Source organism: Loxodonta africana, chromosome 25 (assembly GCF_030014295.1).
Source record: "Loxodonta africana isolate mLoxAfr1 chromosome 25, mLoxAfr1.hap2, whole genome shotgun sequence".
NCBI classification, from domain to species: domain Eukaryota; kingdom Metazoa; phylum Chordata; class Mammalia; order Proboscidea; family Elephantidae; genus Loxodonta; species Loxodonta africana.
The window spans coordinates 40,867,577-41,011,755 of record NC_087366.1 but is presented as its reverse complement, the minus strand read 5'-3'; positions in this window follow the sequence as shown (position 1 = coordinate 41,011,755).

The window sequence follows — 144,179 nt, the reverse complement described above, 5'->3', positions numbered from 1 at the left end:
CCATTACAAGAACTATAGAGGTAGGTACTTTCAGGATTGGTTCAGCATGGATCAGCTTCCATGCATTTCTCTTGGGCTCTTCCCATAGTCCACTTGCAATATCTTCACACACAAAAAAAAAAAAAAGCTAGAAGGAAGGTGTTATTCAGTTTCTATGTACTTAATGTTTTCCTTGCTCTTTCAGTCATTGATTTCTAGTTTTTTAGTATTATGTTCAGAGAAGATGCTTTGTATTATGTCGATGTCTTTGAATTTAGTGAGGCTTGATTTGTGGCCTACAGTGTGTTTTATTCGGGAGAATGATCCACGTGTATTGAAGAAGAATGTGTACTGTGCTGTGTTGGGTGGTGTGGCCTGTATATGCCTATGAGGTAGATTCATCGATTGAGTTATTTAGATCATCTGTGTCTTTATTGAGTTTCTTTCAAGTTGTTCTGTCCATTGTTGAAGGTGATGTTAAAGTCTCCTACTATTATTTTGAATTGTCTATTTCTCTTTTCAATTCTGTTAGAGTTTATTTTACGTATTTTGGAGCTCTCTTATTGGGTGCATAAATATTAATTATTGTTATGTCTTCTTGGTGATTTGACAATTTCATTATTATCTAATGGCCTTCTTTATCTTTTATTATGGATTTTGACTTAAAGTCTGTTTTGTCCAAAATTATATTGCTACTCCTGTTCTCTTTTGGTTACTGTTTGCTTAATATATTTTTTTCATCCTTTGATTTTTAACTTATTTATGTCTTTGTGTCTCAGGTGTGTCTCTTGGAGGCAACATATTGATGGGTCGCAGTTTTTTTGTTTGTCTTTAAACCTATTCTTCCATACTCTGTCTCTTGACTGTAGGACTTAATCCATGTAAGTTCAGTGTGATTAATGCTACGTATGAATTCACTGCTCTCCTTTTGTTATACTTTTACATGTGTGCTGTTAACAGTATCCTCTTTTTATTGTGAGTTCTTTTTGTATATGGATTTTCTTTTCTTATAATTGTTTTTTGTGTGTTAACTGAGTCTTTTTTTATTTTCTTATTTATTTCAATGAGTAAATTTATTAATTTTCTTTGTGGTTACACTGAAATTTACCTTTATTGTCCTAAATTTAAGAGTTTGTTATATCTTGAAATTGCCTTGACTTCCTCTCCATATGGAAGTTCTAAAACTGTATCTTTTATTTCCCCTTTTTGTTTTGAAGTTGTCCTCATTTATAGCTTAACGCTTCTGGTTCTATGTAGTAAGTTTTGTAGCTTTGTTTTACTTTTGTGAAATCTTTTTCTGGGTTGGTATCTGGTGATGTGGTGGTGTGTCTTTATCTCAGGTTGTTATCTGATGTCCTTGACTCTCTATTTGAAGGATACCCTTTAATATTTCTTCTAAGGCTGGTCTGGTTTTTATAAATTCCTTTAATTTCTGCTTATCTAGGAATGTCTTAGTTTCACCATCCTTTCTGAAAGACAATTTTGCTGGATATATGATTCTTGCTCAGCAATTCTTTTCTTTCAGGATTTTATATATGTTATCCCCTTGCCTTCTTGCCTGCATGGCTTCTCATGAAAAATCAATGCTTGGTCTTATCTGTGTCCATTTTTAAGTGATATTTCATTTTTCATGAGGTGCTTTCAGAATTCTTTCTTTGTCTTTCATTTTGGAAAATTTGTTTAAGATTTGTCTTGGTGAATTTCTTTTGGTCTCTATTTTTTGTGGGGTTCATTGGGCTTCTTGAATGGAAACCTTCTCATCTTTTATGACATTTGGGAAATTTTCTGACAATCCCCAACACAATGTATCTTCAAAAATTCTCTCTGTACTTTTTTTCTCCTCCTCTTCTGGAATTCCTATTACACATAAATTAGTCCTCTTTATGGTATCCCACATAACGCTTAGGCTGCCTTCATTTTTCCTCATTCTTTTTTTCTGGTTATTCTTCAAACAAATTAGTATAAACAGATTTGTCCTCTATTTCACTGATTCTTTATTCCCTTTAGTCAATTCTACTTCTGTATCCTTCCATTGCGCTGTCTGTTTCTGACATTTTATTGTTAATCTTCTGAATTTATAGTTGTTTTGTATGATTTCTAATTGAGATTGTCAGTTTGTTCTTGTATTTTTTTTCCTGAATTCTTCTAGGTTTTTTTCTGTGTTTCCCTCGATCGCTTTGATCCTAAATGTATCTTTTGAATTCCTTCACAGGTAGTTCTATTATCATTTCTTCCTCAGGAAGGTTTTCTTTCCTTTTATTTTGTTTACCTGTTTGAGTCATCTTATCCTGTTTCTTCATATGATTTGTTATTTTCTGCTGCCTTTGAGGAATTAAGGTGTTATTTTATTTATTCATGTATTTTATCCTTTGACTGTATGCTTGTTGGTTTTGTCCTGATTTTTTGTTTTAATATATAAGGGAGGGTGGGGAGAATGCATTCCATTGATCACTGGTCTGACTCCACTGGATTGCTTGCCACTTATTGCCATGTGGGCGGGGTGATGGTGGTGGGGAGATGGCAGGGGAAGTGGGGTTTGTGTGCATGCCAATCACTGGGTGGGTGGGGGTGGCGGTGGGGGGGTCAGAGCTCACATATGGTGCCCCTGAGCAGTGGTCTGGTGGCACAGGAGGACATGCTGCTGCTTATTGAGTAGGCAGAGCACTGTGGGGGGCAGGCGGGGTGGACACACACCATCACAAGTCCTCGGTCTGCTGGTGCTATAGTGTGCACTGCTCCTAGCTGGGTAGCAAGGTAGAGGGAGGAGGGGCAGGTGGGCCAGATGTGTGTCACCAATTGTGGGAGTCAGGGCTAGGTGGGAGGTTGGGGGGGAGCTTGTACCACAGTCCCTGGGTAGGTAGGGTAGTGGGGGTGGAGGATTCACACAACTAGTCACCAGGAGGTCAGGAAGGGAGGGGGAGTGTGCTTCTCTGGTCACCAGACATGGGTGCTGGGTCACTCCCTGTACCCTGCAGCCAGCAATTAGGACCTGGCCTTAACCACATGCAAGGGGTTAGGGTCTGGGACCTCCTGCTGACACTTTATGGATCTACTACTCTGTGAGTGCCATCTACCCTAAAGGTCAGGGACTGCTGCTGGTGAGTGGTCCTGTCTTTGATTTCTGCCTCCCTCCCTGCTCTGTGGTCACTGGGAGCCCTGGAGCCGTCACTCACCTTCCTAAACTTTCCCTTCTTAGATCTGGTTTATGTCCTGCTCACCTTGCTTCACTCTGGGATTTTCTAAACAGTTTCTCTGTTTCCTATTGGGAATTCCGTGATGTTGCCTTCCTGTGCTTCTCACCCAGGGTCACTGCTCACTTTGTCTCAAGATTGCCACACTGCACAAGGCCACCTGGCAGGGCACCTATGATTCGTAATTCTCCTCATTTGCTGTTTTTGTTCAGTTTCTCCTCCCAATCAGTATTGGGTCTAACTTTTCATCTTTTTTTTTTTTTTTTTTTTTTTTTTGCTCAGTGTTCCAGGACTGTCAGCTGTGTCTGTTTTGCTTGGTTTCTTGGGTCTTTACAGTAGGGAAATGGCATGGTATATCTGACTAAGCTGCCATCTTGGGCCATCTTTTCACCACGATGTTTTCAAGATTTCTTCATGTTGTGGCATGTATGAAAACTTCATTTCTCCTTATGGCTTAATAATATTCCATTATACATATATAGCACATTTTGCTTATCCATTTATCTGTTGATTGACATTTGGATTATTTCCACCTTTTGGCTATTGTAAACAATGTTTCAATGGGCTTTTGTGTATAATTGTCTGTGTCCCGCTTTCAGATCTTTTGGGTATATACTTAGGAGTAGAATTGTTGGGTCATATGTTAATTGGATATTTAATTTTTTCAGGAACCACCAAACTGTTTTCATAACAGCTATACCATTTGACAATCTCACCAACTGTGAATACGGGTTCTAATTTCTCCACATCCTCTCCAACACTTGTTTTTGTTTTTGCTTTTTTTTTTTTTTTTTGATGACAACCATTCTAGTGGGGTAAAGTGGTATCTCACTGTGGGCTTAATTTGCATTTTCCTAATGACTAATGACATGAACTACTTTTCATGTGTTTATTGGTAATTTGTATAACTTCTTTGGAGAAATGTCTATGCATGTCCTTTGACCATTTGCAGATTGGACTGTTTGTCTTTTTGTTATTGAATTGTATGTGTTCTTTGTATATTATGAATACTAAACCCTTATCAGGTATATAGTTCTCAAATATTTTCTCCTACTCTGTAGGTTGTCTCTTGATTTTGTTGATAACGTTCTTAGATGCAAAAAGATTTTAATTTTAATGAAATCCAACTTATCTATTTTGTCTTTTCTTCCTTGTGTTTTTGGTGTCATATCTAAGAATCCATTGTCAAAAACTAGGTCCCAAAGCATTTCCCTGTATATTTTATTCTAAGAAGTTTTGAATTTTTGATGTAGGTTTCCTTACACATGGAAAATTCTCGTTGACAGTATTTTTTATTTTTCTTTAAACTTCTTTCAGGATTTTGAATATATTGTTCAATTGCCATTTGTTCCCATTGTTCCCAATGATAAGGCAGCTATCACTCATATTTTGTTCCCCTTTATCTAATGTGTCTTTCTTCCCCCTTCTCTCCCCACTGGCTCCTAAGATTTTTCTATTTAGCTCCAGGTTTAAATATTTTGAATATCATGCACTTAGATCTCATTCTCTTTTTGGGAATTGCTAAGTTTTCAGTATATCTAAGTATATTTTTTAAAATCGTATTTGTAAAGTTTTGGTCATTATTATTATTAGTTTTTAATGTTTTATCCTATTCTCTATCTTTTCCAAATGTGTTTTTAGTAATCACAACTGTGCAGTGTTGGCAGAGCCATAATTTAATTATCAGTAAAAGCAACCAATAACAATAAACTTTTCTTCACAGTATGGAATGGAGAAGAGACAGAGAGAAGTGTATGAGGAGGTACAGAAAAGAGGATGAGAGAAATGAGGAAAACTATTTATATTCTGTCTCCATTAATTTCCCATTTTGATGTAAATTTTTCATCAAGTGTCATCTGAATTGTAAACCCCTAACAATTTCCCAACCTAATACTTTATTTCCTCTTAATTGATAGTGGATCTGCCAAGGGATGATTTTGTCTTTTCCTTGACTTTCCTTTTATTTATCAAATAAATTTTCTTTCAAGTTCAAACAGTCACATTATATGACCAATCTAACTTTCAGACTATAAACTATATTAGAATAAAAAGTAAAACCTAAGGTTTTTTGTATTTTACCAAAAAAAAAAGCAGCGGATAATTTTAGTATGACTAATAACATTGAATAATTTTAATGTGACTAAATTTATTTAAGTGTTTGATCAATTAACCAAGGTATTCTTTGAAAGAGCCATAGTAAAAATAAGTTTTTTTTTTTTCCTTTTTTTAAATAACAAAGCAGATTGACCCTAATAAAGTCTCAGAACTTCACACAGGTTTAAAACCAGCTATAGAAGTCAATGATAAGTCCTCAAAATGTATTTTGGTAAATTATGGTGGTTCAAAAAATCGTTAGTATATAAATTTATCCATGTAACACATATCATTCATCATTCTTACAAGATGGACTTTGGGTCAGAGGGATTTATTTCAACTCCTGGCTCTGCTGCATACTAACCACCTTCCCAGCCACCACACAGGGATGCCCGTTATAGCAAGGGGACTCCATCATTAGACACTCTGGGATGGACTCTTTCCTGGAATGAATTTCAAGGGAGACAGTTATGCTTCCTGAGGAAGCTGCACTGGAACCCAGTGGGGTATCTGCAGATATAGAATGTTCCATATACTGAAGCCAACTTGGATGCTATCCAGGCTAAGAGAGGCAGCTGGACATGCCTGCCCCAGACCCTGGTTAAAGACAATAAAGAACAGAAGACAAAAGGGTATGTGGTCTGTCTTTTAGAGGGGACTACAGTCACATAAGCAGACTTCCCTTTAGCCATAGTAGAAAGAGTGTGAAAGGAGAAGTGAGACCAGAGGTGAAGACCTTGAGACAGGGAGGAAGTAAGGCACCGTGGATAATTATGGAAATAATAATACTTGAATTTGACTGAATATTTACCCAACGGAAGCTATGTTTTAAACTAAAAGTGAGAAGAATACCTGGAAATGTCATGATTTTGTTAACCCTTGGGCATTGTGAAGGAATGGGGGCTTGAGAAAGGAAACTGAATTCATATAAAAACAAAGAGAGTATATTCTCTGCAAACTGATTCTACTGTCTAATTTATACCAGTTAAAATGGCAGTCAAGTACTACTTTGATATTCAGAGTACGTTCCTGTGAAATCACCATGCTTTGCTATGTGACCTGATAAACTAAATAGTGAACTCTGAATATTCTAATCATAATCTATTATGTTATTTTATCCTGGCACTAACTGAAATGGGGAAGGATGGCATTGATATCTTTTAGTATGAATACATATTCTCAGAAATGTGGTGACTTTTGACACATAAGCCAGTGATTATCCTGCTACCTCTCACTGCCTATTAAGGATCAGGGATAAATAATTATCCCCTATATCAGAATTAAGGAAGCCTGGAGGAGCAGTGTTTAAGTACCTGGCTGCTAACCAGAAGATTGGTGGTTCAAATCCACCTACTGCTCCATGGGAGAAAGATGTGGCAGTCTGCTTCTGTAAAGATTTACAGCCTTGAAAACCCTATGAGGTAGTTCTACTCTGTCTCTATGAGTCAGAATCAATTTGAAGGCAAAGGGTCTATCAAAATTCTTAAAGTTTGGTTCCAGTTCACCCTGCATCAGCGTTGTTTGAAATACTTGTTAGAAATGTCCATTCTTGGTCCTGCATCTGACTCACTGAATCAGAATATATAGAAGCAAAGCCTAGGAAAACAGAATTTTAATCATGTCTTTCAGGTTATCTTACGCTCACTAAAATTTGAGCATGTGACCCAAGACATGGTTTTTTCAATTGTGTCATATGCATGCGAAAGTTGAACAGTGAAAAAGGAAGACTGAAGAACAGATGTGCTTGCATTGTGGTGCTAGTGAGGAATATTGAATATACTGTGGACTTTTTTTTACCAGAAGAATGAACAAATCAGTCTTAGAAGAAGTACAACCAGAATGCTCCTTAGAAGTGAGGATGATAAGACTTTGATTCCCTTACTTTGGACATCTCATCAGGAAAGACTAATCCCTAGAAAAGAATATCATGGTTGGTAAAGCAGAGGGTCAGCAAAAATGAGGGAAACCCTCAGCGAGACGGATTGACACAATAGCCAGAACAATAGACTCAAGTATATCAACAGTCTGAAAGATGGCACAGGACTGGGCAGCATTTCCTTCTGCTATACTTAGTTCACCATGAGTTGAAGCCCACTTGATGGCAACTAACAACAATAACAAAATTTGAGAATTACTGTAAACAACATTACTTCCCTGACTAATGTGTCATCTTGAAATGGACTTACGCTTCAGTTCTGAATGGTGTGTAAAGGGTACCAAAGTCTGTTATTGACTTTGGTAATTAAGACCATACTTAATCCTTTCCTTTTACCTTGGAAGCATACACATTAAAAAAAAAAAAAAAAGGTAAAATCGAAGACCTCAGCTCTGAGAGGTTGTGACCAAATCTTTCATATTCTAAAGTGCTTTAGCTTACAGCTTCAATCCACTCAGGCAGAAGGTACTGTAATGTGCCAAATGACTTTTCCTCCACACTTTAGGTAATTTGTTTTTCTATGGTCATTCTTAGCTTCCTTTCTATTTAGCTTCAGACCTTTAGGCCATCCCTATCTGGCACTGAATATCTTTGTACTTTCTTCATTCATTGCTTCTAAGAGCCACTGCCACTGCTTTTTGGGCAGATATGTGGATAAGTAGTTCATTGGAGTCCCGTTTCATTGATGATCTTGACGTTTTTTTCATCTGCAAGTAAAAAACAAAAACTGTTCATAGGTTTCTTAAGAAAACAAAAGAAAGGAGAGGGTTAAGCTCTGTGAACACGAACGTGTATTTATTAAAAAAAAAAAAAAAAAAACACAGGGAGATCCCTGACCTATGGGTGGGGTACGCAGCTGAGATTTACAAGGGATTATGAGGGAACTGGGATATGACTGCTATGAGGGATGAAGACTTTCTCTGGCTCTTTTTTTTTTTTTTAATCGTGCTTTAGGTGAAGGTTTACAGAGCAAATTAGTTTCTCATTGAACAATTAATACACATATTGTTTTGTGACATTGGTTGCCAACCCTGCGACCTGTCAACACTCTCCCCTTCTTGACTTTGGGTTCCCCATTTCCATTTGTAAAGCTTTCCTGTTTCCTCCTCCCTTCTCAACCTTACCCCTGGGCTGGTGTGCCAATTCAGTCTCACATACATGGCTGAGCTGTGTGTATTATTGTTTGTTTTATGGTCCTGTCTAATCTCTGGTTGAAGGGTGAACCTCAGGTGTGATTTCAGGAGTGAGTTAAAAGGGTGTCTGGGGGCCATACTCTCAGGGTTTCTCCAGTCTCTGTCAGACCAGTAATTCTGGTCTTTTTTTGAGTTTGAATTTTGCTCTACTTTTTTTCCAGCTCTGTCCGGGACTCTTTATTGTGATACCTGTCAGAGCAGTCAGTACTAGTAGCCAGGCACGATCTAGCCTGGTGGAGGCCGTGGTAGTTGTGGTCCATTAGTACTTTGGACTAATCTTCCCCTTGTGTCTTTGGTTTTCTTCATTCTCCTTTGCTCCAGATGGGTTGGGACCAATAGGCTTATCTGAGATGGGTGCTCAAAAGCTTTTAAGACCCCAGACACTACCCACCAAAGTAAGATGTAGAACATTTTCCTTATAAACTATGTTATGTCAGTGGAGCTAGATATCCCCAGAGACCACGGTCTCCAGCCCTTAGCCCAGTAACTGAGTCCCTATGGGAGCCTGGATGTGCTTATGAAGCCCCTATGACTTTGTCAGGCTCTTTATTCTTAAAGTTGAGTGATCACTTTTTCTTCTCTCTGCATAACAGTTTTTTTTCCCCCTATTTTGGGGGCCAGGTCTGTTCTACAAGCATGGACGCCCCACAGTTGCCTATTCTATAAATCTGCACTTTTAATCACTTACAGAGATGATCCAAATCCAAATTCCTGGAAGTTTTGACCAGCCCAGCTTGTGAATATCCCTATCTATTTAGTTATGGCAAGAGGGCATGGGCCCACCATAACAAGGCACCAGCAGCCCATTCCTGAGAATCAGGGCCATTCTGGGCTGTCACATCCAAAGACATGTGGGTGGTCATCTTGCTTGTTTCTCTCTCTCTCTCTCTGTTTCTATCTCTCGATGCATACAAATATGCTCCTATCGAACATTATCCAACTATCTTAGGAACAACTCAATTGCACTTCTCCTAATATGAGACATTCTTTTTCAGTTTATGCATTCAGTTTATGTCATGGGGCTACTCTGAAAAAGTCATAGTATCAAAACTCAAAGGATGGAAAAAAGTATATCAAGCAAACAATAAGCAAAAAAGAAGAGGAGTAGCAATATTAATTTCTGACAAAATAGACTTTAGACTTAAATCCGCCACAAAGGATAAAGAAGGACACTATATAATGATAAAAGGGACAATTGATCAGGAAGACATAACCATATTAAATATTTACGCACCTAATGACAGGGCTGCAAGATACATAAATCAAATTTTAACAGAATTGAAAAGTGAGATAGACACCTCCACATATATAGTAGGAGACTTCAACACACCACTTTCGGAGAAGGACAGGACATCCAGTAAGAAGCTCAACAGAGACACGGAAGACCTACTTACAACAATCAACCAACTTGACCTCATTGACTTATACAGAACTCTCCACCCAACTGCTGCAAAATATACTTTTTTTTCTAGCGCACATGGAACATTCTCTAGAATAGACCACATATTAGGGCATAAAACAAATCTTTGCAGAATCCAAAACATCGAAATATTACAAAGCATCTTCTCAGACCACAAGGCAATGAAGCTAGAAATCAATAACAGAAAAACTAGGGAAAAGAAATCAAATACTTGGAAAATGAACAATACCCTCCTGAAAAAAGACTGGGTTATAGAAGACATCAAGGAGGGAATAAGGAAATTCTTAGAAAACAACGAGAATGAAAATACTTCCTATCAAAACCTCTGGGACACAGCAAAAGCAGTGCTCAGAGGCCAATTTATATCGATAAATGCACACATACAAAAAGAAGAAAGAGACAAAATCAGAGAACTGTCCCGACAACTTGAGCAAATAGAAAGTGAGCAACAAAAGAATCCATCAGGCACCCGAAGAAAACAAATAATAAAAATTAGAGCTGAACTAAATGAATTAGAGAACAGAAAAACAATTGAAAGAATTAACAAAGCCAAAAGCTGGTTCTTTGAAAAAATTAACAAAATTGATAAACCATTGGCTAGACTGACTAAAGAAAAACAGGAAAGGAAACAAATAACCCGAATAAGAAACGAGAAGGACCACATCACAACAGAACCAAATGAAATCAAAAGAATCATATCAGATTACTACATAAAATTGTACTCTAACAAATTTGAAAACCTAGAAGAAATGGATAAATTCTTGGAACAACACTACTTACCTAAACTAACACATACAGAAGTAGAACAACTAAATAGACCCATAACAAAAAAAGAGATTGAAATGGTAATCAAAAAACTCCCAACAAAAAAAAGTCCTGGCCCAGATGGCTTCACTGCAGAGTTCTACCAAACCTTCAGAGAAGACTTAACACCATTACTATTGAAGGTATTTCAAAGTATAGAAAAAGACGGAATACTACCCAACTCATTCTATGAAGCCACCATCTCCCTGATACCAAAACCAGGTAAAGACATTACAAAAAAAGAAAATTTTAGACCTATATCCCTCATGAACATAGATGCAAAAATCCTTAATAAAATTCTAGCCAATAGAATCCAACAACACATCAAAAAAATAATTCACCCTGATCAAGTGGGATTTATACCAGGTATGCAAGGCTGGTTTAATATCAGAAAAACCATTAATGTAATCCATCACATAAATAAAACAAAAGACAAAAACCACATGATCTTATCAATTGATGCAGAAAAGGCATTTGACAAAGTCCAACACCCATTTATGATAAAAACTCTCACCAAAATAGGAATTGAAGGAAAATTCCTCAACATAATAAAGGGCATAGATGCAAAGCCAACGGCCAATATCACTCTAAATGGAGAGAACCTGAAAGCATTTCCCTTGAGAACGGGAACCAGACAAGGATGCCCTTTATCACCGCTCTTATTCAACATCGTACTTGAAGTCCTAGCCAGGGCAATTAGGCTAGACAAAGAAATAAAGAGTATTCAGATTGGTAAGGAGGAAGTAAAGCTATCACTATTTGCAGATGACATGATCGTATACATGGAAAAACCTAAGAAATCCTCCAGAAAACTACTGAAACTAATAGAAGAGTTTGGAAGAGTCTCAGGATATAAAATAAACATACAAAAATCACTTGGATTCCTCTACATCAACAAAAAGAACACCGAAGAGGAAATAACCAAATCAATACCATTCACAGTAGCCCCCAAGAAGATAAAATACTTAGGAATAAATCTTACCAAGGAAGTAAAAGACCTATACAAAGAAAACTATAAAACTCTGCTACAAGAAATTCAAAAGGACACGCTTAAATGGAAAAACATACCCTGCTCATGGATAGGAAGACTCAACATAGTAAAAATGTCTGTTCTACCAAAAGCCATTTATACATACAACGCACTTCCAATCCAAATACCAATGTCATACTTTAAGGGAATAGAGAAACAAATCACTAACTTCATATGGAAAGGAAAGAATCCCCGGATAAGCAAAACATTACTGAAAAAGAAGAAGAAAGTGGGAGGCCTCACCCTACCTGATTTCAGAACCTATTATATAGCTACAGTAGTCAAAACAGCCTGGTACTGGTACAACAACAGGCACATAGACCAATGGAACAGAATTGAGAATCCAGATATAAATCCATCCACGTATGAGCAGCTGATATTTGACAAAGGACCAGTGTCAGTCAATTGGGGAAATAATAGTCTTTTTAACAAATGGTGCTGGCATACCTGGATATCCATTTGCAAAAGAATGAAACAGGACCCATACCTCACACCATGCACAAAAACTAACTCCAAGTGGATCAAAGACCTAAACATAAAGACTAAAACGATAAAAATCTTGGAAGAAAAAATAGGATCTACCCTAGGAGCCCTAATACAGGGCATAAACAGAATACAAAACATTACCAAAAATGATGAAGAGAAACCCGATAACTGGGAGCTTCTAAAAATCAAACACCTATGCTCATCTAAAGACTTCACCAAAAGAGTAAAAAGACCACCTACAGACTGGGAAAGAATATTCAGCTATGACATCTCAGACCAGCGCCTGATCTCTAAAATCTACATGATTCTGTCAAAACTCAACCACAAAAAGACAAACAACCCAATCAAGAAGTGGGCAAAGGATATGAACACACATTGCACTAAAGAAGATATTCAGGCAGCCAACAGATACATGAGAAAATGCTCTCGATCATTAGTCATTAGAGAAATGCAAATTAAAACTACGATGAGATTCCATCTGACACCAACTAGACTGGCATTAATTCAAAAATCACAAAATAATAAATGTTGGAGAGGCTGCGGAGAGACTGGAACTCTCATACACTGCTGGTGGGATTGTAAAATGGTACAACCACTGTGGAAATCCATCTGGCGTTATCTTAAACAGTTAGAAATAGAACTACCATACAAACCAGAAATCCCACTCCTCGGAATATACCCTAAAAATACAAGACCCTTCACACAAACAGATATATGCACACCCATGTTTATTGCAGCTCTGTTTACAATAGCAAAAAGCTGGAAGCAACCAAGATGTCCATCAACGGACGAATGGGTAAATAAATTGTGGTATATTCACACAATGGAATACTACGCATCGATAAAGAACAGTGACGAATCTCTGAAACATTTCATAACATGGAGGAATCTGGAAGGCATTATGCTGAGCGAAATGAGTCAGTTGCAAAAGGACAAATATTGTATAAGACCACTATTATAAGATCTTGAGGAATAGAAAAAACGGAAAAGAACACATACTTTTGTGGTTACAAAGGGGGGAGGGAGGGAGGGAGGGAGGGAGAGGGCTTTTTATTGATCAATCTGTAGATGGGAACTGCTTTGGGTGAAGGGAAAGACAACACTCAAAACAAGGAAGGTCAGCCTAATTGGACAGGATTAAAAGTAAAGAGGTTTCCGAGATAAAATGAAAGCTTCAAAGGATAGCGAAGCAGGGGCTGGGGTCTGGGGAACTTGGTTTGAGAGGACTTCTAAATCAATGGGCAAAACAATTCTATTATGAAAACACTCTGCATCCCACTTTGAATTGTGGCACCTGGGGTCCTAAATGCCAACAAGCAGCCATCTAAAATACATTAATTGGTCTCAACCCACCGGGAGCAAAGGCAAAGGAAGAACACCAAGGTCACACGACAACTAAGAACCCAAGAGACAGAAAGGGCCACTTGAACCAGAGACCTACAATATCCTGAGACCAGAAGAACAAGTTGGTGCCCGGCCACAATCGATGTCTGCCCTGTCAGGGAGCACAAGAGACAACTCCTGAGGGAGCAGGAGACCAATGGGATACAGACCCCAAATTCTCATTAAAAGACCACACCTAATGGTATGATTGCGACTAGAGGAATCCCAGAGACAATGCTCCCCAGAACTTCTGATGGCACAGGACAGGAACCAACCCCGAAGACAAATCATCAGGCATGAAAAGGACTGGTCAGTGGGGGGGAGAGAGATACTGATGAAGAGCGAGCTAATTAAATCAGGTGGACACGGGAGAGTGTGTTGGCAACTCTTGACTGGAGGGGGGATGGGAAGATAGAGAGAGATGGAAGAAGGTAAAATTGGCACGAAACGAGAGACTGTAAGGGCTGACTCAATAGGGGGAGAGCAAGTGGGAGAAGGGAGTAAGATGTATGTAAACCTACATGTGACAGACTGATTGGAATGGTAAATGTTCACTTGAAGCTTAATAAAAATAAAAATAAAAAAAAAAAAAAAGTCATAGTATCTAAGTTATGGCCATCACTTTTTTAATATGGCTTTCAAAATGATCTCATTTCATACCACATCTTCTGAAAAAATATAATTACCTTCGACATACAATATACAGAATTTACCTGAATAAATATGGTAGGAAAATAAGTCAACAACAAAATCCCTGTTAGAGTACCATGTGTTGGTTACTGTGCAGAACACAGACTTCCTGCTTCATGTCTTTGATTAAATATAATCTTCTTCATGAGCCTGCTTTGCCTTCTCTATTTCAAATTGCAATTCCTTTGCAAACCTAATCCCATTTCACAATTCTTGTCCTCCTCACCTGCTCTATTGTCTCCACTGTACTTATTATTCTAATGAGAAGAAGACTGAATGAGGTGGCATGCAGTCTTTCTTCTCTAATCTGCCTTGTGTTGTTAAACTTCACTATGAGAAATATAATCCTGTTAGTTACCACCCAGAGGGTAGTACTTGGAAGTCCTGGAAGTCAAAGGCCCTAAATTCTTCAGCAAGCTTCAGAAGTCTCTAATCTCACTTTCACAGCATCAGTGTTCAACCAGAATATAGAATTCATCCATACTGGAAGCGAAACTAAGAATCAGGCCATGGTGATTCAGCAAAGCACACTGTAGGAGAACATGAGTAGGTAAGGTCAGCTGATGTGGCAGACAGCCCTGCTCACCTCTGCTTCTAGCCGGAATATGTCTGTATTGTGCAGTATGTAACTCGAACCTGGGATTAGTTGATCTCACCTAGCCCAATCGAGACAAGTAGGTAAAAAAAAAGGGCAACTTATGACAAGAACAAAGCTTTGAAAATAATACTGTCATTCTCCTCATACCTTTCTCCCAGCTCATGTCATCTTCTACCTCTTTCCGTGCTGCAAATTCTAATTTTCTTCTAGTCTCTAAATGCCTTCATTGGCTTAATCCTATTCTGAATCCACTCTACCTTGCTTCCTTCCCACACTTTGCTCTTTTTCTCCTCAACCTATTAGAATATAAGCTTTTATATTTAGAAGGCAAAACTGATTAGTTTATCACTGAGAACATCTTTCTCTTGGAACACTTACCTCCCTTGACTTACAGGTAGAAATACCTTGACAGAATCTGAGCCTATCACTGACCATTCTCTTTTTTAATTTTTGGCTGTTTTTTTTCTATTTTTGTCCTTGAAGTTTATCCACCGTAGATGCTCCTATATCACCTCTCTTATTTCTACATAAAAATAAAATTCATAATGCATGAACTTAAATTGATCTTTTCTCCCAAACCTGTTTTTGTTCCTGACTTCTACTAGTAATGATATTGAGAAACATGGAGAACTTCAAGGATGAAAAGAGGAAAATGAGCTAGAAAATGTGGAGTGAGACTGGTCAGAGATATAGGAGAAGTGGCTTTCAATATATTTCTATGACTTATAAGTCAAAGGAAGTGAATGTTTCAAGAAAGAGGGTATTCTCAATGTTTGATTTTTCAGTCTCTAGGATAAAATAATTCAGGTTATTTTTGATTTATTAATCTCTCTTCCACTTGATATTCAGTTAGTTATATTATCTTATAAATCTTTTCCCTCTGTTTACCTTGATCAGTCCATGGAAAGAGTTGGCACATCTAACCTATTAGCCATGCTGAGAACAAAAGAATGAGCAAACCTATTGAAGTTGTAGGAACTAACAGAAATGCCAAGAAAGAAAGTCCCACTGCCCAGCACTAATCTTGAATTCTCTAAGAGTTCCATCAGAACAGCATATGGAAAAAATGAGCAGGATTCATTTTCTTAGGGAATTGGGGTGAGGTAACACGCAGGGAGAAAGAAATTGGGGAGAGACTATAAGATGACTTGAGATATCTAACGGGATTTCTCCTTGGGTAGCTAGCAATGTCCTGGGGTACTCTAGGGAAACTAAAAAACTTGTTCGAAAGCAATCACCCACAGGATCATCAAAATAATTTACCAATCTCTTAGGGCTATAAAGTCCCTGTATGGCACAAATGGTTAGGCCCTTGGCTACTAACCAATAGGTTGGTGGTATGAGTATACCCAGAGGTGCCTCAGAAGAGAGTCCTGGAGATCTACATCCAAAAGATCACAGCCATTGAAAACCCCATGGAACATAGTTCTACTCTGAAACACATGGGGTCACAGTGAGTCGGAATTGACTCAATGATGTCTTTTTTTTTTTTTTTTAGGGCCATAGGTTTGTTTTAACCATGTTAAAATCCCTGTAGAGGGATTACAATGACTGACTTTTTTTCTGATCCACTGAGGGAAAGGAAAAAAGAAGGACATATCTTTCACTGTACATTAGGGCCAAAAAGAGAGGTGGCAGTATTCCTCTCCAGTAGTAATAACAACAACAAAAATATTAATAGTAGTAGTAACAGTTATCTATTATCACTATTTTTTACAGTTTGATTCATGCTATTCTCAACAGTCAAATTTACTTTCCTCAGAGTTTTGTTTATTTTTTACTTAATCTCAGCAGTGAATTTCCATTATCTTCTGAATAACATGCAGCCTCTTTAGATTGACAAGTCGGGACCCTCTATAATTGAATTTTGGTTCACCCTTGGACCTTGTATCACACCCTTTTGCCATGGTTTCATCAAAATAGGTGGCTTCCTACTCAGTGATTGTGCCGTGTTCTCCTCATATTCTTCATGCTGGTCTTTTTGCTTGGGATTCCCAGTTCCTTATCTCACATGTACAAGTGCTAACCACCCTCCAGTTCAAATATCACAACTTCTGGGAGCCCTCTGCAGATCTTCCAATTAAAAGTTATCATTTCCCTTCTGTGTACATCTGTACTTTATTTTGCAGATCTGAAGTCATAGTGTTCATGTATATAGCTTATTTTTCATTATAAATTATAAGTTCCTTGAGGGTTGGGACCACGTTATATATTTTGTGTCCTTCAGTGAACCAGGTCAGTGCCCTGCACAGCAAAACAAAAAATCAGTTGCCATCAAGTCAATTCCAATTTATGGAGACTCTGTGTTGCAGATTAGACCTACACGTCATAGGGTTTTCATGGCTGTGACCTTTTGGAAACAGATCGTCAGGCTTTTCTTCTGAGGCACTTTTGGGTGGATAAGAACTGCCAACCTTTTGCTTAGCAGCTGAGCATTTAACAGTTTGCACCACCAGGGACTCTGCCGTGCACATAGTAGATGCTAAAGAAAATATTCGAACATGAAAAATTAGAAAAAAGAAAGCACATACTTAAAAAAATAAATGAACCATCCATCATGGAGCTGAAACGTACAATTCAACATCCAGTTTACTTCTGTCAAAATTATTGCATAATATTTTTCAATCAAAAATTAGGGAAAGGAGAGATGTTTTTCGTTAATAGCTGCAAGAATTCATTAGGTTGCCAATGGGCTTTTCAAGAACACTGGGCTTTTTATGCAGTACTATGGCGCACTGGAAAACCCTGCTGGCGTACTGGTTAAGTGCACTGCTGCTAATCAAAAGGTGGGCAGTTTGAATACATCAGGCACTCACTGGAAACTCTATGGTGCAGTTCTACTATGTCCTATAGGGTTGCTATGAGTCAGAATTGACTCAACGGCAATGTGTTTATTTTATTTTATTTTTTGGTTTTTATGGAGCACTGGGACACCCTATAGAATAGAAAGTTCTATGGAGAATAAAAAGGAGCCCTGGTGGTACAGTGGTTAAGTGGTCAACTGGTAACTGAGGGGTTGTCAGTTTGAACCCCCTAGCTACTTCGTGGAAGAAGGATGTAGCAGTCTGCTTCCGCAAAGATTCCAGCCTTGGAAACCCTATGGGGGCAGTTCTACTCTCTCATATAGGATCACTATGAATTGGAATCGACTCAAATGTAGTGGGTAATGAGTGTGGAGATATGAGCTGTATTTCAAAGTTAAATGATCTATTTTAGTAAGAGAATTATTCAAAAATTTGAAAAAGCTTTGCTGTAGAAATCAGTATCTAAAAATAGATTATTCTAAAAAACATCCTTTTGCCACAGTAAGGGGTAGGGCGAAAAGACAAAAAAAATAAAATGCCATCCAAATTCCCCTCCAGCGGGCATTGCAGTTAAAAAAAAAAAAAAAAAAAAATCTAAGAACAAACATGTAACTAGCCTGAGCTAAGAGGAATGAAACACAGATGGGAATACCTTCCTAAAAAAACCTTTGGAAATGATCTCTCAGTGAAAATGTTCACAGAGGGTCCAGTGTACCAAAATGCTAGAAGCCACCATAAGGGCCAACTGTCAAGTTTGGCTACACAAGCAACTACAGTGCAATCAGTGGTCAGGGGTCATGGGATAAGAGAAGCTATACATATATATATATATATAGTGAGAGAAGCAGAGAGAGAGGGGGAGAGAGAGAGAGAGGTAGGAGGAGGGTGCTTTCAAGAACCAATAAAAACTGTCAGATTAATGGCATCTGATTGAATTTAATTGCTTTTGTGGTATTGGTAACTGAGCCACAAAGTAGTTCATCCAGCCCATTTGACTTCCTTCCTGGGATCAGTCAGCCTGAAGGTTTTGCATCCCTTGAACAAAAAAGGAAGAAAATGATCAAGGCAGACATCTGAACAAACACATGCTGTGCTTTCTAGAGCTGATCCCTTACCTGATTTGGCATATCAATTATTTGTACCTTTCTGCCTCCTCTTACGTAAACCCAAAGCTGTGCCATGCTTTGCTGATTTACTCTGATAAGGTTTCACTGACTGTCTTTAACAACTATTTCATGACCTTGGGAAATTCATTCACATTGTATCAATATGCGACATAGTGTGCATTACCTAGGAACATTAAATTTCAAAATTGAGTCCTCAAATGGGAATATGTGTGATATAAAATAAAAGTTAGGGAACATTAGCAATTTGGACGAATCAATTCTAAAGGAAGAAATAGGTCTAAACTATATTGAGATATAATAATTTTGTATATGTCCATATATACTATAATTTATTGTATATATAATACTTCAGAATAGAAATGATTCTTACAAATGAAGATGAAAGACTCAAGTAATTTCAAACCACTCTCTTAACCGTGCACTTACTGGGGGCACCTAACAAAACAAAGGCCTGATGATCTATTTCTGAAAAATCAGACATTAAAATCCCTGTGAAGCACAGATCTACTCTGGGACACATCGGGGTGTCATGAGTTGGATCAATTAGAGGGCAGCTGGTTTGACTGGTCTCTTAACCACATATTTTAAATTTTCTTTCACAAATTATTCCACAAAAGCAGATCGGTTGTCACCATGGTCAAGTGGTTTCATTGAATTCATCAGGTGTTAGGAAAAAGACATAGGCAAGATTAAAAATAATAATTGCCACTTTTGCACACAAAGTATATTATTGATTTAGTAATAACAAAGGAAGAGAATAAGAATTTTTAGTAGAAGGGAAAGTTTAACATTACATATCAAAATACTAATTTTGTAAAGGAGAAAATATGGTTAATAGAAGAACGCAGAAGACCGTATTTTTATGCAAATAACGTGTGCCTTCTATGTTTGCCAACTGAGCCCTCCCTCTCCAGAGGTATTATTGTAAGATGCTATGCTAATTTTTTTTTTTTTTACAGTAACATGTAAAAAAAAACTTGGCATAGAGGTGCTTACCCAAATACCTTTTGGGGGAGGGTGAGGTTGTCAAACAAACGTTGAAGTTGCGCTTTATTTGCATAAAATGCGGTAACATCCAAATACTAGTTCTCTTTTCGGTATGTCCTTTCTCCTGTTTTAATTTCCATCTTATTTTAATACATATGCTATATCTTTGTGAACATAAGGTAAGGTAGCATGTGGTGGGATGCAGCAATGACATACAATTTTCTCTGTGGTGCAAATAAATGCATGGGATAATGTATGTGAAAGTACATTCCCTCCCACATGGTAGAAGTGTAATAAAATTTTGTTGGGTGAATATTATAAATGAATAATTTTTAATATATAAGTTGATTATAGCCTTCATAACAGACATGTCCAATATCTCACAGAAAAGTTTGTCAGTATACATTGTTTTACTGACAATTTGATTGAAAGCAATGTCTGTATAGAATCAGTATTTCATGAGTAGTATGTTTTCAGTTCTGGAAATGTAGTCATTGTTGATTTAGTATAGCATGGATTATTTACATATAAAAATTCATTTCTTCCCCCCCCCTTAGAGAAAGGTTAAACATTAGTTGAAAGTATTTCTTAATGTTTTAGTTTGTTTAATATAATTTTAATAATACCAAAAAACCAAACCCATTGCCATTGAGTCAGTACATTTTAAAGTATTAATCACATAATGCATTGGGGTAAAATTCTTTGGACTTAACCAGTTGGAGTAAAGTTGATTCCAACTCAAAGTGGCCCAGTGTGTGCCAGAGTAGTGCTCCATCGGGTTTTCAATGGCTGATTTTTCCAAAGTAGATCTCCAGGCCTTTCTTCTGTGGTGCCACTGGGTGGACTCAAACCTTCCTAAATGGTGTGTGTGTGTGTGTTACTTAAGCAACAGCAAATCACGTTGCTTAGGATTTGGAAGGCTGTTTCATTCCCCAAGAAATCCCCCATCTCTGAGGGTTTCTCTTCAGTAGAGTTCTTCATTCCCCATCCGCCTCTCTCCTCACCCCCTTTCCTGTAAGTGACATTGCAGTCAGGCCTGTCCACTTGAGCTATGTGTGGTGCTCCAGACAGTTTGTGCTCCCTAACAAACCCTTCTTGATTTTTGCCCTGTGCCTATTTTACCTCCTATTGATAAGGCTGGTTTTGGTTATCAGTTCATGCCATTTCTCCACTGAAATTCTTTGGACCATAGCCAGGTCTTGTTGATAAGTGGAGTAGAGCAGGCATGCAATTATCTGGGTAATTTAAGCCACTGCTGTGCTTTGTGTCTATTACCTGAAAAATTGACTTGCTAGGAAGTCAATGCTAAAGAGATTGTTAACTTGCAATTACACAGGCAATTCAAGTCAAAGCCATATTTTGCTTGAAATATCCAGATAACCGTTTCAAATCTATATTGTGTTTTGCTAATTGAGAGCTAACCTTGGAAAACTTGGCATAAGGCAACAAGCAGCCTGAGGGATTCCAACTCATCCCTGAAACTTTTATTAGCAGGTGATTTCATTATATTTTTATAAGGTGAATACAACATCTAACTTCCTGTAGAAGGAACAGGTAGGCAAAATGCCTAGTGTGACTGTGGATAAACACGAAGCTGCATCAGCTTACTAGACCATCGAAGAAACCCTGCTGCTTCTGTAACTGCCCTTGGTCAAAAGATTGAGAGCAAAAGAAGACTAAGGATGTCATCGCATTCTCTGCAATTCTTGGCCTCTAATTACACAGCTTATGTTGTGGTTCTTTGTGGTTCAAATTAAAGGGGTCCACCCAGAGTTCCTAAAGAAAGAGGGCATCTATTTTTAAGATTCACACAGTCTGAAGTTGAATTGGGAACCTGCATCTGGAAGAGGCGTCCTCTTCTCTGTTTCCCTCTTAGGATTCTATGGGAAGTTCACTCAGGGAATATTGGCACCTCTCACCCTATCTGCTCATTGCTCTTACTCTTGACCTTGCTGAAGACTTAGAATAGTTGCCCCTTCTCTCAGTCTACCTTAAGATTGTTCAACTCAGCTAATGATTTCCATCCTATTATGGATTTCCATTCCATTCCATCTTCCAATTTCTAAACTCTCAAGAGAAGGATATGATTGGCTCTGCTCATCTTTTCAGTTCAGGTGGAATGTAGAGGAAAATCATGGGTCCAGTGCTAAATCAATCAGCTGCTACAGGCCCTAGTTTATGTGGTACAGAAATATGCTATGTATGATCACCTGTGGTGGTACAGAGAACATACGCTCTTAGAAGGATATGTGGTGAGGAGTAGGCAATGACTTAGTTCTACAATGTGGAGCCTTAAATATATGCCCTAAGGGTGTTGCTGAAAATTTGCAGAATTCAATTTTTTTTCCCTTGTTCAAATTATGTTAACATGTAAAAATCAAAAATATCAAATGCATATTGTTTTGAATAAAAGTTCTAAGGACTAATAAGTATTATTATGTAAACACCTATGGAGCCTCTATCTGTTCCAGGCATGATTATTATTACTTTAAATTATTATTATTACATTAATTTATTATTCTTATTATTGGTGCCTTGGAATTCAACAGTGGGCAAGACAGATGACATATCCCATGGAACTTAATTTATACTGGGTGTTATAAGAAAATAAACAATTTATGTGTAGGGCAATGGCTTATAGTGATAACTGCAACGGGGAAAAAATAAAGGACAGAGAATCCTTAAGAGTCTTATTTAGTTGAAGTGTTAAAGAAGAACTTTCTGAAGAGGTATCATTTGAGCAGAGCCTTGAAGAAAGCACATGGCTGTCAGGGGAAGGGTGTAACAGACATGAGGGATGGCAAGTGCAAAGGCTCCACATTTGGAATGTGCTTCCTGGCATCCTCCGGGAATATGAGGAAGGTCACGGTGGCTGGAAAGTAGGGTGTTAAGGGGCAAAGAGTGGTACAGGAGTGAGGTAAGGGAGGAAGGCATAGGCGAGGTTCACGTGATTCTTTAGGCCATGGGAAGGAGTTTGGACTCTATTCTAATTGTGATTGCAGGGCTTTGAATAGGAGAGTGACATTAGCTCTTTTATATTTTAAAAGAATACTCAAGTTGCTGTTTGGGTTATGGATAGTAGTGGGTCAAGAGAAAAAGCATGGAGACCATTTAAGACACTGTTGCAGTTTGTGGGTTTAATCAGAACGGTAGGAGAAGAATGGTGAGAAATGGCGAATTCATGGATTCTGGATACATTTTGAGGGTAAAGATATAGAATTTGCAGATTATTTGGGTTTGTAGTATGAGTGAAACAAAGGAATTAAGAATGATTTCAAGAATGTTAGCTTAGATGAGTGAGTGAATGGTTGTACCATTTACTAACATGGGACAAGACTCAGGGAGCCCAGGTTTTGGGTGCAGGGAATCAAGAGCTCATTCTTGGGCATGTTGGTTTGAGGTTTTTATTAGTCATCCAAGTGTAGATGCTGAGTGGGCAATTAGATGTCTCCTTCTGGAGTTTAAGGGAGTGACTGGACTGGAGAATAAATGATATATTTAAATGAAGCCAGAGATTGCATCATTGAAATAGTTGTGTTGAAGAGAAAAACTGCCCTTTAATGAATGCTGTTTTCAGTTACTGAATTGCCTTATCTCTCTTTTCTTATCTTTACATCTGGATAAGTTCCCAACTTCATCAGAATTACAAATACTCATCCTGATTATAGTACTTTAATTACTGCATAATTCCTTGCCCATAATTATAATCCTCTGCTCATAACTATTCCTACCATTTTTGGTCTTGCCTTCTTTAAAATTAGCTTTCCACATTAATTCCATGAGACTCTGACCCAGCCGTTATTCTGCACCCCCACACCACTGCACGCCATTTGTAATATATTGGCTTTATACTTCATTCAACAAGTATTTTTGATGAAATGTTATGTGCCAAGTATTGTTACTTTGTTGCTTTACAAATGGTCTGATTTTTTTTCTTAATATCTATCACAATGTTTAGAATACCATCTTGTAGATAATGTTATCACTATTGATCGTGGTAATAATCCACATGTTTAAACAGTGCTTTACTCTGTGCAAAGAGTTTTCATATATATATTATCTCAGTTAAGCCTCTCGATAAGCCTGTGGGGGAGATACTATTGTTATCTCCATTTTATAATCATTTATATTGAATATCTATTATAGCACCTGCTCTAGGAAATAAAGTAGATGTAGAGGAGAAGGGTGGAAGATGACAGTTTCTTTGGCTTATAATTAGAAATAATATTTACATTTAATTAGCTAGAAGAGGAGAACAGACCAAAGGTAGAGTTGTGAAGCAATCAGAGGTGCAGTGGCCTGTTTTATATGAGCAAACACTGTTAACTGTGAGGACAAAAAACTAGATTTCCAGCAGCTCCTTACACCAAAATCACAGTTGTTTCTATGGGTATACTAAATAATTTCTCAGTCATAGGTCATTTTCTTGTTATATCTAAAGATAAAAATGAGAGTGAAAGTGGGATTATACCATTGTGAATTATTTTGTCACTTAAGAAAAAATCAGTAATATGAATATACAAAGTCAAAAGATCTTTATTAGAGAGGAAAAGCACTCCTACATGAGATGACTGCAGTCGTTAGGGAGTCAAGGGGGAAAAAAGAATTACTCTATTTTCTTTTACATAAAGCCTTTCCAAGTGAAACCACAAAAGGCTACACAAGATGAAAAATCAGAGACTTTCTCTTTTTGTTAGGGACATGAGCATTCTCATTGTGTGATTGCTTCCAACAAGCTTTTGGTCTACATTGTTAACTCAAAGAATTCCTTCCTCATTATGAAAAATTACATGAAGGAAGGATGGGACCCTACTGGATTCTCATTTTTCTGTATTAAGAAGTTATTTTTAACATACTGCAATGCCTGTGGTCTGAAATTGATGGTTTTGTTCAAGTAAATTTCCTTAGACTACTTTATTTTTTCTCTTGATTTTGACTAGCAACCTGAAAACAAGATGTGTAGTTTTAAAAAAGTCATCTACTTCTTCAGTCCTTAATTGCCCCAGCTATGAAGTGAGTGAGGTAGTTGAGCTGTATGATATCTATTCTTAGTTTAATTAAAAAATTTCATGAGTCTAGGGCATGCATAGTAAACTCAGCGCAATACTATACCTGACCTGTAACTTTTGGTGCTTTGCAAGGTTTTGATCTTGTCTGTCATTTGTCCATGAGTAATCTTTGTAATTGCAAAGGTTTGATTACCACATGAATATCGATTACTTCTAAATATAAATCTCCAGCCCAGCACTCCCCAAACTGTGTTTGTGAAATGCCAGTTTCCCTCAAGATATTAATAGTAATTCAACCAAAAGAGGTTTCTGTTCAATGTAAGTTTTAGGATTTTGTTTACTCTGTCCCCTACTTGGTGAAAACAAAGCACCCAAAGTGTATTAGGTGTTTTGAAAAATTCTACAATATAAACATTTGTTTTAAGCTGATATTTCCAGAACTTTTTGGGGATCTCAGCTGGTGTCTTTGTTTACCTATCTTCTCTTGAATATTGTAAGTCCTCAGTGTGTACACAACATAGGCCTCCTGATACTGGGGTAAGTTACCTTGGGTTAAGTCCTTGCATGGTTGTTCAAAAGAGTTAGTGGAAGACTAAATACTCACCATATTTCTCAAACTGCAAATACTTTTTACCCTTTTTCTTTCCAGCAGTGAAAAACCTTCACTGTAGTTCAAAATATGAAATTGGTCAAAATCTAAGTGATTGCTTGAGTCAGACCAATGAAAGAAAGAAAGGAAGGAAGGAAATGTGGAAGGAAAGGAGGGAGAGAGTGGGAGAGGGAGGGAGACAAAAAGAAGGTGGAGGGGGGGAGGGCGAGGGAAAAAGAGAAAGAAAGACAGACACACATGCAGACGCAGACAGAGACAGAGAAAGAAAGAAGTTGGCAATTCAGGTTCCCCATTGAACAAATGCTACAATATTTATGATTTTCTTATTGTATTGCTTTGGTAGTATAAAAACAGATATTGAGGATATTTTGAACGGTTTCACCGAATGCTTACTGTGGAATGCAAAAACAATTGAGATGTTGGGATGTAAAACGTTTATAAGATCAACTACTTCAGATACGATATGAAATGCATAAGACATTGTTTCTAAGTCGCTTTACAAAGGCTTATTTTAGTTCATATAAGGAAGTAAGTTGGAGGATATTATTTTATGAAATCCAAGCATGCAAAGTAAAACTTATGACTGATCCTGTCAGAGAATAATAAATTGTTTTTTGTAAATATTAGAATAAAGTTGATGAATGGCGTAATTTTTGTGTGCACATGTATCTTAGTACTTATTTAGAACTTATTCTAATCCTAGAGCTACTTAAACATTACTGCTCACCTGTGAAGTGTATTATTAAACAAGGTCATTCTTATCACACGTCACAATTGCAGCTTAGCTTAGTTAATTGTTAATAGCTTAACCCTGTGGCTTTCAGTAACCAAGGTATCAGGTCAATGCTGTGTGGGGCAATTACTTGAAATGAAACTAATTCCTCACTATCCTTATTCTATGCATTAATCAAATTACCTTCTATGCGAAGAGGTCAAGTGCATAAACTTAAGTTTCAAAAGAATAATTTTTTCTTGTGAAGATAATGGTCTTAGAAAACAGGGTTATATCTTCCAACATTATTCACAGTTGAGACTACTTATTCTATGACTAACGTTTGGTTTAACTTTTATTTGCTTTTTATTGTGGTAAAATATATATACAATAAATCCTTCACCATTTCTACATTTGTCATGTTCACCATTCAGTGACATTTCGTTGTATTTATCATGTTGTTCAACCATTACTGTTATCCATTTCCAAATTTTTGTATTACCTTTAACAGAAGCACAGTGAGTTTCCTGAGCAGTGAGTCCCCCATTTCTAAGGTGTTATCTTAAAAAAGAGATTATTATTACATTACAGTTTCCTTACTTCTTTAATCTTTGCAAAGAGTTAGTTTTCTTCAGGGAGAATGCTTTAGGAAAACAAATAAGATGTGTATGCTGTTTAATAAGCAAAAGTGAGAGATTTCAATAAGTTGAGCTTTTCCCAATCTTAACCCAACAAATTCGAAGGCAAGTTTAGCATTAAAGGTTATGTGCCCAGAAGAAATAATTTATTGAATGTATCCAGCTAACTAGGAATAACAGGAAAAGATGTCAAATGTATCGTAGCTTTCAAGCAAAAATCAGTGATGCTTATGTATTATAATTTCTTTTCCCCTACCAAATATATATAACTAGATACTCAATATTATTTAGGAAATAGGGTGGGATCTTACAATTTTTTAAATGCTCAGATAAAGATGATTTTTTTTTTCTTGATTTGAATTACTGATTGCACAAGGACAGGGTTGTCTGAATAAAATTGTGAGGTTTTTATACTAAAAAAAAGAATAATTTTCATAGAATGGCCAAACATTCCTTTGAGGGTGTCTTAGTTATCTAGGGCTGCTATAACAGAAATACCACAAGTGGATGGGTTTAACAAAGAGAAATTCATTCTCTCACAGTCTAGGAAGCTAGAAGTCTGAATTCAGAGTGCCAGCTCCAGGGGAAGGCTTTCTCTCTCTCTGTCAGCCCTGGGGGAAGGTCTTTGTCATCAATCTGCCCTGTTCAAGGAGCTTCTTAGCACAGGGAAAAGGATATGCTATTCTCCTGGCTCTTGCTTCTTGGTGATATGAAATTCCCACTCTGCTCACTTCTATCCTTTATATCTCAAAAGAGAATGATTTAAGACACATCCTTGTAGATTGAGTCCTGTCTCATTAACATAACTGCTGCTAATACCACCTGATTAACATCACAAAGGTAGAATGTACAACACCCAGGAAAATCACGCCAGACTGCAAAATGGTGGACGATCACACAACATTGAGAATCATGACCTAGCCAAGTTGACACACATTTTTGGGGACACAATTCAATCCATAACAGGAGGTTGGAAAACAAAACTCAGTAATGGAATAGTATTAAAATATCAGCATAAAATAACAACAAAAACAGTTACCATCCAGTCCATTCCAACTCATGGCAACCTCATGTGTGTCAGAGCAGAACTGTGCTCCATAGGATTTTCAGTGGCTGTAATCTTTCAGAAATAAATCTCCAGGCCTTTCTTCCAAGGCTCCTCTGAGTAAATTTGAACCTCCAACATTTCTGCTTGAGCTGAGTGCTTGACCATTTGTGCCCCTCAGGAATGGAGAATGTGTATTGGCTTTTGCCATTTTTAATTTCCCTTTGATTTTTCTCAGATTATAGCACACCAAGCATAAGATTTGTTCAATGGATATTCGCTGATTACAATTGATAAGCATTCCTTGATAATCACTCCTTTGGTCCACTTTGTTCTCAAGCCAAGAGAGGCCTTTTCAAAAGGCACCTTTGTCTCACTCAACATGAGATGGTGCTGATGAGTTCACAAGGAGAGGCTGGTTCCAATGTCCAGGTAAGGGCGACCCTCAGTTTTTCTGTTACAATCTAAATTGTGCCCATTTTACTACTATAAGAAAGGGCTCTGAAAATTAGCTAATAAATCAGAGATTTTGATAAGATACTCTTTCCAGGCTTGGTTAAACTGGGCAGGAGGATTAAGCACCTCGAGACGGATATTTGAGTACCTTCTCTTCATCTTACAATCCCAAAACCTGAGGCCCAGAGAGGCCATGTGACATGGCAGAGATCTAAAACTCTGACTTGAGTCAGATCTTTTGAATCCAAGCACACTACCTGGAATGCTTTCTCTTTCGAGATAATCACTAAGCATTTATTGAGTTTTTACAATGAAAGGAACACAGAATTCTGACTCTGGAAACATATCTAAGAAATGAGATCCAATGTAGGCATTTTTCAAAAATTCAACAAGAAATAAAAATTATAGAACAAAAAATAAAGAGTTGAGCAATTATTCAATGAGCTAGCCATGTTATTTATCCAAAGCTTATCTATGTAATTCTTGTCAAATTGACATCAATAGTGAAAACGAGGAGCAATGAAGGAAGTGATAAGCAATCTTTGCAATCATTTCAGGTACTTCTTTAGCCTGCTCTAAGTTTCTAAGGGTTTATTTATACATTAAGGCAGAAAATTTTAGTGAGAGACTATTCTAAACCTTGACTCCACACTGCTTTGACTCCATCACTGTAGTGATGTTTAAGAGTTGTTCCAGGGAAACATTCTGGATATTATCTTTCATTTACTGTATTTAGATACAGGATTAATGTTCATCTTAATGTTACTCTCATGGACTTATAAGGAAAAAATACCAGATGGACCCCCACACCATGAGAATGTGGGATGCAGATGGCTCCAAAACTGCCACCTTACCTTGCCCTGATATCTCTCTCCAGTTTCTTTTCCCTGCTTAGTTAATCTTAGTGCCATATAATCTAGTGTGATGCCCTCGTAGGGGATGGAGCAAGATGGCAAAGTCAGTAGATGCTCCCATTTACTCCCCCAGCAACTAACCCACTGAACAATGAATAACAACACAGACTGAGATCTCAGAACTCTAGATGACGGCTAAAGTGTTGCAGAATCAATGTGAGCCCAGAAACAGGTGAGAGGAGGAGAAGCTAGGAGTACCTACCTGCTAACACTGGGAGTGTTCACTCATCACAGCCACATTGGGACAGGGCTGGGTAACACCTAAAACAGGGAACACAGAAAAGGAGCTAATTTGAAGAAGCTGTAGCATGATTTTTTAAGGCAGTGCAAATTGCCCATAGGAGTTAGTGGGCCACTTAATTGGAAGGGGGCAGAGGGAGAGCATGGCACTGTGAGAGAGTTGTAATGGATTGAATTGTGTCCCCCAAAAAATATGTGTCAATGTGGTTAAGCCACGATTCCCAGTATTGTGTGGTTGTTCTCCATTTTGTGATTGTAATTTTATTTTAAAGAAGATTAGGGTGGGATCCTAACATCCTTACTAAGGTCACATGCCTGATCCAATGTAAAGGGAGTTTCCTTTGGGTGTAGCCTGCACCACATTTTATCTCACAAGAGATAAAAGGAAAGGGAAGCAAGCAGAGTGGGGACCTCATACCACCAAGAAAGCAGTCCTGGGAGCAGAGCACTTCCTTTGGACCTGGGGTTCCTGCATGGAGAAGCTCCTAGCCCAGGGGAAGACTGATGACAATGACCTTCCCCCAGAATTGACAGAGAAAGCATTCCCCTGAAGTTGATGCCCTGAATTTGGGCTTTTAGCTTACTAGACTGTGAGAAAATAAATTTCTCTTTGTTAACAAGCCATTCACTTGTGGTATTTCCAATATAGCAGCACTAGATGACTAAGGCAAGAGTGCTGCTGAATCTCACTGAGACTCGAGACAGATGGGCACGAGGACCAGGAGGAACTGCCAGGGCAGCAGGGTGAGGGGAACACTTCAGACTGACAAGTGACCAAGAGGGAAATGGCCCACAATGGGTTACCATGGGAAAGCCTGTGATGGGTGCCCTTGAAGGAAAGACATAGAGAGCCCTCTACCTTTGCCAAAGGAAAATTGAGCCCCATCATTGACATCAGTGTCTGCAACCAGCTAAATCCCCCTCCTGCACATGCGTATTGATCAAACAACCAGAACCTCTGAATCAGCACTCAAAAAACCTAAGGATAAGAATGCCCTCTAGGGGTCCTCAGGGGAAAATATCAAGCCCATTGCCCCTCAGTGGGTTCTGACTCACGGCGACCTTGTGGGGCTGAGTGGAGCTGCCCTGTGGTGTTCGTAGAGCTGTGAGTCTTTGTAGAGGTGGGCTGCTTTATTTTTCTTCCATGGAGCAGTTTGTGGGCATGGACCCCAGCCTTTTGGTTGGTAGCTAGTCACTTGGCGACTGTGCCACCAGGGTGCTCAATCAGAAAAATTTCCCACAAAAGCCAGAATACAAAATTCAAAGTTAAAAAGGAAACAATAACAAATTGGTCCAAGTTCAACAAAAAATAGTAAAACACACAAAGTCACAAGAGAAGAAGGATCAATCAAAAACAAAACATGAAGAAAAGGCGATTTCTCCTATGGTTGTTTTGTTGCTACTGTTGTTGTTTGGTGCTGTCAAGTCAGCTCTGACTCATAGGGACCTTATGTATAACAGAATGAATCACTACCTGGTCCTGTGTCATCCTCACAATTGTTGCTATGTTTGAGCCCATTGTTGTAGCCACAATGTGTCAGTCCATCTCATTGAGGATCTTCCTCTTTTTTGCTGGCCCTCCACTTTACCAAGCATAATGTCTTTCTCCAGGGACTGGTCCCTCCTGATAACATGTCCAAAGTACGTAAGACAAAGTCTCTCCAACCTAATGCAAATAATTGATAATTTTCAGACTATGGTGCTAAATATGTAAAGAAAGCAAAAAGCACACAGGAAACAACCTAGTGGAGATCAGGAAACAAATTGGAGGGACAAAATGAGAAACTCAACAAGAAAATTGAAAACATTAAAAAAAGAGAGAGAGGGAGAACTACTGGGAGTGAAGAATAAAGCAACTGAATTAGAAAAAGCAGAAAAAAGCAAGAGAAACATTCTATAATAGAGTTGAACAGACAGAAGATAGAATAAATGAACTAGAAGACAAAATAATTGAACTAACCAAGTCTCAAGAGAAAGAAAAGAACAAAGAAAAGCAAACGAAACTAAAAGGAAATGTGAGATTCAATTAAGAAATACAACATTAGAATTATTGGAACCCTTGAGTACCATGACAACAATAAAGGCACAGAAAAAATTTCCCAAGAGATAATCGGAGAGAATTTTCTAGACCTCAACAGGGAACGAAGCCTGCCTATGCAGAAAGCTACATGAACACCAGTCAGAAGAGACACAAAAAGATCAACTCTGTGCCATATCCAATAAAATTCTTGAAAATCAAACACAAGGAGAAAATTCTGAAAGCAGCAAGAGAAAAATGCAATATAACATACCACAGGTCTTTCATAAGAATCAATGCAGATTTCTCCCCAGAATCTCTAGAGGCCAGAATATTGAATGAAAGCAATTGCCAACCAAGAATTCCTTAAACAGCAAAGTTGTCATTCAAAAATGAGGAGGAAATCAAGACATTCCAAAACAAACAGAAGCTCTAGGAATTTGCCACTATCAGACCAGTTTCGCAAGTGTTACTCAAGGGCGTACTCCAAATGGAAAGGCAAGAACATTAAAAAAAAACTTGTATCTATACACATGGAAAATAAATAAATAAGAGAGAGATATCCGAAAAACACAACAACGTGGGCAATAATAAGGACCAAGTATATGATTTTTTCAGGGAATAAATTCAGTAATTAAATCCTGCAAACACTACCTCAAGTTTGTAAGAAATAAGTACAAAGTAAACTTATTGAATATAGGTTGTATATTGATGTCAATGGAAACACACCAACAGGGACAGGGAGAGAGGAGTATATCAGGCATAGATTTACTATGTTAAGGTTGCTTGTTAGCTGTTTGTTCCTATGTTAAACACTGTTACAATTGTAAGTTGTGTTATGGAATATATGTGGTAACCATGAAGAAATCACTGCAAGAAAAAATTCAGAAGAAAAGAAGGAAGAAAGAAAAAGTCTCATCAGAAGAAAGGGGCCAAATACAAACAAAAACAGAAAAATCAAAATTAAAAAAAAGAAACACTCAAAAAAAAAAAAAAAGCAAAATTAGTAAGGTAGACTTAGTTTTCATTAATAATCTTAAACGTAAATGGCCTAAATGCAACATGCAAAAATCAGAAACAAACAAAAAAAAGTGAACCATCCTTTTGCAGTCTATAAGAAACACACCTTAGACCTAAGAACACAAACTGAAAATAAAAGGGTGGGAAAAAATATTCTACCCAACCAGTAAACAAAAAAGAGCAGAGGTGGCCATTCTGATATCAGACTTTAAATCAAAATCTATTACAAGAATTAAAGAGGGACACTACGTAATAATAAAAGGGTCAAGAAGGCATAAGAATTATAATGTATATGCACGTAACAGCAATGCACGAAAATACATAAAACAAATACTGATTAATATGATAGGAGAATTGGACAACTCTCAATAGTATTAGGGGACTTCAGCACATCATTTTCTGTTATAGATACAACATCTAAAAAGATGGTCACTAAGGAAGTTGAGAACTTGAAACCATAAGCCATTTGGACCTAATGGACATATATAGAACACTCCACCCAGCATTCAGAACAATACAAATTCTTCTCCAGCTCATGGGGATCATTTCCCAAAAAGGACCATATGCTAAGACAAAACAAGCGTCGCAAAATTTAAAAAGACTGAAATCATACAAAGCATCTTTTTTGATCATCACGATATGAAGCTAGAAATCAATGAAAGGAAAAATAAGGAAATAAATAGATAAATGAGAACTAAATAATACACATTACTAAAAAATTGTTGGATTATAGAAGAAATCAAAAGTGTAATTTAAAAAAAATTCCCAGAATCAAATAACAATGAAAACACAACATATCAAAACCTTTGGGACACAGCAAAAGCAGTGCTCAGAGGGAAATGCAAGCAATAAATGCCTACATTAAAAAGAAGAAGGAGCCGAAATTATTAACTTAAATTAACAACTTGAACAAATAGAAAGGAAGAGGAAAAGAAGCCAAAAGCTACCAGAAAAAAAGAAAACAATAGAGAGCTGGGCAGAAATAAATGAAATACAAAATAGGAAAACAATAGAAAGAATTAACAAAACCAGAAATTAGTTCTTTGAAAAGATCGATAAAATAGCCAAACCACTGGCTAGACTGACAAAAGAAAAAATCTAGAAGAGACAAATAACCAAACTAAGAAATGAAATTGATGTAATTACAACTGATCCATGAAGAAGATCATAAGATTACTATGAAAAACTGTACTACAAAAAACTTGAAAACCTAGGTGAAATGGACAAATTCCTAGAGTCAAACTATCTACCCAAACTAATACAAACGGAGGTAGAAGTTCTAAACAGACCCATTACAAAAGAAGAGGTTGAAAATATCTTTACAAAAACCTGCCAACTACAACAAAAGAAGCCCAGGACCAGATGGCTCCACTGGAGAATCTTGCCAAATATTCAGAGAAGTGTTGACACCAATCCTACTCAATCTCTTCACCAAAAACATAGAAAGAAAGGAACACAACCGAACTCTTTCTCTGAAGCCAGCATAACCCTGATACCTAAACCAGGCAAAGAGATCACAAAAAAGAAAATTGCAGACCAATATCCCTTATGAACACAGATGCAAAAATTCCAAGAAAGTTCTATTTTTTGATATGTAGACTTCAGAAACATAAAAAAAAAAAAAAGCACACACCACGATCGAGTGGGATTCATACCAGGATTACAAGGGTGTTTCAACTTTAGAAAATCAATCAAAGTGATCCAATAAATAAATAAAACAAAGGAAAAGAACAACATGATCGTGTCAACTGATGCAGAAAAGGCATTCAAAAAATTCAACACTTTCTCCTGTTAAAAACTCTCAGCAAAATAGGAACAGAAGGGCAATTTCTCAACACAATTAAAGGCATATATGCAAAATTAGCAACCAACATTATACTCAATAAAGAAAGGCTGAGAGCCTTCCCTTTGAGAATGAGAATGAAACAAGGATGCCCATTATCACTACTCTTATTCAACATTGTACCGGAAGTCCTAGCCAGAACAATAAGACAAGAAAGAGAAATAAAATGTATCTAAATTGGAAAGGAAGAAGAAAAACTATCTTTATTTGCAGATGACATGATCCTCTACATAGAAGACCCTAAGGATTTCACAAGAAAACTGCTGGAACTAATAGAAAAATTTAGCAACATTGCAGGGTACAAGATCAACACCCCAAAATCTTTTGAGTCCCTCTACACTAACAGGGACTACTGTGAAAAAGAAATCAAGAAAACTATACCATTTACAATAGCCACAAATTGATAAAATACCTAGGAATTAACCTAACCAGGGAATAAAAGATTTATACAATGAAAATTATAAAACACTACTACAAGGACTACAAGACACCTACAAAAATGGAATGACATCTTGTGCTTACGGAATGGAAACTTAAAAAAAAAAGTTTTTTAAAAAAACCCCAAAACCCAGTGCCATATAATGAAAATGGCAATTCTGCCTAAAGCAATCTATAGGTACAATGCAACCCCAATACAAATCCCAACAATATTCTTTACTGAAATGGACAAACTAATGACCAACTTCATATGGAAGAAAAGAAACCCTGAATAGCCAAAGAAAAACTGAAGAAAAAGAACAAAGCAGGAGACCTCACACTCCCTGATATCAAAATATACTATCTGTCCCTTGAAATAAAAAATCCTGGTATTTGTTCAGTGATAGACACATAGACCAGTGGAATGGAATTGAGATCTCAGAATTTAGCTCAGCCGTCTATGGACATCTGAATTTTGTGAAGGGATCAAATTCCATTTAGTGGGGCACAATCAGTACCTTTAATAAATGGTGCTGGCAAAACTTCATATCCACCTGAAGAAAAATGAAACAGGACCATACAAAAAAACTAACTCAAAATGGATCGAAGACCTAAATGTTAAAACTAAAACCATAAAATTTCTGGGAAAAAACTTTGGGATTTGATCTTGTAAAAACAGGATAGCAAATATAATAACAAATGCACAGAGCAAAAGACAAAATAGATAAATGGGATCTCATTAAAAAAAATGCTCATCAAAAATCTTCACTAAAAGAGTAAATAGACAACCTGTAGATTGGCAAAAAAATCTTTGGAAATGACTTATCTCAAAAGGGTCTGTTATGGATTGAACTGGGTGCCTCCAAAATGTGTGTCAATTTGGCTAGACCATGATTCCCAGTATAGTGTAATTGTCCACCATTTTGTGGTCTGATGAGATTATCCTATGTGTTGTAAATCCTAACGTCTATAATGTTAAAGAGGCAGGATTAGAGGCAGTTATGTCAATGAAGCAGGACTCATTCTACAGGATTAGGTTGTATCTTGAGTCAATCTTTTTTGAGATATAAAAGAGAATTGATCAGAGAGGAGAGGGACCTCATTATCACCGAGCAAGAAGAGTCAGGAGCTGAGTGAGCCCTTTGGACTCAGAGTGTATGCTGAGAAGCTCCTAGACCCAGGGGAAGATTGATGACAAGGACCTTCTTCCAGAGCTATAGAGAGAGAAAGCCTTCCCTTGGAGTTGGCACCCTGAATTCAGACTTCTAGGCTCCTAATCGGTGAGAGAATAAAATTGTTTGTTAAAGCCATCCACTTGTAGTATTTCTGTTATAACAGCACTAGATGATTAAAACAGGGTGTAATCTCTAAAATCTACGGAAACCTGCCACAACTTAACAACAAAAAGACAACACAATCACAAAAAGGACGAAGGACATGAACAGAACCATCACCAAAGAGAACATACAAGGAGCCGACAACCCATGAAAAATGTTCACTATCATTAGCTATTAACCAAAAAAACCAAACCCACTGCTGTAGAGTTGATTCCAACTCACAGAGACCCTACAGGACAGAGTAGAACTGCTCCATAGAGTTTCCAAGGAGCACCTGGTGAGTTCGGACTGCTGACCTTCTGGTTAGCAGCTATCGCACTTAACCACTATGCCACCAGGGTTTCCTCATCAGCCATAAGGAAGATGTGAATCAAAACTAAAAGGAGATACTGTGTTACCCCAGCTAAAATGGCACTGATAAAACAAAACAAAAAACAGATAACAACAAATGTTAGTATGCAGAGATTGAAACCCTTTTCTATTGCTGGCGGAACTGTAAAAGGTACAACCACTATGGAAAATAGTATGGCACTTTCTCAAAAAACTAGAAATAGAACTATCCTATGATCCTACAATCCTGCTAGTAGGTATATACTCTAAAAACAAACAAACAAAAAACATTGCTGTCCAGTTGATTCTGGCTCATAGCGACCCCATAGGACAGAGTAGAACTGTCCCATGTGGTTTCAAGGAGTGGCTGGTGGTTCCAAACTGCCGATCCTTTGGCTAGTAGCCTGAGCTCTTTACCAAAAACCAAACTAAACCAAAACCAAAACCAAATCTGTTGCTGTCGAGTCAATTTTGACTCATAGCGACCCTACAGGACAGATTAGAACTATCCTATAGGGTTTCTAAGGAGCGACTGATGGATTTGAACTGCTGATCAGTGTGTCAACGCCATCAGACAGCCCAGTATTACACTATCTTGTGAAAGAAATACTGTGTCATCCAGTGGGAGTGATCTGTTTACCAGGCTCCCCTTTTGGTGCTGGTGACTCCTCACAGTACCCAATACCAAAGGTGTGAGTGCTATAACTTCTCCTTAGGGCATCTGGTTGACCCCACATGGGTGTGTAGGGAAGGGAGAGGTGGGCTGATGGGATAGGGTTGGAGAGTGCCTCAAAAGGGAGAAATGGGGACTAAGGCCCAAATGCTCCTGGCCTGGGGTACCCCACCCTGACGACACTCCAGGCCCTAGTCTGGAGAAGGACTTGAAAAGTTTCAAAGAAGTCTTGCTTGCCCTCTAGAGTTGGGAGTGTGCTTCTAACCCTCAACATCCTTTGTTCTCAGGGGGCAGGCACACTAATTCAGGAGAAAATTCCTGGATTGCAGTGCAAATGTGTGGCTTATTCTTTATCTTTTCTCAAGATGAAGTTATTTATTTAGCTATAAATTAAGAGATAGCAAAGGGGAAAAAGATACAAGTTCCTCTAAATTCTCCTCCCACGTGGAGCTCAGGCCTGCTACCGTTCTTGAAGAAGAAAATGAAGAAAAAAAAAAAAAAGAGTAATAAATGCAAATACATCATGGAGAGATTTTTGGGAAAGATTAGTTTATAAGAAAAAATTAGGGCACCTGAAATATCAAAATAAACCTGTTCCTCACCAGCCAGGACTCTGATGAGCAGTGCATTATGTAATAAGTTATCTGGTGAATAACAGAGCAACATTTGTGGGAACGAACATAACCATCCAGTCATTTTCTCTTAAAAATACATACCACTATTTAAAATATTTCAAAGATTTATTTTTCAACTGAAAATTGTGTGTTTGGAATGAAAAATGATGAATTAAAATATTGCTAAGGTGTTTACAGGAGCCCTAATGGTGCAATGGTTAAACGCCGGGCTGCTAACCGAAAGGTTGGTAACTTGAACCCATTCAGCAGCTCAGTGACAGAAAGACCTAGCTATATGCTTCCGCAAAGATTATAGCCAAGAAAACTCTATGAGGCAGTCCTACTCTGTCATATGGGGTCACTATGAGTTGAAATTGACTCCATAGCACGTAACAACAATAACACATTTCTAGAATATATTTAAAAAAAAAAAGAAGTTGTTCTAGCATTTGGATAATAAAGAAAGCTCTGTGGCTTGAAACTAAATGTTACGTAAAAGAAGTACCTTTTCATGTATTTTGCTACTTCATTTTTTCTAAAACCAGTTATACATAATAAAAGTATTTAGTTTCAATTTATCCGAACAGTTTAATTAAACTATTTTAAATGCAAAGATGACTTCCAATTTTAAATACAAAGCTAGATTATCTCAGGGGATATATCTTTCCTTGGAGATTTATCAGAGGTTTTCAGACTCCCTCAGGTTACCACTAGAATCCTTCCTTTCAAGGAGTTTGGTGTAGAGCTCAGGTTTCCAAAGCGAGAGCAACATCCCTATGCTCTAGAAGAAAGAGTGACCTGTCCTGTTTACTGTGGGCAGACAGATATTCTTTGAACAACCATCCATTTAACACCTTATACAAGACAGTGGAGGATATAAAGTTTTCTCCCCACAAGTAATTTTGGATTATGACCAGGAAATATTTCCCCAAGGAAATATCCGTAATAAAAACAGAGAACAATGAGAGCCTAAGAGAGTTGGAAATGAAACTACAGAATTATAGAGTACTAATTAGAAACATTGTGCGTAAAAGTTTTATTGAGAAAAATAAACAGAGGGAACAGAATGGACAAAAATGTCAAAGGAATGACTAAATTGAGTTTAGAAAATGCCTAACAGTTCCGTTTGGCTGAAGCATGGAAGAAGGTGATAGGAGTGCGCTCTGACTGTGAAGAACTTAGTTCAGGCAGCTGGGAATACAGACGTTGGGTGTGGAGGAATCACTAGGCTGGGGATAGGCATCCTCATGTCACCTGCATAGAAAGGATAGTCAGGGGTACAAGAGGCTCACAAAGTAAAAAATCCAGAGCATACAAGGTGGAGGAAAGAACCTGGGGGACACTGTTGCTTAGAGGATGGAAGGAGAAGCAAGAATCACTGACAGAATAGAAAGAAGTGGCATACAGAGTGGCTGTGGAGGGAAGGTAAGAAAATGACAGCCAACAAGGGTAAATGAGTCAAAAGAGTAAGGAAGGCATAGACCTAAGAGACCTTGGGATTTGGAGATTAGAAAATTGCTGGTGATATTTGAGCTAACAATTCAGTTGACAGGAGAGGCACAAACCTTCAGCACATACCCACTGAAATCTGTTTTAAATGCAACAATTGTTTCCTAAATGATTCCTGCCCGGCAAGAAAGAGTTAAGGAGCTTTTCAAAAGTGCATAATTCACCATTGCAGAATAATTTGGGCTCTGTGAAAAATCTTCATCCTCAGATGGGAATTAAGCCCCAAATCTGCATATGCAAAGTCAAGACAGTGAGAGTCCTGGTCAACTTAGCTCTTCAGGTTTTGTAAGAAAGTTGAATTCCGAGTTATTCAGTACGTTGAGGTATCCGTCACTACGAGAGAGAGAGAGAGAGAGAGAGAGAGATTGGTGCTCAGCAACGCAAGCTGTTAAATCAACTTTTTAAAACAATTGAATCTCTATTTCTGGTTAATTGTGAAAATAGAAATGTGTTCCTGGGCGTGGGGGAAATACATTTTACTCTTAATGAAACATAAAAACCTAAGAAGAATGAAACCGATATTTAAATGCAAGGAAAAGTAAGTAGTTTTCTTTTGAAAAGAAAGAAAGAAAGAAACATCATACGAAGGTCAATTTTCTTGGTGATGAAGTCTTAACTGGGATAAGCATTCTTTAAAAGCTAAATATAGGCATTAAAAGCAGCTGGTTTCTCTACGAATATTGAGCCCTTTGCTCCTTGGTGTAAATATGTCCCAGTGGTTAAGAGCTCAGCTGCTAATCAAAAGGTCGGCAGTTTGAATCTACCAGCCACTCCTTGGAAACCCTATGGGGCAGCTCTACTCTGTCCTATAGGGTAGCTATGTGGCAATTGGTTTTCTTTGGTAACTAAGCTCTGCTACTGATTTGTCATGAACTACAGATATGGTTGTAACTAAAAGGATTTGTACAAGAGTGTTATGTACATGATATCTTTTTTTTCTTAAGTCATGATTCTTCAAAATGAATTTCCTTAAAATGAGACACACCTTTGTGAGATTTATGACTTTTCAATGAAGCAGTATGAATGCACCTTTCTAACTAGCCTTAGAATTTAGTAAGGTGATTTTAATTAAAAAGGCAGTGTTCTGATTATAGTGTTGGAGTATTTCTCAAGTTAAAGGAACTGTATGGTGTGGGTCTTTCCAGCACTAAGATTATACAAGTAAAGGAAATAAATAAAAAAGTCTATCTTGAAAAGAGACTATTATTTACCTTATACAATAATAACTTTGGAATATTTTGAATGCTTTTCAAAATCATTTATATAAAAATCAAAATCATTTATATAAAAGATAATTAGTTTTTATCTCCAACCAGACGATTGCATGATCCTCTTACCATTTGGTTTTAACATCATCCCAGAGTTAAACTATAATTTCTATGTGGTAAAGAGCATTCATATTTTTTTCTTTGTACTTAACTAAGTTTTATTGGAGGAAGAGGACACTAATGTAAAGAAAATTCCATTTCTAATAAGGAGGCCTGAGAAAGACAACCTTCTTAGTCGAAAAGAGAATATTTCTAATCATAATGCAACTCAAGAACCAAGAGCAGAGGACCCCAGGATACTGAACATTTTCTATTTAAAAACTTGTGGCATTTATCCATTATTTAGAATCACTGAGGTGGGTTGCATTTAATCTGTCACTTAGCAACTATATAAATTTAGTAAATATCTTATTATTCAGGATTTAAGTAAATGTATTCTAATTCAATGGAAATCACAACAATTTAGTTGGTAACAAACATTAAATCCTGAAACACACTTTTTTCCTATTAGGTTCACAGCAACCAAAACCTAAATCAGTGTGGTTTTCTTGAATGAATATATATGTTTTAAACATATATATACTTGTCTGAAGTTTAATCATGCTCAATAATATTCATGCATCATAGTTCTGTCATCAAAAGAAGGATTTCATTATTTGCCTTCCATGGTTTTCGATTCAAGCAGATTTTCTTTATATCTGAGTTCTGTTCCTTACCCAGTATGATCTTGAACAAGTTACTTCCTTCTCTTAGTCTTTCATCTTCTATAAAATAGAAATAATTATACACATTTCTTAGTTTAGAGGTGATAAACTAACAGCCTGACTGGTAGTTTAGCATCTTTTTGTAACATGAAACATTTCAGGATATCTTCATTCTCCCATCTTTTGACATAGGATCAAATCCCTTTCTTTGAATAGACATCCACCCATAGACTTCTCTTAGTCTTTCTTGCTTAAATCACATTCATAATGCATTGCTGAAAAATTTCATCTTTAACATTTTAATGTAAAGTGATAGCTGATAAATACTTGTGAAGCAACTTGAGTGAAGAATTCATCAATATTTTTGCATTTTTTTACTCACGTGTTTAAGTTTTTTCTCCCACAACTAATCCTACAGATGTTTTGGAAGGAAGTGATAGGAGAGAACAAGACCTTGCCTTTACTGTTTCCACTCTATTTAATTTACTTTTTTGATAAGAATCCCTTTCTTTATAGACCTATGTTTTATTGGGTTTGCACTGCCTAATGAAAATACATAATAAAAACAATGAGTAAAAAGTATAAACAGACAAGGTCAGAAGGGTCCCAGCATTTGGTGACTAGACCTGAATTCATGTTTTTACAAGGAAAATGGAGAATTCCAGGTAATTCTGAGTTAATCAATCAATTCTCAGTCAAAGAGCTTCTACAGTATTACTGCCCTCAAAGCATCTGCAAATACATGCTTATGAAAGTAAAAAGATAGTTTAACATTTTACATGATTTGAAGGATAAGATTGGCCTAATTATTCCATATCCACAAAGCCCTACGTTTCCTATTTTTCAATTTTCTTTTATAGGCTTTTCATACTCAGTGCACAAGGTGGGTACACAATGCATCAGCCCCTTCGCCTCTAGCTGGGGAGTTGTGGTACTTAGGAATGACTCTACACCTTTGGCCCTTATTACCTCAAGCTTTGTTGATCTGATCTTAGAATTTGGGGAGGATGGAGTGGGAAGGTATGAGGCTGGAGCTACTTCACAGCAAGTCATAAAGGCCCCTTTGACTTTGTACCACAATGACCTGTTTTATATATATATATTTTTTCTCCTCTCTATTTATTTATTTTTTCTCCTCTCTAATCCATGATAATTGTGGATTCGTAGTTGAGATGTTGGTTTCGTGAACTCTGCCCGAACACTTTGTTTTTACGCAATCATATTTGCTCTTTTACTCCTTAAATTTCACATTCAAGTAATGTCTATTCAATTAGTAGCTTTCTAGGATTTTAAGCTACAACATTCCCTTCATTTAAATTTAAAAGAATTTTCTTGTGTTTAAATTGTGTTTATTTTCAATAGCTAAATTTGCCCATATTTTGTTATTTTAAAGCTAGTCATTTTAATTAATATGTACGTACAATTAAACCAAACCCATTGCCGTCAAGTCAATTCTGACTAATAGCGGCCCTACAGGACAGAGTAGAACCATAAGGTTTCCAAGATGGTAAGTCTTTACGGAAGCCGACTGCCACATCTTTCTCCTGCAGAGCTGCTGGTGGGTTTGAACCACTGACCTTTTGACTAGCAGCTGAGTACTTAACCACTGTGCCACCAGGGCTCCTTATGTACAATTAATTGAACATTAAATCAAAATGTCTAAACAGCACCCAATAAAAACACATTTTCAAATTTTATCTGATTTTTTTTTCTGACATCTTTTGGCTATACCCCTAAGAATTATGCTGCTTGTGAGTTTATGAACAAAAACAATGATTTAATAAAAGTGATAAAGTCCAGCGTTTTCATCCTTTTATATTCAGAAGAGGTTGAACTCATTTGGCTCAAGTACTATAGGCATTTACTGCATTATAAAAGTGACTACAGTAGACAATATGGAAACCCTGGTGGTGTAGTGGTTAAGTGCTACAGCTGCTAACCAAAGGGTCGACAGTTCGAATCTACCAGCCGCTCCTTGAAAACTCTATGGGGCAGTTCTACTCTGTCCTATAGGGTTACTATGCGTTGGAATCGACTCGAAGGCACTGGGTTTGGTTTTTGGGTTTAGAGTGGACAATAACCACTGTAGTAGCTAGGATTGTGCTCAGCTACAATAGAAAACCAAGTGAAAATTTACAGAAAAATCGGTAAAAGGAGACCATTGTTTTTCTCACATAACAAGCAGCCCAGAGGTAGGGTGCCCAGAACTGGTACGGTGGCCTCAAAACTTTTCTTGGATCTCAGCCTTCCTTGCAGTTGTCCTTCCCATGTGGCTTTGTCCTGACTCACCTCCAGTGTTACACTGAGTTTCAGGTGGGAGAAAGGAGAAGGCAAACAGACCAGGTCAGCTGAATCTCCTCCCTCCAAATGAGATTTCCCTGAAGCCTCACACAATGCTGTTATGCACATGTAGTTAGCCAGAATTCAGTTACCTGAATTGCAAAGCAGTCTATAATTTTATAGTTTGTTATCTGAGCAAGTCGTATTCCCACACAAATGGGGCATTTGTTAGGAGGAAGGGAAGAATGGATACTGGTAGGCTGATATCAGTGTCCCACACAATCTACTAAAACCCTTATAAAAACCAGTTTCCCTAGAGTTGACTCTGTGTCATGGTGACCCCATGTGTGTCAGAGTAGAACAGTGCTCCACAGGGTTTTCAATGGCTAATTTCTCAGAAGTAGTTTGCCAGGCTTTTCTTCCAAGGTGTCTCTGGGTGAACTCAGGCCTTCAAACTTTTCATTAGTGAGCTAAGAGCGCCGTTGCATCAACCAAGGACTCCAAGATCCATATGCTGTTGTTGTTGGATGTGGTCAATTCCAACACATAGTGACCCCATGTGACAGAATAGAACTGCCATACTTCCCTCATATTAGAGTTCTCCAATCAACTACATAATTCTCTTTTCATTTCCTTGCTTCTATATTTGTATTGGGAATGGAAAGCAAGGGAAAGTTAGAAGTGCTACCTCCTCAAAGATGTTTTTCTCAAGCTTGGAGTGAAGCTTTAGAAATCCCAAGTTCTGTGCATGTGAGGAAGAGTAGTTTGCTAAGAGACAGTTAGGATCCTATACTTTAATACAAGCTGTGACACCAAGGAGTGAAGTTGGGGAAAAGGACAGATGTTGAAGTAGAGAGAAGTGCCTAGGAGGAATCTCTGAGAAATAATTTTCAGTTTGATAATAGCATCATCGAATTATGAGAGGATTGCAAATCTTCCAGACAGAATTTTGAAATTAAAATGCCCATGCATTTTAGTGTTTTATTCTTTAAGTCTTGAGTGAACATTGTTTCTTTAGATGTTAAAATATGATATAAAATCTTAATACATTCATTTAAAATGTTATAAAACTTTTATGTGGCCAAATATGTAATTTTTTTTCTCATTTGTTTTATTTTATTGTGCTTTAGGTGAAAGTTTACGGCTCAAGTTAATTTCTTGTTCAAAAATTTATACACATATTATTTTGTGACATTGGTTGCAATTCCCACTATGTGATAGCACACTCCCCCTTTCTATCCTGGGGTCTCTGTGTCCAGTTGACCAGTTCCTTTCTCTTCCTGCCTTCTCATCCTGCTTTTGGACAGAAGCTGCCCGTTTGGTCTCTTATATCTGATTGAACTAAGAATCGTGTTCCCCACTTGTGTTATTTTTTGTTTTATATTTCTGTCTAAGCTTTGTCTGAAGAGGAGGGTCCAGGAATGGTTTCAGTTCTGTGTTAACAGAGTTTTGGGGGGCTTCAGGGGTTCCTCCAGTCTCTGTCAGATCATTAAGTCTGGTCTTTTTACCTGAATTTGAATTCTGTTCTACATTTTTCTCCTGCTCTGCCTGGGACTGTCTGTTGTGTATCCTATCAGGGTGGTCATTGGTGGTAGCCGGGCACCATCTAGTTCTGGTCTCAAACTGGTAGAATCTCTGGGTCATTTGGTCCTTTAGTGCTTTGGGCTAGTATTTTCCTTGTTGTCTTTGGTTTTCTTCATTTTCCTTTGCTCTGACTAGAATGGGACCAATAGATGTAGCTTAGATGGCTGCTCGCAAGCTTTTAAGACCCCAGATGCTACTCACCAAATTAGGATTTTGAACATTTTCTTTATAAACTATGTTATGCCAATTGACCTAGATGTCCCCTGAAACAAGTAATTTTTGAACCCCTTAGTCAGTATATACATTAAAAATCATATGCATTGTGCTCTTTCAAGATCTATATATATGGGATCAAACTGATAACAGCAACTTGAGAGATGAGATAGGAATCTCAGGGAGCAGTGAGTTTATGTTAGTGGGGGAGGAACAACTCAGAAAAGGAGGATGAGAATGGTTGTACAACTAGAAGAATGTAATCAGTATCACCGAATTGTGTATGCAGAAACTGTTGAATTGTTGTATATTTCGCTGTGTATATTCTGAACAAAATAAATAAAATTAAAAAAAATATACGTATATCATCAGCAATAAACAAATTTTACTTATGATATTGTCTTGGAATATCTGAGATTTTTTTTGAAGAGATAGATGCTTTATATAATACTATATTCTACTTTTTATTAACACAATTTGAAATGGACATTTATATATATTTATGGATATATCCTTGTATTTGTTTGGAGTGAGAAAGCTAAATGATGTTTTTTAAAAAAGCTGTATTTTTGTGTAAATGTAAGTAACGTTTATTAAAAGTTTTGATAGTGTCATTACAGCTTCAAAGTGGGACATTTAAAAACTAAATTTCCCATATCAATTTTTCTCCATTTTTGAGTTGAGCAGATCCAGATATTCTAAAACACTCTACATAATTTTTGCCAAGATAACATAAACACTTCTCAAAAACAACTTGCAATGGCTTTAAAAATTATTCCCTGCAGCTTGTAAACAATACACATAGAACGTTTGTAACTAAACTTTTTATGTGTGCGTCAGCTAAAATTCAATTTCGTTCTCTCATTTTCCTATTTCTAATCATAACTTCAAGAAAAACAAAGACTAGTTCTGGGAATATAATACCACAGATTCAATTATCTTTCAAAACCAGGTTTCTCTTTTTGAAAACTGAATTAGTTATAGCTTTATCATTTGTGAAAGAACATAAAATCATTTATAAGGAAAGGTGGTTATTTTTTAGTTTTTCAAAGATTTTTCCTTAGTATTCTTATATTTTGATGAACTTGGTGGAGAGAAGTTGTACATATTATGAAGAGTTTTCTCATTAAAACTTTTTTTTAATTGTACTTCCTTCCCTTCTCCTTCCAGGGCTGGTCCAGAACAATTGTCACTGTTGTTGTTGTTAGGTACCGTCAATTTGGCTTCGATTGATAGCAACCATATGTACCACAGAACAAAACACTGCCCAGTCCTGCGGCATCCTTACAATCCTTGTTATGCTTGAGCCCATTGTTGCAGCCACTGTGTCAATCCATCTTGTTGACGCTGATCCTCTACTTTACCAAGCAGGATGTCCTTCTCCAGGGGCTGATCCTTCCTAACAACATGTCTAAAGTATGTAAGATGCAGTCTCGCCATCCTTGCTTCTAAGGAGCATTCTGGTTGTACTTCTTCCAAGACAGATTTGTTCATTCTTTTGGCAGTCCATGGTATATTCAATATTCTTCGCCAACACCACAATTCAAAGGTGTCAATTCTTCGGTTTTCCTTATTCACTGTCCAGCTTTCACATGCATATTATGCAATTGACAATACCATGGATTGGGTCATGTGCACCTTCATCTTCAAGGTGATATCTTTGCTTTTCAACGCTTTGAAGAGGTCCTCTGCAGCAGATTTACCCAAAGAAATGCATCTTTTGATTTCTTGACTGTTGCTTCCATTGGTGTTGATTGTGGATCCAAGTAAAATAAATCCTTGACAATTTCATGATGTGGCTCATTGGTCCAGTTGTAAGGATTTTTGTTTTCTTTATGTGGAGGTGCAATCCATACAGAAGGCTGTGGTCTTTGATCTTCATTAGTAAGTGCTTCAAGTCCTCCTCACTTGCAGCAAGCAAGGTTGTGTCATCTGCATAACACAGGGTATTAATGAGTCTTCCTCTAACCCTGTTGTCCCATTCTTCTTCATATAGTCCAGCTTCTTGGAATATTTGCTTAGCATACAGATTGAATAGGTATGGTGAAAGGATACAACCCTGATACCATTCAGTATTCCCTCGTTCTGTCTGAACAACTGCCACTTGGTCTCTGTACAGGTTCCTCAAGAGTATAATTAAGTGTTCTGGAATTCCCATTCTTTGCAATGTAATCCATAATTTGTTATGATCTACACAGTCGAATGCCTTTGCATACTCAATAAAACAAAGGTAAACATCCTTCTGGTATTCTCTCCTTTCAGCCAGGATCCATCTGACATCAGCAATGATATCCCTGGTTCCGCATCCACTTCAGAATCCGGCCTGAATTTTTGGCAGTTCCCTGTTGATATACTGCTGCAGCCGTTTTTGAATGATCTTCAGCAAAATTTAGCTTGCATGTGACATTAATGATATTGTTCGATAATTTCCCCATTCGGTTGGTCATCTTTCATGGGAATAGGCATAAACATGGGTCTCTTCCAGTCAGTTGGCCAGGCAGCTTTCTTCCAAATTTCTTGGCATAGACAAGTGAGCACTTCCAGCACTGCATCTGTTTGCTGAAACATCTGAATTGATATTCCATCAATTCCTGAAGTCTTGTTCTTTGCCAGTGTCTTCAGTCAGCTTGGACTTCTTCCTTCAGTACCATGGGTTCCTGATCATATGCCACCTCTTGAAATGGTTGAATGTCAACTAATTCTTTTTGGTATAATGACTCTGGGGATTCCTTCCATCTTCTTTTGATGCTTCCTGTATCATTTAATATTTTCCCCATAGAATCCTTCACTATTTGCAACTCGAGGATTGAATTTTCTCTTCAGTTCTTTCAGCTTGAAAAATGCCGAGCATGTTCTTACCATTTGGTTTTCTATCTCCAGCTTTTTGCACATGTCATTATAATACTTTACTTTGTCTTGTCAAGCTGCCCTTTGAAATCTTCTGCTCAGTTCTTTTACTTCATCATTTCTTCCTTTTGTTTTAGCTGCTTGACATTTGAGAGCAAGTTTCAGAGTCTTCTCTGACATCCATCTTGGTCTTATCAATGACCTCTTGCTTTCTTCATGTATTATGTCCTTGATATCATTCCACAACTCATCTGGTCTTTGGTGATTAGTATTCAACATGTCAAATGTATTCTTTAGATGGTCTCTAAATTCAGGTGGGATTTACTCAAGGGCGTATTTTGGCTCTCGTGGACTTATTCTGATTTTCTTCATTTTCAACTTGGACTTGCATATGAGCAACTGATGATCTGTTCCACAGTCAACCTCTGGCCTTGCTCTGACTGATGATACTGAGCTTTTCCATCTTCTTTTTTCCCAGATGTAGTCTATTTGATTCCTAGGTAGTCCATCTGGCGAGGTCCATGTGTTTAGCCACCGTTTATGCTGGTGAAAAAGGCATTTGCAGTGAAGAATTCTTTGGTCTTGGAAAAGTCAGTCATGCAATCTCTGGCATCCTTCCTATCACCAAGGCCATATCTTCCAACTACTGATCCTTCTTCTTTGTTTCCAACTTTCCTTTCCAATCACCAGTAATTATCAATGCATCCTGATTGCATGTTTGGTCAATTTCAGACTGCAGAAGCTGGTAAAAATCTTCAATTTCTTCATCTTTGGCCCAGTGTTTGGTGTGTAAATTGGAATAATAGTCTTATTAATTGTTCTTGCTTGTAGGCATATGGATATTATCCTATCACTGACAACATTGTACTTCAGGATAGTTCTTGAAATGTTCTTTTTGACGATGAATGCAACACCATTCCTCTTCAAGTTATCATTCCCAGCATAGGAGACTACATGATTGTCCAATGCAAAATGGCCAATACCAGTTTATTTCAGCTCTCTAATGCCTAGGATATCCATGTTTATGCATTCCATTTCATTTTTGACAATTTCCAATATTCCTAGATTCATACTTCGTACATTCCAGGTTCTGATCATTAATGGATATTTGCAGCTGTTTCTTCTCATTATGAGTCATGCCACATCAGCAAATGAAAGTCCTGAAAGCTTTGTTCCATCCATGTCATTAAGGTCGACTGTACTTTGAGGAGACAGCTCTTTCCCAGTCGTCTTTTGAGTGCCTTCCAACCTGGGGGGGTCTCATCTTCTGGCACTATATCAATGTTCCACTGCTATTCATAAGGTTTTCACTGGCTAATTCTTTTCAGAAGTAGGCTGCCAGGTCCTTCTTCCTAGCCTGTCTTAGTATGGAAGCTCAGCTGATGCCTTTTCTCCGTGGGTGACCCTGCTGGTATTTGAATGCCAGTGGCATAGCTTCCAGCAACACAGCAACATGAAAACCCCCACAGTATGACAAACTGACAGGCATGCAGGGGCCCAGAACATTAGTCAATCTTTCATTTCTTTGCTATGTCTATTATCTCAGTGTAGGCTCCTTGGCATTTTCCAGAAGTCCAACTTGTTGCATCTTAATGGCAGCATAAAGTATAATATGAAGCCATTATCAGCTCTTGGCCTGGAGGAATAAGAAGAGATAGTATTAACTGAGCCTAGAAGCCATGCACTGAAGAATCTGCTTATTCTTGAGTTTTCCAAGCTACTAGACACCATAACTAGGGACCACCACGAGGCAGAATTTCCCATTTCAATCCTTCAGGCAAATCCCCCTCCTCAACCTCGAAGGTAGGATCCTCTTTGGAGCCTGTTATTTCTTGTCATTACCAACCATCTCCATTCTTCTCCTTTATGGAAGCTTAAAAATCATCCCCTTAAAGCATTCTAATAAACTTTGTTCAAAGTTTGCATTTTAGGCTATGTTGCCTGTGAATGACTCCATGATCTTTTCATGGGTGGGAGTGAGGGGTGGTTTATATACTCATCCCTGGCTTTAGATGAGCAAAAATTGTCTTCTGATCCCTGTGTTAGCAGAAAACACACTCAGTTAGCCATTTCCCTTTTGGCTATTTCCTAACTTGATCAGTTTCACCTTTGACTCCAGACTTTGGAGAGAAAGAAGCCACCTACTTGCTGTCTCAGTGAGGGCTTCAAGGGGCCTCTGTTTTATGACCACTAATGTGTGATTTCAGTTGCGTTCCTATTTTTAATAGCAACGCACTACAGATCTGAACAAGATAGCCCCAGATATTTATTTGATTAATCTTCTGGATCGTTAGCTCCTTGAGGGCATAGGCTACTCAATTAATAATTGCTGGTCGATCAGTCATATTCTTTAGTATTTGTCAGTGTCTTCAAACCACAATCAAGTGCACATGTCCACTTATTTCCAGAAATAGTAAGAGGTTTACATACACTATGCTTCTCATCTTGTATTAGTGGCACAGATAAATGCATCTTCAGCCTTCATTCTACTAAAATTCTGATAAACTAACTTTTGTGAAGTGAAGGAAATATCTGGAAATGTTTCTGACATACTCAGCTAAAGTAAGATTATACATAAAAGTAAGTAGAAACATATATGTAGATAGACAATGGGTATTTCTCCGATAACTTCTAAACGGTTTTTCATTTTCATTCTCTGAGAACAAAATACAGTCTCTTCTAAGAGGAACTGGCTTATTTTATTGGACTTATTTAGCAGTGATTTAAATGTAAATGTCTTCTCACTTGGTAGAATAGGCCAAACAGCAAAATAAAATGGAAATAAAGGTCAGCATAACTGACAGATGCCAACCTAGTGTGTGGATCATTGTTATTTACAAACAAAGAAAGTAGGTGGCAGGGAACTTGGAAAATGAAAAGGAAAATTCAGTGCTTGTTCTGAAATAAAGAATCGCATAAGCTGTCCAAAACAATTCTCTTTTTCCTAAATCAGATGTGAAGACCAGAAAAGAAAGTAATATTGTATATTACTTTGTCCTTTTCCATTCATCTTCATTGTCCTTTTTCTCATTTTAACTTTGTCCTATTTGCCCAAGCTTTTCTTTTGTTTTGTAAATGTTTCCTGCGTTACTTATCTATTGTAGAAATAGAGTTAGGTCCTGGGAATTATTTATTCATTCATTCATTCACTTGTTTTATACTTTTTTACAATCTCTACACACACTTGTTGAGTTCCTTCTATGTATCAAGTACTTTTCTAGGTGGTAGAAAAACAACAATGAACACAACAGACAAAATATCCCTGCTTTCTGGAGCATATTCTAATGACAAGAAAGGGACAATAAATTAATTAAATAAGAAAATATAAAAAAAAAATTTTTTTTTTTTTGAATATGCTATATTTGATGGAATGAAATAAAGCAGGAAGCAAAGTAGAGATGGTTAGGGAAGTTTGAACTTCTTAGAGAGGCTCAGGGAAGACTTCTCTAAGAAGATAGCATTTGAATAAAGACATAACAAAAATGAGAGAATGAGTCACATGAATATTTGGGAGAAAAGTGTTCCAGGCAAAGGGAAAAGGTAGTACGAAGGATTATGACTGGGGTGTGTGAACAACAGTAAGGAAGCCATCATGAATCAGAATAGGCAAGGAAGGGAAGGGAGGTGGAGATACATCCTAAAAGACCTTATAAAAACCAGTTGCTATTGAGTTAATTCCAACTCCCAACAACCCCTTGTATGTCAGAGTAGAACTATGCCCCACAGTATTTTCAATGGCTGATATTTTTGGAAGTAGATCACCTGGGCTTTCTTCCCAGGTGCCTCTGGGTGGAGCTGAACCTTCAACCTTTCAGTTAGCAGCCAAATGTCTTAACTGTTTGCATCACCCATGGACTCCAAAAAGACCTCATTCGTCACTGTAGTAAGTTTGGCTTTTACTCTGAGTGAAATGTAAAGTCATGGGTGGATTTTTAGCCAACTTTAGCTGCTCTGTTGAGAATAGGCTGAAGGCACAAGGACATTTGCTAGTAGAAGAGTATGGAAGCTACTACAACAATCCAGGTAAGAATGATAGTGGTTTGCCCACTGTGACAGCAATGGAGGAGGATTGATGCATGTGGGTTCTGAATGTATTTTGAAGATAAAGCTAAGAGGATTTGCTAATGGATTGTCTACATTATATGAGACAAAAGAGCAGAGTCAGCAATGACTGCAGGGTTTTAGCCTGAGCAAGTGGAGGAATTGGCCTATTGAAAAGTGAAATCCATGTTAGGAGAAGCGTTGGGAGCAGGAGAGTTTGAGGGTTCCTTTGAGGACAGGTTGGGATTGGGATTCCTATTAGACACAATTCAGTCCATAATAGACATGCAAGTGGAAGTGTCAATTAGGCAGATAGATACAAGAGCCTGGGACTCAGGGAAGAGAGATCTGTACTAGACATATAAATTTGACAGTTGTCAGCATACGGATGGTTTTTAAAGCCATGGAACTAGTTGAGGTAGAATAGAACAGAACAAGTTCAAAGGATTAAGCCTTGAAGACAGGGCTGCCATATCCAGCAGCAAAATTGTGTGCTTTTCAAGTCCAGCAGGTGCCATCCACCTTGACTACAAGGAGACTGAAAAGCAATGGCCAGCTAAGAGAGTGGTGCCCTGAAAGCTAAATGAAGAAAGTGATTCAAGGAGGAAGAACATCGACTGTGCCAAATGCTATTGCGAGTTCAAATATGATGAGGACTGAGAAACTGCCACTGGCTTTACCATACAAAAGAAATAAGACACAGCCCTTCCCTGGATGTAATTTACAGTCTAGCAATCTCCAACAGGCAAAGTTTTACACCAGAGTTATGGGCAAAGTGCCAGGGCAGCACAAAGGGGGTGAGTGGCAATTCTGACTGAAAGCAATGGGAAAGAGTGTGGAGAAAATGTGATATAACCATGTAAGTGTTGATACGAAAAACTGTTAAGAGCTAAGGCAAATATTTGAAAATATTCTGCAGCAAGTGATCAAGAATAAATTATTTCTCTTTAGTGGAGGAGACTGAACAGAAACTTAGTCTGGAAGATGCTCTTTTCCTGCTAAGCTAGGGCTGACCTCATAATACCTCCCTCATGAGTGTTGCTTTCTGTGCTGCTGAATGCCCATAGATAGAGACAAATACTGTCTTGGAGGCACTGGCACTAGGCTCTGGAATGTTTTGTCTTATATAGGCCCATGTAGTCTCAACTATTGTTGCTTTTGTTAGTTGCTGCCGAGTCAGCTCTGACTCATGGCAACCCTATGTGTAGCAGAGTAGAACTGCTCCAAAGGGTTTTCCTGGCTCTAATTTTAATGGAAGCACTTTGCCAAGCCTTTTCTTCTGTGGTACCCCTGGATAGATTTGAACTGCCAACCTTTAGGTTAGTAGTAGAATGCAAACAGTTTATATCACTCAGGGATCTTTTGCAGTATCAACTAGACACAGGGATGCTGGAAACCATATGAATGATCCATGTGTATTAGGATGTAGACATTGAGCAGGCAGAGATGGAAAACACTCAAATTAGCTTATTAGGAAGAGCTCATTCTATCCTTTACCACAAGGGAAAAGAAAAGGTTTAGAAAATAATGTAAACTATGAGTGTTAAATTAACAGGCTCCAGAGACCAACACCCCCACGTGTCTGTCCATTAGTTGTACTGTGGGGGTTTGTGTGTTGCTGTAATGATAGAAGCTATGTCACCGGTATTCAGATACCACTGGGTCTCCCATGGCAGACAGGTTTCAGCTGAGTTTCCAGACTAAGACAGACTGGGAAGGAGGACCTGGCAGTCTACTTCTGAAAAAAACCAGTGAAAACCTTATGAATAGCCAGGAAACATTGATATAGTGCCAGAAGATGAGCCCTCCAGGTTGGAAGGCACTCAAAAGATGACTGGGGAAGGGCTGCCCCCTCAAAGTAGAGTCAACCTTAATGACAAAGATGGAGCCAAGTTTTGGGTACCTTCATTTGCTGATGTGGCATGACTCAAAATAGAAGAAACAGCTGCAAATATCCATTAATAATTAGAACCTAGAAGGTAACCAGTATGAACTTAGGAAAATTGGAAATCATCAAAAGGGAAATGGAACTCATAAACATCTATACCCTAGGCATTAGTGAGCTGAAATGGACTGGTACTGGTCATTTTGAATCAGGCAATCACATGGTCTACTACGTTGGAAATGACAACTTGAAGAGGAATGGCATTGCATTCTTCGTCAAAAAGAGCGTTTCAAGATCTATTCTGAAGTACAATGCTGTCAGTGATAGGATAATATCACCTGCCAAAAGAACGAACAAATCTGTCTTAGAAGTACAACCAGAATGCTCCTTTGAAGCAAGGATGGCGAGACTGCATCTTACATACTTTGGACATGTTGTCAGGAGGGATCAGTCTATGGAGAAGGACATCATGTTTGCTAAAGTAGAGGGTTAGCAGAAAAGAGGAAGACCCTCAAGGACATGGATTGATGCAGTGGCTGCAACAATGGGCTCAAGTATAACAACAGTTGTGAGCAAGGTGCAGGGCTGGGCAGTGTTTCGTTCTGCGTTACATAGGGTGGCTATGAGTAGGAACTAACTCGACAGCACATAACAGTAGGAACAACAAAGACCAACAAGACAAAGACATTTCACTTAGTGCTACCTGGCTAAATGCTCCACCAATTTGTCCGTGAAGTAGGTTTAGAAATTCCTGTCAAAACCATACTAGTGCTAGTTGTAATTTGTTGAATTGATAAATAGCAGGTGTTATAAATAAATGAGACCTCTGAATTTAGACTATTTGGGTTCACATTACAGCTTTCCCTTTCACTAGCTATAAGGCTTTGGGAAAGCTACTTTACCTCTTTAAGTCTCACTTTACCTGTTTATAAAATGCAGAGAATACAAATTAATAACTAAACATTTTTCTGCATTAAACGAGATGACACATGTATATGATTCAGGACATGAGCATTCCATAAAATTTAGCTACTATCATTATTACATGTATGCCTAATATAATTGTTTAATATAATCATTTTATATAATAGAATAGAATAGAATAGAATATAGAATAGAATATATAGCATAGAATATATAGCATAGAATATATAGCATAGAATATATAGCATAGAATATATAGCATAGAATATATAGCATAGAATATATAGCATAGAATATATAGCATAGAATATATAGCATAGAATATATAATATAATAGAATAGAATATATAATATATAATAGAATAGAATATATAATAGAATAGAATATATAATATATAATAGAATAGAATATATAATATATAATAGAATAGAATATATAATATATAATAGAATAGAATATATAATATAATATAATATAATATATAATAGAATAGAATATATAATATAATATAATATATATAATATATAATATATATAATATATATAATATAATATATAATATATATAATATATAATATATAATATATATAATATATAATAGATAATATAATATAATATAATATATATAATATAATATATATAATATATAATATATATAATATAATATAAATAATATTATATAATATAATATATAATATTATATAATATAATATATAATATTATATAATATATAATATTATATAATATATAATATATATAATATATAATATATATTATATATAATATATATAATATATAATATATAATATATAATATATAATATATAATATATAATATATAATATATAATATAATATACTATATAATATATAATATATATAATATATAATATAATATATAAAATATATATAATATATATAATATAATATATAATATAATATATAAAATATATATAATATATATAATATAATATATAATATAAATAATATATATAATATAAATAATATAAATAATATATAATATAAATAATAAATAATATATATAATATAAATAATATATATAATATAAATAATATATAATATAAATAATATAAATAATATAAATAATATATATAATATATATAATATAAATAATATATATAATATATATAATATAAATAATATAAATAATATATATAATATATAATATAAATAATATATATAATATAAATAATATATATAATATAAATAATATATATAATATAATATATATAATATAATTAATATAATATAAGTAATATACTATACTATACTATACTATACATACTATACTATACTATACTATACTATACTATAATATAATAATCCTCTGTAATGTTCATTCCTAGTGATTATGCGAGTGATTCCTAGTCATTATCAACTAATATTTTTTTATTACCTTTAAAAAAACCAAAGTAAAGAACGCTTTATATTTTAATATGGGATAGACTTCCAGTGGTTGTTGACATGCCAACTTTGCACTCAGCGTGGGCGAACCGAGTGAGACACACTCTGAAATATTTTTTACAGGCTTGGATGAGATCTGTGTGTGGCATTTCGATTACATTTTAAGGAATAATTAGATATTTGCCAGTTAAGTAGTAAAGGCTGCTTACAAAGGAGGCCTAGATATGAAGGCGTGATGCATGGGAATGTTTCCTATGGCATAGTCGTCCTAACGCAATGTGATTGGAGCGTAGGATGATACCATGGGAAGTAGGGATTAGGGCTACACATGCAGGAGAGACCAGACGCTTTTATAACAGATTGAGGAACTTGGACATAGAATTTTAGAAAAAGATTTGTAATAGCTTAATTAGGGATGTAATTAATGTCCAGATTTAAACAATCTAGAGTGTACAGTTTGATAAGTTTTGATATATGCTCATAAAAGCATCACTGCAACAAAGATAATGAACATATCCATCACTCCTCAGACCCCATGCCACTTGGTCATTCCTCCCCCCTGCAATGCCCTCACCCCCTATTCCCACTCAACCACAGGTTGGCTTCTCTTAGGAAGGATTCATTTGTATTTTTTAAGAAAATATAAGTATAATATATGTTTTTTGATCTGGCTTCTTTCACTCAATCCAAGAATGTTGAGATTTATCCATGTTGTTGAATATATCAATAGCTCAATGTTTTTTATTGCTGAGTAATATTTTCTTGGAGCCCTGGTGGCTCTAACCAAAAATGACAGCAGTTCGAGTCCACCAGCTGCTCCTTCGAAACCCTATGAGGCAGTTCTACGCTGTCCTATAGGGTCGTTATGAGTCAGAATCAACTTTGATGGCAATGGGTTTGCTTTTTGGCATTTCCTTGTATATATACATATATACACCACAATTTGTTTATTATTTGAACTATGGATGGATATACGGGGTGTTTCCAGTGTTGAGCTATTACAAAGCTGCCATCAACGTTCATTTAGAGGTGTAAAGATGTATGCTTTCATTTTCCTTGGGCAAGTACCTAGGAGTGTAAAGGCTAGGGCATATTATAAGTGTTTATTTATATTTTTAGGAAGCTATCAAATTGTTTCCCAGAGTGATTGAATTCATTTCCATTTAGCAATGTATGGGAGCTCACTTGCTTCACATCCTTGCCAAAAGTTGGTATGGTCAGCCTTTTTAATTTGAACATTCGCATACTTATATATTGGCATTTGTTATAATTTCAATTTGCATTTCCCTAATCACTAATACTGTTGAGCATTTTTTCATAGATTTATATGCCATCCGTATATTTTCTGTAGTGAAGGATTTGTTCAATTTTTTGTCCATTATTTTAATTGGGTTGCTTGTTTTATTATTGTTGATTTTTAAAGTTCATTATATATTCTGGATACAGGTCTGTTTCAGATATGTGATTTATTTACTTATAATTTAATTCTACTGTGATCAGAGAATATACCTTGTATGATTTAAAGTATTTTAAATTTATTGATACATGTTTTCTGAAACATTTTTCTTAAATGTTCCATGTACACTTAAGAAGAAAGTATATTTTGCATTGTTGGGTAAAGTGTTGAAGTTGGTTGGGATAATGTTTAACTCTTTCTATAGCCTTATTTTTTTATTTGTTCTATCAATTTTTAAGAGAAGGATGTTGAAGTTTCCAGTTATTACTATGGATTTATCTATTTCTTCTTTCAGTTATTATCAGTTTTTGTTTCATGAATTTTGGAAGTGTATTATTAGGTGAAGGAGCCCTGGTGGGTTAAGCACTCAGCTGCTAATTGAAAGTTCTGTGGTTTGAATCCACCAGTACTTCCTCTGGAGAAAAGACCTAGAAACTCTTTAGGGATGTTCTACTCTGTCCTACAGAATTACAATGAATTAGAATCGACTCAATGGCACACAACAACAACGCCATTATTAGGTGCATAAAATTTAAGATTTTTGTGTTCTTTTGATAAATTCACGCCTTTATCACTAGGAAATGATTTTCTTTATCCTTAGTAATGTTCTTTGCTCTGAAACATAATTTGTCTGATATTAATATAGCCACTACAGTTTATTAGGGTTACCATGGCAAATCTTTTCCCACCCTTTGTTTTTAACTCTTTTGTGTCTTTATATGTATTGAAAATGGTTTTTTTCCTAGCAGCATATAATTGAGTATTGATTTTTTTTCCCAGTCTGAAAATCTTTGTCTTTTAATCGGCGTATTTAGCTCACTTACATTTCATGTGATTATTGATATGACTGAATTTAAATATATCATCTTATTATTTAATTCTTACATTTTCTATGTGTTTTTGTTCCATTTTTCTCTTTTTCTCCCATCTTTTGGATTCACTGAGTATTTTTTTAATGGCTCCATTTTATGTCCTTCACTGATTTTTTATGTGTTACATTAAAAAAAAAAATTTTATCGTGCTTTAAGTGAAAGTTTACAAATCAAGTCAGTCTCTCACACAAAAGCTTATATACACCTTGCTACATACTCCCAATTGCTCTCCCCCTAAAGAGACAGCCCACTCCCTCCCTCTACTCTCTCTTTTCGTGTCCTTTTCACCAGCTTCTAATCCCCTCTACCCTCTCATCTCCCTTCCAGAAAGAAGATGCCAACACAGTCCCAAGTGTCCACCTGATCTAAGGAACTCATTCCTCACTAGCATCCATCTCCTTCCCATTGTCCAGTGCAATCCCTGTCTGAAGAGTTGGCTTTGGGAATGGTTCCCCTCCTGGGCCAAAAGAAGGTCTGGGGGCCATGACCACTGGAGTTCTTCTAGTCTCAGTCAGACCATTAAGCCTGGTCTTTTTACGAGAATTTGGGGTCTGCATCCCACTGCTCTCCTGCTCCTTCAGGGGTTCTCTGTTGTGTTCCCTGTCAGGGCAGTCATTGGTTGTAGCCAGGCACCATACAGTTCTTCTGGTCTCAGCCTGAAGTTGTCTCTGGTTTTTGTGGCCCTTTCTGTCTCTTGGGCTCGTAATTACCTTGTGTTTTTGGTGTTCTTCATTCTCCTTTGATCCAGGTGGGTTGAGACCAATTGATGCATCTTAGATGGCCGCTTGTTAGCATTTAAGACCCCAGACACCGCTCTCCAAAGTGGGATGCACAACGTTTTCTTAATAGATTTTATTATGCCAATTGACTTACATGTCCCCTGAAACCATGGTCCCCAAACCCCCACCCCTGCTACACTGGCCTTAGAAAGATTCAGTTTATTCAGGAAACTTCTTTGCTTTTGGTTTAGTCCAATTGTGCTGACCTCACTTGTATTCTGTGTTGTCTTTCCCGCCACCTAAAGTAGTTCTTATCTATTATCTAATTAGTGAGCACTCCTCTCCCACCCTCCTTTCCTCTCCTCTCTTTTAATCATCAAAGAATATTTTCTTCTCTGTTTAAACTATTTCTCGAGTTCTTATAATATTGCTCTAATACAATATTTGTCTTTTTGCAATGACTAATTTTACTCAGCATAATGCCTTCCAGATTCCTCCATGTTATGAAATGGTTCAAAGATTCTTCACTGTTCTTTATTGATGCCTAGTATTCCATCATGTGAATATACCATAATATATCCATTCATCTGTTGATGGAAGCACCTTGGTTGCTTCCATCTTTTTGCTATTGTGAACAATGCTGCAGTAAACATGGGTGTGCATATATCTGTTCATGTAAAAGCTCTTTTTTCTCTAGTATATATTCCAAGGAGAGGGATTGCTGGAGTGTATGGTAGTTCTATTTCTAGCTTTTTAAGGAAGTGCCAAATCGATTTCGAAAGTGGTTGTACCATTTTACCTTCCCACCAGCAGTGTATAAGTGTTCCAATCTCTCCATAACCTCTCCAACATTTATTGTTTTTTTTGTTTGTTTTATTAATGGAAGCCTTGTTGGAGTGAGATGAAATCTCATTGTAGTTTTGATTTGCATTTCTCTAATGGCTAATGATCGGTTGCATTTCCTCATGTATCTGTTAGCTACCTGAATGTCTTCTGCAGTGAAGTGTCTATTCATATCATTTGCCCATTTTTTAATTGGGTTAGTTGTGTTTTTGTAGTTGAGTTTTTGCAAGTATCATGTAGGTTTTAGAGATTAGGAGCTAATCGGAAATGTCATAGCTGAAAACTTTTTCTCAGTCTGTAGGTAGTCTTATTACTCTTTTGGTGAAGTCTTTGGATGAGCATAGGTATTAGATTTTTAGGATCTCCCAGTTACCTAGTCTTTCTTCTGCATTGTTATTAATGTTTTGTACACTGTTTATGCCATGTTTTAAGGCTTCTAACATTGTCCCTAGTTTTTCTTCCATGATCTTTATCGTTTTAGATTTTACATTTAGGTCTTTGATGAGCACGTTTTTGTGCATGGTGTGAGATATGGGTCTTGTTTCATTGTTTTCCAGATGGATATCCAATTAAGCCAGCACCGCTTGTTAAAAAGACTCTTTTCCCCATTTAACTGTTTTGGGGCCTTTGTCAAATATCAACTGCTCATATGTGGATAGATTTATGTCTCAATTCTGTTCCATTGGTCTTTGTATCTGTTGTTGTACCAGTACCAGGCTGTTTTGACTACTGTGGTGGCATAATAGGTTCTAAAATCAGGTAAAGTAAGGCCTCCTACTTTGTTCTTTTTCAGTAATGTCTTACTTATCTGGGGCCTCTTTCCTTTCCATATGAAATTGGTGATTTGTTTCTCCATCTCATTGAACAATTTCGTTGGGATTTGGATTGGAATTGCATTAAATGTATAGGTCACTTTTGGTAGAATAGACATTTTTATAATGTTAAGTCTTTCTATCCATAAGCAAGGTACGTTCTTCCACTTATGTAAGTCTCTTTTGGTTTCTTGCAAAAGTATACTGTAGTTTTCTTTGTATGAGTCTTTTACATCTCTGGTTAAGATTTATTCCTAAGTATTTTATCTTCTTGGGGGCTTCTGGAAATGGTATTGATTTGATGATTTCCTCTCCGATGTTCTTTTTGTTGGTGCAGGGAAATCCAACTGATTTCTGTATGTTTATCTTGTATCCTGATACTCTGCTAAACACTTCTATCAGTGTCGGTAGTTTTCTTGAGGATTTCTTAGAGTTTTCTGTGTATAAGATCATATCATCTGCAAATAGAAATATTTTTACTTCTTCCTTACTGATCTGGATGCCCTTTATATCTTTATCTAGTCTAATTGCTCTGGCTAGGACCTCCAGCACAATGTTGACTAAGAGTGGTGATAAAGGGCGTCTTTGTCTGGTTCCCGATCTCAAGGGAAATCCTTTCAGGTTCTCTCCATTTAGGATTATGTTGGCTATTGGCTTCGTAAAAAAAAAAAAAAAAAATTGGCTTTGTATAAATGCCCTTTATTATGTTGAGGAATTGTCCTTCTATTCCTATTTTGCTGAAAGTTTTTATCATGAATGAGTGTTGAACTTTGTCAAATGCCTTTTCTGCATCAGTTGATAAAATCATGTGATTCTCATCTTTTGTTTTATTTATATGGTGGATTACATTAATTGTTTTTCTAATGTTGAACCATCACTGCGTACCTGGTATGAATCCCACTTGGTCACAGTGAATTATTTTTTTGATATGTTGTTGAAGTCTATTGGCTAGAATTTGGTTGAAAATTTTTGCATCTAAGTTCATGAGAGATATAGGTCTGTAATTTTCTTTTTTGCGGTGTATTTACTTGGTTTTGGTATCAGGGATATGGTGGCTTCATAGAATGAGTTTGGGAGTATTCTGTCCTCTTCCATGCTCTGAAATACCTTTAGTAGTAGTGGTGTTAACTCTTCTCTGAGAGTTTGGTAGAACTCTGCAGTGAAGCCGTCCGGACCGGGGGCTTTTTTTTTTTTTTTTGGTCGGGAGTTTTTTGATTACCTTTTTGATCTCTTTTTTTGCTATGGGTCTATTTAGTTGTTCTTCCTCTGTTTGTGTTAGTTTAGGTAGGTAGTGTGTTTCTAGGAAATCATCCCTTTCTTCTAGTTTTTCAAATTTGTTAGAGTACAATTTTTCATAGTATCTGATATGATTCTTTTCATTTCAATTGGGTCTGTTGTAATATCACCCAACTCATTTCTTATTCAGGTTATTTGTTTCCTCTCCTGTTTTTCTTTTGTCAGTTTGACCAGCAGTTTATCAATTTTGTTGATTTTTTTTAAAGAACCAGCTTTTGGTCTTGTTAATTCTTTCAGTTGATTTTCTGTTTTCTATTTCATTTAGTTCTGCTCTAATTTTTATTATTTATTTCCTTCTGGTGCCTGTGGGTTTCTTTTGTTGCTCTCTTTCTATTTGTTCAAGTCGTAGGGATAATTCTTTGATTTTGGCCCTTTCTTCTTTTTGGATGTATGCATTTATTGATACAAATTTGCTTCTGAGCACTGCTTTCACTGTGTCCCAAAGGTTCTGATAGGAAGTGTTTTTATTCTCATTGGATTCTATGAATTTCTTTATTCCATCCTTAATGTCTTCTATAATCCAGTCTTTTTTGAGCAGGTGTTGTTCAGTTTCCAAGTCTTTGATTTCTTTTCCTTGCTTTTTCTGTTACTGATTTCTACTTTTATGGCCTTATGGTCAGAGAAGATGCTTTGTAACATTTCAGTGTTTTGGATTCTGCTCAGGCTTGCTTTATTAGCTAATATGTGGTCTATTCTAGAGAATGTTCCATGTGCACTAGAAAAGAAAGTATACTCGGTTGCTGTTGTGTGGAGTGTTCTGTACATGCCTTTGAGGTCAAGTTGGTTGATTGTGGCATTTAGATCTTTCGTGTCTTTATTGAGCTTCTTTCTGGATGTCCTGCCCTCCACCGAAAGTAGTGTGTTGAAGTCTCCTACTATTATTGTGGAGCTGTCTATCTCAGTTTTCAATGCTGATAGAGTTTATGTATCTTGCAGCCCTGTCATTGGGTGCATAAATCTTTAATATGGTTATATCTTCTTGGTATATTGTCCCTTTAATCCTTATATAGTGTCTTTCCTCATCCTTTATAATGGATTTAACTTTAAAGTCTATTTTGTCAGAAATTAATATTGCCACTCCTGCTCTTTTTTCATTGTTGTTTGCTTGATATATTTTTTTTCATCCTTTGAGTTTTAGTTTGGTTTCGTCTCTAAGGTGTGTCTCTTGTAGGCAGCAGATAGACGGATCTTTTTTTTAATCCATTCTGCCACTCTCTGTCTCTTTATTGATGCATTTAGTCCATTTACATTCCGGGTAATTATGGATAGGTATGAATTTAGTGTTATCATTTTAATGTCTTTTTTTGTGTGTTGTTGACAGTCTTCATTGGTTTTTTAGCTAGAACTGTTTGGTTTTTGTAGCAGTTGTTTTAATGTACATCTTCAATTTTCCACAATCTATCCTCAAGTAATATTATGCTATTTCTCTACAATAACTTTACAAGGCTATACTTCCGTTTCTCACTTGCTGTCTTTTGTGCTTTTTTTCCCACGTTTTACTTCTGACTGTGTTATTAAAATTCAAAACCCACTATTATTATTTTTGCCTTGAACGGTAAATTATCTTTAAAAAAGGTTTAATTAATTAAAAAAGTCTTTTATGCTTACTCCCACCCAGAGATGCCTCAGGAGACAGTCCTGGTGATCTGCTTCTGAAAGGTCACAGCTTTGAAAATCCTATGGAATAGTTAGTTCTATTCTGCATACGCGGGGTACCCATGAGTCAGAATCAACTCAATGGCAGCTAACAACAACGACAACTCATAGTTACCATTTCTCGGCTCTTCATTTCTTGGTATAAATCCATATTTCCATCCCAGTCATTTTTCTTTCCTTTAATATATTGTGTTGTGCAGGTCTGTTAGTGATGAGCTCTTTCAGTTTTCCTTGGTTGATAAGTGTTTATTTTTCCTTTTTTTTTTAAATTATATTTTTTATTGAATGTAAAAATACTTGGTCAATGGAATTTTTTTTCTTTCAGTACTTTTAAAACTTTGCTTTAATGTCTATTGACTTGCTTTCCAACAAGAAATCTGTCAGCCATATCCTTGTTCCTTTGTTTGTATTTGACATTTTTCCTCTGATTGTTTTTAAGATTTTCTCTTCATCCCTGCTTTTTAAGCAATTTGGCATAGTTTCCTTTACATTCTGTGTACTTGGAGTTTGATGAGCTTTTCTGAAGTGTTTATAGATCTGAGTGTCTCATAAAGAATTTATAACTTTTTCCACATATTTTTCCTGACCTCCCTTGTTTTTTTTTTTTTTGGGGGGGGGGGTCTAATTAAACGTATATTAGGCCATGATGAACCTGGACTTATTATAGTTTACGAAGTTTTTCTTACAATTTTCGTTTTAGAATGTTAACAATTCTGACAGCATTTTGTAGAACAGTCAACGAATGGGAGAGGTTAACGATTGAGTATAACAATCGACAGAATGTAGCAACAGTATAGGTGATAAGTATTGAGACTCTAAAAGTTAGCTTCAGAAAAAAAAATTAGAAACAACAAATGGAATGATATTTACAGGTTGGATTTACTGTTTTGAAAAGGCAGGTGAGAGGTAGAGTAATCTAGGAAGCTTTATTTGCCTCTAGTTTGGGCATTTGATGAGTATTCTATCAACCAACGTATGGAAAAGTGGGAACAATAGAATTGAAGGAGTAAGAGAGATGATGATTCTTGGTGTTCATTTGAGTGTCAGACAGGCTATTCAGGTTGAAATGCATAATAACTACTTGATATGCTTGGCTGGAGAGTTGGATTTGGGAGATAGCAATGGAGAGGAAGTTATCCACATTTATGGGAACTTATGATATTACTCATTTAGAACAGATAGAGTGTAAATTAAATATGGGATGCTAGACCATACTTATATCTAAGAGATAGACAGAGAGGATAAGCTAATCAATGAAAGAGAATAAAGAAGTTCATCAAGTTACATATGAAAAATGGTCCTATGTACTCAAATGTTCAAAGGAAAGACTTTCAAGAAGGTAAGAGAAGAAAAACGTGTCATAAAAGAGAATAGTAAATTTGGCAACTGATCATTTTTAATCTTTTAAACAGACATCTCAATAACGTGATTGGAGTTTGAACTGGCTTATAGTAACTAGAAGGATGCTGTTATGGATTGAATTATATTCCCTCAAAATGCGTGTTTTAAATCCTAACCTCTACGCCTGTGGTTATAATCCCATTTGGGATTGAGTTGCCTTTGTTATGTTAATGAGGCAGGATTAGCATATGGTGTATTTTGAGTCAATCTCTTTGAATTATAAAAGATATTAAACAAACAAGCAGAGGAGGAATGGGGTAAGATAGATGTCAAGACACATGGAGATCTTCACGGAAACAGGAAGCAACAGTTGAAGACTCAAGGCCATTCCTCCAGAGATGACAGAGCTGATGCCCTGAATTCAGACTTCTAACTTCCTAAACTGTAAGTAAATTTCTGTTTATCAAAGCCATACACCTGTGGTATTTCTATTATAGCAGCACTAGTTAACTAAGACAGATGCATAGGAACTAATAGAGACAAGGAAAATGACTTGCCTTTTGAGAAAGTTGGCTGTGACAAGAAGAGATGTATTAAGAAAACAGCCTTGTTTATGTCTAGGTTTGTCACAGAGTAGATAAGAGAATAATTGGGATAAGAACAAGATAATGATAAGGAGATACTGAACGTATTGATAGAAACAAAAGGGAAGGAACTGCTTTGAACAATGCAGAAACTAAGAGCCAAATATAATTGAAGTTCTCGGAACAGTCTTAATTTCAGAGAGAAAGAGATGTATAGGAAGGAAATGGAAACATATAGGGCCTGCTTGTGTACAGTGTTAGTTGCATAACACATATTAGGTAATTTATAATGTTCTTTACAATAAACACTTTATGAGGTACTACTTACTATCCTTACTTGAAATTGAGAAAAAGAGACTCAGAAAATTTTAATATCTTGCCCATTGTCCCATAGCTATTAGGTGACAAAAGTGAGATTCAGTCTCAGGTATATCTAAATACAAACCTAATACACCTTTTACTCTATCATGTCCAGCAGGGGAATGGGCTTCCCTTGAAAATGGGGTACTTTGTGTTTATCTATGCCAGACAGAAAGTAAGTAAATATAAGTTAATACAGATGTTTTTATGACCCAAGGACATAAGGAAATCAAAAGGTTCATATCTGATGGCCTATTTTATCTGCAGATGAGCATCCCTGCAAGTATATAACTGGGGGCTTGGTGCTAGTAATGAAGGTTTATATCAGTTATCATAGGAAATAAAGATAGCTGACTAGAAAAAATTATGCTTCATTGTCTTCTAAATACATTTAGGAGAACTTCTTTGATGTTTTATTTGTTTCTATTATTAGAAGATGATGTATATTAAGTTCTTAGTAAGAAATCAAACCTACTGACTATAACTGGAATATATGTATATTATGATTTGGGAATAAAATTTGACTTAGCGCTTGATTGTTGGATATAAACTCTTTGAACTTTATCAGGAAATATCCTGGAAGATACTGAGTTTACTTTATTTTTGAAGTTACAAATCTTCTGAAAGAACAACAGATATACATCCACTTGGAATTTTTCACTAAATTCAATATCTTTTTCTTTCAAAACCTCTTTGAATTCTATTCTTACAAGAATAAAACTGGTTTGAAGTATGTTAAAGTCAGAGGAGAATTGGTTTGAAAAAAATAGACACATTTTCCCCTCTATTTATGAAGACCAATGATGTTACAAAGATAATTTTTTAAGCAAATATTTCAAAATACATATTTTAAACACAACGAGGCAGTAGAAATTAATTTCACTTATTTGGGGCAAAATAAATGTATCCACAAAGAAAGTATTGGAAAAATTCATGATGATTCTTTTGTCTTTGTTCACGAAACCAAATAATAAACAAGCCAGCAAGTATTGAAGTGTTTGTTAAGGGGATAGATGTGAGACGTTATTAAGACTACTTGGATTTTGGTTAGGAAGGGAAAGGCAAATGCGAATATAAGGAAAAGCTTCAGAGAAGACCTGGAATTTGCGTGACTCCTCAAAGTGATACCAAAAAGGAGTCTCTGGGTAGTACAAATTGTTAGTGTGCTTGGCTGCTAATTGAAAAGTTGGAGGTTTGTGTCCACCCAGATAAGCCTCAGAGGAAAGGCCTGGTGATCTACTTCTGAAAAATTTGCCATTGAAAACCCTAAGGAGCACAGTTCTACTCTGACACACATGCAGTCGTCATGAGCTGGAATCCACTTGACAGCATTAATTTTAATAGGAAAAGAATTGGTACACCATAAACAAAGAAAATAGTAGTTAGCATTTGTGTCAGGTACCTCCTAAGTACTCTGTATATAATATTTGAAGCAGGTGTTTTTATTTTCATTGTTATATATGTAGATGAGGGAACTGAGGTAAGGAAGTTCAGTAACTTGCAGAAGTTTTCATAACTAGTAAGTGATGAGCTGGGATTCAAACCCAATTTCCTAGCCACTATACTTACCTCTGTAAACATAAAAGGTGAAAGATTAAAAGAATAAATGAATTATTCTACAGTAGTCTTCAAGGAAAGTGTCTCAGATAATTAGATTTCATGCAACAGTCTGTGAGGTAAAGAAAACAAGAATTATTATTCTCAGACTGTAATCTTATAGCAAAAACATAACTTAAACAAGAACTCCAGTCTCAAGGTTAGCATTTATTCTCTTTTGTTTGAAAGTTGACCATGTGCCATTCAGTGATCATTTATTTGGCCACCAATATATGTATATATATATTCATTGTGCTTTAGGTGAAACTTTATAGAGCAAATTAGTTTCTCATTAAATAGTTAATACACAAATTGTTTTGTGACTTTGGCTGCCAACCCCACGATGTGTCAACACTCTCCCCTTCTCATCCTGTGTTCTGTTTCCATTTATTCAGTTTTCCTGCCCCTTCCTGTCATCTCATCTTTGCTTTTGGGCTGGTGTGCCCATTAGTCTTGCATACATGATTGAACTATGAAGCACTTTCCTCACGTGTGTTATTGGCCAACAAATATTTATCCTTCATCTTATATGTTCCAGATATTCTTCTTAGAACTGGGGATTCAATGAAGAATGAGTCAGATAAGGTCCTCTCATGAAGGTTGCCTTTTACTACGGATAGAGAATAAATACATGTGTAAACTAGAGAATAAACACATGTGTAAATATGTATTTACATATATATGTGTGTATATATATATATATATATGACAGTGATAAACCTGGGAAGAAAAAGAAAATAAAGTAATAGCAAATGACTGGAGAAAATTTAGACTGGATGGCCAGGGCAGGGTCTCTGAGGAAGTGATGTTTACTCTCAAGGATGAATGATGATGAGAAGGAAGGGACACAGATAAGCAATCTAAGCAGGAAGAACATAGCTGTTGAGACCTTTAGGCAGAGATGAGGGAAGCATGGTCAAGGAACAGAAAGCAGGCCAGCATGGCTGAATCTAAGGAAGGGAGCGGAGAGTAGAAAGAGATGAGGAGAGTTATTCAGTTTATGAGTAGCTTGGAGGCCTGGAAGGAGTCCCTGGGTGCTGCAAATGACTAATGCCTTGGGCTGCTAACCCAATATTTGGAAGTCCCAGTCCACCCTGAGATGCCTCAGAAGAAAGGCATGGTGATCTACTTTGAAAATTCCAGCCATTGAAAACCTTATGGAGCACAGTTCCGCTCTGACACATGTAGGGTCACAATGACCTGGAGTAGACACAAAGGCAGTGGGTTTCTGAAGGCCCTGGAAAGGAGTTGAGGTGTTTTTGTAGTGGTAGTGGGAAAGTTCTGGAAATTTACCATTTAGTGTGCATTTCTAAGTCACCATTTCCCAGGGCATACCTGCTAAGATTTTCAGGGAATGCATGCCAACTCTTTTTTTCATGGCTTCATTCTTTATAGACTTTTATTTCTATAAATATTTATGAAAGTCAAAAGTAATTCACATATCGTTACGATCAGCATACAGAACCCAAGAAACCAAAATGTACCTTAGTAGAATCTCCAGGAACTGGACAAATTCTAGTAGAGAATTCAGTAGGACATTAATGTGTAATCATGCAGATGTGCAGTATTCTGGAAATACTGTAGAGTTTTAGGCTCTAGTGTATCGTGCAAAGATTCATAGAATCATAATGTGAGAGCTGGAAGGGAGCTCAGTGATCATTTCATTTTATAAATGAAGAAATTGGAACCCAGCCAAGTTATTCACTTGTCCGGGGTCATAAAACTCATTAAATAGAGCCAGAATGAAATTATTCCTGTAAGTAAGATGCCGGAGAAGGGAAATATAAAAATCTCTCGTTTTTATTCATTGACGTTGCCAAAGCGTTTCATTCTGTACTACAGTAATTCATTGAGGTTGAAGCCAGCATTTTGTGTAACTCCACTATCACCCCATCCGTCTACAATGCTTTTCTGCCCTTCCTTTGCCCTAGGGAGACTGACCATGTCCTCATTGTCCTCTCATTGAACACCAGAGATGCTGCTATACCCTCTATTAGACTTTCGCTCACCCATTTTTTAACTCTAGCCCTTGTGTGGTCACCACCATACAGGTGTAACCTACAGCACTGTGCCTCAGCTGTGTCACATAGCTCTTACTTTTTGCCCTGGCAATTCTCTGCCACCCCCACAAGCCTGCAGGGACCCACTCAGCCCTTCTGAGGTAAGTTGTTGTTGTTGTTAGCTGATGTCAAGTCAACTCCCAACTCATGGGGACCTCATACACAACAGAAGGAAACGATGTGGGGTCCTGTACTATCTCCATGATTGGATGCGGATCAGACCGTAAGGTTTTCATCAGCTGATTTTCAGAAGTAAATCTCCAGGTCTTTCTTCCTAGAAGGTGTCAGTCTGGAAGCTCCAGTGAAACCTGTTCGGCCTCATAGTAACACGCAACCCTTCACTGACAGATAGGTGGTAGCTCTGCAGGAGATACATTGGCTGGGAATCTAACTGGGTCCCAGCATGGAAGGCTCATATTCTATGACTGAACTATCAGTGCCTCATCTGAGGTAAGTAAAAACCAGGAAGTTTGAGGAAACACTTGACCAGTGGAGAAGGCAGGGTAGACATACAAGTACACTGTGCTTCCATTGTTAAGGCAGATAACTCAGAGGCCCATTTTGCATGATTCTTCAGTGAGTCCCCAGGGGAACTGACCCTCCAATTGTCCACAGAGGTAATCGGTTTAATAACACACCCTTGAATTGAATTCCCTATTTCATGTTTCCCAGTCCTATACTTTTGTTCCTTGGAATTACTTGCTGAAATAAACTACCTGTGGACAACCTCTTGTCTTAGGTTGTATTTTTGAGGGAATCAAGGGTGAAATGTTAGTCATTTGTTTACATGCCAGTTTATCCTCAGTTTATCCTTTGTACCCAAAAAGCCAAGCTTATTGGTGGCATACAGTACAAACACAAGCATAATTTCTTAAATATAAAAATGTAATTTCTTCAAATAAAAAAGATATTTGTTGAATGAATACACTATAGGAATGAGGATAGTAGGCTGCAATCTCTGCCCTCATTCATTTTATGAGGTATGTGGAAATATACAGCATAAGCACACACTGTAGGTCATCAGTTAGAAAAAGAATTAAATGGCAAAATGACTAATATTGAAAGAAGTGATTCGGGAAATAATGCAGGGTAATGATAAGACCTGGCAAGATTTTCTAGGGAAGAATTTATGGATTCATAAAAGTTGTTGTTGTTAGGTGCCAGTGAGTCAGCTCTGACTCATAGTGACCTATGTACAACATAATGAAACATTGCCCAGTCCGGGACCATCCTCATAATCATTGCTATGTTTAAGCCCATTATTGCAGCCACTGTGTCAACCCATCTCCTTGAGGATCTTCCTCTTTTTTTCTGACCCTCTACTTTACCAAGTATGATGTCCTTCTCCAGGGATTGGTTCCTCCTGGTAATATATCCAAGGACATGAGACCAAGTCTTGCCATCCTTCCTTCTAAGGAGCATTCTGGTTGTACTTCTTCCAAGACAGATACAGATCTAGGTGTGTATAAAATGTAAGATATATATATACACACAGAAACCCTGGTGGCATAGTGGTTAAGTGCTACGGCTGCTAACCAAAGGGTCGGCAGTTCAAATTCCCCAGGTGCTCCTTGGAAACTCTATGGAGCAGTTCTACTCTGTCCTATAGGGTTGCTATGAGTTGGAATTGACTCGATGGCACTGGGTTTGTTTTTTGGGGGATATATATATATATATATATATATATATATATACGTATAATATACATATAGACAGATAGATACAGGTGTTATATCTATGTAGATATATATAAATGTTATACAGAAAAATAACTATATCCCACAAGAATTTTAACTTTGACTTCATTAATCCCATGCTTTAACTGATTGAAATAAGTAGCAACCAGTAGTAGTACCTTGAGCATTTTGCCCTACCAATAAGAAAGCAAATAAAAAAGCAAAATGGAGAAAGCAATAACTTTTATTGATACTTGTACATATACATTAAATCTATATAACATATATGTATTTTATGTAGATACAGCTATATAACATTGTGATAAACAGAGAAAAGGTTGAAGTTCTCAAGAATTTCATTTTAACTTAGGTCCATAATCAATGCCCACGAAAGTAGCAGTCAAGAAATCAAACAATGTACTGCATTGGGCAAATCTGCTACAAAAGACCTTTTTAAAGTGTTTAAAAGCACTTTGATGACTAAGGTGTGCCAGACCCAAGCTGTGGTATTTTTAATTACCTCATATGCATGTGAAAGCTGGACAATGAATAAGTAAGACTGAAGAAAAACTGATGCCTTTGAACTATGGTGTTGGTGAAGAATATTGAATGCACACATGGACTGCCAGAAGAATGAACAAATCTGTCTTGGAAGAAGTACAGCCAGAATGTTCTTTAGAAGCAAGAATGGCGAGACTTTGTCTCATGTACTTTGGACATGTCATCAGGACAGACTAGTCCCTGTAGAAAGACATCATACTTGGTAAAGAAGAGGGTCAGCAAAAAAGAGGAAGATCCTCAAGGACATGGATTGACACAGTGGCTGCAATTATGGGCTCAAATACAGCAATGATTGTGAGAATGACTCAGGACCTGGAAGTGTTTCTTTCTGTTGTACATAGGGTTGTTATGAGTTGGAACCAACTTTAAGGCACCTAAAAACAACATATGTATATGTATATATACAATATTATATTTATGTACATAAAAATGTTATAGATACATTATATATAAATATTATATATACATATTATTTATGTATATATTTCTACCCACATTAACACATTTAAGAAGCTTTTCAAGTATCCCAGACATTAGAATTTGTTGCCATTACAGTACTTTCTTTCAGCGACTGCAGAAGGGTGAGTTATTTTCTTATAGTTATCCTCTAAGGCATGTTTACTGCTTTTTTCTTCCTTTAGGTCCTCAAAGTTCATCCTGGAAACATCCCAGTTAATGTTAAGTACATGGCATACTATGCAGCAATTTTTTGTTTTGTGAACAATACATTGTGAATGGAAAGTATATGCATAAAACTGATAAAAAGGAAATTTTATTTTAAATGTAAAAAAATACATATATTTTTCCACTCATTTTAAAATAAATATTTCCATTGTTAAAGCTAAGCACAGTTTTTTGTACTGTGGGGACTTCTGTGTTGCTGTGATGCTGCTATGGTGTGTGGAATAAAATTTATCTCAACTCAAACTATCCATATATATCAGCTTAAATTCTATGAAATGAATTTTAAAAAAATTCTGAAAAGAAAACAATATATTTTAGGGAGAAGAGGATGAACTAATTTGCATGCTTACATGGACGATTTCATGATATCTAAGTCCAAATCAAATAGGTTCATGGGAAAGACAGAGATAGGCTTTTTGCCTGACATTCTAGAGCCAAGACCGTTGAACAACTGAGGACAAAGCTGTTCTAATATTGTTGTTGTTAGATGCTGTCAAGTCTGCGCCCGAATCATCGTGATTCCAGGTACAACAAAACAAAAGGCTGCTTGGTCCTGCACCACACCCATGATTGGTTGGGATCAGACCATTGTGATCATAGGGTTTTCATTGGCTGATTTTTGGAAGTAGATCTCCAGGCCTTTCTTCCTAGTCTGCCTTAGTCTGGAAGTTTCACTGAAACCTGTTCTGCATCACAGAAACACTCCAGCCCTTACTGACAAACAGGTGGTGGCTACACATGAGATGCACTGTTTAGGGGTCTAATACAGGTCTCCTGCATGGAAAGCTCAAATTCTACCACTGGACCACCACTGTCCTTGGCCCTGGTATTAAGAAGAAGGAAATAATATGAGATGGAAAAGATCTAAGGCTCCTCTGCTCATCCTGGGGCCCTGGTTTATGGATCACGGAGAAGGCATAACCAAGTGTGATGATGTACTTTAGTCTTTTCTATGGGGAAAGTTAATAATAATAATAATAGGTACGATCTATTGAGTACCCATCATAATCATGAAATTACAAAACAGATATCATCTGAATTTCACTGATGATTTTCAGAGCTAAATAATTTGTCAAAGGCTACAAAACTAATGTTGTTATTAGACACCATGGAGTAGGCTGCAACTTATAGCAACCTTACGTATAACAGAATGAAACGTTATCTCGTTCGGCACCATCCTCACCATTGTTGCAGCCACTTGTCAATCCACCTCACTGAGAGGCTCTGTTTTTTTTTTTTTTTTTTTTTGCTGACTCTTTACTTCCCCAAGCATGATGTTTTTCTCCAGTGATTGGCTCCTCCTAACTGACATGTCCAAAGTAAGACAAAGTCTTGCTATCCTCACTTCTAAGGATCACTCTGGCAGATTTGTTCTTTCTCCTATCAGTCGATGCTATACTCAATATTCTTTGCCAGCATCACAATTTGAACGCATCAATTCTTCTTCTGTCTTCCTTTTCAGTTGTCAAGGTAATTGAAAATAATATGGCTTGGGTCAGGCACACATGAGTTATCAAAGTGACACCTTCACTTTTCAACACTTTAAAAAGATCTTTTCCAGCAGATTTGCCTAATGCAACACATTGTTTGATTTCTCGACTGCTGCTTCCATAGACACAGATTGTTGACCGAAGAAGAATGACATCCTTAATAACTTCAATTTCTTTGCCATTTATCACGATGTTATGAGTCTAGTTGTAAGGATTTTCATTTCTTTATGTTCAGGTGTAATCTAGGCTGAAGGCTGTAGCCCTTTACCTTCATCAGTAAGCGGTCCAAGTCCTCTTCACTTTCAGCAAGCAAGGTTGTGTCATCCGCATGTCTCAGATTGTTAATGAGTCTCCCTCCAATTTTGGTGCCTCATTTATTCTTATTCAAATAGTCCAGCTTCTCAGATTATTTGTTCAGCATGTAGACTGAATAAGTAAGGTGAAAGAACACAACGCTGACACATACCATTTCCAATTTTAAGCCATGCAGTATCCCCTTGTTATGTTCAAACGACTGCCTCTTGATCCATGTACAGGTTTAACATAAGTACAATGAAGTGTTCTAGAATTCCCATTCTTCACAATAGTGTCCATAATTTGTTACAATCTACACAGTAGAATACCTTTGCATAGTCTGTAAAACACAGGCAAACATCTTTCTAGCATTCTGCTTTCATCCGAGATGTGCCTGACATCAGCAATGATATCCCTCATTCCATATCCTTTCCTGCATCTGGCTAATAAGGGTCTTAAATTTTCTTTCTCAGGGATTATGTGATATGAGGATGAAAGAATCTTGTTTGTGTTACTGTTGTTATTATTATCTAAGCCTTAGCTGTCCCTTAACACACATCCCAAGACTTGTTCAGAGGAAAATATAAACCTAAATACGGAAATACACGTGCGTTTAAAATTCTTTGTTGCAGAGTGTGGAATATTTATGACAAACACATTTGCTTCTCTCTCAAAGAGAATAACTGACAGTTCAAGTGGCTGAAATGTAAAGATGTACAGTGGGTGGACTCCAAGGAAGGCCAGTTAGGCTGTCTTTTAGCTTGAAAGAGTGGAGATGGGAAGGTTCCTGAAGAGCTGGAAGTACTGAGAGAAATAAAGCCCTCTGTCTTTTGCGGTCCTGATTAAAGTTGATTCAAATGACGCTGGAGGACCAGGTAAGTACAGTCTGCTTTAAAGAAGTCCAGCTAATTCCCAGCCCACAGGTGTATCCAGATATACAAGCTAAACCACAGGTGGGAGAGGAGAAAAATCAGAAAAGAACTATGAAGAAAATTCCTTTGGAAAACTGGCACACCCAGATTTGATATAATCCTAAAACCACTTGTCTGCTTTCTTTCCCTCCCTGTCTCTCTCCCTCCCTCCCTTCCTTCCTTTTTCTCTCTCTTCCTTTCTTTCATTTTTTTTTTTAAACAAATTTAGTTGGTTCTTTTCTCTTTTCTGATCTCCTTCACAATGGCTTAAATGTTCAAACAGCAAAATTGACATTTCAAGAGAATGAACTATTGACAGTTTGCTTTAATCTCCCCAAGAGGCATTAGAGAAAGGATCATTTTTGTTGGGAGTGTTGACTGAATATTTTGGTTTTACAAAGGCAAACTAAGGTTTTCAGCATATCTGAAACAGGCATGCTAAAATGAATGAGTTATTGTTACTGAAAGTCTATTAAATATTGCATGTTAAAGCCAGTAGGCCACAACTGAATAAAAATTGAGAAAATTTTTATGGTTAATAATAAATTATTGTTCCCTCATGAGCCTATCAATTGTCCACTTATATTAAAATCTACTCTCTGCACAATATAAATCTGTGACGATATGTGCCAATAAGCTAACTCTTCAGAATATAAATTATGATAATATTCATAAAATGAAGTAAATCTCAGAGTACAGACATACATAAAACCATCTCTCTATAGTGATGTCAAAAACTCAAGATCTAGTTGATTCATAGTAAGTATAAAGCGATCAAAGGAACCTATTTTGTTCCTTGGGACTTGTGCTACTCTATTCAAATTCACTACTGACGTCGAAAGGACTGATAATTTTGTTTATAATTATATATGTTGTCTTTTGGCAGTTAAGGTATAGAGGTTAGCTCAAATTTACACTTAGAATTGCAAGTCAAGTCATAATAAGATCCTAATATTGGAGTTTAACAAAAATGAATTCAAAGAAGAGTGACACAATGTACTTTTAAAGGTATGTAGAAAATCTAAGGATAGGACAAAGGGAGATGAGGTATTATTTGAAAAGGCATTTCTTGCTATTTTATTTTTATTTTAGAATTTGGATGTTTCTCAAGTTTAGAGAGTTGAATTTGCATACTCCTCAGTCAGAGTATATCATCTCATTAGATAGTGTAAGGATGCTAGCTTGTGATATTTTCTTGTTTCTTTTATGTTTTTCCTTTTTTCACTCATACCAACTCCCATCCCTCTCCCAAGAGACATATCCTATAACGTTCTCAGTATCTATAGTATTTTGTACATATATGTATCTTTTATATAAATGAAGTGTCATTTATATATGCATATACTGTAATATGTATTGTATTTGCTACATATTTTACTCTGTTTTGTACTTTTGATACTCAATTCTGTTTTGGATTTCTATCCCTGCTGTTGTACTCACCAAGTTCAATACTTCCTACTGCTACATGCTCTTCCATCGCATGCATCCTCCACATTTATCAATTTTCCTAGTTACGGACACTTGGGTTGCTTCCAAATAATCACTACCACCCTCCCCCTGCCCCCCCCAAAAGAAAGTTATGAGCTTCTATGTACACATCTCCTTATGAACCTTTGCAAACATTCATTGATATATATGTTGTCAGTTGTCATTGAATTAGTTCCATATACAACAGAGCAAAACATTGCCCAGTCCTGCATCATCTTCATGACTGTTGGTGTGCTCCAGTCCATTGCTATGGTCACTGTGTATTTTGAATGTCTTCCAACCCAGGGAGTTTATCTTCTAGTACTATACTGAACAATATTCTTTTGTGAGTCATAAGGTTTTCATTGGATAATTTTCAGAATTAAGTCACTAGTACTTTCTCCCTATTATGTCTTAGTCTAGACACTCCACTGAAACCTGTCCACCATAGGTGACCCTTCTGGTGTTTGAATTACTGGTGGCATAGCTTCCAGAATCATAGTAACACTCAAGCCACCACAATATGATGAACAGACTGATGGATCATATACATCTCAGCAACTAAGATAATCTATAAATGTAATTTCACACAGTAATGGAATAAAGGAGAAAAGATTATATGATTAGTTAAATAATATACGAATAAAAACCAATGCATATTTTGGATAAAAACTCCTGAGTGTGATGGGTAACTTTAAAAATATTTAATATTTCAAAAATTATGGATATGAATGAAATAGACTTAAAGCTTTCCTTCTTATTGTCTACCTATCGTGGTTTTGATATCAACTTATACAAGCTTTATGTACTGACTTGATCAGATATGTCTTTCTCTGTTTCTCAGAATTTTGGTAAAAGTCATTTAGGTCAGGGGCCTTCTGGAGCAGCAGGCAGAATGAAAATTGTTTTTCATTGCTGTTATGGCTCAACTTAAAAAAAAAATTTTTTTTTAATTATACTTCAGGTGAAGGTTTGCAGAAAAAAACTAGCTTCTCATTAAACAATTAGTACACATATTGTTTTGTGACATTGGTTGCCAACACCACAGCATGTCAACACTCTCTCTTTTTGACTTTGGGTTCTCAATCACCAGCTTTCCTCTTCCTGCCTGCCTTCTAGTCCTTGCCCCTTCTTTTGTCTTGTTTTGTTTTATGGGCCTGTCCAGTCTTTGGCTGAAGGGTGAACCTCAGAGCTGACTTCGTTACTGAGCTAAAAGGGTGCCTGGGGTCCATACTTTTGTGGTTTCTCCAGTCTTTCTCAGACAGTAAGTCTGGTCTCTTTTTGTGAGTTAGAGTTTTGTTCTACTTTTTTTTTCAGCTCTGTTCAGGACCCTCCACCATGATCCTAGTTAGAGCAGTCAGTGGTGGCAGCTGGGTACCATCCAGCTGCACTGAACTCACTCTGGTGGAGGCCGAGGCAGTCATGGTCCACCAGTTCCTTGGACCAATCTTTCCCCTGTGTCTTTAGTTTTCTTCATTATCCTTTGTTCCTGGAAGGGTGAGACCAGTGGAGTATCTTAGATGGCTGCTCACAAGCTTTTAAGACCTCAGACGCAACACACCAAAGTAGAACGCAGAACATTTCCTGTATAAACTGTGTTATGCCAATTGAGCTAGATGTTCCCCAACACCATGGTCCCCACAGCATGTCTCAACTTTTTAATGTTTATTGATCCCATTCAAATTTTCTATTTCTTCTTGCATCAATTTTGGTGTTTTATATATTTTCTAGAAATATATCAGTTCTGATTAGATTATTAAGTTAATTCGCATATGTTTAGTATTATTTTCTACTGTTTTTTTTAACCTCCCCAAGCTGCACTGAAGGCACTGGTGAAAAACAAGTTTCCAAGAATTGACAGAATATCAATTTGAGATGTTTCAACAAATGAATGCAGAGCTGGAAGTGCTCACTCGTCTATGCCAAGAAATTTGGAAGACAGCTACCTGGCCAACTGACTGGAAGAGATCCATATTTATGCCTATTTCCAAGAAAGATGATCCAACTGAATGTGGAAATTATCAAACAATATCATGAATACCACAGGCAAGCAAAATTTTGCTGAAGACCCAAAAGTGGCTGCAGCAGTATATCGACAGGAAACTGCCAGAAATTCAGGCCAGCTTCAGAAGAGGACATGGAACCAGGGATAGCAGTGCTAATGTTCGATGGATCCTGGCTGAAAGCAGAGAATACCAAAAGGATGTTTATCTGTGTTTTATTGACTATGCAAAGGCATTCGACTGTATGGATCATAACAAATCATGGATAACATTTTGAAGGGTGGGAATTCTGGAACTCTTAATTGTGCTTGTGAGGAACCTGTACACAGATCAAGAGGCAGTTGTTCGGACAGAACAAAGGGATACTGAGTGCTTTAAAGTCAGGAAAGGTGTGCATCAGGATTGTATTCCTTCACCATCCCTATTCAATCTGTATGCTGAGCAAATAATCTGAGAACCTGGACTATATGAAGAAGAATGTGACATCAGGATTGAAGGAAGACTCATTAACAACCTACGTTATGCAGATGACACAACCTTGCTTACTGAAGGTATAGAGGACTTGAAGCAGTTACTGATGAAGATCAAAGACCACAGCCTTCAGTTTGGATTATACCTCAACATAAAGAAAACAAAAATCCTCACAACTAGCCCAATAAGCAACATCATGATAAATGGAGAGAAGATCAAAGTTGTCAAGGATTTCATTTTACAATCAACACCCATGGAATCAGCAGTCAAAAAATCAAAAGATGCATAGCATTGGGCAAATCTGTTGCAAAGGACATCTTTAAAGTGTTGAAAAGCAAAGATGTCACCTTGAAGACTAAGGTGTGCCTTACCCAAGCCATGGTATTTTCAATCGAATCCTATACATGAGAAACCTAGACAATGAATAAGGATGATTGAAGAAGAACTGAGGTCTTTGAATTGTGGTGTTGGTGAAGAATATTGAATGAATATGGACTGCCAAATGAACAAACAAGTCTTAGAAGAAGTACAACCAGAATGCTCCTGAGAAGCAAGGATGGCGAGACTACGTCTCGCACACTTTGGACGTGTCAGGAGGGATCAGTCCTTGGAGAAAGAAGTCACAGTTGGTAAAGTACAGGTCATCAGAAAAGAGAAAGACTCTCAAGGAGATGGATTGACACAGTGACTGCAACAATGGTCTTAAGGATAACAACAATTGTGAGCGTGGCACAGGACTAGGCAGTGTTTCGTTCTGTGATACATATGGTTGCTATGAGTAGGAACCTACTCGATCACACCTAACAACAATAACTGAATCTATAATCGTACCCCTTCCACATTCCTGTATATTGGTTGTTGGCACTTTTTTTTTTTGTTCCTCATTGTTAGAAGTTTGATGCCTTATTGATCTTTTTGAAGAATTAAGTTTTCAGTGTGTTACTATAGTGTCAATTCTTTGATTCTCTAGTTTGTGTTTTAGTGTTATACTTAGTATTTCCTTTAATCTTATTACTATAAAAACAAACCAACCCGTTGCCATCAACTTGATTCCGACTCATAGTGACCCTATAGGACAAAGTAGAACTGCCAGGTAGGGTTTCCAAGGAGAGGCTGGTTGATTTGAACTGCCAAAATTTTGGTTAGCAGCTGACTTCTTAACCACTGTGCCACCAGGGCTTCTCTAACCTACTACACTGTGAGAAAATAAATTTCTGTTTGTTGAAGCCACCCACTTGTGGTATTTCTGTTATAGCAGCACTAGATAATCGAGACAGAATTCATTTAAATATTTTCAATATTTCTTGTTTTCTGGTAAATACATTTAGAATTATATGTCCAGCTATAAATATGGTTTTTGAAGTTTTCACAAATTTTGATATGTAGTCTTTTCACTTACAATTACGTCTACATATAATTTCCTTTATGACATCACCTTTAACACAATTGTTATCTGGTATTTTGTTACAAAGTGATAGACACATGGTATTTTATTTTGAGCGATTCTTTGGCTATTCATTTTTAATTTTATTTTATCGTGATCACGGAAGAAGCCTATATAACATTGATCCACAGGATTTTATTGACGTGTTTTTCTGAGAACTGTTTCATAGTAAAATTTTGTGCGTGTTCCATGTATGCTGGAAAAATGCACATTGCTGATTGTGAATTTCTCTTCCCATATTTTTCGTCTTTTCTATCAGGTTCTGAGAGTGTGCCTTTATAGTTTTATCACTGTTTTTTTTAATATGAAACTATTATAATTTTCAACACCACTGGTCTGTCAGTTTGTTATATTGTGGTATGATATGGAATGCATAAGGATCAATATCCTAGGCAATAGTAACCTGAAATGGAATGGTATTGTCCATTTGAACCAGACAATCTTATAGTATACTATGCAGGGAATAACAAATGAAGAGGAACGGCATCACGTTCATTGTCAAAAAGGACATTTCAAGATCTATCCTGAAGTACAGTGCTGTCAGAGATAGGATAATATCCATATTCCTAGAAAGAAGCCCACTCAATACAACTATTATTCAAATATAGGCAGTAACCGCGAAGGCTAATGATGAAGAAACTGAAGGTCTTTACAAACTTCTGCAGTCGGAAATTGATAAAATATGCAATGAAGATGCACTGATAATTACAGGTGACTGGAATGCTATAGTTAGAAACAAAGAAGAAGGAATGGTAGTTGGTGAAAAATATGGCGTTGGTGATAGAAAAGATGCTGGAGATTGAACGATAGAATTTTGTAAAACAAATGACTTTTTCATTGCAAATATGTTTTTTCAACAACATGAACGGTGATTATACACGTGGACCTCATGGAATGAAATACACAATAATCAAATCAACTACATCTGTGGAACCAGACAGAGAAGCTCAATGTCCTCAGCTGGAACGAGGACAGGGGTGATGGTGGAACAGACCATTAACCGCTCATATGTACTTTCAAGTTGAAGCCAAATTAAATTAAATCAAGTACAAGAGAGCCAAAGTACAACCCTGAGTATATCCCACCTGTATTTAGAGACCTTCTCAAGAATAGATTTGACATATTGAACACTACTGACCAAAGACCAGACGAGTTGTGGAATGACATCAAGAACATCATATATTAAGAAAGCAAAAGGTCATTAAAAAGACAGGAAAGAAAGAAAAGACCAAAATGGATGTCAGAAGAGACTCTGAAACTTGTTCTTGAACATACAATAGCTAAAACGAATGGAAGAAATGATGAAGTAAAAGCGATGAACAGATTTCAAAGGGTGGCTAGAGAAGACAAAGAAAAGTATTGTAACGAAACGTGCAAAGATCTGGAGTTAGAAAACTAAAAGGGAAGAACACCCTCAACGTGTCTCAAGCTGAAAGAACTGAAGAAAAAATTCAAGCCTCAAGTTGCAATAGTGAAGGATTCTATGGACAAAATATTGAGTGATGAAGGAAGCATCAAAAGAAGGTGGAAGGAATACACAGAGTCACTGTACCAAAAAGAGTTGGTTGACATTCAACAATTTCAGGAGGTATTGTATGATCAAGAACTGATGGTACTGATGGAAGAAGTTCAAGCTTCACTGAAGGCATTGATGATAAGCAAGGTTCCAGGAATTGATGGAATACCAACTGAGATGTTTCAACAAGTGGATGAAGAGCTGGAGGTGCTCACTTGTCTCTGCCAAGAAATTTAGCAGACAGCTACCTGGTCACCTGACTGGAAGAGATCTATATTTGTGGCCATTCCAAAGAAAGGTGATCCAACAGAATGCAGAAATTATCAAACAATATCATTAATATCACACAAGTATAATTTTGCTAAAGATCATTCAAAAGCAGTACATCAACAGGGAGCTGCCAGAAATTCAAGCCAGGTTCAGAAGAGAATGTGGGATGAGTGAAATCATTGTTGATATCAGACGGGCCTTGGCTGAAAGCAGACAATACCAGAAAGATGTTTACCTGTGTTTTATTGACTATGCAAAGGCATTCGACTGTGGGAATCAAAACAAATTGTGGATAACATTATGAAGAATGGGAATTCCAGAACACTTAATTGTGCTCTTGGGGCACCTGTACATAGACCAAGAAGCAGCTGTTCAAACAGAACAAGGGAATGCTGCGTGGTTAGAAATCAGAAAATGGGTGTATCATGGTTGTATGTTTTCACCATACGTATTCAATCTGTATGCCAAGCAAATAATCTGATATGCTGGACTGTATGAAGGATTCGACACCCAGGATAGGAGGAAATCTCAGTAATAACCTGCAATGTGCAGACAGTGGTGGGTTTTTTAATGTGCAGATGATACAATTTTGCTGGCTGAAAGTGAAGAGGACTTGAAGCACTTGCAGTTGAAGATCAGAGATCACAGCCTTCAGTGTGAATTACACCTCAATATAAACACAACAAAAATCCTCACAAATGGACCAATAAGCAATATCATGATAAATGGAGAAAATGTTGTAGTTGTCAAGGATTTCATTTTACTTGGATCCACAACCAATGCCCATGGAAGCAGCAGTCAAGAAATCAAATGACACATTGCATTGGCCAAATCTGCTTCAAAAGACCTCTTCAAAGTGTTAAAAAACAAGTATCTCACTTTGAAGACTAAGATGTGCCTTACTGAAGCCATGGTATTTTCAATCGCCTCATATGAATGGGAAAGCTGGGCAATGAATAAGGAAGACCAAAAAAGAACGGACACTTTTGAATTATAATGTTGGTAAAGAATATTGAATATACCATGGATTGCTAGAAGAATGAATAAATTTGTGTTGGAAGAAGTATAGCCAGAATGCTCCTTAGACGCAAGGATGGCAAGACATCTTCTCTTGTACTTTGGGCATATTACCAGGAGAGACCAGTCCCTGGAGAAGGACATCATGCTTGCTAAAGTAGAGAGTCAGCGAAAAAGAGGAACAAAGCTCAAGGAGATGGACTGACACAGTAGCTGCAACAATGGGCTCAAGCATAACAATGACCGTGAGTATGGCGCAAGACCGGGCAGTATTTCGTTTTGTTGTACATAGGATTGCTATGAGTTGGCACTGACTTGATGATACCTCACAATCGCCATTACATTTTTCACACAAACACACAACCAAATAAAATTGTCATCACATTTCTATTTTCCTTTTACCAGTATAAGTGTCCTTTTTTATCCTGTGTCTTTTTAAAGTTTGGATGCTATGTTGCCTGGTATTGAAATTGCTGTACAGCTGATGTAATGCCTCGGTTGTCATTAGGAATCTGGAACTTAATATATCCCAAATCCAACACTTTATTTTCCAACTTTCCATCTTTTCTACCCTGTGTTTCTTCAGGTCAGTAATTTACAACTCCTTTCGTCCAGTTGCTTATACCAAAAACTTGGAGTTCTCCTGAACTCTTTCTGTTCACCTACATTTTGACCAGTGATGTGGAGGGACAAGCAATGTTCCATCCAGGACAATGTTGTGCAGACCAAGGAACACAATTAAAAATTGTCACCCAGCCTATCTCCTGATGTTGGCACTGGGCCTTCCTCTGCTCTGAGCCAGGTGTTTTTGTTACCACACTAGATCACAACTGATCTCATTGTCCCTGGGTTTCCGATGGGTTCCTGTTTTGTTGATTGGTTTTTCTTTGGTTCCTCAGATTCATATATATTCCTTTTATTTCTGTGGCTTCTCCAGGGTTCGCCAGGCAAGGAACCAGCAACCTGTGCTAGTTCACCATCTTGTCAAGATTCTAAGATTTCTATTTTAACAAATTGTTAAGCTAGCGCCTTGTAGTAAAGACAGACATATGGCATATGGAAGGAATGAACACACACTTCTCAAACAGTCAAATCTAACTTTAACTCAAATCCACCTGTGACTAGCTGTAGCACCTTGGGAAAGTCACTTACATTTTCTGAGCCTCAGTTTTCTCAACTGTAAAAGATGGGTAATAATATCTCCTTTGCAAGGATGCTTACATGTGTGAAGAATTCTGTTAAGTGACTTGTCTTATAGTAGGTACTCTCTAAATATAAGTGGCCTTTATTAATACCTATTTTTTGGTTGAGTACTTTCCACCCCCCCCCCCCACTTTCTGATGTGAATAAATAACCTTAGTTCCAAATTCTAAAAGCCACTGGAAGTTGTTTTGATGATAATTTTTTCTAACACTGAACATTCTCCAATATGAACGCTCTCCCTGTCAGCACTGAGCTTGTGCTCCTCCTGGGGTGTTTTAATCAAGGGCAAAGTTAGTAGAAGGAAACACACACATCCACACACACATTCTCTTCAGAGCTAGGCCTGATGACCTTCATAAATTCTTCCCTTTCAACTCCTACAAATCTAACTCTTGTCTTCCTGAGATCTGTTAAACTGGAACAGCTAAGCCCCAGCAACTTCCGGCTTATCCCTGACCATTTCCTGAAACAGTTCTGTTCAAGTAGTTTTACCTTAAGAGTAAATGAGACCTGAAATGAGTCTTACAGTTTTCAGTGGTCAGGGCTGATATCTGTAGAACAAAATGCTCACTAAATTTTCTAATTTCTGGATCTCAACCAAACTCCAACTTACCTGATAATGTGCTAATGCTTACCAGCCCCATCCTCTGTGTTGGGAACCTCTGGTGGAATCGCGTTCAAACGCGAACAAACTATGGGGTAAAACCATGGCACTAAGGTGGATACCTGGAGATTCCAGCTTCTTTCTCTGTCTCATTTACCTCATTCCTTCTCTATATTTGCATGCTTCAGTGTGTATAAGAGGTGAGAGTTCACAGGGAAAGGGAGTAATTTATTTTGTTTTGTTTCAAATATATCTATTGCTCTCCTCTTCCAAGATTGTACTGTATTATGCCTTGGCTGGGACCTAGTGGAAGCATCGATATATTCAGCTGTGTATAGTCACAATTTCCAGATGTCAGCTCTGCAGCGATGCCATATGTCCTACTTCCTGCTGACTCTCAATGCCAGAGCTTCACCTGTCATACAAGTTAATCGATATTTGTTCAAACTTGAATAAGTTAATGAATAAATGAATACTGATGCCTGTAGGGATTAAGTCTGAGCTAGTTCTCTGCACATACAATTCTAATTTGGACTATTGGCCATACCTGTTGAGGGCTAGTCCTGTGTCAGATCGTTTGCCCCATTCCTAACGTCTTTAAATTCCTGTTAGCCTGTTGTGCTGAAAGTTCAGCCAAAATGCCTGAGATTGCACAGGCCCTTACAATATGTTAAATGCTTTTCCTTACTGCCAGGTTGACATTTGTTTTCCAGTAAACATTTAATGTTTGGTTAATATGTGCTGATGCCATATGTTTGGTGATGATCTGTCACCCCCTACTTATGGGTGAAATTACAAAAACAGAGTAGATAAATAATCAGTGAGAAACTACGAGTGTTGCAGAAATCACAGCCCAGTTAGCCAAGCTGGCAGATTTTGGTCTTCTCCATCCTTTTAGGTGCTTTTTTCTCATTTGGCACAGATGGTGAGTTGTGGTTTGTATTATCCCAGGAGAGAAGAACAGAAAATTTCAGAAAAGGATGGGTCATTCAGACAAGGACTGCTACTAATTAGCACGCCCACTGTCTACAGCGTTCCTCGGCTGCAATCAAGTGGCACTCAAAAGTACGAGATTTTCTTCTCTGACTTGAAAACAGAGATAATCAAATAAACTACTAATAATCGGTCCCTTTATTTTAGTGGTTCCTTTTGTGTGTACGCTTCAATTTTATTTATTTATTTATTTTTCTTTAAATTAATTTTTATTGTGCTTTAAGTGAAAGTTTACAAATCAGGTCAGTCTCTCATACAAGAATTTACAAACACCTTGCTATACACTCCTAATTGATCTTCCTCTAATGAGGTAGCACAGTTCTTCCCTCCACTCTTTCTCCTCATATCCATTCAGGAAGCTTCTGGCCCCCTCTGCCCACTCATCTCCCCTCCAGACAGGAGATGTCAACATAATCACATGTGTCTATTTGATCCAAGAATCTCATTCTTCACCAGTATCATTTTCCATTCCATATTCCAGTCCAATCCCTGTCTGAAGAGTTGGCTTTGGGAATGGTTCCTGTCTTGGGCTAACGGAAGGTCTGGGGACCATGGCCTCTGGGATCCTTCTAGTTCCAGTCTGACCATTAAGTCTGGGCTTTTTACGAGGATTTAGAGTCTGCATCCCACTGCTCTCATGCTCCCTCAGGGGTTCTCTGTTGTGTTCCCTGTCAGAGCAGTCATCCGTTGAGGCTGAGCACCACCTAGTTCTTCTGGTCTCAGGCTAATGTAGTCTCTGGTTTATGTGGTCCTTTCTGTCTCTTAGGCTCATAATTACCTTGTGTCTTTGATATTCTTCATACTTCCTTCATTCTGTTGGGTTGAGACAAACTAAAGCATCTTAGATGGCTGCTTGGTAGCGTTTAAGACCCCAGACGCCACTCTCCAAAGTGGGATGCAGAATGTTTTCTTAATAGTATTTATTATGCCAGTTGACTTAGATGTCCCCTGAAACCATGGCCCCAAACCCCACCCCTGCTATGCTGGCCTTCAAAGCATTCAGTTTATTCAGGAAACTTCTTTGCTTCTGGTTTAGTCCAGTTATGCTGACCTCTCCTTTATTTTGTGTTGTCTTTCCCATTACCTAAAATAGTTCTTATCTACTATCTAATTAGTGAATATCCCTCTTCCTCCCTCCCTCCCCACTCTCATAACCATCAGAGAATATTTTCTTCTCTGTTTAAACTGTTTCTCGAGTTCTTATAATAGTGGTCTTATACAATATTTGTCCTTTTGCAACTACTTTCACTCAGCATAATGTCTTCCAGATTTCTCCATGTTATGAAATGTTTCGTGGATTCGTCATTGTTCTTTATCAATGCATAGTATTCCTTTGTGTGAATATACCATAATTTATTTATCCATTCATCCGTTGATGGGCACATTGGTTGCTTCCAACTTTTTGCTATTGTAAACAGTGCTGCAATGAACATGGGCGTGCATTTATCTATTCATGTAAAGGCTCTTATTTCTGTAGGATATATTCCAAGGAGTGGGATTGCTGGATCGTATGGTAGTTCTATTTCTAGTTTTTTTTTTTTAATAATTTTTATTGAGCTTTAAGTGAACATTTACAAATCAAGTCAGTCTGTCACGTATAAGCTTATATACACCTTACTCCATACTCCCACTTACTCTCCCCCTAATGAGTCAGCCCTTCCAGTCTCTCCTTTCGTAACAATTTTGACAGTTTCTAACCCTCTCTACCCTCCCATCTCCCCTCTAGTCAGGAGATGCCAACACAGTCTCAAGTGTCCACCTGATACAAGTAGCTCACTCTTCATCAACATCTCTCTCCAACCCATTGTCCAGTCCCTTCCATGTCTGATGAGTTGTCTTCGGGAATGGTTCCTGTCCTGTGCCAACAGGTTTGGGGACCATGACCGCCGGGATTCCTCTAGTCTCAGTCAGACCATTAAGTCTGGTCTTTTTGTGAGAATTTGGGGTCTGCATCCCACTGATCTCCTGCTCCCTCAGGGGTTCTCTGTTGTGCTCCCTGTCAGGGCAGTCATCAGTTGTGGCCGGACACCATCTAGTTCTTCTGGTCTCAGGATGATGTAAGTCTCTGGTTCATGTGGCCCTTTCTGTCTCTTGGGCTCATAGTTGTCATGTGACCTTGGTGTTCTTCATTCTCCTTTGATCCAGGTGGGTTGAGACCAATTGATGCATCTTAGATAGCCGCTTGTTAGCATTTAAGACCCCAGATGCCACATTTCAAAGTAGGATGCAGTATGTTTTCATAATAGTATTATTTTGCCAATTGATTTAGAAGTCGCCTTAAGCCATAGTCCCCAAACCCCCGCCCTTACTTCGCTGAACTTTGAAGCATTCAGTTTATCCCGGAAACTTCTTTGCTTTTGGTCCAGTCCAGTTGAGCTGACCTTCTGTGTATTGAGTATTGTCCTTCCCTTCACCTAAAGTAGTTCGTATCTACTAACTAATCAGTAAAAAACCCTCTCCCACCCTCCCTCCCTCCCCCCCTCGTAACCACAGAAGTATGTGTTCTTCTCAGTTTATACTATTTCTCAAGATCTTATAATAGAGGTCTTATACAATATTTGTCCTTTTGCCTCTGACTAATTTCACTCAGCATAATGCCTTCCAGTTTCCTCCATGTTATGAAATGTTTCACAGATTCGTCACTGTTCTTTATCGATGTGTAGTATTCCATTGTGTGAATATACCACAATTTATTTACCCATTCATCCGTTGATGGACACCTTGGTTGCTTCCAGCTTTTTGCTATTGTAAACAGAGCTGCAATAAACATGGGTGTGCATATATCTGTTTGTGTGAAGGCTCTCTTTTCTCTAGGGTATATTCCGAGGAGTGGGATTTCTGGGTTGTACGGTAGTTCTATTTCTAACTGTTTAAGATAACGCCAGATAGATTTCCAAAGTGGTTGTACCATTTTACATTCTCACCAGCAGTGTATAAAAGTTCCAATCTCTCCGCAGCCTCTCCAACATTTATTATTTTGTGTTTTTTGGATTAATGCCAGCCTTGTTGGAGTGAGATAGAATCTCATCGTGGTTTTAATTTGCATTTCTCTAATGGCTAATGATTGAGAGCATTTTCTCATGTATCTGTTAACTGCCTGAATATCTTCTTTAGTGAAGTGTGTGTTCATATCCTTTGCCCACTTCTTGATTGGGTTGTTTGTCTTTTTGTGGTTGAGTTTTGACGGAATCATATAGATTTTAGAGATCAGGCGCTGGTCAGTGATGTCATAGCTGAAAATTCTTTCCCAGTCCGTAGGTGGTCTTTTTACTCTTTTGGAGAAGTCTTTAGATGAGCATAGGTGTTTGATTTTTAGGAGCTCCCAGTTATCGGGTTTCTCTTCGTCATTTTTGGTAATGTTTTGTATTCTGTTTATGCCTTGTATTAGGGATCCTAAGGTTGTCCCTATTTTTTCTTCTATGATCTTTATCGTTTTAGTCTTTATGTTTAGGTCTTTGATCCACTTGGAGTTAGTTTTTGTGCATGGTGTGAGGTATGGGTCCTGCTTCATTTTTTTGCAAATGGATATCCAGTTATGCCAGCACCATTTGTTAAAAAGACCATCTTTTCCCCAATTAACTGACACTGGTCCTTTGTCAAATATCAGCTGCTCATGTGTGGATGGATTTATATCTGGGTTCTCAATTCTGTTCCACTGGTCTATGTGTCTGTTGTTTTACCAGTACCAGGCTGTTTTGACTACTGTGGCTGTATAATATGTTCTAAAATCGGGTAGAGTGAGGTCTCGCACTTTCTTCTTCTTTTTCAGTAATGCTTTACTTATCTGAGGCTTCTTTCCCTTCCATATGAAGTTGGTGATTTGTTTCTCTATCACCTTAAAAAATGACATTGGAATTTGGATCGGAAGTGCATTGTATGTATAAATGGCTTTTGGTAGAATAGACATTTTTACTATGTTAAGTCTTCCTATCCATGAACAAGGTATGTTTTTCCACTTAAGTATGTCCTTTTGAATTTCTTGTAGTAAAGCTTTGTAGTTTTCTTTGTATAGGTCTTTTACATCTTCGGTAAGATTTCTTCCTAAGTATTTTATCTTCTTGGGGGCTACTGTGAATGGTATTGATTTCGTTATTTCCTCTTCAACGTTCTTTTTGTTGATGTAGAGGAATCCAAGTGATTTTTGAATGTTTATCTTATAACCTGAGACTCTGCCAAACTCTTCTATTAGTTTCAGCGGTTTTCTGGAGGATTCGTTGGGGTTTTCTGTGTATAAGATCATGTCGTCTGCAAATAGAGATAATTTTACTCCCTCTTTGCCAATCCGGATGCCCTTTATTTCTTTGTGTAGCCTAATTGCTCTGGCTAGGTCTTATAGCACAAAGTTGAATAAGAGCGGTAATAAAGGGCATCCTTGTCTGGTTCCCGTTCTCAAGGGAAATGCTTTCAGGTTCTCTCCATTTAGAGTGATGTTGGCTGTTGGCTTTGCATGATGGTGGTAGATGCCCTTTATTATGTTGAGGAATTTTCCTTCAATTCCTATTTTGGTGAGAGTTTTTATCATAAACGGGTGTTGGACTTTGTCAAATGCCTTTTCTGCATCAATTGATGAGATCGTATGGTTTTTGTCTTTTGTTTTATTAATATGGTGGATTACATTAATGGTTTTTCTAATATTAAACCAGCCTTGCATACCTGGTATAAATCCCACTTGGTCGTGGTTAATTATTTTTTTGATATGTTGTTGAATCCTATTGGCTAGAATTTTGTTGAGGATTTTTGCATCAATGTTCATGAGGGATATAGGTCTGTAATTTTCTTTTTTTTGTGATGTCTTTACCTGGTTTTGGTATCAGGGAGATGGTGGCTTCATAGAATGAGTTGGGTAGTATTCTGTCCTTTTCTATGCTTTGAAATACCTTCAGTAGTAGTGGTGTTAACTCTTCTCTGAAAGTTTGGTAGAACTCTGCAGTGAAGCCATCCGGGCCTTGCCTTTTTCTTGTTGGGAGTTTTTTGCTTGCTGTTTCAATCTCTTTTTGTGTTATGGGTCTATTTAGTTGTTCTACTTCTGAATGTGTTAGTTTAGGTAGGTAGTGTTTTTCCAGGAATTCATCCATTTCTTCTAGGTTTGCAAATTTGTTAGAGTACAATTTTTCATAATAATCTGATATGATTCTTTTAATTTCAGTTGGGTCTGTTGTGATGTGGCCCTTCTTGTTTCTTATTCGGGTTATTTGTTTCCTTTCCTGTATTTCTTTAGTCAGTCTAGCCAATGGTTTATCAATTTTGTTAATTTTTTCAAAGAACCAGCTTTTGGCTTTGTTAATTCTTTCAATTGTTTTTTCTGTTCTCTAATTCATTTAGTTCAGCTCTAATTTTTATTATTTGTTTTCTTCTGGTGTCTGATGGATTCTTTTGTTGCTCACTTTCTATTTGTTAAGTTGTAGGGACAGTTCTCTGATTTTGGCTCTTTCTTCTTTTTGTATGTGTGCATTTATCGATATAAATTGGCCTCTGAGCACTGCTTTTGCTGTGTCCCAGAGGTTTTGATAGGAAGTATTTTCATTCTCGTTGCATTCTATGAATTTCCTCATTCCCTCCTTGATGTCTTCTATAACCCAGTCTTTCTTCAGGAGGGTATTGTTCAGTTTCCAAGTATTTGATTTCTTTTCCCTAGTTTTTCTGTTATTAATTTCTAGTTTTATTGCCTTGTGGTCTGAGAAGATGCTTTGTAATATTTCGATGTTTTGGATTCTGCAAAGGTTTGTTTTATGACCTAATATGTGGTCTATTCTAGAGAATGTTCCATGTGCGCTAGGAAAAAAAGTGTACTTTGCAGCAGTTGGGTGGAGAGTTCTGTATAAGTCAATGAGGTCAAGTTGGTTGATTGTTGTAAGTAGGTCTTCCGTGTCTCTATTGAGCTTCTTACTGGATGGATGTCCTGTCCTTCTCCGAAAGTGGTGTGTTGAAGTCTCCTAGTATAATTGTGGAGGTGTCTATCTCACTTTTCAGTTCTGTTAAAATTTGATTTATGTATCTTGCAGCCCTGTCATTGGGTGCATAAATATTTAATATGGTTATATCTTCCTGATCAATTGTCCCTTTTGTCATTATATAGTGTCCTTCTTTATCCTTTGTGGTGGATTTAACTTTGAAGTCTATTTTGTCAGAAATTAGTATTGCTACTCCTCTTCTTTTTTGCTTATTGTTTGCTTGATATATTTTTTTCCATCCTTTGAGTTTTAGTTTGTTTGTGTCTCTAAGTCTAAGGTGTGTCTCTTGTAGGCAGCATATAGACGGATCATGTTTCTTTTTCCAGTCCGACACTCTCTGTCTCTTTATTGGTGCATTTAGTCCATTTACATTCAGCATAATTATAGATAAATAAGTGTTTAGTATTGTCATTTTGATGCCTTTTTATGTGTGTTGTTGACAATTTCATTTTTGCACTTACTTTTTTGTGCTGAGACGTTTTTCTTTGTAAATTGTGAGATCCTCATTTTCATAGTATTTGACTTTATGTTTGTTGAGTCGTTATGTTTTTCTTGGCTTTTATTTTGAGTTATGCAGTTGTTATACCTCTTTGTAGTTACCTTAATATTTACCCCTATTTTTCTAAGTAAAAACCTAATTTGTATTGTTCTATATCGCCTTGTATTACTCTCCATATGGCAGTTCTATGCCACCTGTATTTAGTCCCTCTTTTTGATATTGTGATCTTTTATGTATTGACTTCAATGATTCCCTGTTATGAGCTTTTTTTTTTTTTTTAAATCAATCTTAATTTGTTTTTGTGATTTCCCTATTTGAGTTGATATCAGGACGTTCTGTTTGGTGACCTTGTGTTGTGCTGGTATCTGATATTATTGGTTTTCTGACCAAACAGTTTCCTTTAGTATTTCTTGTAGCTTTGGTTTGGTTTTTGCAAATTCTCTAAGCTTGTGTTTATCTGTAAATATCTTAATTTCTCCTTCATATTTCAGAGAGAGTTTTGCTGGATATATGATCCTTGGCTGGCAGTTTTTCTCCTTCAGCGCTCTGTATATGTCATCCCATTGCCTTCTCACCTGCATGGTTTCTGCTGAGTAGTCTGAACTTATTCTTATTTATTCTCCCTTGAAGGAAACCTTTCTTTTCTCCCTGGCTGCTTTTAAAATTTTCTCTTTATCTTTGGTTTTGGCGAGTTTGATGATAATATGTCTTGGTGTTTTTCTTTTTGGATCAATCTTAAATGGGGTTCGATGCGCATCTTGGATAGATATCCTTTCGTCTTTCATGATGTCAGGGAAGTTTTCTGTCAGCAGATCTTCAACTATTTTCTCTGTTTTCTGTCGTCCCTCCCTGTTCTGGGACTCCAATCACATGCAAGTTATCCTTCTTGATAGAGTCCCACATGATTCTTAGGGTTTCTTCATTTTTTTAAATTCTTTTATCTGATTTTTTTTCAGCTATGTTCGTGTTAATTCCCTGGTCCTCCAGATGTCCCAGTCTGCATTCTAATTGCTCGAGTCTGCTCCTCTGACTTCCTATTGCGTTGTCTAATTCTGTAGTTTTATTGTTAATCTTTTGGATTTCTGCATGGTGTCTCTCTATGGATTCTTGCATCTTATTAATTTTTCCACTATGTTCTTGAATAATCTTTTTGAGTTCTTCAACTGTTTTATCAGTGTGTTCCTTGGCTTTTTCTTCACTTTGCCTTATTTCATTTCTGAGGTCATCCCTGATGTCTAGAAGCATTCTGTAAATTGGTTTTTTATATTCTGTATCTGATAATTCCAGGATTGTATCTTCATTTGGGAAAGATTTTGATTCTTTTGTTTGGGGGGGTTGTAGAAGCTGTGATGGTCTGCTTCTTTATGTGGTTTGATATCGACTGCTGTCTCCGAGCCATAAACCACTACTATATCTTAAAAAAAAAAAAAAAAAAAAGATATAGTAGTGGTTTATTCTGTAATTGCTCACTGAGTCTTATCTTGTTTTGTTTTCTTTCAATATATGTGGGTGGGCTACTAGATTCTGCTGTCTTGTTTGTTGTAGCCGTTGACTTACTTATGACCTATACCAGCTGGTTTGGGCTGTTGCCAGATATATATGCCTGAGTCTATTCACTATTCTTGAGTAGAATCTGATTTTGGGTCATCAAGTGTGTGCTGCACCCTAACACCTATCCACCTCGAGAAGCAGTGGTGATAGTTGTGTGCACCAGATTCTATTAGCAGCTGGGGTTCACCCTCCAGGGGGAGCAGGATGCTGACAGGCTTCCCCCAAGTGTCAGTGAGGTAGGTGTGTCTCTATTCCTATAGCACCTTGGTGGGAGGGCACTGCAGCTGTACCTTAGGCTTCCAATGTAAGTACCTCTACTGATTGGTAGCTGTCACCCTCCTTAGACCCCTAAGGCAAGAGGCTAGGTGGTCTGGGGCGAGCTTCAGCCCTCAGTTCCCTGTTGTGGGTCAGTTAGGACTCTGTTGAATAAGCAGAGATATCAGACCTGGGAAACTTGTTTTTCCAGTAAATCCACTAAAAAAAAAAAATGCAGTCAGATCCGTATCAGAACTGCCTTTGGATTATAACTGCCACCTTGTTCCCTGTAAGGATGAAAGCCCGAGATTTGGATCATATATGCTTGGCTGGAGCTGGTTCTGTGTTTTTAGTCCAATTAGGGAAGGATTTTTGGTCTCTGGGTTTTTTGTGGTTGCTTCTCTCAGGCCAGAAGAATGGGTTAGGAAACGACCAAAAATAAAGGGAAAAGCAAAGCCGCCACGGAGCCGGAGCCATTCTCCCTCTGGCTCAGGAAATCCCAATGCTAATGAAGCCGCCTGGGAAGGGGAGGGGGGGATTCAGAAAAACAGGAGAGTAGTACCCCGGAACATAGCCAAAGTTGCTTATCTAGCTTGGGATGACTATTTTATCTGTCGCCTATGTGTGCTGGCTGTGTGGAGATTGCCCCTGAGGGTCTGGCCCGCTAAAGCCTCAATCAGATCCTCAGCTGCCAGTCCAAAGCCCCGCGTCAATGTTCCCCTGCTGGGACGCTGCACTCCCGGCTTCAAAACCAGTCACTGCCTCCCGGGGACTTCTCATCCCACCAGCCGAGTCACTGCGCCACCCCCGCGGACCTGATGGGCACCCTCCCAGGGTTAGTTTAGGGAAGTAGGGCTGCGCCCCGTGTTTGTGCCATGAGTAGATGCCATGTTCAGCTCCTCTGCGCCCAGCCCAAAGCCCGGCACCAAGGTTCCCCGGCTGGGACGCTGCACTCCCGGCTCCAAAACCAGTCACTGCCTCCCGGGGACTTCTCCCACCAGCCCTGTAGCCACGCCGCCCACTCGGACCAGCTGTGCCCCTTGTTTGTGCCGTCACAAGATTTTGTGTTCAGCTCTCCTGGGCCCAATCCTAAGCCCGGCACCAAGGTTACCTGACTGGGACGCTGGCTCCAGGCTCCGAAAACAGTCACTGCTTCCCTGTATTTGTTCGTTCTCCGTCTCTGTCATTCAGGTCAACTCTTTAAATCTGTGTTTGTTGTTCAGAGTTCGTAGATTGTTATGTATGTGATCGATTCATTTGTTTTTCCGAGTCTTTGTTGCAAGAGGGATCCGAGGTAGCGTCTACCTAGTCAGCCATCTTGGCCCCGCCTTTCAATTTTATTTTTAATTATTTTATTTAGTTATTTATTTTTTGGTGAAACTACACACAGCAAATTATGTACCAATTCAATAATTCCTACAGATAAAATTCAGTGACATTGATTATATTCTTCAGGTTGTGAAACTATTCTCGTTACTCATTTCCAAATTATTCCACCACCATTACGATACACTCATTGCTCCCTAATCTTCTCATCTAATCTTTCAAGCTTCTATTATCAATTTGATTCCATATAGATAATTCTTTAAAAGAGCACAACCCTCAAGGCAGGCATTCTTTACTAATAAAGCTAAGCTCTTGTTTGGTTAAAGAATCCTGGTGGTGTAAGGGCTAAGAGCTTCGCTGCTAACTGAAGGGTTGACAGTTTGAATTCACTCGGTTGCTCCACAGGAGAAAGACCTGGTGATCTGCTTACATAAAGATTACAGCCTAGGAAACCCAATGGAGCCGTTTTACTCGGTCACATGGTGTTGCTATAAGTTGGAATCAACTTGACAGCACCTGACAACAACACATTTTTTGGCTTAAAAATGACTTCAGTGGGTAGTTTCAGTTTAAGATTTAAGGATTACCTCAGGGCAATAGTCTCAGGGGGTAATCCACCCTCAGTGGCTCTAGAAAGTCTGGATTCCCTGAGAATCTAAAATTCTATTCCCTATTTTCCCCCTTTTGATTAGGATTCTTCTATAGAATCTTTGCTCAAAATGTTCAGTAATGGTAGCCAAACACTATCCAATTCTCAAGGAAAAGGAGGACATTGTTCATGGAAGCAATTAGACACATATTATATTACAGTTCTTCCTCAGATTCCTGATATCCTTTTCCTCTGTTCCTCCAGGTGAATGGAGACCAATTGTTGTACCTTGGATGGCTGCCGTCAAGTTTTTAAGACCCTAGGCACAATGCAACAAACTTGGAAGTAGAACAGAAAAGCCAGAAACAAAATTATACCAATTGACTGGGAAGTCCCATGAAACCATGACCTCAAATTATCAAACCAAGAAAAAAAAAAATCCCATGAGGTTTTAGGTTGTACATTAGCAGCATCAGCAGCTCCCTTTTTTTTCTTCCAAATATATATAACAGAGCTTTTGCCAATTCAGTTTTTCGTATGTACAGCTCAGTGATACCAATTACATGAATCATGTTTTTCAACTCTTACCCTTAATCTTTGCAAAATTCCTTGTCTGTCAGTTTGTCGTACCGTGTACTGTGGTGCCTTGTGTGTTGCTGTGATCCTTGAAGCTATGCCACAGGTATTTCAAATACCAGCAGGGTCACCCTTGGTGGACAGGTTTCGGCAGAACTTCCAGACCAAGACAGACTAGAAAAAAGGACCAGTCTATTTCTGAAAAAATTGGCCAGTGAAAACCTCATAGATAGCAACAGAACATTGATATAGTGCTAGAAGATAAGCCCCTCAGGTTGGAAGGCATTTGAAATAAACTGGAGAAGAGCTGCCTCTTTGAACTAGAGTCAACCTTAATGACATGGGTGGAGTCCAGCTTTCAGGACCTTCATTATCTGATATAGCACAACTCAAAATGAGAACAAACAATTGAAAATGTCCATTAATAATCAGAACATGGAATTTATGAATCTAAGAAAATTGGAAATCTTCAAAAGTGAAATAGAATGCATAAATATCTATAAACTTGGTGGCATAGTGTTAAGTGCTGGGCTGCTAACCAAAAGGCTGGCAGTTTGAATCCACCAGGCACTCCTTGGAAACCCTATGGGGCAGTTCTATTCTGCCTTATAGGGTCACTATGAGTTGGAATTGACTTGATGGCAACGGGGTTTTTTTTTTTTTTTTTTTTTTTTTGGAAGCATTAGCTGAGATGGACTGTATTGGCCACTTTGAAACACACAGTCATATGGTCTACTATGCCAGAAATGACACATTGAAGTGGAAAGGTATAACATTCGTTGTCAAAAAGAACATTTCAAGATCTACTGTAAAGTACAATGTTGTCATTAAAAGGAACATATTCATAAGCCTACAAGGAAGACCACTTACTATAATGATTCCTCAAATTTACATACCAACCATTAATGCCAAGGATGAGGAAATTGAAGATTTTTACCAACTTCTACATTCTGAAATTGACCATACATGCAATCAAGATGCATTGATAATTACTGGTGACTGTAATGCAAAAGTTTGAAACAAAGAAGAAGGATCTGTAGTTGGAAAATATGGCCTTGAAGATAGAAACGATGCAGGAGATCTCATGATAAAATTTTGAAAGACTAACAACTTATTTCTTGCTAATACATTTTTCAACAACATAAATGGCGACTATACACGTGAGCCTCACAGGTTGGAATCCACTACATCTGTGGAAAGAGAAGAAGAAACAGCTCAGTATCATCAGTCAGAGCAAGGCCAGGGGCAAACTGAGGAACAGATTGTCAATTACTCATATGGAAGATTAAGGTGAAGCTGAAGAAAACTAAAACAAGTCCATGAGAACAAAAACACATACTTGAATATATGCCACCTGAGTTTTGAGACCAACTCATGAGTAGATTTGACACACTGAACACCAATAGCTGAAGACCAGATGAGTTGTGGGGTGACATCAAACATGAAGAATGCAAAAAGTCATTAAAAAGACAGGAAAGAAAGAAAAGACCAAAACGGATGTCAGAAGAGACTCTGAAACTTGCTCTTGAACATAGAGTAGCAAAAGCGAATGGAACAAATTATGAAGTAAAACAGCTGAACAGAAAATTTCAAAGGGCAGCTCCAGTAGGCAAAGTAAAGTATTATAATGAAATGTGCAAAGACCCGAAGTTAGAAAAACAGAAGGGAAGAACACACTTGGCATTTCTTAAGCTGAAATAATGGGAGAAAAAATTCAAGCCCAATTTGCAATTTTGAAGGATTCCACGGGCAAAATATTGAAGGACAAAGGAGGCATCAAAAGAAGATAGAGAGAATACACAGAGTCACTGTACCAAAAAGAATTGTTCAATATTCAGCCATTTCAGTAGGTAGCATAGGATCAGAAACTGATGGTATCGAAGAAAGAAGTCCAAGCTGCACTGAAGGCATTGGCAAAAAACAAAGCTTCAGGAATTGAGAGAATACCAACTGAGATGCTTTAACAAACAGATGCAGTGCTGGAAGTGCTCACTTGTCTCTGTCAAGAAATTTGGAAGACAGCAACCTGGCCAACCGACTGGAAGAGATTCATGTTTGTGTCCATCCAAAGAAACATGATTCAACTGAGTGTAGAAATTACTGAATAATATCAATAATTTCACATGAAAGTAAAGTTTTATTGAAGATTATTCAAAAGCTGTTGCAGTAGTACATTGACAGGCAACTGCCAGAAATTCAGGCCTTATTCAGGAGAGGATGTGGAACAAAGGATATCATTGCTAATGTCAGATGGATCTTGGCTGAAAGCAGAGAATACCAGAAAGATGTATACCTGTGTTTTAGTGATTATGCAAAGACATTCTACTGTGTGGATCATAACAAATTATGGATAAATTGCAAAGAATGGGAATTCCAGAATACAGAACTGTGCTCATTAAGAATCTGTACATAGACCAAGAAGCAGTCATTCAAACAGAACAAGGGGAAACTGTGTGGTTTAAAGTCAGAAACGGTGTGCTTCAAGGTTGTATCTTTTCATCATACTTATTCAAATTGTGGAAACCCTGGTTGTATAGTGTTTAAGTGCTACAGCTGCTAACCAAAAGGTCAGAAGTTCAAATCCACCAGGTGCTCCTTGGAAACTCTATGGGGCAGTTCTACTCTGCCCTATAGGGTCACTATGAGTTGGAGTTGACTCGACAGCAATGGGTTTTTGGGTATTCAAACTGTATGCCGAGCAAATAATCTGAGAAACCAGAATTTAGGAAGAAGAACATGGCATTAGGATTGGTGGAAGACTTATTAATAACCTGTGATATGTAGATGACACACTCTGGCTTGCTGAAAGTGAAGAAGACTTGAAGCACTTACTTCCAAGATCAAAGACCACAGTCTTCAGTATAGAGTACACCTCAACATAAAGAAAACAAAAATTCCCACAACTGGACCCATAAGCAACATCATGATAAACAGAGAAAAGATTGAAGTTATCACGGATTTCATTTTATTTGGATCCACAATCAACACCCATGGAAACGGCAGTCAAGAAACAAATGATGCATTGCATTGGGCAAATCTGCTGCAAAAGACCGCTTTAAACTGTTTGAAAAGTAAAGATGTTGCTTTGAGGATAAGTTGTGCCTGACTTAAGCCTCATATGCATGCAAAACCTGGACAATGAATAAGGAAGACTGAATCTGAATTGATGCCTTTGAATTATGGGGTTGGCAAAGAATATTGAATATACCATGGAATTCCAGAAGAAGGAACAAGTCTTTCTTGGAAGAAGTACAACCAGAGAACTCCTTAGAATCAACAATGGTAAGACTTCATCTCAGGTACTTTAGACAGGTCATCAGCAGGAACCAGTCCTTGAAGAAGGACAGCATCCTGGGTAAAGCAGAAGGTCAGTGAAAAAGAGAAAGACCCTCAAGAAGATGGATTGACACAGTGGCTGCAACAATGGGCTCAAATATAGCAATGATTGTGAGGGTGGTTCAAGACTGGGCAGTCTTTCATTCTGTTGTACATAAGGTCTCTGTGAGTACGAACTGACTCAGTGGCATCTAACAACGATAACAACTTGCCACGTTCCATCATCATAAACAGAATCTCATTGCCTCACAAATAATGGCTGCCCCTCTCATCCTCCCTCCTGTCCCTGGTAACCACTAATAAACTTTGGCCTGTACATACTTGCCTATTCCTGTCCTCTCATATAGTGAGATCATACAATATTTGTCCTGTTGTGATTGGCTTACTTTACTTGGCATTATGTTTTCAAGTTTTATCCATGTTGTAGCAAGTGTCAGGAGTTCATTTATATTTGTGTCTGAATAGTATTCCATTTTATGTCTGTACCACATTTTATTTATCAATTAATGGATATTTAGCTTGTTTCTACCTTGTGGCTATTGTGAATAGTGTTGCAATGAAAATTGGTGTACATTTGCATGTTTGTGTCACTGCCTTTAAGTCCCATGGGTATATGCCTCATAGTGGGATTTCTGAGTCATACGGTAGTTCTAATTTTTAATTTTTTGGGTAACCACTACACTGTTTTCCACAAGGATTATACCATTTCGTGTTTCCACCAGTAATGGATAAGGGTTCCAGTTTCTCCACATTCTTGCCAACACTTGTTATTTTCTTCTTTTTTTTTTTTTTAGCTTAGCCATCCTAGTGGTGGTGAAGTAGCATCTCATTGTGATTTTGATTTGCATCTCTCTGATGACTAAAGACATTGAGTGTTTCTTGTTTACTGTATTATATTGTATTTATTTTTATGATGGGCCTTTTAAAGAATCTTTGTGACACATACAGCTTGCTTTTTTTTTTAAACTTAATTCCATTATTATTGTAGGGCCTAGCACAGTGGCTAAGACCATGGATACTGAAGATAAACCACCTGTAGATCTTCACAGCTCCTCTGCTTGATGGCTGAGACTATGGGGAAGTTACTTCATCACTTTATGCCCCAGTTTCCTCATTTGTAAAATAGGAGTAATGATATTAATGTATATATTTGTGGTGGCCATGAGAATGTGTCTCACAGATCCCTACCTACAGATATAAATGGCCAAAGGTCCTAGGTGCTGTGTTCTGAAACCTTTCGCTACACTCCCCAACCCCCACTCTCTGTCACATGTGTTTCCATGGATAAAATTCTTACACCTTTGATACTGACTTGGGATCACCCTTAAGAGAATCCACACTAACACAAATGATACCAAGCACGGTCCGAGGAAATAGGCAGCAAAATGAGGATGTGCAAATGGCTCACCCACCACCCAGCAAGTGAAGAAGAGTACACTGTCTTAGTTGGTAGGTGGGCTACAGATAATCCCTGGCACAAGATGGAGCCTCAATTGCTAAAGATTTTACTGGTGGTAGTTTGGGAAAACTTGCTTGCTGAAAGTGAAGAAAACCTGAAGTACTTACTGATGAGGATCAAAGACTACAGCCTCTAGTATGGATTACACCTCAATATAAAGAAAATAAAAACCCTCACAACTGGATCAATAAGCAACATCATGATAAATGGAGAAAAGACTGAAGTTGTCAGCAGTTTCATTTTACTTGGTTCCATAATCAACACCCATGGAAGCAGTGGTCAAGAAATCAAATAGCAAATCTGCTGCAAAAGGTCTCTTTAAAGTATTAAAAACCAAAGACGTCACTTTAAGGGCTAAGGTGCATCTGATCCAAGCCATGGTGTTTTCAATCACCTCATATGCATTGGACAGTTGGGCAATGAATAAGGAAGGTCAAAGAAGAATTGACGCCTTTGAATTATGATGTTGACAAAGAATATTGAATATACCATGGACTGCAAAATGAATGAACAAGTCTGTCTTGGAAGAAGCACAGCCAGAATGCTCCTTAGAAGCAAGCATGGCTAGATTTTGTCTCATATGTTTGGACATGTTATCAGAAGGAATCAGTCCCTGGAGAAGAACATCATGCTTGGTAAAGTAGAGGGTCAGTGAAAAAGAGGAAGATCCTCAAGGAGATGGATTGACACAGTGGCTGCAACAATGGGCTCAAGCAGAACAAAGATTGTGAGGATGGTGCAGGTCCAGGCAGAGTTTTGTTCTATTGAACATAGAGTCACTATGAGTTGGAACTGACTCAATGGCACCTGACAACCACAGTCGGGGAAAATGTTCTGGATGGAAGAGAAGCATGTGGCTGGCGTGCTGATGCAGACATTTAAGTAATATGGGAGGAACAGTGCTTGCTAAGACAGTGAAGTTGTATTGATGCCTTTAATAAGGATAATGAAACTGAAGTCTGTCGGTAAATAGTTACTGGCTAAATGTGAGAGCCAGAGAATCTCTGAAGTAGTTTACAAGGAGGCTTATCTCTTACAGTGGAAGAGCAGAATCAGTAGAGCAACAAGCTTAAGGCTTAACTGTTGGAGTCACAGAGCTGCAGAGACAGTTGAGTACACAACCAAGCAGAGCTGTTATGTGAAGGTCTGGATCCTAGTGGGGACCTGAATTCTTAAGCATTGGACTATGACATCTAGATGGATATCCACGAGTATGGTGAGTCTGCAACCCGACCTACCTCCCCTGATTATCTGGCTCATATTTCTCCAGTAAGAGCTAGCACTCTTGCTGTGCTAGAAGATGCTGAGAAGCCTCTCCCCAACAAGGCAACAGATGCCCCTTCAGGAGTTCCTAACATAACCTAACAGAACAACATAACATAATGGAACTTAGCATAAATTCTAGCATAATCTGGTAATACCAAAAAAAGAGGAAAGAGACTGATAAGAGAAGAAAGAGACCTAAAATTTGCAAGAATTAGCTGGGAGTACCAGCATGAATCAAGAGTATACTCTTTCGACTGGATTGGCTGGAAAGTAAGTTGTATTCTAGAATGGACAAGCAAGAAAACATTGTGGCGTGGTGTTAAAAAAAAACAAAAAACAAAAAACTCATTGCCTTCGAGTTGATTCCAACTCATAGTGACCCTAAAGGATAGAGTACAGCTGCTTCATAGGGTTTCCAAGGAATGGCTCATAAATTTAAACTGCCTACTTTTTGGTTAGCAGCTGAGCTGTTTAACCACTGGGCCACCAGGGCTCCAGAGTGGTGTTAGAAGCTTGTATAAACTAATGGCCAGTCTTCAGTGAAATGGAAATGGCTGAGCTGTCCTGTAAAGCAGTAAAGAATGAAGAGGATGAAGGAAGTGTGCATTCTGGAATGGATATAACGTGTTAGGCCAGCATCCTCCAGAGAAGAACACTGACAAATCAAAAACAAGATGACTCAGCCAGTTGACGTCAGCCAGACATCATTGTAGGCTACCCCATAACTGGTAACTGAATTACATGCACAGAGTTACTATGGTGGCAGAGATGAAGGCTGTGTTTAGACCTGACAATACAGAGTCTCACTTACCAAAGCTGGTTTAAATCCTCTTCTGACTGTACAACTTGTTAGCAACGAAACCAAACCTGAGTCCCCGATATGGCATTAGTCTTTGAGAAGAACAACCAGCTATCCTAAAACAATCAGTGATTTATCCTCAACAGAGATAAATACCTATTCCAGATAGAAATTTTTCTTTCCTGCCTGCAGAACCTCAGCCATCACCATTACCCAAGGACTAACAGAATAGCTGACCCATAGGTGTAGAATTCCTTATAGCATAGAACCTGAACAGCAGGGCACTTTGTAAAGAAAAGGGTATGGGACTGAGCCTATGACCATGTGATCTATTGATCATTGCAAATATGCTACCATACTGAGGCAGCTAGCTTTGGAGAATTGTGGGAAGGGCTTCTAAAGTCACAGCTGAAGTGTCAGCTTGAAGGAAACATTATGATAAGATAGGGTGCCAAACTTCAGGATACAGTGTATTTATTAAATATGGTGCTATTTCTTCAATAAAATGGATATCTGGGCCCAGGAACCAAGGAATTGAAGCAGGAGTAGCTCTGCTCACCATTATACCCAATGACCTTCAGGAAATTTGTGTGCCCCATACCTGTAATTCTGGGCTCTGCAAGGTTGCAGGCCCTGGTTGTCAAAAAGAGTACATTCTTGCCAAGTGACAGAGGAAGTATCCATTGAAATATATGTTAGGGCTTCCTTCTGACATGTTGGGCATCTTCTGCTCAGGGATCACCAGGTAAAAGAGGAAATACCATCCATTAGAGATAATAGATCTACTCAACAGAATGAGATATGGTCGCTTTTATACAACGCAGGCATTGAGGAATATCTGTGGGGCCCAAATGATCCACTGAACTCACTTGCCACATTGTAACTGTAAATAGAAATCTCTAGCAACCTGGTTTTGAAGGATTTGATTATCGAGAGTTCAGAAACAACAAAAATGAAGATTTGGGTCATATTACCAGGTAAGCCACCAATACTAGGCAAGGCGACAGCTGAGGGTGAAGGGAAATTAGAATGGACAGTGGAGGAGGGAAAGAAGTACTATTTGCCACTCCAAGATTAAGTGGCTTACGGTGGCTGTAGTTCATTTAGCTAACCTCTCTTCAAGAAGAAAGGACTACAAAAACCATAGAAAAATGGCTCCTTTAATGTGTGTGGAGAAGTATATGGATGCAATGCAAGGGTGGATTGTGGTGGCGATGGGAATGTACCTCCATAAATCTCCAAATACAGTGAATGTAATTGACCAAGGGCCCCAAATGCTGTGCTCTGAAATCCTTAAGTGTGACAAGGATATTAGGAGGGCTCATTTCTAGAAGATACAAGACTTCTTCATGGCCAGCTTTGGCTTGAGTACTTCCCAAAGGCCATGCCAAACCTTTCTTAGGGTGAAAAGTGGTCTAGGATGCTTCCACTCAACTTCCGTTTCCTCTCTCTTTTGCACTCAGAATCAGTCTTGAATTCTGGTCTGATAGTTCTTCAGCCTTCCTCCACTCTCACATCATCTCTCTCATTAACATTTGACCCAATAAAATCTTTGCTTGTATAATCTTGTCTTTGCAAATGCTTCTTGGAAGACTAAGAGTAACAGTGTCTTAGTTACCTAGTGTTGCTGTAACAGAAATACCACAGGTGAGTTGTTTTAAAGAACTGAAATTAATTTCCTCACGTTCAGGAGGCTGTCAGTCCAAATTTAGGGCACCAGCTCTAGAGGAGGCCCTCTCTCTGTCAGTTTTGAGGGAGGATCCTTGTCTCCTGCTTCTGCAGCCCTGGAGTTCCCTGGTTCCTTGGTGATATTCATATGACATCTGTCTTTCCCCTGTTTTGTGCTCTCTCCTGTGTCTAATCTGCTTTTTTTTATACCTCAAATGTGATTAGGTTTAGAACACACCCTACACTGATATGGTCTCTCTAACGTAATGAAAACTTTTATTCCTAAATGGAATTACATACAGAGGAATAGGGATTAGGATTCCAATGAATATTTTGGGGGGGATACTATTCAATCCATAACACACAGTAACTCACAGAGCTGCTTAGAGGATTAAACATGTTTAGCCACGTTGTAATAAATATGTGTATGTGTGTGTGTATGCACGCGTGCACATGAATTCATGTACGTTTTATTTGGCAATATATGACAAACAGAGATGGGTTTAAAAGGCAGTGTTTTAAATTGTACACCTGGATAATATTGAATTGGCAAATATGTTATATATTTTTATAACAACAGAAAAAGGGTAGAGTCTGAGTGGTATTATTTGCTTGTTTACTTGTTTTAACCTACAGCCTAAGAGTGCCTTGCTTTCATGATCCAGGCAGTTGAAAACTTTTCTGGTCTTCCAAGTAAATGCTTTGGAAGAACTTAAAAATAACTGTTGATAGCCCGGCTCAAAATGTTGTTCAAGATCAGAGAGGAGGATAACCCTCTAAACAGGTTCTTTAATTATTCAAAAATTACAAGAACAACTAACCTTTAAATCATCCACAAGCTGACTTAGCCGTTTGTAACTGCTTCATCACCTACAAGATTTCTAATAATAATTTACAATTCTTATTAATACTACTTTCAGCCCTACTAGTGGCTATCTTGCTAGAATTCCCTTCAAAACTTGACTTGGTTTTTAACTAGTTGCTTATGTTTTTATTGGAATTTGCACATGTAAGAAACACAACAAGGTCTTTCCTTAGGTTTCATATTATAAAAAATATTTGGGAGCAAACAGCAGTTATAATGTAGCCTTAACACAACCCTGGACAGTGAAGTACATTTGAGGAGGTTCTGGTGCACATTTTAATACACCCGTGTGGATGCACACTCATCAACATTCTTTACACCCTTGTCTCTTTGAAGGAATGTCATGATTCTAGATGCTTTGTGGGTCTCCTTGGAGATTCTGGATGACATTGAGAGCCACGTCAAGGTTTTTATTATTTGAGAATACCAAGATTGTAGTACAAATATTCGCAATAAGAACCAATTGAGATTTAAAAAGATTTTCTCCAGACATGAATTTGACAGAGCTAACATATTAAAATTAGAGGTGGGAGATGGCTCACTTAGCAACTCCTGTGGTGTTTACCCATTTCAGTTATGCCGTTGTTGTTATTAGATGCCATCGAATCATTTCCAACTCATAGCCACTCTATGTACAACGGAACTAAATGCTACCTGGTCTTGTGCCATCCTCACAATCTTTGCTATGTTTGAGCCCATTATTACAGCCACTGTGTCAATCCATCTCCTTGAGAGCCTTCTTTTTAGCTGACCTGCTACTTTACCAAGTGTGATGTCTTTCTCCACGGACTGGTCCCTCCCGACGACATGTCCAAAGTATGTGGGATGAAGTCTCACCATTCTCCTGTCTAAGGAGCATCCTGCCTATACTTCTTCCAAGATGGATTTGCTCATTCTTCTGGCAGTCCATGGTATATTCAATATTCTTCATTTTAGTTATAGAAGGCAGGTATACATAAGATAACTTGTGCAGGATGCTCAGTGTACCACTGATCCTTCCACATTTTTCAAAACTTTTGCTCCATCCTAAATACTTTCTTTTTCATTTAAGTTTGCATCCTGGGATCCATTATCAACATGCCTCTTTCTTCTGCAAGAAACCAACCAATCCCTTTAAAGTGGGAGATGATAACTAATACTCATTTGCTTGTATTATATAGCTCCGAATATTTGACTGTAATAAAAAAATCACAAATAATGAATAATATTCAAACTTCAAAGGAATTAAATAATCAATATCTACTAATGAAACCAGAAGATAATTATAATCGTTATAGACGGGGAATGTCTAAGCTGAAGCATATAACAGGAGTTATTAGAATGGGTAACTTTTATCATGTCAAATTTTTCAGGCTGGTAAATAATTTTGTGAGCCTCTGTATTTATTTAATTAGACCTGGCCTGGATGCTGTGAAAACTGCCAGCTATTTGGTGGCTACATATTTTTAGCTTTTTTTTTTTTTTTTGTCATATCTCATTATTTTCAGTGAATTTGGATGAGAAAAAAACGTTTAAAAATGTTTGTTGTGGAGTGTGGTTTCAGGATCTGATTCAACCCATTGGGAAGCTATGCTTTTCCTCATTTAACTTGTATGCTTGAACACATCTAAGAGGACAGTCCTTGGAAACTCTGTATTCTGCCCCTGGGAGACAATTCTTTTCTGTAGGTTGGGCAGAAGAATAGTGTAGGGTATGCCTATATCTAAGAGGGCTGCTTTCTCTCTACTTGAGTGACTCTATTGTTAGACCCAGTGGGTCTGGTGACTAATTTTGAGCAGATGTCAAGTTGTCTTAAATGACTCAGGCACATTGCACCAAGAGGACTTAGACACAAAGTAGCTAAATTTTAATGAAGGAAGGCATATGTGGGGGGATTTGAAATCTGTAACACTTTTCGTTGTCTTGGCCAAATTGTTGCTGATTTGGGATCTCAGACGATTTGTTATCCTGTTGGCATGGTATTAATTCAAAGCCAGGGGATTTTGTTTCTACATTCATACATATATTTCTTGCAAAACAGGTAAATCCAAAGTAATATCATTCTTTCCATGATAGTGGAAATGTGTATTACTTGTAAAAGAGCTTTACGCTTAACTGCCTAATCACATGTGAAAAATATAAATAAAATGGCGATGATTTCACCAGCATTTGCTTTACTCTATTTTACTAATTTTTATGATCTATATATTTTACACTTTGGCACAGGGATAAGTAACCTATTTATGATTAATAGCCAATACCTAAAAGAAAAAATATTTAATAAGGCCATGAAATATGGGATAAAAGACTCATGTTTCCGAAAACAGGCACACAGGCACATGCATAAAGTTTCATGGATGAGGAAAGACATACAAATATGGTGTTAGAAATAAAGGAAGCAGAGCAAAAGGTAAAGTCTTTGCTCATGTATACAATAATTTAAAATTATATGCATATGTGTGTAGTTGTTGTTGTTAGGTGTCATCCATTTGGTTCCGAGTCATAGTGACTCTATGAACAACAGAAAAGAACATTGCCTGAGCCTGTGTCATCCCCAAAATCCTTGCTGTGGTTGAGCTCATTGTCGCAGCTACGTGTCACTCCATCTTGTTGAGGGCCTTCCTCTTTTTCATCGGCCCTCTACTTTACCAAGCACGATGGCCTTGTCCAGGTACTGGTCCCTCCTGATAATATGTCCAGAGTACATGAGATGAAGTCGTGCCATCCTTGTTTCTAAGGAGCATTCTGGCTGTACTTCTTTCCAAGAAAGATTTGTTTGTTCTTCTGACAATCCATGGTATATTCAATATTCTTCTCCAATACCATAATCCAAATGCATCAATTCTTATTTGGTCTTCCTAATTAATTGTCCAGATTTCACACGTATATGAGGTGATTGAAAGTATCATGGCTTGGGTTAGGCATGCCTTAGTCCTCAAAGTAACGTCTTTGTTTTTAAACACTTTAAAGATTTGCCAAATGCAACATGTCCTTTGATTTCTTGACTGATGCTTCCACAGGGATTAATTGTGTATCCAAGTAAAATGAAATCCTTGACAATTTCAATATTTGTCATGATATTGTTTATTGGTCTAGTTGTGAGGATTTTTGTTTTCTTTATGCTGAGGTGTAATCCGTACTGAAGGCTACAGTCTTTGATCTTCATCAGTAAGTGCTTCAAGCTCTCTTAGCTTTCGGCAAACAAGGTTGTGTCATCTGCATATGGCAGGTAGTTAATGTGTCTCCTTCAATCCATATGTATGTATTTTAAAATGACAATGTCTTACCTAATATAGTCTATTCTTGTTATTTTTGGTAGTTATGTTCTGTAAAGCCACCATCAACACTGAATTGGTAGATACTGAAGCGTTGCTCCTAGGAGAAATACAGGGTTACTTCCTGAGAACCTATGGTCATAATTTAGTCAATAGATCAATACATGGAAACCCTGCTGGTGTAGTGGTTAAGTGCTACAGCTGCTAACCAAAAGGTCAACAGCCCAAAACCACCAGGCTCTCCTTGGAAACTACTCTGGGGCAGTCTACTCTGTTCTCTGGGGTCACTGTGAGTAGAAATCGACTCAACAGCAATGGGTTTGATTTTGGTTTTGGATCAGTATGTAACCTTGTTTTATATGTGTGTTTCTGTTTAAATATATATAGTTGATTCATTAACATGGAGCTTACAGCAGAGGCTGGCTTATATGAAGCCTGAGGGCTTCTCATTGAGCATCATTGGCTTGGGTTTTATGTTGGAAAGCTGGTTGGGGACATTCTTCACACTTTCACTAAGCTCTTACACTGTCTTAGATTACAATTTCTTAATTAGCTATGTTTTCTGCCTTAGAAAATAACATTTTATTTTTTAAAAATATGTGTGAATAGGCTTTTTATTTCAGAGAAAAGAGAAAAGTAACAGAAAAATCACACAACCCTATCTCTTCCATTTTTAGACATTTTATGAAACAACTAGTTATTTCAGACCAGTGTATTAGGGAATAAGTACTTGTATTTTTGACATTATCTACAAGCTAAGGGAAATGTAATATCTGTTTCTCTGTATCTACATTACAATTGTAAAATCAGTTGGAAAGACAAAAGAACTTCAAAATATTAGATGTAGCTTGAGGGAGGGGGAAGTGGGGAAAAAATAAAATGGATCTCTAACCTCTCCACTATAAAGCATTATGATGATTTTCTTGTATTTTCTTCTAGTCTTTTTCTCAATAATACACATTACATAAACTATATTAGATCAAATTTATATTGAACTTAGTGTTGGAATATTACACATTTTACTTCAGAATTTTCTGTTGGGTAATATTGCAGCAATGTTTGACCATAATAAAATTTTTATAACCTATTTTAAAATTATTATTTGCAGTAATTTTAACAGAAGTTAAGATAGACAAATATGTGTCTGTTTCAATGTTCAAACAAAACCAAACTTGAAGTTGCTTAAAAATATTAAGAAAATACATAATGAGTATTTTTTACAACTTAAAATGATATCCAGTTGCCAAAGGAAAGGACGATGAATAAGAGAAATAAAATTTGAAAATTATCATATCATGGAAAATTACCTTAAAAAATAAAAAGAGATTTAACAATATGGGAATATTTTTTATAGTTTCCTATTACAAAGAACACTGATAAATGATAATAAAAAGCTGGGCAAAGATATGAACAGGAATTTTGAAGGAAAAGTAAATACAATTTTGATGAATAAATTCATATTTATAAAACCTTCATAAAATTTATAAAATATTATCCACAAAGTTAAGAAATCCAAAAAAGTAGGGAAAAATCTGAATATGTATTTATATGGACTTGTTACATAAGTTATGATGCATCCATGCATGAAACATTAATCAGTCACTGAAAAAATATCAATCTATGCGGACTGATACAGAAATGAGCCCTAATCTATTGAATGGAAAAGGATGATGCAGACCAATTTTTATAGAATATTTAGATCCACTGCCGTTGAGTTGATTCTGACTCATAGTGACCCTATAGGGTAAAGTAGAATTACCCCACAGGGTTTCCAAGGCTGTAAATCTTTGTGAAAGCAGGCTGCTACATCTTTCTCCTGAGGAGAGGCTGGTGAGTTCAAACTGTCTACCTTTCAGTTAGCAGTTGAACGCTTTAACAACTGTGCTACCAGGGCTTCTTATAGTTACAATTATCTAAAAAAATATAGTCATGCAGAAATTTATACTTAAGTATTAAGAAAAATTAATAGAAGAAAAAATTATACGCCTTTCACGGAGGTTACCTCTGGGAAGTGTTCCTAGTGGTAGGGATGTACATGTCTCTCAATTACACATTAGTAATACTATTCTTAGAGACCATCTCAAGAATAGATTTGATGCATTGAACACTAATGACTGAAGACCAGACGAGTTGTGGAATGACATCAAGGACATCATATAAGAAGAGGTCATTAAAATGACAGGACAGAAAGAAAAGACCAGTGAGAGAATAGACTCTGGAATTTGTTCTTAAATGTCGAGTAGCTAAAGCTAATGGAAGAAATGATGACGTAAAAGAGCTGAACAGAAGACTTCAAAGGGCAGCTCAAAAAAACAAAGTAAAGTATTGTAACGAAATGTGCAAAGACTTGAACTTAGAAAACCAAAAGGGAGAACACACTTAGCATTTCTCTAGCTGAAAGAACTGAAGAAAAAATTCAAGCCTCAAACTGCAATATTGAAGAATTCTATAGAGGGAATATTCAACAACTCAGGAAGCCTCAAAAGCAGATGGAAGGAATACACAGAGTCACTGTACCAAACAGAATTGGTTGATGTTCAACCATTTCAGGAGGTAGCATACAATTAATAATGGAATGGCATTGAAGGCATTGGAGAAAAACAAGGCTCCAGGAATTGGCAAACTACCAATTGAGATGTTTCAACAAATGGATGCAGCACTGGAAGTGCTCACTCTCTATGCCAAGGGATTTGGAAGACAGCTACCTGGCCAACAGACTGGAAGATTTCCACATTTATGCCCATTCCAAAGAAATGTGATCCAATTGAATGTGGAAATAACCAAACAGTATCATTAATACCACATGAAAGTAAAACTTTTCTGAAGGCATATCAACAGGGAACTGCCAGAAATTCAAGCCAGATTCAGAAGAGGATGTGAAATAAGGAATATCATTGCTGATGGCAAATTGATCCTGGCTGAAAGCAAAGAATACCAGAAAGATGTTTACCTGTGTTTTATGGACTATGCAAAGGTATTCGAATGTGTGGATCATCACAAAATTATCGATAATATTGAGAAGAATGGGAATTCTAGGACACTTAATTGTGCTCATGAGGAACCTGTTCATAGATCAAGAGGCAGTCATTTGAATGGAATGAGAGGATGCTGCGTAGTTTGAAGTCAGGAAAGGTGTGTGTCGGAGTTGTATCCTTTCGCCATACTTATTCAATCTGCATGCTGAGCAAATAATCTGAGAAGCTGGACTATATGAAGAAGAACAGGGCATCAGGATTGGAGGAAGACTCATTAACAATTTGCATTCTGCAGATTGCACAAGTTTGCTTGCTAAAAATTAAGAGGACTTGAAGCACTTACAGTTGAAGATCAAAGACTACAGTTTTCAGTATGGATTACATCTCAACATAAAGAAAATAAAAATCCTCACAACTGGACCAATGAGCAACATCATGATAAACAGAGAAAAGATTGAAGTTACCAAGGACTTCGTTTTAGTTGACTCCACAATCAACAGCCATGGAAGCAACAGTAGAGAAATGAAACAACTCATTGCATTGGCAGAGCTGCTGCGAAGGACCTCTTCAAAGTGTTAAAAAGCAAAGATCTCACTTTAAGGGCTAAGGTGTGCCTGACTCGAGCCATGGTTTTTTCAATCATCTCATATGCATGAAAAAGCAGGACAATGAATAAGGAAGCCTGAAGAAGATTTGATGCCTTTGAATTATGGTGCTGGTGAAGAATATTGAATATACCCTGGAGCACCAAAAGAACAAACAAATCTGCCTTGGAAGGAGTACAACTAGAATGCTCCTTAAAAGTGAGGATGGTGAGACTTTGTCTCACATACTTTGGACATGTTATTGGGGGACTAGTCCATGGAGAAGGCCATCATGCTTGGTAAAATAGAGGGTCATCATCAAAAAAGAGAAAGACCCTCCATAAGATAGGTTGACAGCATGGTTGCAACAATGGGCTCAAGCATAACAATTATCATCAGGATGGCTCAGGGCTGGGCAGTGTTTCGTTCTGTTGTATATAAGGTCACTCTGAGTTGGAACCTACTCTAGGGCACCTAACAACAACAACAATGCTTATAATTGGTACAAGGTTTTGGAAAGCAATTCAGCAATGCATGTAAACAAGCATAAAATGTTCATGTCATTTAACCCATGCTGAGAATTTTTCTAAGCACATATTTAAAACATTAAGACAAAGTAGTAAGCTCAAAATCCTCACTGTATTGTTGAGGAAAAAAAAAAAAAAACTTCATGTTTTTTCAACATTTAGGAAAAATAATTTGACCAATGAACCTGAAAAAATCTTACTCAGCAGCATTATAAATATAGTAATGGAGGCAATAGTTACTGTTGTTGCTGTTGAGTCAGTTCCTACTGAAGGAGACCTTATGTATAACAGAGTGAAACACTGCCTGTCCTGTATCATCTTCATGATTGTTGTTCTGAGTCCGTTGCTGTGGCTATTGTGTCTGTCAATCCATTTCACTGAAGGTTTGTTTCATTTACGCTGGCCTTCTACTTTACCAAACATAATATCCTTTTACACAGATTGATATTTCCTAGTTATGTGCCCAAGGTAAGTGAATTGAAGTCTTACCATCTTTACTTGAAAGGAACATTCTGGTTGTATTTCTTTTAAGACTGATTTGTTTGTTCTTTTAGCAGTCGGTGGTATACTCAGTACCCTTCACCAACACCACAGCTAGAATGCATTAATTCTTCTTCTGTCCTCCTTTTCCATTATCCAGCTTTTGTATTCATATGAGGTGATTGAAAAGACCATGGCTTGGGTCAGGTACACTGTAGTCATCAAAGTGACATCTTTGCTATTTAAATCTTTAAAGAAGTCTTTTGTAACAGATTTTCTCAATGCAATACTTTGTTTAATTCCTTGACTGCTCCTTCCATGGATATTGTCTATCCAAGTAGAATGAAACTGTTGACAACTTCAATTTCTTCAAGACAGTACCATAGAAAAAGTTCATAATATGTCAAATAAGAAAAACAATTTGCCAAAATACATACACTGTGTTTGCAATTGCATAAAATGTACATAGGACTATTTTTCTTTTCAATTTGAAGAAATAGTACACTGATTACATATGCTATCCTCAACTTTTAGCAAAATGATTGTTTTGTTACTGTTGTACATTTAATACAGATCAATATGTCCTGAACGTTTAATCCTAATATTCTGATGTTTTATTTGAAAATGTAAAAAGAATACACCAATAGAGTAATTGAGTTTTGCATCATAGCTGTTTGGGAAAATATCCTGTCCCTTGTAGTGGTTAAGAGCTAGGCTGCTACCCAAAAAGGTTGGCAATTGGAATCTACCAGCTGCTCCTTGGAAACCCTATGGAGCGGTTCTACTCTGTCCTATAGGGTCGTTATGAGTCTCATTCGACTCCATGGTTTGGTTTATGTGGTTTTGCTATAAAGGATTTTTGAGAATAGATGTAGTAGAGAGAATTCTGAGATGACCCCTAACATTTCTGCCCCCTGGTGTACACACCCTGTTGTAATTCTCTCTCCTTTCAATATGGGTAGGAATATATAGGGGCAGCCATTCCCTTGGTTAGGTTAAATTATGTAAGACTGTCTCAGCAGACTGGAAAGAGATTCCAAGCAACAGACTCTCCTGTTTCCTGTTGGCCTTGGGAAAGTAGCTACTATGTTGTGAGAGGGTTACATGGTTAGATCTCAGGGCGGCTTCTAGGAACTGAGAGCTAGCCCTAGCAAAAGATCAGCAAGAAAGTGGGAGTCTCAGTCCAGCAAGTCCAAGGAACTGAATTCTGACAACAAACAGTGAGTTTGAAAGAGAACCCTGAGCCCATATGAGAACACAGAGTGAGCCACCAGCTTGGTTTCAGCCTGGTGAGACCTGAGCAGAGGAACCAGCTAACTCGTACCCTTACTCCTAACCCACAGAAACTGTGAGATAATAAATTTGTGGTGTTTTAAGCTGCTAGATTTATGGTAATTTGCTATACAACATAAGGGGCCAGACATCTCCTCATTCTTTGAAATTCCCACAGGGTCTGGCCTAGTACAGCATACTTAGAAGTTTGTGAAGAAATGTTGTTCAAATAAATAAGTGACCAAGTATGACTTTTTTTTTTTTTTAAAAAACTAACTTTTGGATATTTTACAATAAAGTCTAAGGTTCTTCGAGCTCTGAAATTCTATATGATTCATAAGAAAAAAAAATCCTTTAAATCATCACTTGAATCCAGGGTGAAAAAAATAGAAAACATTGAGAATAAATTACTGAAATTAATTTCCATAAATCACCTGAGGTTTTTTTTTTTCTTACTTTATTGTATTACAGCCATACCAAGTATTTTGGAAAGAAAACAGAGAAAAGATTATGAAATATATCTTTGGTTTATGAAATAGGAGAGAATAGCCGGTAAATCAAATGACACACTTTCAGCTGACAGAAGCTTATTTTGTTTGCAGTAATTCATAGTTACAGAAATAAAAATGATGTTATACTCCTTGTTTTCTTGATAACAGCAAAAACTAAAATCACAGCATGAAGTCAATCCATTCTTAGGATCAACCATAGATCTATAAGACTTTCACATCCTTCATTTATCCCTTTTTGCCTTGAAAATGCATTTTCAGTTTTAATTTATTTAGTGAGAAATCTCAATATGATGAGATGTAAGCCAGAAATGGATTGATTTGTTGCCATAACTGCTCTTCCCCAAACATTTCTTAATGTTATTTCTTGCCGAGTACAGGTTTTCTCAATAACATCTAGGTCAAATTTTAAAAACTTTTCATTCACTTTTAATCTTCAGAATATTTTCATACTGGTAAGTAAGACCATTACTATGAAAGTTTCATATGTCCTTTATATTCTTGCAAAATTTAGTTGTCTCTTTTAGCTGACAGCCCAGCTATAGATTTCTGCAAGATCCCTCTGGAATATGCACCACTTTTAACAACTCCTTCCCACTTTTCCAATGCTCCATCAGGAGACATTGGAATGGAACCCTTGGATATCTTATATTAGGGATGAGGACTTTGAAAATCCTTAGAAAAACATATACTGTTAAATTATCCTTAAAAAATTATATACAGAAAAAATATATTCCTGAAAACATATGTTCTGCTGTTTATTGTTGTTAGTTACCATTGAGTTAGGTTCAAATCGTGATAACCCCATGTAAAACAGAATGAAATGTTGCCTGGTCCTGAGCCATCTTTATGATTGTCAGGATATTTGATGCCACTGCTGTGACTACTGTGTATTTTGAGTGTCTTCCAACTTAGGGGGTTCATATTTCAACACTATATTGGACAATATTCTGTGGTGATCCATAGAGTTTTCATTGGCTAACTTTCATTGGGAGTAGATTGCCAGGCCTTTTTTCCTATTCTGTCTTAGTCTGAAAGTTCTGCTGATACCTGTCCACCAAGGGTGACCCTGCTGGTATTTGAAATACTGGTGGCATAACTTATAGCATCATAGCAAAAGCTGGCACTACAGTACAGCAAACTGACAGATGGTCACCATGAGTCCTAACTGATTGGTCGGCAACTAGTTTTTTATACCGTTATTTATTCCCATGAAAACAAATAAAAATAATAAATTAGCTTTAATGGTCAACAATCTAGAAGAATTCATATTTCTCTTGAAAACCAGGATCTCAAGGTAGCAATGGAGGTTGGGGGATAGCAATCCTGGGTTCCTTGATGGTTGTTCAGTTCTGTCATATTATCTCTTACCAATTATTATTTCATGTTCTTAGGTAGCAGATGGGTATATCAGAAAATGTTCTTATAATCAGAAATTGAGCCTGGCAAAGGAAACTCCACCTTATTTTCCTTATATGCACACCCAACCTTTAAAAGTGACTCTGTTGGAGCTCCCCTCTCATGTATCTATTGAATAACCTCTTTCATTGCACGTTGCACTTTCCAGAAGATTCAATCATATTATCACCATTCTATTATTTTCTTATATTACCTAGACTGGGCTGACACATTAGAATAAACCATGTGGTTCTTTGAAATAGCCTGCAAAGAAATAAGATGAAAAGACTTTCAAAAATAATACCTTTGATGTCTCCCAGCTGTCCAAAAACATGAGGTCAACACCCTCTCTAACAATCCCATCAAGTTACTTTTAGCAAAAGAAAACAGTAGAAATTCAAAAAAATATATATATGTACGCTACATTTGGACTCCTCCCCCCCATTGGAATGCATGTCAACATTTACAACATTTTATTCTCTCAAGAGGGTTTTAAGAAGTTGATCACCGAAGGGAGTTAATTTAAGAATGAAAATACTGTGCCAGCAGTCAATCCTGCTATCTGTCATTTTTCCAATAAGGCATCGCATTATTTCAAGGCCAGGAAATGAAAAAGACAGGTAAAATATGACTAAAGTGGCCATTATGAAATTTGGCTAAAACTTGAGAACATATGTTTTTACTTTTATATTAACTACCAGAGGACTGGGAAAATAATATGGTCACTGTCTTGGTAGTAAACTTCATAGAAAACATGGAATTCTGCAATAATATTTAACCATTCATTCATATTGAGGAAAATTATTTAATTTCCTAAACTTCATTCTTAATCTGCTATAATCCATTCTCCACACAGCAGCAACAATTAACTTAAAAATTATATTGGGGAAACCTACAGGTGATGCAAATGGGCTTGGCTAAAACTTCTACTTCAAACAACCAGAATCACTGGGTAAATTACAACCAACAAATAAGAACAGTAAATTCCCAGATGTTAGAGCTGGGGAAAAGTAGAAAACCAGATAAATAAGAGGTGAGCTGATGTAGTTGTGGAAGGTCTAAGGAACAGTTAGAATTCATCTGACCAGTAACCAGGAGAGAAGACAAATCCTTGAGTGCTTTTAAGGCAGAAAATGTAACCAGGAGGCCTGTATTAAGGTGAGACATTTTGAGTGCCGCACTCTGAGTAGAGGAAATCCATCCAAAGTCTAGGATGTTGTCTCCTTTAAAAGAAATAGAATCATTTTACTGTGTCTTACATGGATTTACAATAAATTTACACTAAACTAAATTAGTCAGGATTTCTTAAAGGCAAAAATAAACATTAAATTGCTTTTGGGCCAGTGAGACACTGGGAAGAAGCATTCATAAAACTAATCTGAAGGATTTTTCGTAACCCAGGCCTTGAGGTATTTCCACAGAAGTAAACAAGCCCTACTGCAGATAAAGTATGACGAAATTGCTGACAACATGAACGAAAGCATGTGGATACAGGGAGATTAGAGTCTAAGAACTTTAACATGAATAATAAAAAAAAAACTATGCATCAATTATGTCTAAAATTATATTATAAAAGAAATAAAAATTCTAAGGAAGTACATAGACAGTATTGACAAAGGATATGATGATTTGAGAAAGAACTTTCTCAACCAAAAACAGATATAACCATTGGCATTAAAATATTAATGAATGAGATAAAAAGCATAGATAGATACATAGAGATGTAATTGTTAAGCTTTAAAATAGATTTTAGGAAATTACACATAATTCAGTCCAAAGAGGTAAAGAGATAAACACTACAAGAAGACAAAAAAAGAACAAAATAAGACCAAATACATGTTTAATTATAGTTCAAGGAGAGAATAAAGATGATGGATAATAAGGAATATTCAAATAATGTTTAAAGTAATTAAATATATGAATATTTGTATGAAATATTAGGATAATAAGGATAAATCTACCACTAGACATATTTTTTTTGAAGTACAGAAAGCCAATGACAAAGAGAAGACAATTAGAAAGGAAAGATAGATTTACTATAAAGAAATAATGACTAGATTGATACTAGATTTCTAAACCCAACAATAAATGATAGAAGTGAGTAGAATACTATCTCCAATGTACTGAAGGAAAGCAACTGTTGGTTTATAATATACAGATTGATAGATAAATATTATAATGTTAAATATTATTCAAGGATGACTGTGTGTTGCAGAAATAAAGACATTTCACACAATGAAGAGATGTTTTACCAATTTCAGGTACTCATAAAAAAAAGTAGTAAACTGTGTTTGAGAAAGAAGAAAAAAATTAACCCCATTATATTGGAATTGAATAAAAAAGAAAATATGAACTAAGAAATTGGTTAGTCATAAAAGTATGTCCTCATGAACTTAAAAAAAATAATATTAACTATTCCAAGGGGTTAGTTACAAGGTAGAAATAGAATATGAGATTAAAATAGCATGAAAAATGGTAGTAGAGTCATCAGAGATAAAGTGTTCTAAGACCTTTAGGAGAAAGTTGGAAATGGCAATTGATTTTATACTTTGGAAAGTCAAGTGTACATATTAAATATTTAAGATAACTACATAAAAGAGGAGCCCTGGTGGCATAGTGGTTAAGAGCTCTGCTGCTAACCAAAAGGTCAGCAGTTTGAATCCACCAGCTACTCCTTGGAAACCCTATGAGGCAGTTCTCAACTAATGTATAGAGTGGCTGTGAGTTGGAATAGACTCAACAGCAATGAGTTCTACATAAAAAAATAAAAATATTATTGTATACCAAAAATAAGAGGATAGAATACATTTAAACCAGTAGAAGACAGGAAAAGTAATGAAGAAGAAAAAAGAAAAAAGCAGAATAACTAAAAAAATTAGATGGCCAAAAACGAAAATATTCAAATAAATAAAAAATATAAAGCTTACTAGTGAATGTAAGATCAAATTCAAAAGAAGGATTTAGGGGATTATCGAGTGACAACCTCTGAAAACCTGCTACTCTATAAAAGCATCAACAACGGTGGCAAAAAAAAAAAAAAATAATAATAATAATAATAATAAAATTGTCAAATTCAATTTTTTCAGAACTCTTGGAAATTTAAAGAAAGACTTTTAATAATCAGAGGACTGTTATTTAAGAAAATCACCAAATCTCCTTAAGACAAAGAGGTGTGTGTCATTTTCTCTTACCCTACTCCTAGCCTCCTCTACCCAGCTCTATGATGACAGCTTTTAAAAATAGCAGTCTTGCAGTCACAGTGACTATATAAATTGATAGCCTAGCAGCTACTGGAGGGGGCAGACTGCGCATGGGACTCCCCAAAAAGTCATTGTCCAGAGGTTTGTCATTAATTAATCAGTCTGACAGTTCACTAGAAAAACACAATTCATAGAGATAGTCCTTATATGACCTGACTATGAGCTCACTAAAAGGGAAAGCTCTATTCCCAGGGTGTTTTTCTTAAAATAATCAGAAGCAGTTCTTTGATATTGCAGCTGCCTGAAGCAGTGATACCAGTTTGGACAAAAAAGATGCTGGTCAAAAATTTAAAAGGAATATCTGAAAAATTATCAAGTATACAGAGAACTTTCAAAACCTCTGAAATATTTCTGAGAATCTACGAAGAAAAGCACATGTACAGGGCTGCACAGATATCCATGAAAGGCCTGAGAAGGTCCTAATCTCTCACACCTAGCAGACATTGTGGCTCTACACAAGCAAGAACTGAATGCCAAGTCAAAGTTGTAAACTGCCTGAGTGCTGAATATTTTACCCAACACACACACACACATTCATATGCACATGTACACACACAGGGAGGCTCTCAGCAGAGTGTGGGATCTTTATTCTTTCAAAGGTTTTTAGTAAATATCTCTTCAAACGTTAGCTGATCTTCAGCTAGCTGAAGAGGACATCAGTGGCTACACATGACAAAGAATAAAGATCGCATAGAACTAAATTTTGGAAATTCACTAAACAAACATCAGCAGTAAAAACAATAAACAGCAACAACAACAAACTCTGGGGATGAGGAGAATCTGATCTAAGATTTGCCACATTAAAATTCCAGTTTTCAACAAAAAATTATGTGATGTAAAGAAACAGGAAAGCATGATCTATAAATAGGAAAAAAAGCAGTTATTAGAAACTGTGCCTGATGCGCACAGATGTGCACAGTTGTTTGACTTACTAAGTGAAGACTTTAAATATGTTTAAGGGACTAAAGGAAACTGTGTCTTATTAATTCAAAGGATATGTATGAACCATGTCTAATTAAATACAGAATACCAATAAAGTGCATAAAAAAGAACCAAATGGAAATTCTGGAGTTGAAAATTAAAGTAACTTAAGTGAAAAATTTATTAGTGGGGCTCACAGCATATTGAGGTTGCAGAAAAAAAGAATCTTGAATAGCAATGTAAGAACACTGAGACTATTCAGTCTGAGGAAAAGTGAAAAAGAATGAAGAAAAATTAACAGAACATCAGAGATTCTTGAGCTTCGTCGGGCATACCAGAATACACATAATGAGCTTCTCAGAAGAAGGGGAGAAAGAGAGAGGACAGGAAGAATATTAGAAGAAATAATAGCTAAAACTCTTGCAAGTTTGATTAAAAAGAAAAAAAACATTAATCTACATATCCTAGAAACTCATCTAACTCCAAGTGGGGTAAACACAAAGAGATGAACATCTTCTAAGCCAAAGACAAAGAGGGACTCTTAAAAGATGCAAGAGAAAAAACAAATTATATCAAAATAGATCCTCAATATGATTAACAGCTGACTTCTCATCAGAAATCGTGGAGGCCAAAAGGCAGTGAGATGACGTATTCAAAGTGCTAAAAGAAAAGATTGCCAACCGAGAATTTTATATCCAGCAAAAGTATCCTTAAAAAATGAAGAAGAAATTAAACAGACTGAAAAAATCCATTAGTAGCTTATCTTTTCCTCTAAAATTAATAAAGATATCCTTTAAGGTTAAAAATAAAAGATCATTGGACAACTGAAATCCACACACACACACACACAAAAGATCATTTGTAAAGGTAGCTACATGAGTTATTGTAAAATACAATATTAATGCGTTTTTATTACCTCACTTAAAAGCCAGCTGCATAAAGTAATAGTTATAAAATTCTTCTGATTGGCTTATAATGGCTAAGAATGTAATGTATATTGCAATAATAACTCAAAAGAGAGGAGGAAACATACCTAAATTGAATCAAATATGTGTATAATATTGGATAAGTTGTAATTAACATCAAATAGATTGTTTTAAGTAAAGGTTTTAATTAAAAACCCAAAATAATCACTAAGAACATAACCAATAGTTTATTAAAAGATACCAGAGCAAAACAAATGGAACACTAGAAAATATCTACTGAACACAAAGGAAATTGTTGAAGAATGAAGAGGAACAAAAAGCACATAAGATATATAGAAAAAGAGTAGCAAAATGGCAGTGATAAATCTTACCTCATCAGTACTTACATTAAAAGTAGGGGGATGAAACATTCCAGTCAAAAGATAGAGATTGCAAAAGATTATATAGGAATCTTAGGGGGCGGTGAACAACTCAGAAAAGGAGGGTAAGAATGGTCAGACAACTCGAAGAGTTTAATCAATGTAATTGAATTGGTACATGTTTTGTCACGTATATTCTCAACAAAAACAACAAAATAAGTAAAAATTTTAAAAAAGAATAGACTGGCATAATAGACAAAAATATGTGATTTACCCATATGCTGTCAATAAGAGACACATTTTAGATTTAAAGACACAATAGATTGAAAGTAAAAGGATGGAAAAGGATATATCATACAAACTGCTACCAAAAGGGAGCTAAAATGACTATAATCATATTGTTGTTATTGTTTTAAGATGCTGTGGAGTCAGTTCTGACTCATGGTGATCCAAATACAACAGAATGAAACACTGCCTGGTCCTGAGCCATCCTCAAAATCCTTGTTATGCTGAGCCCATCGGTACAGTCCATCTCATTGAGAGTTTTCCTCTTTTTCACTGACCCTCTACTTTACCAAGAATGATGTTCTTCTCCAGGAACTGTTTCCTCTTGACAACATGTCCAAAGTATGTAAGATGCAGTTTCGCCATCCTTGCTGCTAAGGAGTATTCTGGTTGTACTTCTTCCCAGAGAGATTTTTTTTGTTCTTTGGCAGTCCATGGTATATTCAAAATTCTTCACCAACACCACAATTCAAAGGTGTCAATTCATTTTTGGTCTTCCTTATTCGTTATCCAGCTTTCACATGCAGATGAGGCAGTTGAAAACACTATGGCTTGGGTCAGGTGTGCCTGAGTCTTCAAGGTGACATCTTTGTTTTTTTAACACTTTAAAGAGGTCTTTGCAGCAGATTTGCCCAACTCAATGTGTCTTAATTTCTTGACGGTTGCTTCCCTGTGTGTTGACTGTGGATCCAAGTAAAATGAAATCCTTAACAACTTGAATATTTTCTCCACTTATCATGATGTTGCTTATTGGTCCAGCTGTGAGGAATTTGTTTTCTTTAGGTTGAGGTATAATCCATACTGAAGGCTGTGGACTTTGTTCTTCAACTGTAAGTGCTTCAAGTCCTTTTCACTTTCAGCAAGCAAGGTTATGTCATCTGCATAAAGTAGTTTGTTAGTGAGTCTTCCTCCGATCCTGATGCCCCGTTCTTCATATAGTTCAGCTTCTCGGATTATTTGCTCAGCACACAGATTGAATAGGTATGGTGAAAGGATACAACCCTGATGCACACCTTTCCTGACTTTAAACCAATCAGTATCCCCTTGTTATGTTCGAATAACTGCCTCTTGATCTATGTATAGGTTCCTCATGAGCACAATTAAGTGTTCTGGAATTCCCATTCTTTGCAATGTTATCCATAATTTGTTATAATCCACACAGTCGAATGCCTTTGCATAGTCGGTAAAACAGAGGTAAACATCCTTCTGGTATTCTCTGTTTTCAGTCAGGATCCATCTGACGTCAGCAGTGATATCCCTGGTTCTACATCCTCTTGTGAATCCAGCTTGAATTTCTGGCAGTTCCCTGTCGATATACTGCTGCAGCCACTTTTGAATGATCTTCAGAAAAGTTTTACTTGCATGTGATATTAATGATAAAAAAAAAAAAAAATTTTTTTTTTTTTTAATGGTATTGTTCAGTAATTTCCTCATTCGGTGAGATCACCTTTCTTGGGAATAGGCATAAATATGTATCTCTTCCAGTCAATTGGCCAGGTAGCTGTCTTCCAAATTTCTTGGCATAAGGAAGTGGGTACTTCCAGCACTGCATCCATTTGTTGAAACTCTTTAATAGTATTCTGCCAGTTCCTGGAGCCTTGTTTTTTGTCAATGTCTTCAGTGCAGGTTGGACCTCTTCCTTCAGTACCATTGGTTCTCGGTCATATACTACCTCTGGAAATGGTTGACTATGGAACAACTCTTTTTGGTATAGTGGTTCTTTGTATTTCTTCCATCTTCTTTTCATGCTACCTGTGTCGTTTAATGTTTTCCCCATAGAATTCTTCAGTATTGCAACTGGAGGCTTGAAATTTTTCTTCAGCTCTTTCAGCTCGAAAAATGCCAAATGTGTTCTTCCGTTTTAGTTTTCTAACTCCAGCTCTTTGCACATGTCATTATTATACTACAGTTTGTCTTTTTGAGTTACCCTTCGAAATCTTCTATTCAGCTCTTTTACTTCATTTTTTCGTTTGTTTTAACTACTCAGTGTTCAACAGCACGTTTGAGAGTCTCTTTTGACATCCATTTTGGTCTTTTCCTTTTTTCCTGTCTTTATAATGACCTCTTGCTTTCTTCATGTATGATATCCCTGATTTCATCCCACAGCTTGTCTGGTCTTCGGTCATTAGTGTGCAATGCATCAAATCTATTCTTGAGGTGGTCTCTAGATTTAAGTGGGTTATAGTCAAGGTTGTACTTTGGCTGCCTTGGGCTTGTGCTAATTTTCTTCATCTTTGATGTGAACCTGCATCTGAGCATTATTCATAGTAGTTAAAAATGAATAAAGATAAAGCTGCTGTAAAAATATAAAATTTAAAAATACTTATTTTTACAAACTTTGTATCTTTCATACAATAGAAATATTGGCAATATATTAAGAAGTCTTACAAATTAATAAGAAAATAAAAAACAGTACAAGAGAAGAACGTACAGAGGCATGAAGAGGCATTTCTCAAAGAAGAATCACAGAGGCCAATAAACAAGAGGATAAGTTCAACGTCATCATTTCATGATGACTGAGCAAACCATATTATATTCATTTGACTGATTAAAATATTTTTTCAACAATATCAAGAGTTGTAGAATATGTGGATCCACATTCTTCATTAGTGGAAATTTAATAGTGCAAATACTTTATACAGACATTTGAAGTTATTACCTGTAGTTGAACATTTTCATAAATAGTGGTTTCATTGATAGTTATATATTCAAGAAAAATTCTCACAAATGAACAACAGAAAATGTGCATAAGAACATTTATAAAAGCACAAAATTAAAAGCCTAAAAACCATCCATGTGACTACATTTAGAAGAGTGGGTGAAAAAATTATAATATACTTATTAAATGATAAAAAAAGGTTAATTGGTGCATGTAATGATAATATTTTTACAATATCACATTAAGTGAAAAGAAGTACCAAAATATCACACACACCATGACTGATACCATTTTACAAAAATGCTACTAACCAACATTAAAAAGATATAGATTACAAGAAAAAAAAAATAAATAAAGATATAGATTACATCTCAGAAAATGGCAGAGTACTTTGTATTGGATTAACTTTCTACAGGCAACCGTTATAAAGTCTGAACAAAATATATTTAAAAAATAATTGAAGGCACTAGATGGGGACTAAAACCAGGAGAACCTGAGGGAAATTTAATCCTTTAACCACACTCACTGAATAACATTCAAGTTTGTATGGCTTTTCCAAGAGCACTCTGCAATCTTCACATTGCTGGGCAAAGAGGCCATAAACAAAAAACCACAGCTGGAGTAGTGTGAGGGATCAGAGCATGAAGTTTGAAGGTGTTAGGGCAGGAAATGGAGGGACGAAATCTTAAAAAAATGAGAGTGACAGATGGGAGAAACCCTTAATCTGTAAATAAGTTAAATTCATGTCATTGGTTTACCACTGATTTTAATTCATGGGGAATACTTCAAGAGCTAAGGAGAAAATAATGCCTGGAATAGTGAATAATGCATCTGACTCATAGAGAAAAGAAAGAATTTTAAGTTTCAATGTGGTCAATTTATAGGCATTTTTAATACATAAAGATTTCCAGAGAACTTCACTGAAAAAGCATCAAAATAAATCTTCACAAGTACAACATGGTCAGTCATTAAATTCCTTTTGAGAAAGAAAAAATAAATATAGGTCAAAGAAAGATAATAGAAACCAGTCTCTACAATAGATTGTCTACAATGTCTAATATACAATAAGAAATTACTAGACAAATTAAGAAAGAGGAAAATGTGACCCATAAATGAGCAAAAGTCATTAATAGAAATTGACAAGATGACTCATATGTTGGATTAACAGAAAAGGACTTTAAAGTAGCTGTTCTAAATACGTGACCAAGTGCTTAAAGCAGGAATCTGTTGCCTGTTTTTGTAAACAAAATTTTAGAACACAGAAATATTCTTTTGTTTCCATGTTGTCTGTGGTTGCTTTTTTGCTACAAGAGCAGAGCAGTTGTGACAGAGACCCTATATGGCCTGCAAGACTGAAATATTTACTATCAGGGCCTTTAAGAAAAAGTTTATTAACCTATTGCTTAAAGGGGAAGATGGTCATATGAATGAACAAATTGGAGATCTCACCTGAAAACTGCAGAATATTCATACTTTTCAAGGTCAAACAGAATGTTCACTTTGATAGGGTAAAAGATGGACCGTAAAAATACATCTCAATTATTTTTGAAAGCTGCTCTTAAAAACACATTCTCTCATCACAAAATAAAATTAAAAATCAATAATAATAACACTATCTAGAAAATCTCTAAATATTGGAAAACAAAAGAGCATACATCTTAGAAATCCTTAGGATAAAGAAGATAATCAGAGACTACAGAAATATTTTAATCTGGTAAAATACATCAACTTTTGTGGAATACAGCAAAGTCAGTACTTAATAGAAAATTAGTAGCTTTATATGCATATACTCAGAAGAAAAAAATTTTCAATCAATGATCTAAATTTTCACAATAAAGAGTTTGAAAAAGAAGAGTGAATTAAACTCAAAGTAAGTAGATGGCAGGAAGTAATAAAAATCAGAGCAGAAAGCAATGAAATAGAAAACACATAAATAATAGACACAATAAGCTAAAAGTTGATTTTTAGAAATATTAATGAAATTGATAATTCATAGTAAGGTTGAACTGAAGAAAGACAAAATGTGTATTATCAATGTCAATGTCTAGAGAACAAGCTTGCTTGGACCACTGATTCCTACACTGTTTTCTTTTCTGAGAGCTCTTCTAACTTGTTAGCTTCCCCCTTTCTTCTGACATTTGTTGCATGCAAGTGTCTCCCAAGTTTCAGGTACTAAAGCTTGAAGATGTCAGTAAATAAAAATAATTACGGCTGTTCTTTCTTTGTTATTGCTTTGGCAAGGATGCTTGTCAAATAGTAATTTGCTGATTCATTGACAAGATGAAATAAGTAAAACAAAAGGGAAAACTCATTTTGCTGCTTAATCACAGAATGAATAAGGTGAGTAATGAAAGGTAAAACAGATCAGGCAGTGTAAGGCAACACACGTCTCACAGTGCACCAAAATTTGCTGTTTTATTTTTATTGTGTGTATGTGTTCACTTTGATACAAATAACCCAAACGAGCCAGGGATGAATACATTTATACTGGCTATGATGTCCTCAGGAAAAAAAGAGGAGCACAAAACTATGAGCGCTTTACCTTTCCATCTAGTTAGTTTCTCTACCCATCAAAGAAAAAAAAAATCCTTTAAAAATGTCTATATTTACGCTTCCTTAGCGCCTAATCTTTCTTAACTTTATTACACTAAAATTTTCAGCCTCAAGCGTCATTGAAATATCTTTTACTCTCATCTTGGTTAGAAATAACCAGTGGATTTCTAAATAGGATAAAAAATAGACAACTCTAAATAGGATAGTTCACTCAGTCAACATCAAATGATGGCATTGAACATGTTTTCTTGTTTATTGGCCTCTGTGATTCTTTGAGAAATGCCTCTTCATGCCTCTGTACTTTCTCTCTTGTACTGTTTTTTGCTTTTCTTATTAATTTGTAAGACTTCTTAATATATTGTCAATATTTCTATTTATGAAAGCTCTAAAATTTGTTAAAATGTGTATTCTTAAATTTTATATTTTTACAGCAGCTTCCTCTTTATTCATTTTTAACTATTATGTATAATGCTCAGTAGTCTCTCAGTAGAATCTAAAAAAACTTCATTATCTTTTTTGACATTTTCTTCCAGGATAACATCCTTCTTTGGGTTTGTCTTAGTTTGCTGGCTGCTCCTTTACACTCACCTGCGTTGATTCGTCCTCATCTTCCTGACCTCTGTACATGATAGTGCCCCAGGATCAGGCATTAGACTAGTGTTCTGAGTTATTCTGACCTGGCACTTTCATCCAGTCCCATGACTTTACTTACCATTCATTTGCTAATATGTCCAAATTTTGTATTTTCCAGATCTCTGCCCTGAGTCCAAATTCATATATCCTGTTACATACTGAAGGAACCCTGATGGCACAGTGGTTAAAGTACTCAGCTGCCAGTCGGAAGGTCTGTGGTTTGAACCCCAGCCACTCTGTGGGAGAAAGATATGTCAGATTAACAGCCTTGAAAACTCTATAAAAAAACCCACTACAGTTGAGTTGATTCTGACTCATAGCGACCCTATAGGACAGAGTGGAACTGCCCCATAGAGTTTCCAAGGAGCACCTGGCAGATTCGAACTGCTGACCTTTTGGTTAGCAGCCATAGAACCTAACCACTACACCACCAGGGTTTCCTGAAAACTCTATGGGGCAGCTCTATTCTGTCCTATAAGGTTACTATGAATTGGAATCGACTTTATGGCAATGGGTTTGGTTTTTTTGGCTGTTACATACTGGACATCTTCAGTTGATGTCCAATAGATATTTTAAGACATTTGATCTGTGCCTGTCTTCAAATCTGCTCTTCCACGAGAATTTTCCAGTAACTGGCATCTTAATTGCTCCTTCACATACCACATCCACACCACCAAATACTTCTTGGCTCTTGTGTTAAATTGTATTCATGACCCAACCATTTCTCACTACTACCCCTGCCACATCACCATCCCTCTGTCGACACTGCTCTCCTTTCCAACCTACAAAGAGTCCCGACTGGCTTCCCAGCATTCCTTCTAGTCCACCATAGTTAATTCTCCAAATGGCAGCCAGTATGATTCTTTTAAAATGTAAATCATAGCTTCTTATTCTTTTCAGGTCCCTCCCTGGCTTGCCATCACATTTAAAATAAAACTTTAAGTCCTTACCATGGTCTATGCAAGTTGAACTGATTGAGTTAATTTTCCTTTATTTTTCCTCTTATTCCCTTTGTTTCAGCCACAGATGTCTTGATGATGTCTCTCAAATGTATTGGGCATATTCCCACCTCAGAGACATTCCACTTGCTATTCCCTCCTCTGGAATGCTCTTTCCCCAGATAGCCACGTGGCTAACTCGTTAACTGTAAGGCAATTATCTTTCTCTCTCATTGACAGAGAGATACTTGAACTGACAAAAAGAATATTACTAAGGTTGAACAACAAGGCCACTATTATGAGTCAAATGTCTTTCTCCCTCACTGAATCAAGCCCCGTGTCAATCAGCACTTTAAGAAATGAGAAATAATTTTAAATGCATGTCTATAAAATGCTGCTCCATTGAGTCACTTATGATAACTTTATTAGATATGCTTGTCTAATGTATTTAAAGTTAATGGAATAATTAAGGTGAATGGGTTTGTAAGTCTACCCATTATAATATTTCAATTATGAGAAGAGTTTGGGTAATATATTTTTAAAAATGTGATTGAAACATTGTATCACAATACTTTGAATCAAGAAGGATCTAAGGTGGATAATCACAGGCCAACTGCTTTTATAATGCTGACTGCAGAGAAGCAAATGACTAAAAATCCTAAGACAGGCAATTTATTGTCTAAGAATGTGCTTATCAACCATATACCTTCTAATTAATTTGTCCTAATATTAAGTCACTGTCATAATTGCTTGTTTCAACAGTGAACTTCTTGAGGTCAAGAAGCTGATCTTATAAGTCTCTGTAAATCTCATAGTACCAAATACTGTGCCCTGCAATACACTAGATGGCAAAAAATAAAGCAAATGTACAATTAAAAATAATTTTTGATCATTCTTAGAGATGTACCATGAGTGACCAACAATCACTGTAAGCAATTTTATTGCATAAAACTCTTGATGACGTCACAGAGCTTGCTTTTTCTCAGGCAAAACAATGCTAACTTGTTTAACAAACATTTATGAATACTCACTATGGGGCCAGTGCTAGGGTCTGTGGAGAAAAAAAAGCAGGTATAAGACACAGTCATATTTTATACACATACGAGTTTATGTTGATTTATCTGGTTCATTGTTAAGGCAGTATACAGAGATTTAGATTATTTTTCTTAGTGACAACACAAAAGAACTACGTAGAATAAATTCACTTTACTGCTCCTTTTTAACAACATAAGCTAAACAGTGAGAAACTTTTGCTATGAAAAGGGATGGAAAAATACCTGTGTTGCAAAAGAAGTATTTGTTGTAGTCATTCAATTGAAGTAAAAATATATTGAAACAAATTCTGACAGGTTTGTGAGAAATTCTGTTTGTCTCAGACAATAGACAATAAGCAACTATATGATTTAAAGAGCAGTAACAGGCAGTGGTAACACACAGTAAGGAATCTTATGACCTTCATTGTCTTTCTGGCACTCCTACGACCTACAGACTAAATAAGCTGCTCTGCATGCTCCACTTTTGTGTTCTTTCTTACAGGGTTGGTCTACATGTCCCAGTCTATGTCAGTCTGTGTGACTGGGTTCTGGTCAATAGAATGTGAGCCAGAGCGATGCCTGCCATAAACAATTCCCACGGGTATGGTTTATGTTATTTTGCGTACTCTGCTACATGAAATAAAACAGAGCTTTGACTTCCTCCTACCCGTAGGACCCACCGTGCTAACTGGGAACCACCATAAACAAGTAAAACCAAACCTGTTATGTTCGAGTCAATTCTGACTCATAGCAACACTACAGGACAGAGTAGAACTGCCCCATAGGGTTTCCAAGGAGTGGCTGGTGAATTTAAACTGCTGACTTTTTGGTTAGCAGCCAAACGCTTAACCACTGTTCTACCAGGACCCCATATATCATATTAGGCATATGAAAACACATCTTTGTTACATATTCAAATATTCTGAATAAAATTTTGAAAGAAATTCTATGCCTATGATTCAAAGATATGTCTACATGAACACTTTTAATATACCATTGGCAATATGGTCTCTGTAATTGCAGTAAAATCCTGGCAATTTTTGTACAGTAAAATTTAAACTACAAATTGCTGGCAAATATAATTAAATTTTCACGAATACAAAATTGACAACCACCGGTAACAATATTTCATTCAATAGCTATTTAAATAAACGCAAATTTTGATTTTGTGATTTTCTTTCCATGGCTTGGAGGCACTATATTTTCACCCATGGGCCTACAATGCACAGCAAATTACTGCTCAAATAGATATCCGCTCACTGCCTCCAAAGGTACAGTTCCATTCCCAAAAGAATAGAAGATGGCTGTACATGTGTCTCTTACTCTTTGCAGTTCATCCAGTGCTTAGCATACAGTATCTGGCACATAATAAATTCTTGGTGAACAGTTGTTTCGAGAACAGTAGAGAGGTTTTCAGTCCTGATGAAACTTGAGCAGCAGGCAGAGGAGACTGACTTAGCCACGTAGAAATCCCGTAAACTTTTAGCAATCAAAGGTGCAAGACAGAAGACAGACAGAATCCAAACCTTAGTGCAAACTAGGATCAGCACAAAGATTGAATGATGTGAACATTGAGCTCCTAAATTAACCCAAATTTCCACTATTAAGAACCTAGTTTGGGCCTAGCATATACAGGGAAGTTTTAGTGGTCTCAAATGTATAGTTTGGGAAATTTTGCAGTAAGGCAAAATATTTAAAAGGAAACTTGTCAGTTTTCACCTTTAAAAAAATAATGGCTTCCAGTGTTAACCTACTGTTTTTTTTTTTTTCCTCCAAATTCACTTTAAACAAGAAGACTTGTTTCAATACCGTTGCTTACAAAGGCTTTTCTTTCTCCAATGAATTATATTGGCTTCTATGAACCTCTATTCTGTTATATTGATCTGTTTGTCTATTCTTCTGTCAATAAAATGCTGTCAAAATTAGTCTTACGTTAAGCATTGTAATTAGGAAAGAATTGTATTTTATAATACAGTATATTAACTTGAATCCAAGTGGTGAAAGTCTTCCAGATTTGTTCTATTTATTTTTGAGATTTTTTTTGGCTAGAGTAGATCCTTTTCAATTACATATAAATTTTATTATCACCTTGTCAGTTTCTACAAAAACAGACCAGGCAGGGATTTTTACATTAGTATGAAATGTATGAAGATGGAAAGAATTCATACAGTCACTGCACCAAAAAGAATTAGTCGATCTTCAACCATTTCAGGAGGTAGCATATGATCAAGAACCAATGATATTGAAGGAAGACGTACAAGCCGCGTTGAAGGCATTGGTGAAAACCAAGGCTCCAGGAATTGACAGAATACCAAGTGAGATGTTTGAACAAATGGATGCAGCCCTGGAGGTACTCACTTGTCTATGCCGAGAAATTTGGAAGACAGCTACCAGGCCAACCAACTGGAAGAGATCCATATTTGTGCCCATTCCAAAGAATGGTGATCCAACAGAATGTTGGAATTGTGGAACAATATCATTAATATCACACATAAGATAATTAAAAAAACAGTTGTAACAGTACATCGACAGGGAACTGCTAGAGATTCAAACCAGATTCAGAAGAGGACATGGGATGAAGGACATCATTGCTGATATCAGATGGTTCTTGGCTGAAAGCAGAGAACACTAGAAAGGTGTTTACCTGTATTTTATTGACTATGCAAAAGCATTTGACTGTGTAGATCATAACAAATTATGCATAACATTGTGAAGAATGGGAATTCCAGAACACTTAATTGTGCTCATGTGTAACCTGTACATAGACCAAGAGGCAGTCTTTCAAGGGGATACTGAGTGGTTTAAAATCAGAAAAAGCGTGCGTCAGGGTTTCACCTCACTATACTTATTCAATCTGTATGCCGAGCAATTAATATGAGAAACTGGACTATATGAAGAAGGATATTGGATCAGGATTCGAGGAAGTCTCATTAACAACCTGCGATATGCAGATGACACAACCTTGCTTGCTGAAAACGACGAGGACTTGAAGCACTTATTGATGAAGATCAAAGATCCCTTCAGGAGGGATTATACCTCAACATAAAGAAAATGAAAGCCCTCACAACTGGACCGAAAGCAATATCATGATAACCAAACTTGTCAAGTCAATTCTCACTCATAGCGACCGTATAGGTCAGAGTAGAACTGCACCATAGAGTTTCCAAGGAGCGTCCAGTGGATTGGAACTACCAACTTTTTGGTTAGCAGCTGAGCTCTTAACCGCTACACCACCAGGGTTCCAAAACATTGTGATAAACAGAGAAAATATTGAAGTTGTCAAGGATTTCATTTTACTTGAATCCGTAGTCAATGCCCGTAGAAGCAGCAGTCAAGAAATCAAAGGACATATTGCATTGGGCAAATCTGCTGCAAAAGACCTCTTTAAAGTTTTAAAAAGCAAGGATGCCACTTTGAGGACTACAGTGAGCCTGGCCCAAGACATGATATTTTCAATCACCTCATAGGCATGAGAAAGTTGGACAAGGAGTAAGGAAGACTGAGAAAGAATTGATGCCCTTGAATTATGGTGAAGAATATTGAGTATTGAATATACATGGACTGCCAGAAGAATGAACATGTCTGTCTTGGAAAAAGTACAGCCAGATTGCTCCTTGGAAGAGAGGATGGTGAGATTTCATCTCACATTCTTTGGACATATTATCAGGAAGGACCAATCTCTGGAGAAGGTCATCTTGCTTGATAAAGTCAAAGGTCAGCAAAAAAGAGGAAGCTCCTCCATGAGATGGATTGACATAGCTGCTGCAACAATGGGCTCAAACATAGCAATGATTATGAGGATGGTGCAGGACTGGGCAGTATTTCATTCTGTTGTACATAGGGTCATTATGAGTTGGAACCTACTCGAGGGCACCTAACAACAACAACAAATCAAATGCATAGTTTAATTTGAGAGTTGATATCTTAACGATATTAATTCCACTTTACGGACATGCCACATTTCTTTAAGTCATTTTAATATCTCTCAGTGTTGTTTTGTATATTTCATAGCAGAGCTCTTCATATTTTACAATAAATTTGTTCCTAAGTATTTTATGATTTTCTGTCTATATTAAATGACTTCAAGTTATTTTCTAATTATTTGTTGGTATTATTGTATTTTTATACAAATAAGGCATGTCTTCTACCTTGGTTTGCCAACTGCTCCTACTCCCTGCAAGGTATTTTCATAAATGCCTCATGTCAATTTTTTTTACATGTTGTTGTTAAAAAGTTAGCATAGCGCTCTTATGAAAATGCCTCTGGGAGGAGGGAGCAGTTGGCAAAAAAATGTAGAAGGTAAGTGTTTTTTGTGGAGAAGTACGGTATGTAGAAATGGAAAGAACTTTGGTAAGTGAATCTTTTGTTTCCTGACCTTTGTATTTAAAAAACATATATACCTTTTTTTTTTTTTTGTGATCTGAGGAGCTTCCTTTTGCATTTTTTTAAGTTGTTCTTGCTGCTAACGAATTCTCTCAGCTTTTGATTATCCGAAAATTCCTTTACCTTGCCTTCATTTTTGAGGGATATTTTTACCAAATATTGAATACATAAAAACGTAGTTGACTTAAAAAATAAATTTTGTACATTAAAAGTCTCATTTCATCATCTTCTGAATTGCATTGCATCTGATGAGAAGTCCATTATCATTCTTATTGTTTTTCCCATCTATACAATGTGTCTTTTTTTTCTCAGTCTACATTCAAGATTTTTAAATTATTTCAGGTTTTCAGGAAATTGACTTTGATGTTCCTACACATTATTTTTATATTTATTGAGCTCGAATTTGTAATGCTTCCTGGAATATATGTTGATATTTTATATTAAACATGGATCATATTTAGAAGTTATTTCAGTTTTTTCCTACTATATTCTCTGCTTCTGGATCCCAATTAATTCGATGTTTGCTTGTCTTTGTTATGTGTGTGTGTTTCATTTTTGCTTTTTTTATTATGATAAAATACAAATAACATAAAATATATATTTTTACCATTTTTAAGTGTATAATTCCGTGATGTTAAGTATATTCACAATGTTGTGTAACCATCATAACCATCCATTTCTAGAACTTTTTCATCATCCCCAACAGAAACTTTGTATCCATTTATAATCCGTTTATAATAACTCCCTGTTTTCTGCCTCCCCCACTCAGTTCCTGGTAACCCATATTCTACCACTTTTCTCTATGAATTTGCCTATCTCATATATTTAAAATCATACCATATTTGTCCTTTTGTGACTGACTTATTTAACTTAGCATAGTGTTTTCAAGGTACATCTATTTTTGTAGCATGCTTCAGACCTTCATTCCTTTTTTTGAATTAATATTTTAATTGTATGCGTATCCTACTACATTTTGTTTATTCACTTATCTCTTAACGGCACTTGAATTGTTTCCACCTTTGGCTATTATGAATAAAACTGCTATTAACATTAGTGTACAAGTACCTGTTTGAGTGTCTGCTTACAATACTTTTGGGTGCATGCCTCTTTTCACTTCCATTTTTTTTTTTTTTCCTCTGTGCTTCAGCTTAATTTCTATTGATCTGTCTACAAGTTCTCTGAAGCTTTCTTCTGCTGTATCCAAAATGTGTTAAAAACATCACAAAGGATAGGAATGGAGTGAATTCAATTATACTGCTTTAAAGTTGTTATTTCAAATACTTTTTTCATTTCAAATACTGTATTTTTAAGATTTAGAAATTTTACTTTATTTTTTATACCTTCCTTTTTATTTTCTGTAATTCCCCATGTTTTCACTCAGTTTGTATATTTTCAAAATGTAAACTCTTTTTACATATGTATTATATTTGGTATGCCTCTATTAACTTTCTCTTTTCCTGGCTATGGTAACATTTTCTGTTTACTTTCATATTTCCTTTTTAATCTTATATTGGACGTTTATATAAAAGAGTAGAGATTGAAATACAGTTTATTTGTTGTTGTTTTGTTATTATTTTTTGTAGAGTACAAACTTATTATTTTCTCAAGGTGTTAGTAGTACAATGGACTGATTTTTCAGATTCCATTACGTTTTTTTGAGTTCGTATGGACCATAACCTTAATTTGTGTTTACCTGTGGTTTCAAATTAGGATTAGGCAGTCCCTATGCTCCTCAGGTAGTCTCTTTGATCTTGTCAGGGTTTGAGCTGGAAATGGATTGGGCTGTAATGTTAGTAGTTTTGTTTCACTTTGGGCTTCTACTCCAGCTGACAGTGGTATGCAAGCCCTATGTAGCTATACGAGACTACATGAAGACTTTCTGCTTTTCACCCTCACCTCACTGCCTTTACCTGGCAATATTCTTAGCGAGAAAGGGAACAAATTCTCAGGCCATTTTTTTTTTTATTGGGGATTTTCCATATTCCAATCTGTCATTATACTATGGCTAGGTTTACCTTATCTCTGCAAGATCTCTGTCCATGGCAGGCCCGTTCTTCCACCCACCTATTCCCACTCCAGGCCCTTGACCCAGGTGCAGTAATGACACTTTAATCATCTAGAAAGGGCTCATTCCTTTTTGATATTTAGTTCATTTAGAAGTATTTGTGTCCACTGCCTCTTCAATAGGTTTTTAAAAAATTTTGCTTTACTATTTTTGTCTTGCTGCTACCATGGGAATGAAAGTTCTTCATATCCACCTACAAACTAATTGAAAGTCACACTCCAGTTAACCTTTTCCAGAAATAAAAAGCTATCTATTTTATTCACTCATTCAGTATATAGTTTGCTATATTTGCTGCAATATTTAGGATAACATCCACATACTTTTTGCCCCATTTATTTGGTCATCTTTAGGCAACTCTATTTGTTAATGATATAAAAAACCACATTGTCGACTGCATGACAGTAGCCTGCATATTTTTGAAATTATGAGCTTTGGTGTTGAAAGATGACTTTGAGTCTAACACTATTTTATACTAGTGATGGGGACATGATGATAATAATCGTAGTTTCTTCCCTTAGTTGTTATGAGAATTAAATAAGTAAATGAATATAAAAACATGTGTGGTCTGCTGTTAAAACATGGAAGCTCTTTGGATATCAACGTGCCATCTACTAACCATCTTTAACTCAGTATGACAAAGGTGTGTGTCAGGGTTGTAGCCTTTCACCATACTTATTCAATGTGTATGCTGAGTGAATGATCTGAGAAGCTGGACTGTGTGAAGAGGACAGGGCCATCAGGACTGGTGGAAGATTCACTGACAACCTGCGATATGCAGACGACACAACCTTGCTTGCTGAAAGTGAAGAGGACTTGAAGCACCTACTGGTGAAGATCAAAGACCACAGCCTTCAGTATGGATTGCACCTCAACCTAAAAAAAACAAAAATCTTCACAACTGGCCCAATAAACAACATCATGATAAACAAAGACTGAAGTTGTCAAGGATTTCATTTTACTTGAATCCACAATCAATCCTCGTGGAAACAGCTGTCAAGAAATCAAACCACACATTGCATGAGGCAAATCTGCTGCAAAAGATCTCTTTTCTAAAGTGCTAAAAAGTGAAGATGTCATTTTGAGGACTAAGGTGCACCTGACCAAAGCCATGGTATTTTCAATTGCATCATACACATGTGAAAGCTGGACAATGAATAAGAAGACCGAAGAAGAATTGATGCCTTTGAATTATGGTGTTGGCAAAGAATATTGAATATACCATGGACTGCCAGAACGATGAACAAATCTGTCTTGAAAGAACTACAGCCAGAATGCTAATTAGAAGGAAGGATGGTGAGGCTTCGTCTCATATACTTTGGACATGTTATCTGGCAGGTCTGGTCCCTAGAGAAGGATATAATGCTTGGTAAAGTGCAGATCAGTGAAAAAAAGAAAGACCCTCAAGGACATGGACTGACACAGTGGCTGCAAAATGGACTAAAGCATAACAATGATCATGAGGACGGCACAGGACCAGGCAGTGTTCATTCTGTTGTACATGGGGTCGCTATGAGTCTGAACCTACTTGACAGCACCTAACAACAACAGGTGAGTCTGACAGATGATACTGATGAATGCCAACATCAAAAATGGTTGCAATGTTTAAAATTTTTCCACACAGCTAATGTCTTTAATTCTCCATCAAAACTCTGTTTTAGTGAACCACGTGATGATTTAATAATAAATGAATGAATGAATGAATTATTCAGAGAATATAATAAAGATTGATAATTTCAGGTGATTATTTTAGAAGCAAAAGCATTTGAATGTCTACATTTTACGAAAGCAAATGCAATGAAATGATAATATCATTCATAAATTGGAAGAATATTCAACGCATGACAATGACTTTATAGCTGCCACACATTTTGGAAACAATGTAATGAGTGTTAACATTTGTCATACTTTGTATTGAATTACTAAATGTGTTGCTTAATGTATGCTATGAAATTTATTTTTGCTATTTTTTTGAACAGCTACATTGCACCTTCATAAGAAGTTAATTTGCTTTATATAAAAGCAAATTAGGAAAACAAAAACTATTCTAGTTCTTCATTATTTTTGAACTTGATAGTAGAGACCTTTTTTTAGTAGAGACCAGTTAGTAAATTTTGAGGCATGTAAAGTACTATGATAAATTCCAAATATTATATCAAAATGCATTAAATTTGGAATTGATCTGGCCAAATTACCAGAATTATATATGTATATTTTTTACAAAGTCCAAAGGCAATATATATATTTTTTGACTTTGTCAAAAAATTAATTGACATATATATGTTGGTCTATTTCTGGACCTATTTTATTTTATTGATCTACTTGTTTATTTTGATACAAAAGTTACTAGGAGTCTGAGCTGACTTGACAGCACCTAACAACAACCATATTGTCTTAATTATTGCATATTTATAATAATTCCACATGAATTTTAGAATTTGCTTGTCAATTTCTTCAAAAAAGGCTACTGAGATTTTGATTGAACTATGCTGAATCTATGGATTTTTTTTTGAGCATTTATTTTTTTGACAGATCATGTTAAAATTACTGAATACATCATGAACATCATATATCTCTTCATTTACTTAGGCCTTTAATTTATCTCAGCAATGTTTGTAGTTTTTAAAGTAGAGAATTTATACATCTTTTATCAGATTTAACCCTTTTTATTTTATATTTTTAATTTTATTGTAAATTTTTAATTTTATTGTAAATAGTATTTGTCTAAATTTAAATTCATGACTTTTAATTGCTGGCATATAGAAATAAAATTGGGTGTTATATTTTGATCTTGTCTTACAATCTGGATAAACTAACTTTTTTCTAGTAGTTTTTTTATAGATTCTGTGGGAGTTCCTACATAGATTATCACAGCATTTCCTGCAGTGCTTGTCTGATGGTGATGAATCTTTTCTGCTCTTGTATGTTTGCAAAATCTTTATTTCCCCTTCATTTTCAAAAGTTTTTTTCCTCTGGGCATGTAAATCTAGATCGATGATTTTTTTTTGCAGAACTTATTAAATATGTTGCTCCGCTGTCTTCTACCTTGCTTTTGATGAGATGTCTTCTTTCATTTTATTTCTCTGTACCTAACAGCTCTTTTCTGGATACTTTTAAGAGTTTCCCCTCATCCCGGTTTTGTACAATCTGATTATGATGTGTCTTGTGTCATTTTTAAATGTGCCCAGTGACTAGAATTTGTGGAAATTCTTGGATCTGGGGATTTATAGTTTTCATCAGATTTGGTAAATTTATGGCCTTTATTTTTCCAATTTTTTTTTTTTTCCTGTTTTTGCTTCTCTCATTCAGGGACTACAATTATGTGTATATTTAGTTCCTTGAAGTTCTCTTACAGCTCACTGATGCTGTTCTATGTTTTTTCCAGTCTTTTTTCTCTCTGTTTTTCATTTCGGATGTATTTTTTTTTCCTATCTTCAGATTCACTAATATCCCTATAGTCTTTAATCTGCTTTTAATCCCATTCAATGTATTTTTTTTTAATCTCATATATTACAGTTTTCATCTCTTGAAATTTAATTTGGATCTTTTAAATCTCTATGTCTTTACTTAACATACTTGTTTTTTTCTCCAGTTTCTAAATATATGGAATATATTTATAATAGATGTCTTTAAGAGCTTGTCAACTAATTCTATTATTTGTGTAATTTCTGCATTGGTTTTTATTGATTTCATTTTTACTTTCATTGTAAATTACGTTTTCCTGCTCTTTTAAATGCCCATAATATTTTATGTGTGTGAGACAAACTGAGAATCTGATTAGGCACTGAATATTTTTGTATTGTAAATATTTCTGAACGTTATTCTGTAAAGCAGTTATATTATGTGGAAACAGTTTATTCATTTTAGTTCTTGCATTTAAGCTTTGTTAATAGGTATGAAAACAGCATCTAACTGAAGGCTAAGTCTGCTACTCCAATGAGGCAAAACTCTCTGAGAACACTATCCAATGCCCCTTGAATTATGAGGTTTCCTACCCTGGTTGGTGGAAACATAAATTATTACCAGATTTATGTGATCGAGAAGTTTCCCTTCTAATCCTTCTACATGTTTTTTCCTAGGTCTCCAGTAGTTTCTTCACATGTGTGTGTTGACTGGTAATTGGCTAAAGACTCTGGTGGGGTGGAGAACCCTCCGTAGACCTCTGCAGCGCTCTCTCTGCACAGCTTCCTCTTCTTTGGTACTCTGTCCTATGAACTGAAACCTCTTCATTCCTTCTGAATTTCAGCTTCATCTCCTCTATTCAGGGAGTTTTCTGAGCTTTGCCTATCTTACCCGACTCATACCACAGAATGCAAACTCCCTTCAGACAGTAAGCTGTGGAAATCATAAAATTTACCTCATTTCTTTGCAATCTCAGGGATCACTGTCTTGTTGCCTGATGTCCAAATATCATGAAAACTGATGTTTCATGCATTTTGTACCTTTTTCAATTGTTTCAGACTGGAGGGTAATTTCAGTTGTTAGCCGATCTTGCAACTCTGCTTTTTAATATTTTCTGAGAAAAGTTAAAAGACAGATTGCTTATAATATCTAAAGATTCCCCAAATCCTGATAGTCTTACCCCTTCTTTTTCAAATAATGTATAATTATATTTGAAAAAGAAGGGGACATTCAGCAAATGTACACTGTTTTCATTTGGTTTACAACTTCAGAATACCATATCAGACAATACAGAAAAAAACAAAATAATCAAAACTTGGACAGCTCTACTTTGCTTTCATCTTAAGGCACGAACAAGAAGTTAGCCAGGGAGCCCTCCTCCTTGTCTGTTCTATTGGAAAACACAGTTGCGATGACCATTTCCCCCTAAGGCCTAATGCAGCTCTTGCCTAAACTAATTCTTAATACATTGGGCCTTTGTACTGGGCCGCATGGTTTACCTTCCAAGGGTAAGAACACCTGCAGGAAGAAGTAATCTTCAAGCCTGCCTTATCATCGCTGCAGTAAGAGACGGAAAGAACAAAAACTACAAGAAGGAAGGACACCGGGACCTCCTTTGATCTTTGTCCTACAGCCCTGTCCATTGATATGCTGGTTGCTTTGAGAACTTCAATTTGCCCTAGTTCCACCTATAGCATTTCTTCCTGAAGACGGAATGAAATGAGCTCCCCCAAGAGGTTAGAAGGTGACCAGCAACCAAACAATTTCTAGGTTTTTTTTTTTTTAAACTTATTACTTTGAGAGATGCTCCATTTAATTTTTTTAAAGTGAAAATTATTAGAAATTACTGCCTTAGAATTTGTCTCCAGTATTATCTAATCACTCACTGATTCTTGATCTATATCCTGATGGTACCTACACAAAAGTTTTTCCTCATGGAACTCAATCATTTATTTAAACTTCTGTGGTTTAGGCAATAGGTACTTAATTTCTCCAGTCAGTTGTCCAGATTTCTCAACCAGCTTGATTGCATAGGTGGACAAATGATAATTTCTGTAATTGTTTACACCATACAATATAAAAAAGATTGTGTGCTACCATCTCTATCAAACCACTTTGTTATAAAATCATAAATTTATATAAAAATATCACATAGATATTTGTTATTGCCATTGCCATTGTTTTCAAGCTGCTTCCAACTTATGGGAACCCCATGTACAGCAGAACAAAAGACTGCCTGGTCCTGCGCGACCCTCACGATCACTGTAATGCCTGACTCAACTGTTGCAGCCACTGTGTCAATTCATCTTGTTGAGGGTCTACCTCTTTTTTGCTGACCCTCTACTCTACCAAGGCTGATGTCCTTCTCCAGGGATGGGTACCTCCTGATAACATGTCCAAAGTATGTGAAACAAAGTCTTGCCATCCTCGATTCTAATGTGCACTCTGGTAGTACTTCTTCCAAGACAGATTTGTTCGTTGTATTGGCAGTCCATGGTATATTCAATACTCTTCACCAACACCACAACTCAAAGGTGTCAATTCTGCTTCAGCCTTCCTTATCCATTGTCCAGCTTTCACATGCATATGAGGTAATTGAAAACACCATGGCCTGGGTCAGGTGCACCTTAGTCCTCAAGGTGACATCTTTACTTTTCAACACTTTAAAGAGGTCTTTTGCAGCAGATTTGCCCAAGGCAATGCATCTTTTGATTTCTTGATTGCTGCTTCCATGGGTGTTGACTGTGGATCCAAGTTAAATGAAATCCTTGACAACTTCAATGTTTTATTCATTTAACATGATGTTGCTTATTGCTCCAGTTGTGAGGATTTTTATTTTCTTTATGGTGAGGTATAATTCATACTGAAGGCTGTGGTCTTTGGTCTTCATCAGTAAGTGCTTAAAGTCCTCTTGACTTTCAGCAAGTAAGGTTGTGTCATCTGCATAATACAGGTTGTTAATGCATCTTCCCCCAATCTCGTTGCCCCGTTCTTCTTCATAGAGCCTAGCTTCTCAGATTATTTGCTCAGCACACAGATTGAATAGGTGTGGTGAGAGGATACAACCCTGAGGTACACCTTTCCTCACTTTAAAATATGCAGTATCCCCGTGTTCTGTTCAAAGAACTGCCTCTTAATTTATGTATAGGTT